The sequence below is a fragment of the Thunnus thynnus genome, chromosome 14 (genome assembly GCF_963924715.1).
Source record: "Thunnus thynnus chromosome 14, fThuThy2.1, whole genome shotgun sequence".
Classification (NCBI taxonomy): Eukaryota; Metazoa; Chordata; class Actinopteri; order Scombriformes; family Scombridae; genus Thunnus; species Thunnus thynnus.
Genome location: NC_089530.1, coordinates 9,509,655 through 9,653,833, shown reverse-complemented (window position 1 = coordinate 9,653,833; position 144,179 = coordinate 9,509,655). Strand labels below are relative to the sequence as shown.

Sequence of the window (144,179 nt, the reverse complement as noted above, 5' to 3'; positions counted from 1 at the left end):
CGTGTATGAGGGATGAATCACTTCCAGTCCCAACCCACGCTTCCTCATGCATAAATTCTAATTTTTTCCTACATTAGGGTCATTCTCCAGTAATTGTTTGTTTTACTTCTGATGATTGAATAACAATCTCACGGCGGTGCCATGCTGTGTTTACCACATGTTGCTATGGTTCACGGGCTCCTTTAATTGGATTTTGTTGTTTCCTGGGAAACTGGGTAACCCACTGTATTGCTCAGCAACCTTGCCAATTTACCCAGTGTGTGTTAAGATGCATTCTGTCGGGTTTATATTTCAGATCCGTCTAGCTGATCCTAAATATAACTAAACAAGGCACTGGAGTGCAGAAAATCAGAATTTCAGAGCGAAAATGGAGCCCGACATTTGTGAGACTGACAAGGCCACATCCGTGCAAATATAGCTGTGCAGTGGGTGAATTCGTGCAAGAGCACGGGGTGAGTGTTTGTGTGCAGGGAGACAGGAGAGTGCTGTGTCCATGTGAAATGATGGGTGAATCATGATGAAGATAACACACAAGCTGTTAGCTTTTTGCTTGCGATGGTCAGGGCAGAGAGAGAAAGCACTGTGACGAGTGGCATGTAATTACTATGGCTCACTGCCTCGACTCGGCCCCCAGGAGCTGGACTCTCTCATGTAGCCTTCCACATAAACAACTGCAACAAACACCAACAAAAACACTAAAACGTCCTTGAGTTTGTCACCCGGGCTGCGAGCGGTCCTCTATCAGAAGCTTCCAGACTCTTGGTCCACTTGATGCCTGAGTGACTAATCGCTTTAGAGGAGCGGGGAACCAGCAAAGCCCAGGGGCACAGGGCAAAACTACTGCTTCACTGCAGTCCTCACGTTTGAGGGGGGAAAACACAAGGATAGTGTGGAGCATGAGTGACAGAAAGGCTCTGAGAAATGAAGGGTTGGCAGGAAGATGGGGGAGATGAGTAGGATATGAAAGGAGGGACTGTTGGGGGTGCCAGCAGCATATCAACACCCACCTGACTGCAGGAGGTGATATCTACCCGTGTAGGCGTTCACTTCCTCCCCACTTTTTTCTCTTTTCCAATAGTGTGCAGGTGCCTGGATTTGAAATTGGTGAGCCCCTCTAAGGAAAGAACAAGAGTCTGTGCACGTTGTGAATCATGCAGGATGAACAGCATGCAAAATTGATGCCACTGCCTGTAAGACTCCTCAATTATATAAGTTTGCCTGCATGTATGAATCTATTAATGTGTCTGCAGTGCTCTGTTTACAGCTCTGTGTGCATGTGTGGATGTCTCACGGCTCTGCACAGCTGGTGTTTTGAGAGATGAAGAGGAGTCTGTCTCTCCCCCTTTATCTGATACAGGAGATGATTGGAATATTAATGGACTACGCAGAGCAGAGCAGAGCACAAGCTATGCCCAGGCAGATTTATTCAGCAATCAAGAGGATGTGATGAAGCAACGAATTAATGTGAATAAAGTCAAACAGTGTTGTCAGTGATGTTCAAATTAGTAAAACTGGGTTTGTTGTTTTTGTTTGAGCATCTTTCCGGAGCTTTTACTCTAAGTTTGTAAAAACGTTAGTGGTAAAGGACCAAATGAGAAAACCCACTTGTTCCTGTGGGTTCCACACCATTTGAAGATTGTTTTTGCCCTCAGTGGAAACACAAAAAGACTAAATAATGAACTCTTGAGGTAGGGAACAGAAATAGTTTCCCTTCAAAGGCCTTGTTTCATCACCTATTCGTTTATCATATGCCACCTCTATCATCTTGCGGCGCCTGCATGCTCACTGCTCCGTACTGTAGCAGAGCTGTTGGCCCGCCGGTATCAATCATCCAGCCTCCCACACTCCACTCGTTCCTGTGAACCCGCCCTGCATGGAAACACAGGGACAGGAGCACCGCTGTCATGACGAGCGAGATTAAATGAAGGGGGATGAAAGAGTAAAACCTTCAAAAGAATAGAAGCGGACAAGTCGGACGAATGACACTACTGACAAGAATAGCAGGCTAAAGCACGGCCACGCTGACAGGATTTCATTTGTTACCTTCAGTCAAAGAGCAAGGTGTGATACCAGTGTGATGATTGAACACACAACATATTGTTAAAATGTCGTCTGTTTCTGCTTGTTTTGGTCATTCTTTGCTTCACAGTCACCCAGCTGTTCCACACACAAGCAGTGGATATACAGTATAGCCTAGATACATGCAGTAAGTGTGTACATCATGCTCACATACTGTACATATGTGTGTGTTTATGACTGTGTGTCTGTTTGTTTATATTTGCATATCTTTTATTGTTCCTAACAAGAAAATTAATGAAGGCAATTATGTCACAAGTCCTGCACACAAAACATTCTTACTCCTGCAAGTGTGTTTACCATGGCAACCGTCTCCTGATCCTGCTGCATCATTGCCGGCAAGTGACCACTAATAACAAGAGTTGAGAAAACAAACCAGAGAACATTTTCAGGCAAATTAGATTCAGGATTTTCGAGAGGAAAAAAAATCAAACAAGTGAGCCCAGCTTGTTTTACAGAATATTCAAGGTGCAGACCTTATCAAGTTAACATTTGAAGTGTACTTGTCCAATTTCATAGCACCAATCTATGAAGCAATCAGCTCATATTACTTGACAAGTTCAGCTTCACATTTGACATCAATTAGTGAGCTCTTGTCGGGGGTATTTTTAGCAATGACAGACAGTGACCGCTTCGGAACATTAACAGCTGTGAAATGATACTGAATGGCAGCATTTAACCATAACACAGTATTAAACTGCAGACAGTTGAGCGTCACTGTGTGTGTGTGTGTGTGTGTGTGTGTGCGATGCAGGGTGAGCCAGCTTCAGGGATGCTAGCCACTGCAGTGGTCTTTTCTGGAGCCATGCCAATGTCATTTCACAGCACTAAGCCTTGTAAGATAAGATGGGGGACATCAGACCCTGACCAGCTCAAATGAATGGGATGTCACTTCTGCTTAGAAGCACTAGCCTTGTCCTTTACACCGGTGAGCGTGTGTGTGTGCATGTGTGTGTCCGTGTGTGTGTGTGTGTGTTTGTGTGTGTGTGTGTGTGTGAGTGTAGACTCTAAACAGAGAGGACATATCCAATCCTAAGGAAAGGGTTCCACTGTCCTTACCAAGCCTGGTGAGATGTAATAAGATTTCGCCCCCGTGCTGGGAGAAAGAGCCCAGACATCTGCTCAATGATAGTTGATTTTTAATCTGGCCTGGGTAATTGCCCTGAAACAATGGTCCTGTTTGAGTCCTGCAGGATTTCTGCATTGCCTCGGGCAGGCACAGGAACAGGTGGGTTTACTCCTTTGCCTTCTGAATTTGTGCACATCTAATTTGAATGAATCCACTTTCCACAAACAGGTATTTACACATAAAACAGGTACAATGTGAACCTGGCAGAGGGGGTAATTAGTCATGTCGACTGTGCCAGCCTGGCCACAGATTATCTAAAGGTTACAGTCCTCAGATGAGGTTGAAAGGTTGTTTATTTCAGACTATGGGCCGGGGGTGTTGCCACGGCAACCTTTCATGGGTCTGGCACCAGTGGGCACTTGGGCGGAGTTTGGCGTCGGCCTGGGAGGCAGCAGGCACACAGGTGCCCCAGCCCGAGCAGCTGCCTCCCCTGTCAGATAAAGAGCGGTTTGTTGTTTTCTCCCTTTTCCCCCCAACACGCACGTCAATCTCCCTCGCCCTTTTCACTTCTCTGTCTCCTCTCTCTTCTCTTTCCCTTTTTTCTCCTTGGCCTTTGATCATGGATTGGATTTGCTGGTAGAATGACAGAGGCAGGAAGTGCTCGGAGGCACAGGAGGGGCTGGTGGGGGCCCCAGGGCCGGGGCCAAGGCTGTCCACAGTGCTCTCTGTTTCCCTGGGCCTGCGTCATCCATGGCCTGGCCTGGCCCTGCAGTCACAGAGCCTGGCTTTCAGCCTTGACTCTCATCATGGTCTATCTCTCAGACTGGCCCAGTCACAACAGCCCAGGCCGACTGATCACAGAGGGGGAGGGACGGCTGCAGATTGAAGTCCTGCCTGGATAAAGCCCAGGGCACAATGGCATCATGTATTTATCCACAAATCAAAAGGTGACCTCCTCTGTGCCCTCTGGCTGGATCATGACCTCTGACCCCTTCCATTCATGTCCAGTAGGATCACAGGATTTCACTTCTCTTCACTTCTCCAACCTCATATTAAATACTCTTCAGCAGCTGGCACCTCAGAAACAACAGTAAGGAGCTCTATATTCAAGTCTAACAGGGATTAGACTTGACTCAAACTACCAGTGGTTGCATTTAAAATATTTGCCAAATATTTCAAAGAACTGTCTATAGCTTGGAGCAGAATATACTGTAATTAGCTCAAGTGGAGCTCAACATCCACCTTGACAGTCCTTTTAAAAGTTGTTTATGGGATAAACTGTAAACAGAAATCTGAAAATGGGCAGCTAATGATGATATGATATCATCATTACCAACTGAAAACAACTGAAATGAGCCAAACTAAACTACAAAATAGAGAAATATTAGCACCTACTGTAAACCAGAGGTGTTGTTAGGATCTTGAAAAATTGGGGGCTTAGCTCAGCCCAGAAATCTTAAGATTTTCACCCAATAATTGCATCATTTTCAAGTTATTTTAGAGTAAGGGTTCCGGTCAGCTGCGTAGGCTGGCTTTCACAACTTGAAATCAAAATAAACAGAATGAGTACAATCTGAGCTCTCATTCAACTTCATTATTATTTTTATTTTCAGCAGCAGGAGTAAAACCCTGAGAAAAAATAAGAACCTTGACGTTGATGAAGCAGTCATATGCTAGATTGTATGTTGCCAATGCTTTGTTCAGTTTTGGAAATTGACCAGACTGATCTCATAGCTTCTGCTTCTATTTTGTGACAAGGGGTCCTTTTGAACTGTGACAAATTAAACTGTGACAAACTGTGTTAACTTTGTGTCTTATCTGTCAATCTGATACTCTCCTCTTCTTTACCTCTCCAGCAGCTTTTGGTGTCTCATCTGTCTGTTGCACTCCTCATCTCCTCTGCTCTGTTCTCTTCTCTTCTCTCCTGCCCTGGTCATAAAAAGGATGCAATCAGCATATACCAACCAAAATTTAATGGTCATCCCAATTTTTTTCTATGCTTAGCCCATGTTCCACATTAATATCACAATGAGTGCAGGCTAGCTAGACCAGTGGTTCTCAAACTGTGTTCCGTCGCACACTGGTGTGTCTTGGTAGCTGGCCAGGTGTTTATGATAATTTACATGCTATAGTCATTTGTAAAGTTATGCCTTGGAACTGCTCTTTTTCTTTTTGAATAAGCTTCTTATGTCCATAGCCTTCAAGTCTTGCCTTAGTGAATTAGCTAGCTAGCTACCACCAGATGCCAACAATGACAAGCCCTGTAACCAGCACTCTCTCTCTCCTTCTCTCTCTTGCTCATTCACACAAAATACATGTGTGCCAAGTAGGCCTAGTGTGAAGTAGATCTGCTGATTCAATGACACACAGAGGACCCAAAATATACTTGCGTTTTTGATCAACGATATCATATTATTTTCGAGGGCTTTAATGCATGATCGGAATGACAAATTAATAGATTTTGGGCTATTTCTTTATTATTCTTATTTTCGTAAAAAAAAAAAAAAAATTGAGATCCAGAGCTATTCACAAAACATTCGGGGACTGTAGCCTTGGATGCCCAGGCCTAACGACACCACTGCTGTAAATTGTGACTGTACACTCACAAATGTGTTCTGGGTCACGTTGAAGGACCGCCTACTTCACTGACATCCTCTGCGTAAGCGGAAGAACATACTAATTTGAAAAAAACGGGTTTGAAAAACGGGTTAGTCTAGCCTGGTCAGGTCAGGTTAACCCATTGTTGCTAACTTTGGGGCTTCACTTTAATGGACTGACCTTTAAGGTGGATCAGCTATTCTCATTTTAGTGACAATCTAAGCCGCTCCTAACCGAGAAATGTCTGACTGCTGAGCCTCTCCTGAGTTTTGCTCTCCTCTGCACGGCATTTGGTCTTTGCAAATGGAAATGATAGACATGTTTATTTGCATATAGAACGGGGAACACACTCATCACAAGTGGTTACTCGAGATGCATGTGGAGATACATTCTAATGCCAGGTGTGAACTGATGTACTAAGAGCAGTCAACTTGTGATCGGATCACTGTAAACGCATGTTGATACCAGGTGTGAACAGCGTCTATGTTCAGAACTAGCGATCATACGTCACACAAAAAATCTGTGACATAATTCAAAGCACAAGTGTGAAAAAATATGGAAAAAATTAAAGTTAGGGTAATTTATATCAGGTTTACACATTATTCTTCTCTTACACATTTTTATTGATGTAACTGCCACAATTTAAAAGACATTCTTGTCTCTCTGGTTTTAAAATTATTCCCTGAAGTAACACATTCACAGATATTTAAATAATCAGAATAGTGCTGTACTTTTTACACAACATGTACTGTATTTCCAAGTATTTCACTGCTGCTTAAATCAGCACATGTGTGTATGAAAGTGTAACACTGTGCTGCTTGTTCAGCTTGTGTACATTACAGTATACATGTGCACAGGGGAGCAGACAGCGGGGAGGCTGACCTAAACAAACTTTCTGCCTCGACAACGTGGGAGGAGCAGCACCTGAGACGCCTGCGATCTCCTGCGACGCCCTGCCCTCCTTCCACTGTTTACTGGCCCGCTTATCCTGTTTATTTGATTCAATTACAAAACACACTCTGTGACTGATCTGTTTAACGTGGCTCACTGCCAGGGAAAATAGTCATGTTCCCAGCGATTCCAAGAAACCTGGCAAAGTGGTCATGGAGTCCATGATGATGACATGTCAGCGCAAGGCTAACACAGCACAGCCCTTATAGTCACAACTCAGCAGAAACCATAGCCTTGACAGTTTGCACAAGCTGTACGCACATGTGCTTTCACTGACTCAAGTCAATAAGAGATAATTGGCCAAATGTAAGTGGTGGATTAAGATGAAACGTGAATAAATGAGCGACCTGCAGGACAGTAATATTTGACCATACAGCCTCACTTTGTCTAATTCTAAATTCATTTGAGCCTCACAGATTCTGGCAGCAGGAGCGTCTCTGTTTCTCTTCCCTTCCTCTGAGAGAGGGTAAAGTTCAGTTGATCTCCCCTCAAATCGCTCCAAATATCTTTGGAGCCTCTTCAAAATAAGCATGAAGCATTACCGCTCCAACATTGTAAAAATCCAAGACAGCTGTTTTGTGCTTCTAAGGCTTATCTTCCTCATGTAAAGACGTCTCCGGGCTCCCAGCGAACACAATAGCCAGCTGCGGCCAAGTTGGGATAAAAAAAGCAGCAATTTGAGCTCACGCAATTACTTTTCTGTCCCCTGAAAAACTCTCCAACAGAGTGTGAAGAGAACACTTTAGTTTATATGGACACAACACTATAACTGTGCAGTAATTTCTTTGGCAGCAGCCTGAGCTGGCATGTTTTTAAGGCCTTGTTCAGACTGCCAGCCCAAATCAGTTTTTTGGCATATCCAGATTGTATCCAGATTGATTTTAGAAAGTCTGGACAGAAAAAAACCACATGAAATGCGATTTTTGCAAATCGGATCCAAACCACATTTGGAGGTGGTTTGAAATGCTGTTCCAGTCGGGTTTCTACAGATGCGCTTCACTCCGGACGCTCTGTCTGCTCAAATCGGATTTCAAAGTGTTGTTTTCGTCACTCACAACACAAGCCCCCAGGAACAGTGCCAGGCTTTGAAGCAAATTTGACATAGTGGCCAAATCATGGACTTACAACTTCCAGGTCTGACAGGGGCCCAAAAAGCATTTTTCCTGCACACAATCATGGGATAAGGAGCGGCTGTAAAACCGACGATACATTTTTTTGAACAACACAACCCCTGTGAAATGACTTGTTTCACTATCAGAATTTGATTGATTCGGTTCAATCACATTTTGAAAGTCCAGAAGAGCCCCACAACTGAATTGTTTTATATCCATTCAAGTTAGCTGGAGGGCTAATCTGGAAGTTAGTGGTCTCAACCAGTGGAAGTCTTTAGTGAGCATGCTCTATAGGTGCATGGGGCCCATAGAGCATGGTATGTTTTCTTCTGGGTAATTCCTCCACAGTGGGAAGTGGCTTTTTTGGCTTCATGCACAACTGAGTAACTTTCATAGGAATGAATGGGGCCCCGTCTCTGACGCTGTATCCAGTTCTCTTTATACATCCATGGGGATGATGGATCTCTGAAATACAGCGGCTGGACAAACTGCCTTTACCAGGCTGACTGACAGCAGAAATTTACTGAACCAAAATAGTTTGCATGTCAGCTCCATGGAAAGAAATCGATAATTTGTATTTATTGACTCATTGGTACGGTTACTAAGTTCAAAATACATATTCAGCAGGATATTTGTGTGATTTAAACAGCTGCCTGCTCAGATTACGCTTCACTAAACGTAATAGAAATAGACTCAGAGTGTAAGAAAACGCAGAAGGTCTCCGTGAGACTGTCTGGGATTTAGTGTGGATTGATACATTTAATAAAATGGAAGTGTATCTGTTCTGTGAGAAAACACTTCCTATGTGAATTGGCCACGACCTGTCTCTCCCGCCATTCAACAGGTGCTGGGGATGTGAGACTGTCATGTCCCCACATAGACAGCTACTCTGATGACTTCCCCCTGTCCTGTGCATGAGCATGAACACCCCCTGCTGATTGGCTGGAATAGTGTTTGTGTGGCTCGGTCCAAACCACTTTGTTTGTTTCCAATTTACAGAGCCAGGGTTGTGAATGGACACTCAGTGCACACACAGAACGGACAGCTAGCAGACCATGAGGAGATATTCACTGAATTTATCAAAAAAGTGTAGTGAACAATCTTTCTCCAGAATTACTGACTCTACCTTTAAGAGCCATCTAGCTGCTGAGGGATTACAAGCTGTTCAAAGCCTCTGAAGGTATGTGGGTTTGGACGGCTGATGTTTTTCCACAGCAGTAAATGGTATTGCAGTTAATTCTGTATTTTGGCACCGATCCGCAGCTGGAAAACAACTTCTCGGTGCCAGAAGCTGTTTATTATTGCAGAGAGCTTTTACCCAAAATGGCCATTCAGCTACTGTGGTGTCCATGTTGTTCTGACCTTGTTGCATGGTAACCAAGCAAGAACGTGGCAGACCAGGGGATAAACATGAGCATGAGCACGAGCAGTGGATAAACACGGCAGGTCATGTATGCATTTGAGAAAGTGTGAATCTTTACAGATATATAATAAGAGAAGGATATGAATTCCAGTTTTAGTGCCAGCAAGACACTGACACAGCATTTTTCCAATGAAGTCATACATGTATGAATATCCCAAGCTGCACATTAACTAGACCACAATTATTATCTTTAACCGTGGTGCAGCACTTCCACTGTGTATAGTATTTGGAGCAGGCTATATTTTTAGCTGAATCCTCTGTGCAAGGGTTTTTTTTGTTTTTTATTTTTTTTTGTTTTTTTTGCTAAACCATGCTAGAAAAGAACTAACATGCCTCCTGATATAGAAAGAAATCATCATCAAAGCCGAGAAACAATGCGGTGAAAAACAGCAGGAATGCACACAATAGTGGAGCACAGTCCCAGGAATGGGTTAACATTGGACTCAGAGCTTTCATTTCCTCTTCTGTTCCATCTGAACAAACAAGGCGGGTGACCTGACAGAGCACAGAGGGGCGGGGTGGGGTGGGGCGGGGAGGGGGAAGAGGGATGGTGGTGGTGGGGGGTGTTGCCGTGACTGGAATATAACCAAAGAGAGAGGGGGGAGGAAGGGGAGGTGAGGAGGAGGAGGAGGGGAGGGAAAGGACAAGCACACCACGTGATGGTGAAAAGCCTGCAGGCTGCTGTGCTGGGAAAGGCAGACAGAGACATCCCCCCATATTGACGCTGCCGTTTCACCACAACAACAGTTCTGGGAAATGGCCGCCGTCTGTACTGTAGCTACTATTTACATGGGACTGATTCAGCCCCGCTTATCGCTTTCATCATCAGCTGTGGTGGCTGGTCTGACCCCTCGTGCTTCACCTCTCCCATTGATTCCCTCCTCTCTTCCCTTTTCTTCATGCTCTCTTTCGAGGCTCACAAAGCTTTATCTTGCATGAATGAAAGCACGGGTGCAGAAATACAGAGCAAATAATAAATAGAAGGAAGAAGGTGAGATAAATATGGAGTGAGTAACAGGGTAGAAAACCGAAGTGGTGCTGCAGGGATGGTGGAGGGGGGTGGGGGGTGTAGTCTGGACCAGAAGCACTGGAGACATGAGTCATGGCAAGCAATCTCCCAGGGGGCTCGTTGGTGCAGTCTATAAATGGAAATAGCAGAAAAACAGCGGCTTCCCTCGCCCACCCAGGACTAGGTTATGCCTTATTAGAATCTGATGGCTTATGACAGCGGCTGCTTTGTTTAGCCCCAGCCTGAACTTCACTATCTTTTTTTTTTTTCTTGACCTGGCAAACGCGATGGAAAAGTGAATGTAAATGAATATAAGCTGCTTAGTGTCAGAAAAATCGTTCTGGGATGTGAGAGTGTGTCACTAAAAACAGGTCATTAAATGTTTTTAACTAGAAAGTCTTCAAGGAAGAAGCTGTCTTATTTTCCTTTTTTCACAGTATATGCAACCTATATCTGTTAAAATAAGTCGATGAGTGACATGAACTAGTTAACTTGGCTCCTTGGTTTCCCCTTGGCTACCCTGCTGTGGAGCTGGCCTAGATCAAACATTGCCAGATATCTGGGACAACCTCCGTAAAAAAAAAAAAATGTCTGGTAAAAGTGACCATGGGGAAAGCACTTTCTCTGAAAAAATATACAGTATTTGTTTTTAAATTTGCAAGAACACATATGAATATTAAAGCTGAGGGTACAGATGGCTGCACAAATGTTGCATATGTGTTTCTGTGAAAGACTCAAAAGAGAAACACACTATCCTGTAACACAGAGGAGCCGGTGATTATATTCAGAGTACCTCTGAAAGGGCGAATTTGGACAATGTCAGTCCTCCACATTCACGTAGCATGCCTTTGTCTCTCCTGCTGAAAAGGTGACTGGCTACACTACATGTCTGCATGATTTCATCAGCGGCGGTGTGTCACGTCAACCCGGCGCTCCATGGCTACTAGGGGTGAGCCAGTGGCACCACGCCACCTGCTCAGTCTCCCTCCCTCTTCCACCTCTGAGTGCAATCAGCCCACCTGCTTTCATGGTAAGCAGACACACCCTGCCCACCGTTCCTCCCCCCTAGCCTGCAGCTAAAGTGGAGCTAGTCTGCACAGGAGCACAGACGCAGACAGAGCTCCAGCATGCCTGGCCACCATACCAGAGGAGGGAGGGATCTACGTTGCTGTGGGCCTTTTGTTTAGCTGCCACCACTAAAAACTCCCTGCCAGGTTGTGTTTGCTCTTCTTTTTTTCACCTGTCGTCACACTGCTCTCTTTCATCTGTAGGGTTCATCCTAGAGATCATCCCTCGAGGCAGTGAAGACATTATCTCAGTGGAGTAAAAACGAGAGGTAAAGTGACAGAGGTAGTTTTAAGTGCCTTGCTGAAAACACCACCAAGGCCCTTTGGCTGTTTTTTTTCTGTGAGGCACAGTAAAGTTTTCAGGTTGGATTAAGATGAACAGAAGGGGGGTGCAGTTGAGGGGCCGTGGCTCCCAGCTCAAGGCAACCCCTGTGTTTGTTGTTGGGGTTGTTGTTTTAGTCATAATACTGTGTGTTTATCTGGAGCTGATGCTGACGTTCCCTTGGTGATTGATTTCAACTCTACTGTTTCATCAGTGGCTGGTGTAATATTTTGGTCAGAAAATGAATAAATGGCTGGGACTCTTTGCCAATTCCTTGTGTGTTTGTGAGTGTGTATTCATTCATCCTGGTTTTTTCAATGAAAACTTTTAAAATTGAATCCATCAACCATCATCCATCACACATACATGGATTTGTAACTGTACCAATATTAGGCCTATTTAAACCTTAAATAACAGTAGAAATTAGTTCATTCAACACCACTGCAAAAATTCACCTTAACAAGTCATTTAGTCAGTTTTTCAGTCCTATTTCTTCTTAAAAGTCAATATTGAGCAAGTGGCAATGGAGTAACACTGCACTAAACACAAAAAACAAAACAACAACAATTCAGATTTAAACATTTATTCACACGGCAAAACCTCTACCATGGTCTTAAAAAAGGCTTTGTATTGCACACACAAAATTACCTACATGTTGCTGCCTACTCTGTCCTGTCAGATTGCAGACACTTAAAACAAAGTGGCATGTAGTTTGTTTAGTATATGATGCAACTGACAGCAAGTCAGTAATGATACAGCAAGACAGCAGTAATAATGTGTTTTTTTAGTTTCGGTTTATAAGCTTTATTTGTTTTTCCTCCAGCTAGATGAGAGTAATGCTGGTTCAGCACGGCGTAAACAGCCCACAGGGGCTCATTCTTAAACATAGTCCTCCTCCATAAACTGATCTCACCGCAGGGCTTTGGCTCTCCATCCCAGCAGTCCTCTGGCCCACATGACAACGGGAGGCCTGTTTTTCCCCCGCAACATAGCAACACCGCCCAGAGCTAACTCTGACCCTTGACAGTCAAAACATATTATTGGCCCAGGTGACAGTAGCTTTACACTAAGCAATATAAATACTCCAGGGGGAAGGATGCTGTAAGTGTTCAGACCAGCTGGTGAACTCACAGATTTGAATACGGGAGGGGAGATACTACATATTTGATTTGTTAAAAAAAATTTGAACAAGAAATTGTAAACAAAAGAGAATGTGAGCTCAGGGCCATGAGAGCTGCAGAACCAAATGTTTGAGTCTCATATTTCAAAGCCAAGGAGATGGTGCAGGCCTCAGCTGGGCCACATCTACTGTAAGTCTGTTTCATCTTGACATTTTTGCAAGGTTAAAGACTCAGCAAAACAAATCTGCAGCCCCCTTACACCCGGGCTTTATCCAGCCAATCTATAGCCGCAGGAAGATGGAGTTGTTCTTTTTCATTATCGCTGCAGGGGTTTGAGTCATTGTGGAAGACTTCTGGCCCACTGTGGCGCCACTGCGCCAGCATAAGTCACACAGAGATAGAAAAGAAAGCAGGATAGGTACTGTAATTCACCACCATGTCCTTACACCTCCTTCAACAGGGTCTGTTGTTTGTCCTCAAAGACAATGTGCCTGTGTTTATATGCCCTCATACATATCAATTACTTTACAACTTGGGCAGTGTCATCCTCAAGGTGCTTGAAAATTAGGTTTCAATGTCAGCTGAGAGGCACATTCCAGACCAAAATAACGGAGCTTTCACCTCCAGGCTATTCAGCCTCTCCGTCAGCACGCAGTGACTGAAACTGAAACCCTCCCATCTAAATAACAGTGAAATCCAGGCTTACACAAGCAACGTGTTCCTCTTGCATCAGCAAATGAACTTTTTCCACATAACAGTTCAGCTGTCAGCAACTATGGTGAGTGTTTATGAGGAAAAAGAGGAGGGGAAGCGAAACCTCTTGGTGCCTCTTTGTTGCTATAGAGCACATGGAGGATTGGATTCCTGAAAACTCGGACAGCAAAAATGGCGTCACCCTCACTCTGAGTCAGAGACACAGAGTGTGCCCTGGATGAACTTCCTGTTTCAGTCTGCCACAGATATAGGGTTTCTCCAGCCCAGCCACACACAGGAAGTGAGTCACACTTTATTCACCAGTCATCTGCAGGCTGCAGACTCTTCCAGCCCCAGAGTGACAGGCCGTGGAGGGAGCCAAATTAGCTTCTGAAACTTTAATCTCCTACAACTCAATTATTTAATATCTGAGCCACCCACTTCAAAGGAATACCTCAGCTCCCTCCTCCCTGGCTGCCTTGATGGAGACTTTCAATCCCGTCTCCTGAAGGACTCACCCATTTTATATCTCTACCCTGCGGTTTGAATGACGCTCTGCTGAAATCTTACAGTGCTCCCTGAAATCCGAGATATACTGCACTAATAAACCGCAGTGCATTAAGAGCTGTGGTAGCTGGAGGTGAAATCAGAGTATGAAACTTCATTTTTGTCACCACGTATTCACCCATCGTAATTTTGGATTCCCTGTCCAATTGCAAAACAAAATCATTTGCAGCTGCAGAGTGTAATCTCTTCAGACTCAAACAGGCAAGAGGAGGAAGCAATTATTGTGATTTGGAATGGAGCATGAACACAAAAAACCTAATGGAAATATGCAAAACAAGTTTATGTAATAAATAAGAGATGAATTTTAATGAAGGAAACAGAAGGAAATATATTCTGACAGACGACTGTATTTGTTATGTTTTCTGTAAAATAATAAATGTCCTCTGAAGATATAAATGGTGTTGGTGTACTGCATGATTTGAGATGAGGTCATCCAAATGAATAGGCAGCAAAGGTAAAGAACAGAAATAACCTTGAGATGGGGGTCATAAATTATTTTGGAATTGGCCTTGATTTTTGTCTCACCCAGCCACATAACACATTTCCAGACCTGCATAGCTATTGGCTCTGTAAAAAGTGGATCAGAGAAGTGGAAAGTTAATCCCCAAGACCCTCCCAGCCAGAGACGAGAGGGGGGGGGGGGGGGGGGGGGCTGGCAACTGCAAAGAGGCGCGGGGGTGCTCTCTGTCTCTGTGGATTCACACACACACATCCTGCTGCAGTGACACACTCACAGCCACAAAAATACTGAAAGAAAAATACAGTACAGATGACACTCAGACTCGTGGAGATGTATTCAAAACACCTATGGACACACCCACCAAACTCAATTTGACATTTGAGTCTCATGTAGTATTTTGTATTTTTGTGAAATTATAGAATATAAATGTAGAAGCCACACATAGATGGCGGAGTACAGTCTAGACCTGCTCTATGTGAAAAGTGCCCTGAGATGACTTTTGTTGTGATTTGGCGCTATATAAATAAAATTGAATTGAAATTGAATTCATAAAACCTTGTAAACCTCAGACCCCGGGAGTACTAGATACCACATTGTGGAGGCTAATGAGGATCCAATTGAATAAATAATTGAATGCTTTTAAGCAACATTAACCAAATACATTTAGCTTATTTCTTAATGTTATGTGTCTTCAATGAAGAAAAAAGAAGGGATATCCTAATGTTATCTAGCATCAATGTTAGCCAAGCTACTTTCTTGAAATATAAAATCTTTTATAAAAACTGAGATAAGGCAAGCTCGTGGAACTGTTTCTACATTGTTATACTGCTTGTGGACCCAAGTAGTTCATTAAAATCATATTAACATTACAGAGAGTTGAACATTTTTAATAAACAGTTAAATATAAGTTCAACTATTTGGCCAGCTAGCAGTTAGCCTTAACTGACATTTAACTAAATGACACATTAGAGCGTAATTTATGCTACATTGTCATGAATCCCACTAAATCTTAATTATTTTCATGTGGTTTTTGTTTGTGTACTATGTCATTAATTCTCCTGTCATTTCAGATCCTGCCACTCCCTTTTGCCATGCAATCACCTCATATCTTTCACCTGGTTTTCACTGCCCATCTCCTTACCTGCAGCTCATTCCTTCATTAGTCCCTCAGCATAAATACCAGTCCACTTCCCTTTTGTTCTGCCTGCCCCTTGTCAGATTTGTTTGCCTGAGTGACTAATCTCCCGTTTTGGCCTTGCCTGTTGCAACTTTGTCTATCTCCTTGTCATACTTTTGGGTTCAAACTCGCCAGTACCCGTGAACTTTACAGTACAATCTGGCCAAAATAAACCCAACCAACTCTGGTTCACTCCGGTAGGGGCTGTTGGCACAGGCCAGTCCCATACAGTGTCATGACCAGCAACTTACCTCCATGGCAGGGGGACTGTAGAGATATGGGGAGCAACCAGGAACACATCTTGAGGCTCTTCATTTCGGACCATGGACCAGTTACTGCTCTGGCTCCCACTGCTCTCTGGCTTGATCTTCTCCAGCATCAGATGCACGCTTTCCTCCATCAGAATATTATTCTGGTGCTCCTGGTTCCTGCCGGCAATTCCTCATGCAGTGTTCACTCCCCTTTGAGCTCCAGCCTTCAGCCTTTCCTACAGAGAGATCCCGGGTGGCGTATATTGTCTCACTGCTCATGAGCTGAGCCAAACACTGGGGAACTGCCAAGTGAGAGAAGCTATCTTCCATTTGCTCATCGGTCAAGTTGTTCTCAGCTCTAGAGGGTCTTCAATCACATTACTCCTGGGAAGCAGGCAGCTCGAGGTTTGTTCAACCTGATGCAGGGAGGAAGGTCCGTGTCTAACTACTTCATCGAGTTTCATTTCATGGAGGCAGAGAGCAACTGGAATGCTCATTCACTCTTTGACACCTTCTACAATGGACTCTCTGACATTGTCCGAGATGTCCTATTGGACCTTGATGCGATCGTCACTCTCACCATCCGCACTGCCATCTTTGGGAACATAGGAGAGAGAGAGAATCCTGTCAGCTGTTCCGCAGGCTCCACTTCACCAGTCATCCCATCCTCCAGAGTTCTCTCCTGAATTGGTCTCTGGCACCCTCAGCGACTTCTCAGAGCCCATGCAGCTCAGCCAGATCCATCTCTCCAAAGTGGAATGACAGTGCTGTCTGCAAGAGAACAAGTGCCTGTACTGTGCAACCAAATTAAAACACTCACCCTTCACCTTATCCATGCACCACAACAGCCTCATCTTGGGGTACCCCTGGCTTAGGAAACATAACCCACACATAGATTGGGCTTCGGTACTATTCTGCAGTGGAGTGCTCACTGTCATGCTGTCTGTCTCTGACCTGCCCTGTCATCTGCTTCCTTTCTGCCTGTTTCTGGGTATTTCTGGAGTTCCCAATGAGTACCTGGACCTCAAGGAGGTATTGAGCAAGGCCAAGGCTACCTCATTTCCACTGCATCACCTGTATGGCTGTGCCATCAACCTTCTCCCAAACACTGCCCCCCATAAAGGTTGGCTCTTCTCCTGTCTGCTCCTGAAACCAAGACTACGGAGAAGTATATCAATGATTCCCTGGCAACAAGGATCATTCGCCCTTCCTCGTCCCCTGCTGGAGCTGGGTTTTTCTTCGTGGGGAAGAAGGACAAATCCCTACACCTTTGCAATGACTACAGAGGACTCAATGACATCATCTTCAAAAACAGGTACCCTCTCCTACTGATCTCATCTGCTTTTGAACTGCTACAAGGAGTTACTATATTCTCCAAACTCAATCTGTGGAATGCTCATCATCTGGTGAGGAACAGGGAGGGGGACGAATGGAAGACATTATGAGTATACCTTTTGGTCTTACCAATTCCCCCGCAGTTTTCCAAGGGTTGGTCTGTGATGTCCTCTGGGACTTGCTCTATGTTTGTGTTTTTGTGTACTTGGATGACCTACTCATTTTTTCAAGGTCCAAACAGGAATATGTGTTGCATGTACATCGAGTCATCCAGAGGCTGGAGAACCAGCTCTTTGTAAAGGCTTCAGAAGTGTCTTTCCTGTGATTTGTCATCAACACTGGCAACATCCAGATGGATCTGGCCAAGACTAGGGTGGTCAGAGACTGGTCTTCTCCCCCCACTCACAAGGAGCTTCACTGCTTTCTGGGCTTCGCTAACTACTATTGAAGATTCATCCATTCAGTGGCTCCCAGAATGTTCCATTCTGGTGGTTCTCCACCTCCATGGCTGAGAGGGCTTTTGGTGAGTTAAAGTCACATTTCACCTCTGCACCCATTCTCATCTTCCCAGATCACTCTTGCCAGTTCATTGTGGAGGTGGACACTTTGGACTGGAGTAGGGGCAGTCCTGTCTCAGGAGTCTGCTGAAGATCAGATGGTTTACCCGTGTGCCTTCTTCTCCCGGAAGCTGTCCTCAGCTTCCCCGCCCATCTCCTCACCTGCAGCTCATTCCCTCATTAGTCCCTCAGCATAAATACCAGTCCACTTCCCTTTGTTCTCTGCCAGATTGACTTTCCAACATCCTTCATTCCTGTCTTTTCCTGACCTGCCTGTTTTGACCCTGCTTGCATGCTTTCTGGACCTTGGATTCCCTGCCTGCCCCTTGTTGGATTTGTTTGCCTGAGTCAGTGTTTCCCACAGGTTGAGAATTTACTTGTGATGGTGGGTGGCATGGCATGTAACAGTGCAGTGTGTGACGGTTGGGTTCAGTAGCCTAATAAACTAGTCAAACAAAGGTTTATGAATAACCTTTTATTGCTATCTGAAATTATCTAATTTTGTTTCCCAACAGCCTATTGTCTGACACTTTCATTGTTATAAGAGTTTGCATCCTACCTGTGGTGCTCTTTGGCTCTCTTCATCTTCTTGGCACTTAGGGCTAGGAATCAATTTGATTCTGATTCAGAATCAATTCTCGATTCAAAATTAATTCACAATTGAATGAATAGAAAAGGGGTCTTGCTTCAATATACTAGGTGCAAAAACATTCACTTGTGTACTTAGTCCACTGAAATACAATATGAAATATAACTGGCAATTAATAATAAATAAATAAAAATAAATTGTCCACAGCCTTTTTTATTTTAAAAAGTTAACTGTATTAATGAATTAATCAATTAATTTGAAAGCATCTTACAGTCTCCTGCCTATATGAGAATAATAAAATGAGGGGGAGGTGGAGTCAGGCGCGGACTTTACTGTTAAGCAAGGTAGGCAACTGCTTGAGGCCCCCAGCTAAAAGCTATAGTTCGGGGCCCCAGCTATGGATTTATTATGATGTTTGGATATGAAAAATATGTTGCTATTTTAACTCATTGTACCACAAAATAATTTACAGAGGACTTACTTCTACTTCGAAACATTGTACTACTACATTTACCTGACAGATACATGTTACTGGTTATGTTGCAGATTCAGATTTTACTCATGAAATATAACAAATAAAATATGATGCATTATTATTCATTAACTATCCAGCATTATATAAGAATTAGAAGCTCCACCTTGAACACAATTTAAGTACATGTAAGTACATTGTGATGATAATGTCTCTGTTCCACTCTTCACTTTTAAGTAAAAATTTGAATACTTACTTTTACTGTGCGGTATTAATAGTTTTACTTCAGCGAAAAGTTTTGAGCACTTCTTCTACCACTGACAATACCAAAAATCCCAGTTAGAGAGAGAGTGAAAATAAAACAAGACAGAGTTTGCCTGGGGCCCTCAAAACACTAAATTTGCCTGTGGGTGGAGTGCTCTACTGTGTTATTAAAGTTATGTCTCCAGCAGTGGAGAGCAGCCTCTCTGCTGCACCGTTAGCTCCAGGGAAAGCCATCATTGTCCAAGGCGCTGAGTTATTTTCTTCTTCTCAGAGTTGGTTTAAGTTGTTTGATGCTGCGGTGTGTGTTGGTCAGCTGGTCTTGTTTGTTACTGCTGGAGTTCACTGCTCCGCTAATGATAGTCTCTGAGTGACGGCGTAGAAAGTTCACAGTATATTTCAAATTCGTCCTGCAAAGTTAATCATTTAGTCATTAAATCAAAATATATTTGCTACCTTGCCTTTTTTGAAGATGAACTCTAGCATGTGCACGCTGTAGAATGCCCAGGTGCTGCACTGCCCTCGCAGTTGAGTTTCGTCTTTTTTTTCGTCTTTTTCTGTTAACATCACTTTATTAACAAATCAATTTTTGACATTTGTGATTCAATTCAGAACTGTAGGAGATAAGAATCAAGATGCTTATGTAGGCTGAAGGTCTGCTGGTCTGTGTGCATCATTAAATGACAATTGCACGTTTGGGATTTTATCTACCAGGGCGGGTCTTAATCTACCTGGGCCAAAGTAGAGCCTATGTATGGGAAACACTGTGAGTGACTGATCTGCTGGTTTTGACCTTGCCTGTTGACTAAGTGAACTAAACTCTTTTTGCAACTTTGTCTATTTTTGGGTTCAAACCTGCCAGTACCAGTGAACTTTAAACACAACTTATTTTGAAATGCTCACGCTAAAAAAACAGGCATGGTTAAAGTGCAAAACAAATGTCTAAATAAAAAATGAATGCTGAGTCAACCTCGGCTAGTCAAAGTTGGGTCACAGTAGACCGCCTAGGCACAGTGCTGTTACATCCTTTCTATTAACCCCTTAAAAATGAACGGTTATTTTTTATACGAATCTAATATTAAACCTTTTTGTGGCAAAAGTTGTTTTTTTTCTTCAGGTGATAGAACACCCAGCTTTCTTACTGAACCTGTTTATGAGGGGATTTTTAAAACTATAGTCTAGCCTTGGTACATAATAACCATCTTTCAAAATGGTAAACAGGAACAACCATGGCTGCCAGCATCACATCATATCTGGCACCATCCGCCTGGAACAGATGGCTTTCCAGGCAGACTATATTAAATGTACCTAATGAGCCAGAGCACGCATGATCTCATGCTAGCCTACTTCCATTCTTAATCTCTCTACATCATGCACGTGTGTAAGTGAAAAGTCCCGCCAGTATGTGTGCACTAATTCGGCGGGTGCATGCATACAAATGCAGATGTGTCTGTACGGGCGGAGGATGCAGGATATTCTGCGCTCTCTTAAAAGCCTTTTCTAAGTGGAATGACTCTATCAAGGGAACAATGGGTATTCTGAGCCCAGCAATGTGACAAAGGTTCACACTGACACGCTTTCCTAAATTAGGCTGTTCATGCACAGGAGGGAAGTGAGTCCTGCTCCTATTCTTCTCCTCTACTCGAGGGTCATTGTGTAGACAGGAAAGGCTACAGAGACATATGACTTGACATGCTCTCTAAAGTAGGTTAAGGGCACTCTACTTGCAAATGTAAAAAAAAAAAAAAAAAAAAAAAAAAAAAAGAGGAACACTATTTAAACGGTGCATCAAAGAAAAATGATGCTGTGGCATGTTTAAGTCAAACGATTCTTTTATTGTTATGAGTGACACTAAATCCTGAAGGGTCCGGATAAATTAGGGTTTATTGTCACAGAGGGATATATTGTCATGGTCAAGCGTTAACAATTACGTTGACAGTTTAGACATTTAGTTGATGGTTTTATTCAGTGATAAGCTAATAATACCCAGATCGCCAACAATGGAGGCGACCTAAAGTGTGCATCTCTCTGAGGAACAAGTCATCTATCTATGACAGCTGGTGAAAGAAACACTCCTTCCTCTGCTCCACCTTTTCACCTCCAAACATGGAGGGACCTTCATCTTGTGAAAACCGAGACCTTAACTGATGTCATTATGAGATAACCTGCATTACGTCAAACCCTGTTTTTCTACAATGCATGTTTTCCCTTCACATAAACACAGGCTACTCATGAAGACATTGCAACACCGCGGCACAGAGCTGCAGATTTGAACAGAGAGGCCTTTGAAGGAGCAGAGTTGGGGCCTCCTCAATTCCACCACCTTCCCTCCCCGGCCTGAACTCCCACCGCACAAGTCTGCTTCCAGGAAACCAGCTGTTGGACTGAGGAGAAGGGAGGAGGTGATATTCTATATCAGGGCTGTGAATCACAGTTCCATGCTCTGTATTTTTCCTATGGTGGTTTGGCTGCCTGGCTGGCTGGCTGGCTGAGCGGCTGGCAGGGCGCATGAGGAGGAATGTGTTATGGAGCGGGCCCCAGCCCTGAGGGACTGACTGGGAGACTGGGACAGGGGGTTGCTGGGTTATTACATGGCCCCGGGGGTGCTTATTTAAACCAAAGTCCTGTCTGGACTATTGCACTCAAACACTGTTATTGTACTGCAGCTGCAAGAGACACAAAAGCAGAGAGTTGGAAATAGGGAGGAGGAAGAAGAGAGGGAGACAGAAGGAGAAAGAGAGAGTTATCGTGGGAGGGGGAGAAGTGGGAAGAGGGAAGGGAGAGAGGAGGTCTGGACAATGTCATCCCTCCTTCCCAGGAAACGGCACAAACAATAAGTAAAAAAGGGAGCAAAAGAGGGAGCAGAGCAGGGACAAACCATAATTAGGAACTGGATGATGAAGGTGCAATGCGAGTGTATAGAGTTAAAACTGGAACTGGAACAAACCCACATTGTAAAAGTATCTGCAGGCTGTAGGTGCAGGATGTTGGAGGTAAAAACAAACACTGCAAGTGTGCATATTTAGGCATGACACACGTTTCAAATAGCATCTGGCCAGGAAAGATTTATCATTCAGATGCCCAACAAAGAACAACATCTAGGCAATCATTTTAATGGAAGGAGATGGATTAGTTTTAGGGATGGAAAGTTGCGCGTCATGCAAGACTGGGAGCTGCTAGCATCAGCGGGGATCAGAGCTGAGTATTCGTGCAAAGTGAGAGGAAAACTCGAAGAGCCTGGCCCACGCTGTGAAATGGCGGAAATCCTGGTCTGATTGTGCAGCCGTGTTTGCTTGTGCTCAGACAGCTCCTAGGAAAGGAATGTGTGGCCTACATTCCCTCTCAAGCCCCCGCCTCTGCTTCTCCAGCACCAACACTCACTGTCAGCACAGCAAAGTTTAAGAGGCTGCATACCAAAAACAACAAAGGACGGAAACACTCGAAGCACACGGTTCTGACTTACTGGCATTTTCGGGGGGGGGTTGACAAGGACACAGTTTACAAAACAAAAACAAAAAAGCAACCAGTTGCTCTGCAGGTTTGAAAGCGCTGCTATGCAGTCATTTAAGTCTGGCAGAGGAGGCAGGAATGGGTTAAGTCTACTGCAGAGAGAGAGAAGAGGGAGAGGAGTGGAGGTATGGGGAGACAGAAGGGGTAGGGGTGGGGGCAGGCAGGGAGAGCGTGTGTGTGTGTGTGGGGGGGGGGGGTCAGCGCTGCATTCAGATGAAATTAAATGGAGGCTAAAGTGCTGACTCATTGCGTTCAGGCCCCTTATTACCTGCTCCGTCACCCAGGCTTTATGGGGTGGGCTGCCAGAAGAAGACTAGGGGGATGCAGTGGCAGGCAGGCAGGCAGCCCTCATTTACAGGAACCCTTCTGGAGGCAATAACACCGCAGTCAGCCAGCCAGCCCCGCGGCTCACCTGCACTCTGTACTCCCCAAAATCACACACACACACACACATATCCCCCACCCCTCTCATTTTTGGCTAAACAGGAGGAAGCCTGCTTTTGCTACTAATGAGACATCAAGGGGAGCTGGGGAATCTGGGCTTGCTTTGTACAGGCTGGTCTGGTAGGCCAGTCTGTCATGCTTTGTGTGTGTGTGTGTGTGTGTGTGTGTGTGTGTGTGTGTGTGTGTGTGTATGTGTGTGTGAGTAAAAAGCCTTTGTTTGCTTTTCTGTACTTCCTTGTGATGGAGTAGTGCTGTGGTTAACACCACAAGCAACGTGATAAATAATATGCTGAAAGTGCATTCATCTTATACACAGAGAAATGTTGTGTTTGTATAAAAAAAGTTGTCTACGGCTGAACTTGCGTGCATCATTGCCTTCAGCATCTGATCACATTCTCACACCATCGGATGTGTAAGTGATCGCAGCAACATCATTTGCATTGCAGCTCATGCTCACCTAGAGAGGTGATAGAGTTGTGAGAGGTGGTGTGAAAGAGAGGTGAAGTGGTGATATGAGGCACATTATAGGCAACAGGCAACGATTAATATTTTCCTAAATACAAGATGTTTCTATGGTGTAAAAGAAAACATGATTTCAACACTGTAGAAAACCTCCAGTGTTACATTTCCAGGTAGAATTTGATATTTATAGGTCATGTTTGAAAGTCTACATGTGTTCGTTTGCAGTCACAATGGATCACTGATGTTGATACTAGATAAACAGACATAATATGAGTGGTTTATATAATGTGCATGATGTATAGCTGTGGCCAGCCTTGAGCACTCACTGGCTGTGGAAAGCACTTATTGCTGCTGATCAGACGAAATGGACTCCAGCACTGTGTCAGGCTCCAGTTTGTCTCAAATGGTCTGGGCAATCAGAGCATACAGCCAATAAATGGATGCATTCTCTCTGTCCTGGCTCTGCTTCTCCATCTCCCTCATTACTCTCATTACTCTGCAGCTTGTGGGTTATCTAATGCTCTCCCCATGGCTTACGGTTTGGCTGGGGATTAGACTCATTTTTCCAAGGGCATTTTATAAACAACCCTGTGTGCTTCCCGTTCCCGTGGGCTGAGCTGATGTAGCAGCAGAATTTACGACCTCTGAGGCCTTGTGGCCTCACTCCCATTGCAATACATTATTCAAATTCATTCTCTCTCTCACACAGAGCGGAGGGCAATTATTTGAATATCCGCAGGAGTGCAGCTGGAGTGCCGCGGCTCATCTTCAACAGCAAAGACGGTGAAATTGCCTCACTCCGGCGGATCAAGGTTGTAGGCAATGAAGCACTATAATTTATGACACAGTTTGATATTTCAGTGAAGTCATTGATTCCCTCGTGTCAGACCTTGGCAAGGACGGCTGCAGAATTCACAGAATGTAATTCCAATTCTGCCTCGATGAAGTTTTTTTTTTTTTTTTTTTTTTTTTTTTTACACAGCACTAATTGGACACTTGGCTGGCTGCACATGCTGTAAAATGAATTTTCCCCTGAATCAACAGAAACAGCCCTTAGAAATACAACATTGTGCCCATGCCCTGCAAATTATTTTCAAGGCTTCCGTATGGAGTGTAGCGAACGAGAAGTTTGTGCCCAAAACAAAATTTGTGTACTGCCTGAGGAAAAAAACACAGACTGATATCCTGCTTGCAGTAAGTTATTGAAGCTGTCCCACTTTCAGCAGTGAACAGATGCAGCGTCCTCATTTCTTGTACAGTGAATCTCTTCTCTGTCACACACCTACATCATGATGTAAGTGTTGTTCACACCACAACAACACATGCGTTTTTACCATTCACAGATTCCATTACAGCGCCTCACAGAGACTATAAATCACATTGGATTACACACCTCTTCCTGCATGAGGACTTACCGATACTGTACACTGTGATTATAAACAAAGAGGGAGGTGGTGTAAGTAGGAAGCCTTTTCCTTTCACAATTTGGCCTCACCCTCCCAAACCTCGCTCCTGTCATACCAGGTTTATTTCCTTTTTTAAAATCCCTTTACCACTACATTTTCCTTTACATTTTCATTTTCATTTACAACATTGTCATTATTTTTTGCTTTTCAGTGGGTTTTTTTTCTTTTTTTTTCAGTTATCTCTGTGTGCGCACAGTGAAAAAACTCTACTAAAACACAAAGCTTAAAGTTGCATTAATTGTCTCGGTTGTTTTGGCTGCTTGTGTTCAGTGGAACAAGCTGTAAACTCAACATTAACATATTATAAGCTTATAGTTTACATAGCAGTTCATATAGCAAACAGCTGCATACAATGAGCAACACTAGCATTCAGGAGTTGTTTCTGGAAACCTCACAAATGGTCAAATATTCACTCTTCATTTAGGTCTGTTTTCATCACTACCAAACCCTAAGTGAAGTATCTGGCACTTTAGCAGCTATGTTCACCACATAGTTGTTTTCTCTGTTTGCTGGTAGCTTACAGAAGGTTTATCAGAGCTTTTTGGTTGAAAACAGCTTCCTGCTGCATCAGGAAGCAACACAGATGAGAGTGGTGAGACCGAACCAAAACCGTAATGTTGCGAGCTGTAAAACCAAAACAATAAGAGATGGTGCAACACTCTGTAGAGCTGAGTAGAACTGAAGAGTCAGGAGATAATTATCTGTGGGTTTGTCACTGCTAGCAACCCCTTTCACGTTACATTGTTATTATTGTTGTTGATGTAAAGATATTGATTAGTGCAGCTTTAAAAACTTTGTGACATATAGGTGACAGACGAGAGGAAGAAAGAAATGTAACATCAAAAAATATTTGGTAACATTTCTTTTATTTCACTGGCACATGGACATGGAGTCATGTGTAAGAAATCTTATGAAAACAGCTTTGTCACTCAGTCCTGATAGTGTCTAATTGCTTCTTTATCCTTCCCTTTTGCTACCACAGATGTATCAGTACACATTAGGTTCAGAGGTCAAGTTTAGCACAGGAAGTGATACACTGTCCCGCCGTTGAGTCTTTTTTCATTAAGTGCTGACATTCCTTTTGTGTGTGAACTGGTGTGTGTGTCCTTGTATATGTTGGAAGCGGGGATAAGTTTCCAGTAGCACATCTGCCTCAGAAAATCTCATGTGGCTGTATCCATTTCCATTCATTGATACCATGAAAGCAATCGCAGAGATAACAAAACCTCATTCAAACCCTAAAAGCAGGACAAGGACAGGTAAGAGCCTGTTCATCGTCTTTCCCACAAGTGCAGTTTTTATATCCCTTTGGGTGTGCCTTTGGTGTTCACTGATGAAAACCTCTGTGATGCAACTGCGTCTTTATTCATGACAGTACACGGTGGGAGGGTTTAGCTGCAAACGCCCGCGGCTTCGTAAATAAATCATCTAAACTCACTGAAGAGAAAACCTCCAACAATAAAAGATTTTTCTTTCCCGACGGGTGAGTCACCCTTTCAAAGGAAAAAGGGGCCTATATTCTCTGCCACCGAGCATTCAGGCATCAATTTTGCTAGTATGAAAAGCCAGCTGACAATAGAGCTAATTGATGAGGATTATCTAGCAGAAAAGAGGAAGTAGTGTGACGTGACTCATCGCCTCCATCTGTGCAAGTGTACTGTATTTTCACAACCATGCCTTCGAGAGCAGAAACACTTCCTGTTTGGCACACCGCCCCAACAAACATCATGCTACCCTGACTGACTCTGCCTCTGTCTGCATGATACTTTCACTTGCACCTGCGCTTTGAACTCGCCCTCAGTGTCTGACTAGTTGTTACTGAGGGAAGGCACGATATATTGAGGGGAATGTGAGTCATACCAAGCATCAAAACACTTCCCTCAAAATGATAAGACCTGAAGTCACACATACACACACACACTTGCATGTATATATTCTGTGAAATTCCCAGTGAGTCGACTGGCTAATGACATTTCTCCATTACCAGCTAATCCAGACACAAAGGCATGAAAGTGGGCTCTCAGGAACCTTTTTTAATTATTAGAAAGTGTCTCGGCCTCACTATTAAAACTTCACAAGTTTACAATCATCTCAGAGCGCAGAGAAGCCAGACATCCTAAATATCAGTGACATATCAGTCGAGAGGGCAGAGTGGAGTGCTGCTACCAGACAGCGTTAATGAAAGTGGGATTGTGCAGTCAAGATATGCAGTAAAGTTTAAAACTCAGTCACATCATTGTCTAAATAAGTTAATGCTCCGGTTCTTACATGCTCACATTTGTTTTCTCTCTTTTTCTTTCTTTTCCTTTCATTCTCTCTCGGGGTTGTACATTCGATCTCCATCATGACGCATTACCAAACTAGCAATGTCTGTGTCACTAGACTTGAGTGAGCAATCACTAAATATGCCCCGGCTCGAGGTGAGACATGTAGTGACACAGCTGGCTCTCCTCACAAGGGGAAATTACAGTGTTCAGTGGGTGATTTTCTGATTCAGTCAAAGCGAAAATACCCTTTAACTTCAAAGTTACCTTACAGGAAGCTCACAATGAAACACTGGGGGAGGACTTCATGTGTCTAAATGCTTATATAGATGTAAATAGAAACACACACATGTCTTGATGAATAAGGGAAAGTGATTAAATAAAGAAGCATAAAGGTCTGCTACCACCCACCACCCACCCCCTCCCACCCACACACACACACATACACACACACACACAAACACACATGCAAACACACCCACACACAAACACACACGCAAACACACACACACACACACCTCCCCTCCCTCCAGCTGGTTCCCTTCTGACTCATGGGGGATTACTTGTCTGATCACTTTGATCTGCTTGCCGGTGCCAAAGCTATTTTCTCTACCCAGCGAGCTGCATGCAGGCTGCATTAGCCCACAGGCAGGAGACACAAATCCAGGTTAGAGTTTCATCTGCCCACTGACACCCAGTCTGCACCTACTGAACCCACGCTGCACAGTTTACAGCTAACAGGAGGCGGAGTCGATTCAGAGCCAATTTCAGTTAGGATTGCCAAGAACGGTATCTGGTTATTCGAGGATGTTGCACAACAGTGATGAATAACAGTCACTTCTAACCACAAACTGTTTGCTCCTGATGCAACAGGATCTCTCACACATGATATGTGCTCTGATATGGGAGGAAGGTCAAATAACTGCACTCAGATGCTGACACAGAAGAGTTGCAGTGGAAACTATGGGTTGTGTAGCCACCGCCAAATGATTGTAGAGTGAGCAGCCTGAATGCAAAGGAGAGGAGGGAAACTATTCTGACACATTCACACTTATCTGTTTGAAGAAGGAGATAAAAGAGTGCAGCAGATGGTGGTGCACGAACCTCTCTTGATACATTTCTCTTACCCTCACAGCCAAGACACAAACATTTGATGACACTTTTTTTTTTTTTTATGACACATGAATCAACATGAAGTATGTGAATCATGCAAGCCCTGATGTGACTGAGAGCCGTCTCCACCTCATCTGGTGCACGGTGTTCCTGTCAATGCCTGCCTTGGTGCCAGGTAAACCACTCCAGCTGGGAAAGAGAGGCGAGCTGTGTGGTGGTGTACGTGACTCAGTTTCTGCAAGAAATAATTGTCCTTCACTTTCTCTTTCTCCATAATTTCCCCACCAACACCACCCACCCACCCTCCCGCCTATCCATCCATCCTCCCTCTCGGAGACTTGGAGGAGCCAGCGTTATCAGCGGGTGTCATTTCATGAGAGCCATCATCAAAGGCAGCTGCCTGGTTCCCATGGAAACAGCCCACTTCAGGGGAGGTAGATCGGAGGAGGCATGTGTTAGAATGCTGTGGGTTACTATGGAGACTGGAGCGACAGCTTACATAAGTATTCACTGTGTGCGTCTGTTGCACCAAGGCACATTCCACCATATAATTAATGCTCAGAGTGTTTGCTTGCTGCTGTCGAAAATTACAACAATGTCATTTCAAGTGGCAGGCAGCGACGCTCGTCGGCCGCGCCGCCGCAGTCAAGGTCAGGCTAATTTCCCCGCCAATTAAGCCCAGCTTGTGTGTGGAACAGCTGTCAACTGCCATCTCCAAGGTGACACATCAAATTATTCTTTTTTTACCATCCAATAGCCACTCATGAACACGTTAATATTCCCAGATGTGGTTTATGTTCATGTTAAAGACAAACAACCCTACTGAATAAGATGTGTTCCTTGAAATGCGATGGGAGAACATGAGCCATGAAAGGTGCTCGGACAGGAGAGGAAATGGGATGCAAAGGTGGAAGTCAATGTGTTTTATTGGCCCTGAGCTAGTTCTGCCAATAACTAATGGATCCCCTCTGAAGAGAAACACTGCAGTCAAATTGCCTTGAGTGCCTGGACTCCAAATGGAAGTAGACAAATGATGTCCATCTTATCTGAACTGTGCATAATGCATTTTCTGTATCTCTGATTTATGCACTCATCACATCATATATTCCGCCATCTCCACCCAGCTGCAGCCTTTTAAGTCCTGATTGCAATTAGATTCTGTATATATGTGCCTCACTTTCATCTCTGGTGTATATAACCAATGTTCTGCTGCAGCTGTCGTGACAGATCAACAAATCAGGAGGCTTATTTGAACAGCGAGGGATCACAACATACTGTATATAAAAATAGCTCTTTGTGTTTGTAGTATGAGAAATGAAAGTTACCCTTAATTGGTCTTGTGGTATGTTTATATTTATTCATTTTATATTTGAAATGTAAAGATGTAGGCTGTTTCAGTTTCAGTTTTCTATTACTGCAGTGGCATTTTTAAAAAATAAAGAAAAAATTAATGATTCTGTTGTAACTAAATTCTTAGCAATGGTATTGACACGGAATCTCACCTTTTACCCGCTTCCTGTGACTCACATAATCATCGTCGCATAAGCAGACACATCACCAAACAAAACCATGCATTTGCAAATGGAAACAGCACCCATGTGACACGTGGTATGCAAAATTGGCATAACAGAGGCAGGATTTTCATACCTTTCACCCCACTCATGCTTATAATCTGGCCTTTAAGAAGCTGTGTGTACAATGCTTCTCCAAAAACTAGGGTACAGCCTGGTTGTAACCGAAACCATGTGCTACACACAACTCACCATGTGGTGCCTTCTCAACAGCTTTTGAGACTGTTGGAAGGGGGGGTTGATGGGGTAGAAGCACATTGGTTAGGAAACCGCAACATGACAAATGTTGTACTAATAACACTGTCACACCAGCCAGTGCCAGGCGGGGAAGACTCACTTAGTGTGGGTCTAGTCGTTTGACACATAAACTACTATATAAGGACTTCCCCTTTGTCTACTCCAGTACTTTAACTGGAAACCATGATAAGTAGCCTGGGTTACTATTAGCTCAAAGTTAATAATAAAACAATACAATAGAGTAACAATAAAAATGAACTGATCACATTCATATTGTTATGAAGTTGGTTGTCAGCTGCTGGAGCCTGTTTGTGTTTCGTATTATGACTTCCAGCTGGCCTTTTTTCATCATAACCACATCAGGATGTTTAGTGGATTCAGTTCAAACCAGAGATATTTTGGACGCATGTCCACTACCTCCGCCCCAAATAATAATCTAGTTCTACACAAGATAATAAAAGAAAATTGGTGTTGTTTTTGTGGCATCAGTATGACACAGTAGAGCATGTAGCCACCTCAGAGAGTAGTTTGAACCAGGACGACTTGAATAACTATCGCATGCGACTATAATACCAGGGACAGATGGCAGGAGGGGAATGCCGTCTGACTACGGACAGGGACATGCTCTACTAAGTGAGAAGAATGTGTTGTGACACTCCTCCAGGGCACCTTGTGAACAGCGTGACAGTGGCATGAAAGCGTCAACATGCCAGTTTTCACAGTGCACTCCTCTCTGTGTAGGCCTGCCAAGACTACACACACTTCAGTTCAACTTCAGGAAAGACTTGTACTGATGCTGCTGGGAGGTGTTGCTGCAACATTTTACCATGAGGAAGTGGATTTTTTTTTTTTTTTGTGCCTGGTCTTGAAGAAAGATACTTCTGGTACACCAGTGGGATGGTAGATAAGCTCATTAGTTGCCTGAGGTTGTTGTTGTCATTGGAGGCTGTAAATGGCTTTTATAATTCAATCAACTCCACCTTGGCTGTGCAGTGAGTCAACTCTCTGCTCTCCACCAAACTGTGTCAGAGCTGTTGCACCAGATCATATTCTGATGTTACACAAAGACCGCAGCAGCAATGTGACTAGCATACAATGGTATTTCTATGCTGTGCAACAACAAAACAAAGATGATTGTGTTGGGTTGGCCCAAAACCACCCCAATAGCATAATTCCATGAAGTGTGCTCAGTCACTGGTAGCTTCCCAAGCCAAACCCTCAAGAGTTCATGGATGATTGTTTTGGCACAGAGACATCATTTTGGCAGACAATGACAAAGCTGCTCACCTGTAATCAAACTAGAAAGGCCAACACCCTTTTCTCAAGCATCAGATTATCAGTTTCTGTCTTTCCTTCTCCGTATGTCTGTCTGTTTGTTATATAAGTATACGGATAGTGCAAACCATTTCCAGCTTTACCCAATAATTAGTCCTGCGCTGCCTATTTTAAGAAGGGAAACAAAATGACCATCAATGTCCTTCACAAAATAATGAGACTAGTAATTTCCTTGTCTTTCCTTCCAGGGGAGTGGCTCATGAAATAGGCTGCATTCACTCCAAATGAATTATTACCATTCATTCTGATGCCCTGCAGGCGGTTTACACATCATAGAGGCCCGTATTTCTTGGCAGCAAACATATTAGAGTTTGAACCCCTGTCATGCCTACTCTGCAACCTTACTGATACCCTGTAACCACCTCCAGTCATAATCAGAATGTGAGACCGGTGCAGGGAGGGTGAATAATTAATGCTGTGTCTTTTGGGTTTGCTTATTTCACTAAGCAAAAAAGAAGTTTCTTGCCTTCATCGCCTGCGGCCAAATACTTAGCTTTCCTGGCACTGCGTTCAGCTTCTAAAGGGATGATGCATTGCTCAGAGAGCTTTTTTTGCCAAACCATCATATAAGATTCGACACAGGAAAAACAAACTTGTGCAGAAATGAAACTCCGGATGAACTCCTATAGCATTGAAAACTGAAGGGAGACATCAAAGCATTTTTTACAACAAGCAAAAACACAGATATCTTTAAGGCAAAAACATGTCATTAGCATGTGTGATGACATTTTCCTGTCAGAAGAACACACAGTTTTAGTAGGTGGAGGTGGCTGTGAAGCTGAAGGGAGTTTGGCAGAGCTTTTCGTGCCATGACACGTGTTTATCCGGGCCACTAGACAGGCAGCAGATAGCAGTGCTGGGCTGAGAAGAGCGGGGGTGCCCGGTGGTTTCCATGCTGCCAGGAAACTCTGGAGTGTTCTGTGGTCCATCCCTATCACAATGTCCTGCAGTCTATCTCCTCCCACTGTGGAAAAAAAACATTATTCACACACACCATCTTACAGTGGCAAGATAAGAAGGAACGTTATCCATGACCTCAGCCTCCCTGATGATGGAAATGTTACAACTGACCATTCACTAAGCCTCCTTAGTAACTGTTGCTATGCATTTAATGCTTCCTGTTCCTGCATGGCGCATATGGAGTTTACAGCAACATCAGCGGCAGATTTACCATCATGATGAATGCACTTCCATCTCCTCAGAGCAGCTTTTTTCAAGTCAGATGCTAAAGTTAGCCTCTTATCTACAAACAGCACCACACCTGACTGCCTTTAGCTAGACCTATCTTCCTCTCTACATGATCTACAGCAACTGCTGCCCGTCACAGATAGACTCAGCTCATACTAAATCCAGCCGGGCTGTCCACATTAACGCAAACACACCAGGAAGTTCAGCAGCATTATATGTAGTGGCAAGGCAATCGATGGTGAATCTCAGTTTTCATAATGAAAAATGTTCAGGGAAGTGCTTATTGCAGAGCAATAATACTGAGGATGCGTTATTTATTTTCTCCATTGATCCTGTAGATTTATGCACCTACACTATGATTTGTTGACTGTTGCTGAGAACAAATAAAATGTGTCTGGAATAGTGAGATGTTTACACAGAGCCTCTTTAGTTCTCAGCGGGTTTGATATTAGCTCTTAAAATGAACCATAAATTCACACACATCATCATACTGCTGCTGTCCATCACACAGGATGATCCATGTGGTTATCTGTGTTTGCCTTACAGTCTCCAGTCAACATAAAAACATGGCCTCAGCACCAATTTGTCAGCTTGCCTGGATGGGTCTTAAAATGGTGTCATTATCACAGCAGGCGCAAATCCCCTCCCAGATTGCCTGAGGTTGCACTGCTTACCTAAGGCCACCCAGCGACTTCCAAAGCCATAAACTTATTACAAACATTCAACAGGTTCAGACTGCTGCATCCGCACATCAGTCAGCGGGCTTAGGGACGAGCTGTTGCTTGGGCTGATCAGGAATCTGTAGTAGTGTTTTTCTTTGAAGGTCAACAGGTTACATGGCCCAGTCACACAGAGATATGAGCTTATGCACAGTCATATGACCTGGTGGGGATGCTTTCAACCTACACGTTGAATAACCACAATTATGTCTGCAGTGTTTCCTGTGAGTTTAGAAAAGTCAACATCTAACTTGGGGGGGATGCTGTTGTGTAGTGAAGCCTGGTGGTGATTTCCTGTCACTGAGATAAGAATATAGCACTCAGCTGTATCCTCCAGAGCGTCAGTATTCCAGTAGCAAAAGAAAATTTATGGCGGTCCGAGCTCTCGTACTCAGGACTCTGGAAAAATACAACTGAATGACTGGAAATGAAACAAACTGGGCTTCATTCTGTAATTCCTCGCATTACATGACCAGCCACGGTGGAGTCAGCTCGGCGTCACATGACTGGTCATCTGTTGGAGATGACGCTCTGTGCAAGTTGTTCAAAACAGAAACTGAGTCATCAGACAAGGCATCCACGCCTCACAAAACTCCCTAACTGACAAAACTTACTTTGAGTTTGAAAAGAAAAAAAAGTTAGAAATGAAGAAGTTTATTGTGTTAATGCTGAGCCACTTTTTTTAAGATTATAGCCACTATCAATACAGTCATATAATTGTCCACAATGAAGTAAATAATAAACAAACCTAATTCACGGCTGAAAAATCTATTGAAATCAATGAATAAAAGAGGCTGCAACTGAGTTATGAAGGGTTATAGTGGGGGAAATAAAATTGATTCAAAATATTTATTTACCTGCCAACTTCAATTATAACTTTTTTCTAACAAAAAAAATCATTTATTTTCAACAAAGAAGTTCACTTCTCTGAACTGCTGTTTTTGCATATTTTTTTAATGATTTTGTAAAATTCCTCTGCACGGTACACACCTCATTATGTGTGTTTTTTGACTCATCCTTACCAAAGCATGCCTGCATTTCTGGAGGGCACGGTACGGTTCAAGACAAGGGTAGGATGGGTAGCTTTGGTCTGTGTGTGGGTGGTTGGTTTGTGTCTGAATGAAACAGCATGGGAGAAAAAGGGGGAATGAATAACGTGTCAGGCTTTTTAGTTGAGAGACTTCTTGTGTTGATGAATAATTGAGCTGTAGTCAGGCGGAGAGCTGTTTCATGAGCCCCTCTGTCTCTAAGTTAAAATTAGACCCTTCTCTCTATGCAGACAGTCTCTTTGAACTGCTACTGTCTCAGAGCATCACTTAGCTCTCTCTGCAGCCCACTTGTGCCTTTCAGTGCAATATGCCTCAGTAGATATGAGGGGGGACATAAACACGCTTGGCGGACAAGCGGAGAATCTGCGTTATACAAGTCTGGGTACAGCGCTATCAACGTGATGAAGGAAATTTTGGATTCTGTTGCTTTTTTTATAGGTAAAATGTAAAATAAAAAAATATGAAAGCATGTACGTTTTTCTTGTGTTGATTGGGGACGCTAATTTCGTATTCAAAGCTCCTCTCTGCCGCAGTTATAATGAAGTTCTGTCCCTCCTCTGTCTACCTGTCATGCCAAGATCCCCCAGGCTTTCCTGTCTTCGCCTGGCCTCTGAGTACCAGCAGCCCATCTCAATCTGTCACTCCTGTCAGGCCCACAACGCCACCAAAGAACCCAGAAAGTAGGACACGGAGAACTCATTGCACACATACACACACACATACACACACACACACATACCGAGAGAGATGCTTCATGAATTGTGGCAAAAAATACACATTTTGCGACAGAGGCCTCAGAGTCCGTCAATGTAATATCTGCTGTTATCTATGGGCAGCCGGCTCTAAATGGGGCATTCAGTGACTCTTCAAAGCCCCTGTTTCTTCAGGGCAACTCGGGCTGCATTGTTACTGTTTTAATTAGAACTGCTTCTTGCCTGCTCCCTGAGATCCACCCAGCCTCAACATCAAAGAGCCGCTCTGAATAATGATGTACCCTACCATGCCTCAGGTACAGCCTGAATCTCAGAGCCCCCTCCACCCCCCCACCCCCCACCCCCCTCCTCCTTACCTCCCTCCAACCCTCCATCCACACCTCTTTGTACCTCTCAGCTTCCCAATTTACTGCTATTTCTCTGCACGCTGACATAACACTATTTTGTCGTGTTCAGGGCACTAAGTTGACGGTAAGCTTTCTGTTTGTGTGCCTGGTTGTTACACCAGTCTCAGAGGACACTTTATTTTCATTTGTCCTGTAGTTTATGGTCAACATCAGTTTTACTATAAAAACGAACTAAAACTGGTTAAAAATGGAGTTTCTGCTGGACAGAACCTTGTATTTATTTATCCAGAGAAATGAAAAAACAATATTTCAGATACACAGTTGTAGGCTCCCTATGTTTAGAGCACATAAAATCTATTAATACATTTTAATGACAGAAAAAGCCCATAATATTGCAGAAGGCCCTTTATATCACAAATATATAGATGCAGAAGTATTCCCCAAAGGATTCAAGTATCAAGGTAAAAAATAAAAAAGCATTAATAAATGACTAAATCATGATAATAATGAAAGAGGTTGCTAGAGGTCATAATTCATTGCTCTTTTTCAGAATTAAAGCAAAATATCACATGGAAGTTTCTTTCATAACATGGTCTTCATCAGTGATGCAGTTTGCGATGTTGTCATGGAGATGGGATCTGTTCACAAGCTAAGTTCAAGCTGTTCAAAGTCGTGATGAAGTTGTAACAGATACAGAACAACACAGTTATAGGAACTGTACATATAATCAAGCATTCAAACTGCTTACGGGGATAATATCAGGTCTGTTATTATGATAACTTTTATTTCTTGCTTCTTTTTATGATTTATTAGCAAATAGACATGGATAAATTTATCAATCATGTTTACCTTCATGACAGGAGAACAAAGATACATAATGGAAGCTGACAGGCTCCATGAAAAGTTTCAGTCACAATGAAAACTGACAAGAGTTAACCATTAGACGTTTTGTACAGCATACTGGATTGATGACGTTGACTCACCCTGCATAATCCGACCACAGTCTCTTTGTGACTTCCGCTTGCCATTCCTCAGTGCTGACTCACAGCTGCATTCCTCATGCGCTTCTTCTGTAAACACACACACACACACACACACACAAGTATGAGGCAATACCAAAGACATCTCATGAAATATAAAGGTTATGCAATCTCTTGAATCATGGTGTACTCAGCTGATTATGCGCTACACATGGCACCCATTACAGCATATCACATTTTAATAAGTTCAAAACATATGATTCTAGGAAACAATGCACACTTATGTAATTCTTATCTTCCCTTGCAATGAATTGTGTATTGTATTCAAAGCAGGTTATAGATCGTCCTCCAGTCAGACGGCAGCTCATTGTGCAAGCTCATTTAAAAATCTGATTTACATAAAACTGGAAGGGTTACTTTAAATGGCACAGCCTGCTTGAATAGATGTGACTTTTCAAAGTCATGAAATCCTTCGGCTGACGTGGCTTGACTTGGCCAGACACACACTGAAGTAACGATATATTTTAGGACATGTCAGATTCAGCTGCCACTGTCATCCATAGAGGTCTAGGTCTTAGCCCGCCATTCCTCATGAGCAGCATTTGACCCTGTCAGGTAAAACATTTTACAATACGCTGTTACAATACTTCTTACTTCCTTCCTTTTTACTATGATACTCACACTTCAGTTGCAAAAGTGCCAGGCAGGTCATATAAAGGATTAGGTTACTACCTCACATGACAGACATATTCAGTGTATGTCACACTCAATGTTGGACGCACTAGCTAGTGAGTTATCTTACTAATGTGCTGAATTCATGCAGCTGTAGCTGCAGTCAAGAATGACTTGACTTCATCCAAATAGTTTAGCATTATTGGAAAATACACTTATTCACTTTCTGAGAGTTAGATGAGAAGACTAATGCCACTTTTGTGTGCTAAATATTGTAAAGTTTTTTTTAAATTTTAAACAGAGCCAGGCTAGCTTTTCCCTGCTGTTTCCAATCTTTATCCTAAGCTAACTATCTCCTGGCTGTAGCTTCATGTTTAACAGACAGATTAGTATGAAAGTAGTAATGATATTCTCATCTAAGTCTCAGCAAGAAAACAAAAAGGCACATTTCCCAAAATGTCTGACTATTCTTTAAGAAAATACATGTCAGTTTTATACTGTAAATGGGATGTTACAACCATTCCTCACGCAGCTTTCACCACATGTTTGATGTAAATTAAACATGACGACCATGGTAATAAGGTCGACTAAAAAAACAACATCTTTTACTGCATGAATCACATTACCAAGCACTGCAAAAAGGGGTGAAAAAACATAATTTTTCCAGCATTCATATTCCACCTCTTCCTTTGTTACATCAGGCTTAGCAGAGTAATCCCACTTTGATCACACTGCATTTGAATTTTTAATCTCAGGTAAAGGCGGTGTGCAACCTCGCTTATTAGGATGATAATGGCAGAGCCATATAGCCAAATCTGGCCCCCGCCATCGCAATTAGGCGGTAAAGTGAGTCTTTTGTTTGTTGTTTCGATTAAAGACCTGTCAACTTGTTACAAGTCCAAGATAAATTGCACCAGTTGAGGTGATCCAGAGCATTGCTTGGTCATGTATTGATGGGGGCTCTTTTGGCCCATTTAGCCTGAGAGGCCTTCAGGGAGTAGAACATTCAGAGCAGCCCAAGGCCAAACTCTGACACATCTATCAGGAGGATTACATCACTTACAGCATCAAAGGTCGCCTGCTTTAGGAGTTCAGTTTCCTGCGTGAAAGTACTGGTGTAGTCTTCAGGCATGCTGCATTTTTAAGAGTTAACTGTAAAATGTCAGAGTGCTTTCCTGCAGTATAATCAGTTTTATGTCTCTCAATTTATCTTCTGCCTCAGATAATGATGGCACTCAGACAATATAGCACAGATCATAGAGTTTTGTGCACCTCCAGCAAGCACAGAGCTTATGTAGCACAGCTTCCCACTGGGGGAAAAAAAAGACCAGATTCAGAGAACAGTGAACTCACTGATCTAATTTTGTGATATTGGATGAATACACGCATGTTTGTGTTCGTCTGAGTGGGAGGATGTGCGGGTGTGACGATGAAACAAAATCAAGCCTCTAATTGGTGTGCAACTCCTGATGAAGCTATTTGAGAATCATCAGCCCAGAGGTCACAGAGAGGATGAACCATGACGATGACATCACAGCCAAGAACGCAACAACAAATGGCGTCTTGTTTTAGCCAAAACAAAGGATGTTTGTTTGCGGCCCTTTTTTCTTTTTCAAGATTCGTCCTGTGAGTTGAAAATGTGACGACACAGTACACTGACCTTTGTTTCTCTGGTAACAGAGTCTCTCTGTGTTGGTCTGCAGAGGATTGGAGGGGGGTTGAGGCTGAGAGTGGCCCTTTAGTGTTGAGTGCTGATCACATGAGCGGCTAAAATAACAAAGCACTCTGATTCAGGGTTTTGTCTACATACAATCACGTGATTCAGATATCCATAGAATTAAACCAATGTTGACTCATAATATAATAAGCAACATAGTAACCAGGGACTGAAAGCTTTGCCATGTGATTGGAAGAGAAAATGAAGCTATATTTCAAAGGTTCAAACGTTCAATTTATTCATCAATAGGAGCATGAAAATTCACTCCCAGCGAGATGTGTTGAAATCACTTGCATAATGCGCTTAATGCACACACAAACACACAGTTCCCATTTTATCATCTCAGGGAGACTCTTTCAACAGTTTATTCATTCATTTTATCAATCTTTTCAACCATTACTTTTAGCTATCTGTTACAACTGTTTAAATCCATTACTTTAAGCTGTTTTAACTGTAAATCCATTACTTCAAGCTAACTATTTCCACTGTTTATCCATTACTTCAAGCTAATTATTTCACCTTTTTAAGTTATTTCAAATGTTTATCCTTGACTTTAAGCTAACTATTTAAAATATTTATCCATTACTTTTAGCTAACTGTTTCAACTTCTCAGCTCACTTGCTAACTAGTTTTTAACACACCTCACGTGATGTTCAGGTGTTATAGCTGACTCAGTATATTCTGTTAATCAAATCATAAGTTCTATTCTATTAAAACAGGATTAGTTGAGAGAGTAATGTTACTCCTGGTTGGGAATTACTGCTCTAAAATATTTCTATATTAGTCATTAACAGCATTTCATTGAATTAAAACATCCTATACAGGCCTGCTGTGAAGATAATGTCAAGTGACTTTTCAGAATTTAGTTAGAGGCTGAAATCTGCACGATGACTTTCACTTTCAACCTGGCGTAACAGCCTCTTTAATGTCCCAGATGTCGAGGATAACAACATCAATGAGTCAGCACAGTTATCCATCTTTCTAAGGTTATAGTCTAACTCCTCTGAGGATAACATGACAATAAAGCTGTTGCCTTCAGAAGTCTTCTGTCTTCTTCCTCTTCACTGAGGTGTACACTGTTATGAGGGGAACAAGATGCAAATTGCAATGTTAGACCAAGCATGAAAATGTGAGCAAAAATGATTTATGAAGCAATCTGCGAGTATCCCTCTTAATTAATATAGTGTCATATTGTACATGGATGAGGTTTCTCTGATGAAGAACAGAATGAGAAGACACTGGGAATCCTGGACAACTTTCAGTAAGTGGCAACCAAATAAATCACATAGTTTTCAAGGTGTGAGATGTGGGGGGACGTGTAATCAAGTAAATGGCATGGCATCTTTCTCTCACGCGCCAGTGTAATATTATCACCACATGTGATTTGAATGGAAATGGGAGCGTTATGTCTGTGCAAAGATCTATGATAACATTTACAGCCGGCAGAGAGTGTTAATGGTAGCATGATGTTTGACATTAACATTTCAGGCATGCAGCAGCTGCCGTTATGTAGAGCGGTCTCCAACAGATGGAGAGTAACTTAGATTAGACTTAATTAAATAGAGTAAGTTGAAATTCATTTATCACCAACAATACAAGTCAATAATAGCCTACCAAAAAATGTACGTGCTCCTAAAATATTTGTATATCATCAGTCATCAAGACATGTAAGGAGAGAATGAAAGCCTTACAGAGTTTCCCAAAGATGATTTTTAATAACAGGAACAAGTTGAGGAGCCAGTAGAAGAAAGACGTAAGAAGGATTCACTTTGGCTGTCAATAACCCACAACAGGTCAGGGAAACTGCACACTGGATTTTAGTTTAAAATGAAAACTAATGAGAGAGAAGTTGCCCAGTTACAGTCTGTAACATACCTGAAGAAACACATACTGTATAATTCCATGAATAATTATACTAGGAATGCTGATACTACTGATTAATGACACTAACTCCCAGAGTTTGGGGCACAATGAAAAGGTCTTTACCTTTTTTATGAAATGGGCAATTAAGTTTCATCTTATCTATTAATATTGCCAGTAGTACTATTGGTAATTATTGTAAATTGTGCAATTGATTCCTTTACATAAAAGTGTTATTTTTATATCTCTGATTGAAGATGCAACTGCACTTTTGTTGTCAGAGACAATGACAAGAAAGCTCCTCTGAATCCTGAATCTGATAATCATAATGATAATCATATTAATTCAAATATTATTATAAAATTACAGTAATATTAATACAATGCTTGTAAACTATTGGAGAGTTGCATAGGCCTCTACTACTGCTCCTCATACCATTGACATAATATAGATAAATTGTATTATGCCTTATAAATAGAATATATTGACTAAATAACTAAACTGAATAAAATGACTAATATACATTTACCAAAAATATCTTGATAATATCATCAAAGTTTCACAGATAAAGTGCAGCTGACAAAATATCTCACCTCAAGGTCCATTTAGTAGCTGTTCTGGAGCTTTTGATCATGTCACATACTCTTAGTAAGTAGGTGGAGTTTTCCCAGTTGTCATGAAGATGTAGATGTTCAAATTTCCATTTTTTCTGAGCACTTAACTGACTTCTCCCTCATGTTGGCTTAAAAAGTTGAGTCTCAAAGTTGAAACTCCTATATAAAGGTCATGTGTAATGATCAAAAGCTACAAACAGCTACTAAATTGATCTAATTTGCTGTTTATAAGGTCAAAAATGAACTTTGAAACTCATGATCAAGTCTAGTTTGGACTGAACTATGTGTAAAACTTAAGATCATGGCAGGCCATCAACAACCCTCCCTTCAAGTACAAAAGCCATGAAGAAGACAGCCAGAAATACCGCCAATCATCTGAGACAGAGAGCACATCCAGTCTGTGTGCTCATGTCTGTGCCCATCGCTCAGCCTGGTACTGTCAGCAATTCCACACCCCCTCAGGATTCCCACAGCGCCATGTGGCAATGAGGGTCACATTGCATTCTGGGAGAATCTCTCAGTTAAGATCCCTGCTGGCCGCAGCCCCACCCCCCACCCCCCAACAATCTTGCCTGGTCTCCTCCAAAAATTCTTTGGCCCCCAGGGCACCACACAACCCAAAATAAGAGGACACATCAGCACTTTCATCTGCATCCCCAAGCAAGCTCAGACACTGCTGCAGCAGCTGTTAGACCACTCACAGGCACAGATAGAGTTCTGAAAAGTACTAAGGCGCTATAGTTGGCACACCCCCTTTCCCCTCCAGTGATACGAGCACAGACGGAGCCAGACTTGGATAAGAGTGCCAGGCTAGGTGTGGCTGACAGGGTTGTCCTTTAGCTGTCCTTCAGCTACTCAGAAATACTCAGCCGAATGGAAAAGACACTGTAATATGTACATATGACAACAATCTTCCTTCACTGTGTTGTATTATCAAATCATCAGATTGTTAGCTAATCAATACAAGTTGCATTTAAGACTTTATGTTCAAACATATTTACATTACAAGATACATAGTTAAATTAATCTTGTATTCATCCATTCATCTATAAATCATAGCTTATCAATAAACAACACAATACAGACAGAACTGAGAACAAGCAGAGAGATAAATGAGTTGCAATTTCTTGTTGGGGTCATTTTAGACAGCTTATGTTACAAAGTATAAGCTTTAAACAAAGGCCAATACATGCTGTTCCAGAGGGACAAATTGTGTCACAGCACAAAGGAAACACAGATTTCTTTCTTTTTTAACTTTATCACGATTAAATGGAAAAAGTATTATACTGTCAGCAAAGAGACAGAGAAGGCAGCTTTGATCAAGGTCACAGCTTGAGACTGATTAGTTTGCTGTGGCACTTTGTGGCTCAACAGACTCAAACACATGACTTATGTTGCAAGTTGTGACTTTGCAACAGAGCCACTGCACTGCCTGATGTATCTGAGGTCATTCTTTCACAACGCCTGATGGAGGAGTATAGACCTGCCGGTAATAACTCACAGCCAAGCTGTTTGCTGCAGGGTACAATCACCAACCTGATAACATGTGCAGTGAGGACGCGAAGATTCACACCCTGCAAACACCATCAAGGACATCATAGTTTGATCATGAAAAAAGACACATTTAGTTTTTTTCTCTCCCTCTGTTTGGATTTTATCTTTAAATTAATATACATATGCGTGCCAACTTGCATTTCATATTTACTGATAAAAGCTATATTTTATTGGTTCATTGGTTTATTGGAGTGTCTCCAACATTAGCTGCAAGGTGGCTGGAAATGCAGTATCACTACAGCTCCTGTAAGTGTGGATTTGTCCAGTTATTTTTAAAACACTGGAAAGTGCACGTGTATCAATGAAGAAGGGGTACACAGGAGGCAAAAAGCCTCTGCAGAGACCCAAATTCAATCCTGAGTTGTGATACTTACTGCCTGATCACTACTTCAATAAATATATGTATAATATATGAATATATCATGTGTGCTTTGGTGGGAAGGCGGTGAGGGATCATGTCCTTGTAGTTGCACTACCAGCGACTCCTACTGATTGGTAGAGGCACCTGTGGAGGCGGTCTGGATCTGTGGATTAGTCTGAACCTCTGTATGCATTAAACCCTCCTGATGACGCTCTGATAGAGGAGCAGTACAATTTTATTGAGCATTTCAAACTGTGAAGAAAAGGGGGGGGAAGTGTAACAAGAAGGTTTTCTATGGACTATGTTGCTGTGTGTGCTCTCCCTGTTTCCCTGGCAACGGACATATTGACATGCTGCAGTGCAGCTGCTGGAAGTTGGCAGGGAGCCAGGAAGCACCCTGCCTGCACACAATCTCACATTCTGTCTTTTGCCAGCATCGCTCTAGCTTCACGCAATTCCCGTTTCACTTTTTTGTTCTCCATCTTGGTAGGTTTCTGAGACCAGCTGAACGTCAATCTGAAGACTAATGACTTGGGTGGATTGTGTGGTGTGTGTGTGTGTGTTTGTTGGGGGGGTGTAGAAAGAGAAAGCGATGGAAAGACAGCAAGGCAGGGAGGGAGAGTGAGTAAGAGCCACAGAAAAACATGGAGGAGGGAGGGGCGAAGTCTGTGCCATGCAGTGCTTGCATGTTAAGATGAATAGAGGGAAAGGCGAGCCTCGTGTTATGTTACAAGAACATAGTAGTGGCTGGGGGGTTGGGCTCTACATCAACAGATGGATAAACCCGGGAGAAGAATGCGTGCCAAGCGCCAAATGTATCAGCGGCTTGCTGGGGCATGAAAATGTCAGGTGTCAGCGGCGAGCCACGCGGTCGCTGCTATTTATACAATCCACCATGTGCTGGATGTACACATAAGGCCTTGTGAAAGAGGATGGCAGGGGTTAAGGGTAAGAGTATTGCTAGACAGAAGAGGAGGAGAGCAGGATAGATGAGTGGGTGACTCACCCCTTTATCAGCCTTGGATACAGACAGCCTGAGAGGAGCCTCCCTGGCCCTATGTGTTCAGACAGGTTGGGCAGGGAAATGTCAACACCAGGGAGGGTTGTGCATGGCTAACAGCCTCATGGACGGAGAAGAGCTAGCATTATCTCATCTAAGACCCGAGGCAAGTGTTGACTGGTCATGTTAGAAACATAGCAACGCATACCAGCTACGTGCCTTTTCAAGTGCCGGCTTTGTTTTGCTGCCGCTGTCTTAGCACGAGGACATAAATGACACATGCAGCTCGGAGAGGAAATTTGCAAAAGCTCCATGCTGACTGAAAGCAATTTAGTGGGTTCTTACTCTCCAATTAGTGACTGGCTGGTGAACAAGTAACCCCATCAAAACACATCAGTTGGCATTTTGTTACACGGCCTTTTCCAAAGCCCTCAGGGTCTGTGTCAACTGCGTCCTTGTCCAGACAAAGCCTTCTAAACCCTGGATTTCATTTCCACATTGTGCCCCGGTGTCCCCTTCATTGTTGATTTTTCCACTATGTGCAAGGCCAGGGCATTTGTACCAGTCTGTTAGGCCCACGTCAAAAGAAAAAGTATCCGCTGTTGACGGCTAGGCCATTCTTGTTATTCATGTCATGCCTGGTGGTTTAGTAGGGCAGGGTGCAGAATTTTCCAGAAGCAGCTGTGTGCTAGTGAAGCTGACAGTGTGCCAGCCCAAAAGGGTTTCTATCTCTCTCCTTTCTCTCTCCAAAACCTCCCCGCCCCTCCCTTCGCCTCCATCGGCATGCTTGGCTTAGTGCCCGGACTTACTCAAACTCACACTCAACCAGAAATATCCGCTCTCCCCCCTCCCTCCCCTGAACATATCTCTCTGGCTCAACAGAGAAGCTTCCATCACTCCGGATGACATTGGATCATTTTTCTCCCCCTGCACATTCCAGCCAAAGAGGAGGACAAGGGAGGGGAGCGGCTGCTGTTTCTGCTCTGTGATTATATCATTACAGAGCAGCAGACATGTATACAGTGTATCAAGCACAACCTGTCATTAGCATACTTTATTTGATGATGGCTAAATACAAGTGTGCTTTTGTTGGATCCAACCAACTGGATCGCCTTTGTGCCAGTGCCGCAGATTCAATTTGGGAATGCTTTCTCTGAGCGTTCCAAATTTGCGATCAACCTTGAGCTATAAAAACCCTTCTCTTATTTACTGTACCATTATCCCCAGACACCTGTTGTGAAATGCTCTACCCGAGTTATCAGATACTCGGGGCAAGGCTCTGCTCGCGGTCTAAATAAACCTGTCCTAGCGACACAGTTGTGTAATACACTCGAAGTCACCGGCTCCAATAATAGAACACACCTGTCAAACACAGGCCCTGCTTGTTCTCTCTGTTGGCCTGACCTCCTCTCGCTCCTTAACTTCATCTCAAATGTTCCATGGCTGAGAGACAACGTAAACTCTTTTCAGAAAATTATTTCCAACAAACACAGACACAAAGAGAGGCAGGAAGGGTGAGGGTGAAGTAAAAGCAAGAGAATAGAAAATTTTGACTGGCAAGGGAGAGCGAACAAAGGCAATAAAAGCTTTATTCTGCCTCTGCAGAGATTGTGCAGTGGCTGCCACTATAAAACCTTGATTGACAACAACATTAGCACTCAGAGGAGAAATAGCTCCCACTCACAGTTATGTAACATACAAAGAAACTACAGCAAGGTTGTGGATGGGTATTAGTGTGCATGTGCTGCTGCTGTGTGTGTGGGCATGTACACACGACGCATTCCCAGATAAAAACAAAAGTGACAGAATATCTAAGAGTGTTTTTCTTATCTTCTGACAACTGTATGCCGTCAAGGAGATGAAAGGCGATGTACAACACACTGAGAATCTCTCAGGGATCCTGTATTTATGCAGCACATAAAAAGTTGTCTACATTTTTTGTGGCGCTTTGTTGTTTGGCAATGCGATGGTGAAAGTTTAATTGTGCGGTTGTGGTTGAGGCAGCTGATCTCATTGCATGCAGACACTGAGTGCTGTGTCCCAGCTTGAACTGGAAATAATTGTCCATGGCTGAGGCCCTACGGAGGAGCAAGCGAAGAACAGACAGGGACAGGAGGAAATGAGCTGCTATGAGCATCCCGTAATACATCACCACAGATCTGCTGACACACCCCAGAAACTGAGCCATTCATCAGCCCACCAGCCCGTCCCCTCATCAGGCTGTTCACAAATGCAGACCAGCAAAGTAAAGTTTGCACTCAGATGGTCAGCTAAAGCATTTTACTACATCAAATCAATGTAGCTGTTATGTTCCCTTTTCATCTTAACATGAATTTCTGTACCAAACCATTATTTGATCTGCTTAACCTCAATAGCGTGACTTCAGGCACATTTTCCCTCACATGGGCTTTGTGTCGTTCAGCTTACAAGGCTGTGCACAGATGGCCCTCAAGAGCCATCACATCCATTCGAATCTCAGCTCTCAGCTGACTAAACAGGCACCTCGGTGGTGCAGAAGGACAGAAAGTCACCTGCTACGCCCCACCCTTGCCTTCACACGCGTTACACACACCACAACCACCACAAAGCAGCCGCAAGCCTATTCACTATTCGGCCCTACAGACAAAGACAGCACATTTTTGAGCAACACACCAGCAGACAGTCAATCACTGTGATTGAATCAGTGTTTTTGAAAAGGTCTGGCTGACTGTCTTTCAGAATACACGCTGCATTTTGATGAACTGTAGTTCACTTGTGATTTGCCAAAGCACTGAAAGTCTATAGCAGAGCAGCTGGCTGAGGATCCTTTTAGAGGAAAGCTGTGCTAGCTGCTCACATGTTTACTTTTAGCGTGGCTCACATTGACAGCTAAATCTAACTTTAGCTTGGCATGTCAGAGGTGGCAACAAGTATCTTACTACTGTGACTGGCATGCCCCTCCCAGAGGCCCAAAATATACGCCTGGAAGGTAGTGTGCAGCCAGAGATAAAGGGAAGTCATGACTTTTATTTAACACAATGGGATAACTATAGCTGTTAGAATCTGTAGGGGTATTTTTACATTACAATTTTCACAAATGGAGTAAATTTAGATCTCCTTGTGGGCTATATTCTACAGCCATATTGTTATGTACCGAATATTCTCGATTGCAGTAGATAACACTCCCCTCTCTCGCCTTCTATTTTTCATTTGGCATAGTAGCAACATGCCATCTTATCAGCTGATCCTGAGCCAGAAGCCAGGAGTAGTTGCTCAGCAGAAAAAGGATGGATTGTGCTAGGCTCGGCTATAATATGAGAAAAAGCCCAAATGCTCTTGGATCAGTCCCATGCTTTGTCCTCATCTCTCACATTGCCTCTTTCCCTTGTTCATTTTTCATTCTCTCTCCTTTCATCTTTTGTCCTGCGCCCCCTCTCCTTCCTCTGCATTCTGCTCACTCTCTTCCTCCACCTCTTTCTCTCTCTCTCTCCCTCTCTCTCTCTCTCTCTGCTCCACTTACAAGATTTGGCAGCACTCCAAGATCTGAGAAAAACATTGGAGGCATAGCCTCGTTTTGATGTCTGGAAAGAGAGGGAGGCTAAGAGTGAGAAAGAGCGAGAGAGTCCTCATTTCCATTTCACAGACTTGATTCACAGCAACACCACAGCAGAAAGGAGGAATACAGGAATATCGAGAGTGTGAGCGTAACCGCCAGTCAGAGAGAAAAGGAAGGATGGAAAGATAAGGCAGACAGATCTAAGAACGTAAGAGAAAAAAAAAAAACAAATTTAGCTTCACAAAGTATTATGACTGTCTATGTCTAAGAAATGCAGAGAGGCAAACATGAAAGACAAAGTGAGTGAAAAAGGAAAAAAAATCTGTCACCAGAATATCTTTAAAACAAAGTGAAACTATGCATTTGGTTTGTGTGACCTCTCAGAGACACTGTTTTAGTTTCTGGCTGATATTCTCCATGAAAATTTGAAAAACAGCAACACAAAAAGGATCTAAACTCACTGAACTCGCCTTGCAGTAATTGGGTCTCATACCAGTCTGAGAGAAAACAAATTTGGCTCTCAGCATTGTAATCATCTTAACTTTGTAGGCCTTCATGGTAAACAGGCCGGACCAAGCAGATGTAAACCCCCCTCTGTAGACCAAGCCAAGAATCAGAAGGGAAATTTTACACATCCTGCGGATTCAGCCGTGCTCCTCCTAATTGCTGGTTGCTTCTCCAGCCTCTCCCCCAGTGCTGAGAAGAGAAACCGTCATTACTAGTCTCACAGGAGCCCGAGCCAAACTCCAAAGGGAAACTTTGATTGATGAAAAAAAAAAAAAGAGGCAGATACGACTGTGTCCTCAATACAACATTTGCTGTGTGACCTTGTTTTCCCTGACAGGACTAAAATTAACCGAGCGGATCAGTTATACTGGGAGCACAGAAATGTGGACCAGATTCTCCTTTTGGCGCGTCCCTGTCTCCGCTCGCTTTCAGGGGATTACAGCAGCACGAGCATGCCTTTTGATTTATTGTGCTAAACATAGATTCGTTAGTGAAACAGCTGTCTACATCTAGTGCTTCACTGTCTCCCACACAGGCCTTCCCTCCCTCCACCCACCCACTGGACCAGATTCAACATTTTAATGCAAAATAAAAATGTCTAGGGATTACAATTTATAATGTTCTTCAATGTAGATGTCAGCATTAGTGTTACGGTTAGCTGATGTTCCTGACTGACTGAATGTCTACAAATGTGATTATCATTTATAGACAGTGTTTTGTTTAATTTAGGGCTATTTCCTAAAATATTAAGGACACAAGGGAAACATCAAACGCTTGCTTATCTGAGCAGGAAAGAAAAAATTGACTGCATTCTGCAAAGACAACAAATATGAACTCTGACCAACCCAGTTATGGCTTTACTATCAACATCTTTGTGTAACACCGCATGCCGACCTACAGTTTAGTTAACCATTAAAAGGAGAGGCAGGAAGGTAACAGACTCTCTGCTTCACCTATCTATTATTGCCTTTCACTTAGCTTGATTAACAGGACCCTGTCAAATAAATCAATCACACAGTCAATGAGGGATTTTATGACCATTGATCAGGCTATATGTTGTAGCAGTTTGATTAAGAATGCGATTGTCTGGGTTGGAGAGATATTTCACAGCTAGAACATCAAATACTTGGATCTAATCCTGTAAACTACATGACTGTGAGCTACACTGTACTCTAGCTTTAGACAAAAGCTACTATCATAAAGCAGCGGAAGGAGGGAAGAGGAGTCTAAATCAATCTTTGCCCACCAGGATTTCACCTGGCTCAGCCTCAGATGACACATCTTACTAGGTTTTCCATAAAGTAGTTTCAGAGTGAGAGCACATCAAAGTCAAACAATGTTTGTCTCATAAGCAGGAGCTTAAACATTAAAAATCCCTTAAGAGTCTTATAAGTAAGCACAATGAAAACCGATGACTCATTAACCACAAATGGCTTCTGCATGATTATACTGGAAACAGAAGAGATGCTTCACTTCACTACTAAGCAGTAATATAAACAACAAAAATAATATATCATCATAATCATCAAAATTCAAGCTTAACTTATTGCCATCAACTCCATGTGACCTTGTCTTCACATGCTGCTTGTTTACTGAAATCTCTCCACAATGTTCCAGCATATAAATCGACAGGCTGCACCGGAGCATCTGCTGTGCACCGATTTCCTTGGTAACTATGCAACACCAGAGCATTGTGTTATGACAGAGCCACTTCCAGGGACACATTATCACTGTATTAGATACGGGGCAAGCTATTTTAGTGAGCACTGAACAAACGCGTATTGGCTCAGCTGTGATAAATCTTTACGGTGAGAGAGAGAGAGAAAGAGAGAGAGAGAGAGAGAGAGAGAGAGAGAGAGAGAGAGAAATGTTCCTTTGTGTCTCATTGCATCATATTTCATGCCAGGTTACGAAAACCTGGCTTTCATCTCCGATATTCTCGGATGTGGCAATTTCAATTTGGCTCCCAGTACGCTGTCATGAAGAACAAGTAGGTCAAAGTGCCGACTGATAAAAAGAAATCTCTAAGAGCAGTATGTAAGATGAATTATAGAGTGGGTGTGTTGTTGATGAACACAGTCAAATCCATTTTGCTAGTAAAGTGTTACCCTTTATCAAACCGGGCTGTGTTACTGGTTTTAAAGTCCAACTGATAAGTGACTGATAACTTTCCAAAGCACGCAAAAGCACTATACACAAACAGCTCTTCGAAATGCAAACTCAGTAAAAAAAAAAACATGTTTCAAAGGCTACCGAGCTTCAAGTCATATTGTGAAAGCTTTGATTTGCTCTTAAGAGTTTTATTTTCTCTATGATTCCCTTTTAGTCTTCTCAGATAGGGGACAATAATGATCCATGCCCTTCTGAGTTGGCTAAACAGTGGGGTGCAAAGGCTATGTTTTCATTCAACATCATGAATCAATCAGTTTATCAGGACACCATGCAGCTTATTAGAAAGTGGATAAGACTTGGAGTAGCCTACCAAAATACCACCTTCGTTTAACTTCTGTCAGTAAAGTGAGCAGATTCATAGGCACAAAAAGAGAGCCAAGCTGTCTATGGGCCTTTAATTACAGAAAAACAAACTGCTTTTAGATGCGTGCTGTTGCTGAATTGTAGGGGCTGCACTGACAGCTCGATAAAACACGAGCAGGAAGCAGATTGTGTCTCAAATAATTACGAAACTGCCTGCTACGCCAAGCCCCCCTCTCCACCAGAAATGATCTTCCATGCCAGTGTCCGTTTGGTGCAGCGTCAGCTACATGGGAGTGAGAGTGAGCTCTTTGTCTGAAGGCACAAAAAAAAAAAAAAAAAAAAAAAAACAGTCTCAAGATTGCTTCCCTCTCTCTCGCAGCCACAGTAACTGCAGTTTGTCACTTGACGACCCCATAAGCCGCTCATGGCCTGTGGAGATGAGTCTGGCTGCCTTCTTGCCATTACAGAGACAGAATTGCTGTTTTTATGGCTGTGCTGTCATGAATCTGCAACAATTAAATTTGCATCTGAAGAGGCGCAGGCTGAAGTTGGTTTGTAAGGCAGTAGCAGCATTATTGTTTACTCTGAAAGAGCACACGTTGCATACTGAGGCAGAAATCTGTTCTGAGCATGTGACTCAGTGGAAGAATGTAGCAGTATCAGGGATAGTGAATATTAGTGTGACATAATGTACCACACAAAATGCAAAAAAAAAAAAAAAAAAAGAAAGTGAAAAGTCTTCAAAAAGGGGTGTTGCTGCACTGCTAATGTACCTAATTCATGCTTGAAGAAAGTTTGTAATGTTGATTTTATTCATAATTTGATTTGTCAAGTTCTTGGAGAATCAAACATAGGATTCTCTGAAAATAAAAGATTGATCTAAAATTTAAAAAAAAAAAAACTTAACACCTATATGATGTCAGACACAGTTCGCATACAAACTAGAAAATATGTGGTGCCAGCATAAAAACTAAAAATATTAATATTCAGAGTGGTTAATTTCAGCAAAAGTCCTAATTTGTGGTTACACAACGTGGTTACGCTATAGTATCATGTTGACAATCGTGCACTTTCTCACATTACTGACTCAACAGATTCCAGCTGACTGAACATGACTTGGCACCTATTTCTGTACGCTGCAATCACCTACAGGGATGCACAAAACTGTAGCACATTTGGGACAATGTGTCTGTTTTTCCACCGACCATGCTTTTGCATCATGAAAAGGCATGTGTGCAAAAAAAGGTGCCGCCGCCGTGCAGCTCGAAACAGTAGCCTACTTAATGTTGTGCAGCGTAAATCAAGTCTCCTGAGCCGTCACAACAAGCCTGCGTATCAGAGCAGAGAGCCCTGTCTCATGATCTGTCCACAGCCCTGTTTAACTTAATCACTCAAATGAAGCAAGCTCAGACAATAAGTTCATACAAGATCAGAAATTGTATTTGGCAATTTTTAAACAAGTGCATACAAGTACAGCTAAAAGCATTTCAGTTTTGCCAAGTGCTCGTAGAGTAGCATTAGTCACATTCTACGTTAAACAGGAACTGCCACCAGACCTAGAAGTACATCAAGAATTTTGTTAAACATCAACAAAGAGGAACGTAGTCCATTATAATGAGTACATACCTTTATCTTCAAAAATATAGAAACACAATGTATTCAAAAATCAAAAATTATACAACCATGTTTACGAAGTATACTCTTCCCTTGGGTCCAATATGTACAAGTCCGTTAGTTTGTTTGAATGGTATGTATGTGATATTTATATATTTATACTCATATTTTTGCTTCCCCTCCCCAAAGAAGTTTTCAAATAAAATCAAGGGTCCCTCTCCTTTTTTACTTTGACATCTCCTGCAAGGATGGTGGCGATTTCTCCTTGCATGAAAGCCCATGGTACGTTCGAGCCAACCAGGGGACATTTCTCTCCACTTGGACAGTACACTTCACCCGTAGCACCTTGCTGCTTTATGCTTTCCCTCGAGCACGGGAAGCAGAACTTGTGAGAGGGCACAGACGGGCACTGAACAAAGTGTGTGTCCTCCAAACGCTCGTGGCACAGCGTGCAGCACAGGGGTATGCTGCCGGGTACCGAGGAGTCCGGAATGCTTTGGGGGTGCACTTGGTCCATGCCTGGCACGTGGGGGGTGCCTGCACCAGATGCATCTCTCTGCGCCAGCCTCCTCTGATTCATGGAGGACGGCGACAGGGGACTGCTGCTGTTCCTCCGGGTGGTAGAGTGGACTTGGTTTGCGTCCTTGGGAGAGCTGTTCCCACCTGCATTGTCTGCTGCCATGATGAGTGCCGCCATGGGGGACTGGCCATTCTGGGCCGCTTCAGGTGGGGTGGTGCGGGAGTGGGGGGATATTGTGGAAGGGGGAGAGGCGAAGCTTGGCGGGGGAACTGGTGGCATTTTCAGTCCGTCAGTAGGTGGTGGTAACCACTGCTGTCCTTCTCCATTGATCTTGGCAGCTGTCCCCTCTCCTTCTGGTTCAGGAGATGCTTTTCTCTTCATGCTCCGGGGGTGTTTTCCTCTGTCTGGAGGTGGGAAAGGGTTAAACAAAATAGTTGAGTTGCACAGCTCAGACAAGGATCAACAATTACACTGGAAGGGAGGCATGCATTTTTGCTGTTCCAGGCTGCACCACAGGCAACAAAACAATAATAACAAACACAACAAATGTGTCACATTTTCATTTAAACATGAGGAATTTTGCAGCCATGACTCTATAATTATCACTTGTTCATTATTAACCCATTCATCAGCTGAGATGGGTTAATATTGATAACATAATCATGACCACTGCACGAAATAAACATTATACGCTTGACATTAAAACACCTCTGGATGCTTACCTGACTTGGAAGCCGTGGCGCTGGCCTCATAGCCCATAACCCTTTGTTGCATGGCCGCATGGTCCTTCTTGAACCTGTTGTCGAAAGGGTGCAGAGCCATCAGGTCCCTCACCGTTTTGCCCTTGCTCATCCATTCCGGGTCTGCCCTGTTTTTGTGGCTCTCAGAGATCTCCGGCGTGAGACTGTCCGGTCTGTGCTTCTCCTTCACCTCTCTGTCGTGCTCGGTGCTTGAGACCGAGGCGGGTCTCTTTCCCAGATCGGCGGGACTACCGCCCGCCAGTGCGGAGGGAAGCCCCATCTGGCCCGGTCTCCCGTTGACGGCGTGCACCGGGGGCATGCTCCCGTTAACCAAAGGCACTAGATTCGGGGGGACCGTGCTATTCCTGCGCGGGTTGGGGCTCTGGCGGTTCAGCTCTGGCGGCTCGTCGGGCTTAGGAAATCCATTGGGGACGGGGATGCCGTTCGCCTGCCTGCCAGACTGATATTCTGGACCCAGCCTGGGCGGGCGGTCGGAGGAGAGCGGGTAGCGGTCCAGCGGCTGCGGCGGCCGGGAGCCGGGGTCTCCCGCCGCAGCGTGGTTGATCGCCTGGATCTCTTTCCCGGAGAGCTGCGACTTCCCCGGCCCGGGAGACCTGCCCTCCTGAAACCCGTGAGCCCTCTTGAGCTGCCGGGCCGTCTCGATGACAAACTCAATGCGGTCTGCTCCTTCATAGTTGACACATCCCCTGCAGACGGGCTCGGTAAAATCCCAGATCATAGCCCAGGGCATGCGGGGCAAGTCGCATAAATAACACGACTGCCTCCTGGAAGAAGCAGCGACCGCCGCGGACGACATAGCGCTCGTCGTCGACCCCCCAAGAAAAGAAACCCAAAAAATGTGTCTTCTTGTCCCGTTTGTCGTCCGAGCTCCCTTTAAAAACGAAGAAAGAGCAAGTTCCGTTCGTCGAGAGAAAAAAAAGTGTAAACTCGTCCTCTCCCGACTTTCGCAGCAACAACGGTGAAGTTTCACAGGGAGAAGTTCATGTCGGTGTGTACTTTACTACGGCGCTCCTCTATCTATCTCCACTGACTCTACTACAGGCTCAATGTGGAGCAGTGACGTCACCACGGAGCTCTAAACGCCTGCTTCCACTTCAGTTTCTATTGACTTGATTTCTTCGACAGACCCCCCCACCTCCCCCCACCTCCAGCTTACTGCAGCCTCTGTCACTCACTGCTTTTTTTTATTTTTAATTTAATCACTTGAACCTCTGCCAAAACTGCACCCAGTTCAGCCTCTCTCCACCGCCGCCTCTGACTCAAGGGAATAACCCGCAGCTCTTATTATTATGATTATTATTATTATTCTGACCACCAAACCTGCAAATAAATATGACCCCGGGTCCGGCGATACCAGCCTGTCTGCGATGAGACTTTTTTTTTTAAATGCTGCTGCTGTAGGTTAGCAGTAGACCGCCAGGGGATAATAATAAAAAAGGCGACTCTCCAGCTCCTCCAGTTGACTGCTGCTTTGTCCTAAATTCAGAGCATTATCCGGTTCAGGCTGAAAAACGCTCGCTGCAGCTTGTTTTTCTCAATGCACAGCGCCTCGACGCCATGAGCTGAGCTACTACTACTGCTGTGCAATGAATGAGGTGGGTCGACCCTAAGAAAAAAAAAAAAAACAACAACCAGGCTACTGTAATGCAATTGCAATTTTTTAGAAAGATGTGTTTTGCAGCTAATAGAAATTCTTGGTTATAGCAGCAGAAATTAATTTATAGGGACTATATAAGGATTATTACAGAGGTTTTACTGCCCTCATTTCCCCCTACTGCTCATTTTTGTGTTATGATTTCAACATGTGCTGACCTGGGTTTTAGCAGTGGTTAGACAGTATTTTCCCTGCCTGTGTTAATGTAAAAAGACAGCTAGAAAAAGGCGCCTCCATTAGCCAGTAACCAGGAAGCCCTGTCATGAGGTGGGGATTTCCAGCCAGTGCGTTGTAAACTTGAATGGATCGGGGGTTACAGCATGAATATAGCTCTGCCCACATTTTTTATTCTAGTGTACTGAACAGTCAGTCATCCAAATCTGCCACCACTAAATGAAATTACACTGGGATGAATCAGCCATTCAGACATTTCTTTTTTAGTAAGTTAACCATCAAACAACTGAAAAGATAAAAGAAGTATGAGAGCTATAACAAGATTAATGACTACACTATTATGTTGTGTATGTTTTACATGATAGGGGGGAGGGGGGGAGAGAAAAAAAAACCCTGTTACTAGAGACATGTCATATACCAAAACCCCAGCCAAAATCCCCTGAAGTAAAAGTGTAGGTTTGAGCTGGAGGAGTGTCTCAGTACTTCAGATTCCTCCCTCTCATCTGGGCTCATTCCAACTCATTGCAGCTTTTAGCCTCGGGCTTTGGGTGAGGCAATGCGTCTGAAACCTGCAGACACAAAGCAGGATATGTTTGTGCAAGTCCATGTGACGTTGGAAAGAGGAAGCAAGATGTTTAGTCACGTACCCTCATCCGCCTCACCCATCTAAGGGACATCAGGCCACTTGGCTCCCTGCCCTGCGGCCGCGATCACGCACTGTGGCATGAGGCTTTCTTCAAAGCGTATCCGCTAAACAAAATAAGGCAGTTGTGTTGCTGATTTCTTGCTGCCGAGCACATATAATTGTGGTGCTGTTGCCATGTGATTTTACATGATAGTTTTTGTAAAGCTGCCAACATATGAATGAACACACCTATCAGTGTTACATGATAATATTCCCTTTAGCTCAAGCAATAAAAACATTCACAGACGTCACAAGCTTTTAGTGCCTTACTCTGACTGTAAACTACTGTATTAACACATTGTTTTCCATCCCCGCTTTCTCTCAATCTCTGCCCTTGCTGGGTGAACAACACTAGGAAGTGTTGTTAGGCTTTATGACACAGTTAGGAAATGACTGTTGCGAGGAGCAAAATAAACAAATTCTTTCCTTAAGATTGGTGGGAAACAGTTGCCTAATGCTTTGATCCTTCGCTTTCCAATCAGTAAATGTTTGTGCAAGCAAATAGCTACACACTATTATGCAAGACGGAGGCATGCTGTGATTCAATTAAATCCTAAATGACCTGATTCTATAATAGGAATGATCCATTGATTTAAAAAAAAAAAAACTGCAGTGGCTGCAAAGCAAAAGTAGAATTGCACTGAACAGAGGCAACAAAGGTCTGAGAGGAAGCCAGACATGCACAGATGGCTCTGATTGGCGATATGAACCATGTATACAGTAAAATCACCACAGTGTGACCCGGCTGACTGCTGTCTAATTTCAGTTTAGCTAAACCAGATGGAGTAGCTGTATATTGCTGTTCTGAACTTCTTTTTTTTTTTTTTTTAAAGCGGTATGTAAATTGAGACATGCAGTAGCTAAATAAAGAGTGAGAGGTAGGTGACGGCCAGGGGAATACCCAGCATGTGACACCATCACAGGCCTGATGAGATGACGTTATTTTTGTTCTATCGCTTTCTGAGCCTGTTGAATTTTATATTGACCATCTTTTATTCATGGGAACGAATCATTACAAATTCTCTCTGAAGTTTTATGCCTAAGCAGAGCACAACACTGGATGTTTTCTGAGTCTTTCTCCCCACCAACACTTGTTATATAACCCTTTCAGCTGCTGAGGTGAGCACCAAACTGTAACATGTTGCACAGACTTAAAAGGAGGTTATAACAGGACAGTGTGACGACATATTACTGAAGTTAAGCAGCTGTTGCAGTGACCTACCTCGTGGATTAATAGCTACACAGAGTGGCAGAGGCTGGAAATGTCAGGAGAGTAAATGTAAGGACCAATGTGAAAGCTTTTCAGAGTTGCTGTATATGTAACAGGGAGAAGTAACCATGGAGATTATCACGGTACCCCGACTACCATATATATCCCGTTTACGGTGCTATTTTTAGCCACAGATTTGTACAGCAAGGATTAGAGCGCAGATAATTTTTGGGGGGAGCGTTGAAAGATAATGTCAAAACATCCATCTGTCATAGTAGCTGCATCCTGTTTTTTTTTTTTTTAAATGAAATTCTAAAAGGAATATGTTTTCAATTTTCTGAATGGATTCTGTTAATTCTACGGTTACATACAGGGAAATCAACTGCGGCACATGCACAAAAACACAAATAAAAACATAAGCTTGGCGTTTTAAGGAGCCTACTTGGATATCAGTAGAAAATGGAGGAATTCAAATAAAATGGAGGGTCCACGGCGAAAGGGAAAAATGTGCCGGGCGACTGGAATCTGGGGGCTGGAGGCTGCAGAGGTGATGTCATTGGGCCAGAGCAAGAGGCGAGTGAAAAACAAGTCTCTCTCTTTATTCTGATCCTCTTTGCAGTCCCAGCAGGGGGGGGTTGGGGGGGGGGAGGAGGGGGGCTGGCAGTCGGCCAAGGCAAGGGCTGCTGGGAAATGGCAAAGGATGCCAAGCAGGCCCCACCGCCAACATTAGAAGCTCACATCTTTGTTCTCAGAAACCTGGTGTGCTGCCAAAGGCCTCATTTCGGCTCCATGGCATGATTACACTGGATGTAGGCCAACTACTGAGAGCTTGCTCGCTCTCTCTCCCTCCCTCCCCTCTCCAGCTCTCCCTTTATGCTCCCTCCCTAGGCTCTCTCTCTCTCTCTCTCTCTCTCTTTTTCCACTGCCTTCAAAAGCTTTCTGCCAAACATGCAGCAGTTGCCATGGCTGCAGAGAATGGAACATAAAAAAGTGAGTAATGAGTCAGGCTTGGACCCAGATGTGCCACATGTGTATCCATTTAGAAAAAAAACAAGACGGTAACATATCCCCTTAATCTGCCCGGCTTGTCAGGAGACAGGCGATTTAGTAAACAGCAGAGGGCTTCAGAGGGGAAAGTGGAGGGAAAAAAATTCCCCACAGAAAAATGTAAACGAACAGCATTGTTTTCACATCCATTTTTGTACAGAAGTTACTTTCTGTGGCTTACAGTGCAGATGCAATTTTGGCAGCCAGGAACAGAAAGACCTGAACTTTGCTTCTGTAATGCTGTGCTTAAGTAAGCTTGCATGCTTTGTGAGCCGTCTACATCACTTCCTGTCCAGTGGAAACCCCCATATATTTTCAGTTACAGCCAGACGTTTATGTAAACAACCTGTCCCCTGGCCTCTTGTAGCAAAATCAGACATCAGCGCATACTTTGAAGTCACTGAGCCAGTTTTCAGAATGCATCTTTAGCAATTCTGCGGTCGATGTTAGGCGGCCCAAGTCATAACCTGCTATTAGAATGAGTAACATTACCTGCACACATTAATAGTTTCCTATTTATTGCCCTTAAAAGGCAGTTTCAAGTCTGACTCATAGTTGTGATGTTTAGCATATTGGAGTGATGTGTGTAATCATTCCAGCTTTGTGACAGCAGTGGAGACTCAGACAAAATGTCCAAAATGTCATTTTGCAGCATTCTCCCACACATACACACACATTCATAATTCCCAGAAGGACAATATCATGCAAAGCCACTCCTCATACTTTTTTTGTAAGGCTGGTTTGTTCTTACACCGTGAGTCAGTCCTCGTGCAAACTTCTGCTGGATTTGACACATCCAGCTTCATCATAAAGATTTTTGTTTGAATACGTATGTACAGTAAAAGTTGTAATGTGTGTAAATGTGTTAGAGGGACGTTTATATTTGGACACACAGCATTTTTTCCAGCATCAAATATTATATTTCTTTCTTTTTTCTAGTGGAACCAAAAAGAATGAGGAGTATTTCATGTGTTATGTAACCCTGTGCTCTGAGCCAAAATAAAACTTTCCCAAAGTAGGCTTATTTATTACAAGAGCTCCTGTCTATTTTTGAGCTGCCTTCCTATAAAATGGACTCTGACATCCCCGGTGAAGCAGTTAACTCTGCACTCTGGCTCAGTCTCCAGGTGCGGAGGATATCATTTATTCACAGCATTTTTATTTTCCCACTCTGCCGTCCTTTTCTGTCATTAGGTAGAGCACCCAAGTGATTTGTATTCACTCACTTTGCATATATTCATTTGTGTGAACGGTTGCATAAAACCCTGGTAAATAATACATAAAAATATGCGTGAACATGCATATTTATAACGCCTTTATTTAGAAGATATTTCAGGGTTGCTGTTGGAGAAAGATCAAAGTTACTCCTTTTCTAGTAACATTTGCCTTGAAAGCAAAAGGAATATAGAGAGAAATGTCTGCGATGTATAGAATACAAAATAACACAACCGTGAAAAGAGGAAAAACCGACAACAGCAAATGCTGACTTAATTTGGAAAAATTCTCCTAACTGTGGGGGAAATTTTTCATAGATAACATGTGGCTTATTCAAATCATGAAAGTAGGGAAGATCATGGATAAATGCAGCTGTAATGCATCGTTTACAGATGTGGTGGCTACATTTGGAAAGTGAATATTTTTTCAGTTTTTCCACAATTAAGCTCTAAACACATTAACTTGGAAACAGCCCTTTTTTGGTAGTGGTCATAAATCAGTTGAGGTTCCCGTTACAGATTCCACAGATGCTTCACTGCCCTTGCTTTGATTGTCTGGTTTATGGAGGATGTTTCATCGTACACTGCGAGCGTCCGTGCCAGAGATGTCCTTCCTCCCCTTCTCCATAAAAGTGCAAGTTGTCACGATGGTGTGGCATTCATTATCCGCCTGTGGTTTTGCGGACCTGGCCCCTGAGCAGCTGGGGAGCATTGGTTGTCACATTCAGCCTCCCATCGTGGTGAAAGATGGGAGGGCAGGAGATGTGTGCCGTTCCCTGTCTGTGTGATAAAGCCCCCTCAACCACAGCGTCTGGGCATCTGGGCACACGCTCCCCCCACCTCCCTCATTCACTTCAAAGCCCTGTCTCAGAAATCAGCTCGCTGTGAAGAGCTGAAATAGAAAATAGAGCTGGGATGACAAGCACAACCGTGTGTATGCGAATTCAAGGACAGTCAGCATAAGTTACAAGACAATCACAGTTTATTGCAACTTGGTCCCTAGTTTCATCATTTTTGGCCATCAGTTCTATTGGTTGTGATAAAACTGGACTCACCAAAGTAATTTCTGACATCTGGAAACACAGCAACATTATCTAAACGACTTTAGAGGTAAAAACAAACTGTGATTTATTGACATTTTGGGGAATAATTTCACCAATTGCCTTCATTTTCTCTTCCAAATTAGTTTGGCTAACCTAAGGGTTTGTGCAGAACCTGCCTGCATGTCTGGCTGCTTGTGTTTTTAGCCCCTTTTGACTTCTCTTTAATAAGCAGTTGGTGAGTAAAATGTTGTTATGTCTAATAGGAATAATGGCTAAAACTAGCCTGGTTTCCGACCTCTAAATTGCAGCCCACTTCCCAGATATGTTCAGTAATTCGAACAGGTCCAGTATGGTGTCCATTAACGTCTGTCTCCTCCAGTTAGAGAAACAACTGACCAATCAGAGCTTAGATTACTTAGTCGGTGGGATTCAAAATGGGGATTTCATCTTCCTGCATAGCTAACTAGATACCAAGCTACATTAATTAAACTAAGTGTATTTCCCTTTACATTGCCATATTTTGCTATACTTCTTTGTTTAATCCTACCGCTAGCATAATTTATGTGTCAACTGAAAATGACAACAGCAGTCAGATGGTTGTTACTGGTTGGTTAGGGCCAAACAAAACAAGACGCCCACCTGAACAGATTTTGGTTAACATTAATACAATGTCGGGCTTAATGAAACAAGTGAAACTAAATGGCAATTCAGTCTCATTACTAGGGAAGGACAAAACCACAAATTGTAAAAAACAAATGTACATGTCCTTTAAGACCTGAAAGCTATTTTTCCTTTCAGTGAAATGAAATGAAAGTGATCGCAGCCCTTATGTAGGAACTTACGGTCACATTACCTCACACTGTGAACTTCATCTTTGACAAACTAGTTTTGCAACAAAGGCAACGACAGATGTTGTCATACACTACATACAGTCATTATTCCTAACAGGCACATAGTGGATAGTTTAGTCATAGTCACTGCAGCAAGCTCAGCTAAAGTGGTACAGTAATACTGTGGGAAGCACATGGAGTGAATAGGAGAGCCTTGACGCAACAGTAAAGTCCCAAAGGGATACAAAAGGCCAGAGCGTAGGGAGCGCTGTGGGAAAGTTCAATGCCCTTGAAGGAGCCTGATAAGCCCAAGGTGATATGAACCTGCGTGTTTGTATTGTGCAAATTTGTAACGACTACAAGCATGCTGCTGATAGAGAGCCGTCTTACGCCATGTGTTTGCAGAAAACCTGCCTGTCCAAAGGGCACGTTGGACTGGGTGTGGTGAATGTTATCTGTGTGATTTCAGTTTGTGGTGGTCATGTAACACTGGGTGTATTGGGGTTGTTTTACACAGTGGACATACAGGTTTGGGTAGAGGCTGTTTTCAAACTGTTTTAACATATGAAAGATTGTAATTACTCCCCCCCCCATCCTTCTGTTAAGTGATGGGATCCACATTGTTCAGCAGGCTCACAGATGTGTAACTTGACCTTGTTCAATGCAAATCATTTGAAAGCTCTCTTTCCCTCAACAAAGAGGGATAAAGTTCACCTACACAGCATTGCCACACAATGGGAGGGAGGAGTCAGACAGCCTTGAAGAGGAAATGGTTTCACACTGACTGACAAGTCTGGCTACACCCAGGGTTGCCCTGAAGGACAACACACCGCCTTCTCCCAACTCTACACTTTTATTTTCACATGTACATTTCTACTTTGCTCATCAAGACATATCTTTGCAAAGAACTCATTTCTGTCTTCCTTCCTGGGGCTGTGTAATGTGCTCTGCTCTCTCCGTTTCTCTCCTCACATGATAAAATCACTCTGATAAAAAAATGCTGTTGCCTAACAACAAGGCGAGCAAAGTTCACCTCCCATGTAACAGCAAAAAAAAAAAAAAAAAAAATCCAGCTCTTGCATGATCCTTTCCGAGTTAACCATTTACAGTTGGGGGCGAAGAGGAGGGAGGTTTATTCTGGGTAAACAGGACGCTGTGTTTGCTGTTTGAACTAGTTAACCCAGCCATTCATGACCCAATCTCTCTGCTCATTAACACACAGCATGCAGAAACATGAAACTCATCAGGCTACAAGTCATCCTACACCAAGACAAAGCTCCTTCCTCCTGCCAGAAAACAATGCATGCGGGCAGTCAGAGAGCAGTACTCCCATTATGAAACAGCTCTGTCACAAGACAAACGCCTCACAGGAATGCTGTTGTGACACATGCGCACTGTTGACACAAGGGTTAAACATTGAACTGCTCACACACACTTTAGCTGCCAAAAGGGCGGGAGCTTTAACCGCTGCAGCACTGGTTGGTCGTCAGTTTTGTATTTATCTTTCCACTTTGCTTGGCTGTGTCCTCGCCGCCTCCCAACAGTTGTCAGGTTTATCAAAGGACAGTCCACTGCTGCCAGGTGCAGCACAGTGTAATGATTCACACAGCAGACAGACACAATACTCCACAACAGATTGCCTCGCATGTTTGGAGCTCGGCAGAGGTCACTGGGTGCGTGTGTGTGTGTTGGATGTCATGTGGTGCTGATCTCTGGCTCGGTGCTGGTGCAGAGGGTTCAGCAGGAGTTCAGCACAGATTCATTATTCATACATCTCTCTGTACCAAATGATGGCACAGGGGAGCTTTTTTTTCTCAGAAAAGGTTCAATTGCTTGCATGTTCTCCCGCTACTTTCACTTTACTTTCTTTTTTAAATGTGGAGTAACAGAGGCCTTGTTCACACCTGGCATTAACGTTCGTCTCGGGTGATCCGATCACAAGTGGACAGCTCTAAGTATGACAGTTCACACCTGGCATTAGAATGCATCTCCACATGCATCTCGAGTGACCGCTTGTGATCAGATGTCACTTTCCCGCCCTATATGCAAATAAACATGTACATCATTTCTGTTTGCAAAGACCAAATGTGTTGTAGTTTGTAACCGGTGGGAGGCAGCAATACACGTCCTGTGCCAAGTCTGCTGAAAATTAGTCTCGCATAGCCAGACCTATCTCCACAGCACTGTGCCAGCACTGGAGAAAGGTCTGGCTGCACCTACTATCAATTCTACTATAAGGGAAAAAACGCTCTTGTTTGTTTGTATTTTTTTTAACCAATCACAATCGTCTTGAGGGGCGCTAAGCCCAGGATGCAGCGACGGTACCCTTGCTAAAATAGTGTCAGGGAAGGGGGAACTTGTTTGAGACCTGGCATTAAAATGGCTAAATCCCTGCAAAAGAAAACGCCACATAAAACAGTAAAAGATGTATGTGGACTATGTGATACGACTTTTCGTGATAAAAAATACAAACAAAACTTGACATTTTCAGCGTGTAGGTTGCTAGCTAGGAGGTTGTTTTTGTTGTCTCATGTAGCGACAGGATTTTGAAAACGGTAACACATAGATAGTGGAAGGGGAGGAGAATGCCGGCTGAAATAGTCGGCCAATGGCTTATGACCACATCTGCTGAGTCAGATTAGCTGGAAATTAAAAGACAACCTTGGTGTGTGGGAAAAATCAAAATTCTTCGGCCCAAAAGGGAAATCAGGCAGCATGTTTCGTGTGTACTCCATTCATAAGAATCCATTTAGCCTTTTACTATGGCTTCTTGTTGTTTCATACTTTAATATGACGCCATTGGAGCGCAAATGAGTACGTACTTCCGCCAAAGCAGAGGACAACAGTTGAGTAGGCGGTCCTTTAATGTGGCCCAGGACACATTCGTGTACACACTGCTAAAAGAATATGGCCATATGCGGCTCAGACCACCTCCAAATATGTTCTGAGTCATCGGATCTCAATGCGTCCTCAATGCATCATTCATACCTGTGCTTAGAGCTGTCAACTTGTGATCGGATCACCCAAGACGCATTTCAAGGTGTGAACAGGGCCAGAATTTGAGAGGAGGTTTATTTATTTATGTGCATACAGGGGCTGGATTTTAAAAAAGCGTTCAGTATTTGTTTCTTGGATTAAGACATTGCCATGTGCACAGGAAACGTATCGGTGTAATTCCTTACAGAAGGGTGTCTTCGGTTTAATGTGTGTTGGCAACACTTTGAAAAATCCGTGCTTAACAATTCGAGGAAAGCCGAGCCACCTGGAAATCTCATGACTTCCTGAATCTAATTCCAGGCCGAGTTATCAGACTGCCTGATTAGCAGCTTTCATTGAGGGGTGTAAACACTGAATGTCAGGCATGTTTGCCAGAGCCACTGTTGAATCAGGAGTTAGTGCTCATGTAATGCCTGCAGTGGACTCAAATGCCCCTGCAAAGCCCTGCTTATATTTTTTCCCTGTCTAACAGATTTATAGTACATTGTGAACTCCCAAGAGAAAGCTGGCACTGGCTGGACTCATGAACAGGCCTCTACACGCTCTACATAGTCTATTCTTGTTGTTTTCAAATGCAGTCTGCACTTTTCTCCAACCATATAATAACAGACTTTAGCTAAGGCTTGCAGTTTTGATAACCTGCAATTGTAATCTAAAATGCTCACAGAGCAAACAGGGCGACAGCAGAAACAGAGCAAAGGTATGACACCACCAAGGGAGAATCCAGAACAAAATCCCCTCTCATGTCACAGCGTGCTGTGTTGGCGGACCGTGACCTCATCCAAAGTTTACACTCAGCCGCCTCATGCTGCTTTGTTATCTTCAAAACTTGCAAACCAGCACATTCCAGCCCTCAGCGGCAACAAAAAATGTCAGCGTGCAGATCCTGCTGCGCTGTGAGAAACACAGATAAGCAAATAAATGAATGCCTCACCTAGTGAGCCACACATTTCAGAAAGTCAAAAAAAAAAAAAAAAATACACAGGCAGATACACACACACACACTTTCAAAAGCAGAAGGGGACAAGATGTATATAGGTCAGTTGTGAACTCTGGAGCTTTGCGTGTCTGTTTACTCAGCAGCCCGCACTGAGCTTAGCTCGCTTTCAGTCTTTTTTTAAACAGACCACAGGGTAGTAAATAGCTACGAGGAGGATCACAGCCTTCACAGCTGATTGGCTTGATGCTTGCCTGACATAAACAGGAAGCCGGCCGTGCAAGTCAGAGAGGGGAGTAAACAAAGACGGAAGGACAAGAGACAAGCAGAGTGCGGTGGCAAGACAAAGGGAGAATGTGTAAAGCCTGAGGGATTTGAGTTTGAGAGGGAGAAAAAAAAAAAAGGTCTTCTGTTTGTAACGTGCCATGTGACTCATGGAGGAATTCAGCCTGTGATTCAGTTCTCTGTATTGTCAGCAGGCAGTGTGCAGTGATAATGGTGATGATGTGTAAAGTATGGTCTGTTTTCATTGGTAGCAGTAGGCCAGGAGACCACAAAATTATGACACTCATAAACTGTAATCACATCATCACAATACTGATAATACAGTATTCACTCTATCCTTGCAGTGGTTTTATATCGTCCCATGTTTACCTATCATTTGATGAAACATAAACTAGACTTTTTAAAAAAAAAGTATCTTTATCTTTGTATCCAATTTGTTTAACCGTAATAATGTGAATGAGATCTTAGGAGCAACCTGAAATATCAGCCTGCAGCTGTGTAATTAGAAGCTCCTGCATTCATTTTCACCTTTCAGTTGCAGCAGTGTCGTCTTACAGAGGAGTGTTGCAGCTCTAATTGTAGACCTTTGTTTCAGGGGCGTGAGACTTCGGTTAAAGTGATTTAAATTAATTCCTGTTTATCAGGTTGCACAATTTATTACGTAGGCGAGGCACAGTGACTAAAATGATTTCACTTCCCTGTAATTCACCATTTTGGTAAATATTGTACAAGTTCCTTTTTTGACACCTGCATATGCATATATATATATATATATATGTTTTTTTTTTTGGCTGGACAGGAAGGGACCAGCCCTATAAACGCAACTGTCTTTCACTGAATAATGAAGTTACACAATTGGTCGGCCTTCCGCAGCCTTAAAAGCCCTCTAGTGTGTCATACACGGTCCGGCCATATACTAGGTTTTGACCTAGTCTTGTTTTAATCATGTCAAGGAGATACACATGTTTAAGATGATCACACAGCCAAGATAATGATAGATTTTATCTTCTTTGATGACTAACCAGTTGTGAAGCCTCTCTGCTGTAGCTCAGCGTGCAAGGCACTGGACTGTTGCATGCTTCTCAGAGGGCTGTGACAGGGCAAAAGCACAGAGTGGAAATAATGAGTGACATATCAGCCCTGTTACCCAAAGAGCTTTTAGAAAAACACCCCTCCTCCCTTCCTCCCCTGTCAACCTACTGTCCCCGCGCCTGGCTTTGAAGGTCAGATGAGAAACAAGAGAAAGCACAGCGACCCCTCCACCACCACTGCCACCTCCGACTGACTGGTTCAAACAGGCCCTGGGAAGAAGGGGGAGTGCGGGGTGTGGCCCCACTGAGCATGCCCAGTGAGGAGGAATGCTGTGTGATGGCAACACAGTGGGCTCTCCCATCTGCTGATGCAGTGTGCACTTCTCGCCCCGGGCCCTTTTCCATCCAGTCTAGTGAGCAGCCAGATCAATTTACTGTGGAATGAACACAAAGTCAGTAGCTGACGCACACACACACACACACACACGAACACACACACATATTCACACATTCTTTATGTACAACAACAGTAGCGACGCATAGCCCCGCACTGCAGCAGGCAGACAAGCATGCATAGGAATTTACTCATGCATGCAAAAAAATAGTAAGGCAGGGGATGAATCAAAGGGCTGATATATTATTCAGGGAAACTCCCTCTCTGCTCCAGCTGAAGGTTACAACGCCTCATCTTCTATCCTCGTTGCATGCAAGGCTCAAAAACAGGAGAGCCGATATTCTGGCTACTTTCCCCGTTCCAAATTCCTGTAGCGTGGTGCTGACTCATCTGATCCACACAGGCTGAGGTGCCTTAATTTATCATCAGGCTGGATGGTGATGGCTGTTGATGGCATTTTTAGGATGAACGGTGCTGACTGACATTTTCATTGTCAAGCAGCGTGCTATTTCATCACCCCTGTTTCGCTAAAATGCCAGAACAAGAAGCATCATTTGTGGGGAATGCTATCATCTGTCTCCAGTTTAAAGGAGGGGGTAGGTTGGGGGGGGGGGTTATGGCCTCTCTCTCTCTCTCTTTCACACACACACACACACACACACACGCAAAGTGAGACCACATGTGTGTGCTTTCCCTCTTGAGGAGTAATAATGGGAATAATTGAGGAGCCCTGCCTTGTGTAGTTGAGCAGGCGCTGACTAGGCACCTAGGGTGGCACTCTTCACTACTGTGACAAAATGGTGTAGCATGAAAAGTGACATTTAAGGCATATTGACGCTGAGGCGTATTGTCAGGCTACTTAATCACCTGTGCGTGACAAAGCAGGCGAGCAGCCAGACGGACGTGGCGAACACGCTCACACCGCCGGTTTTAGTAGAACTTCCAAAATGCAAGTTGATGTGTTCGAGTGAGGGCTCAGAAAATTTAAATTTTCCCGGCTGAATGCAAATCAAGGTGTGACTCGGGTCTATCTGCTCACTCTTACATTATATGAATAATTGAAACATATTGTGGGGGGGGGTGGAGTGTCTAATGTGTTCTTTTATTTGCAGAGTCACGCCTGTGCTTTCTGATATGATAATGAGTCTCCCCTTGAGTAATTGAGCTGTGCTTTAGAAAATCAGCCCAGGCCTAATGGCGCATTGTCTAGAGGATGATCAAAAAGCAGCCGAGATGAGGATGAGATGTTCTCCGATGATCCACAGATGACACTGATAATGAGGCACTTCAAGGAGTTTTCAGGCGTGACGGACACTGCGGCCATTTCAGTCACGATCCTTTCCCGAAGAAAGGCAATCGAATTCCATTTCCAGATTCGTTTCTCAACCCTCAATCAGATGAGGATTTTTATATGTCCTTTGCAGCTACGTCCTTCATCTCTCTCCCCCCTCTTTGACTCTCAACCCCCAAACCATTACAGCCCACTCCAGACTGAGCACTGCAGCCGCTTTGCCACCCCACCCCTACTCATCTCTGCTACTTGCTTGAGGGTTTCTAAATCGGGAACATCTGACATACTCGCCACCTACTCATGTGTCTCTCTGCAACTCACTGTGACCTCGATCCACCCTCTTACATTTGAATATCGTACACGCTAATCTTCCTATAATACTTTATGGCGGTCCCATGTTCAAATACAACCCGTGACCACATGTACGCACAAATAATACCAACAAAAGACAGACAGCTGCAGTTCAAAGCTTAGCAACAGCTGTGTTCCATTGTCTGACATGGAGCTGACTGACATTCGAAGCCGGCGATGCCTGCCTTTAAACGCTTCTATTCTTTCTCTCGCCTTCCCTCTTATTGCTCCCTCCATCCGTCCCTCTTTGTCCTCCGCTGCCAAACACTTCTCATTCCTGTAATGTTTTGGGTATCGCTGAGGTCTGCCTAGATACCGCAGTGTCTCGAATTCTCACTCGGTAATGGGGGAAGCGCAGAATATGCTCCTTATTTGCCTCCCACAGAAGGCAGACATTCAATCCAACCCCTTCACTGTCAAAAAGGTGGTGGAGATATACTTGGCAAGCTGTGTTTTGCCTTCTCCACCCCCCCCCCCTCCACCCCCCAACCTCCACCCCTCCTTTCCTAGTGTGTGTATGTATGTATCTTTCAAGCCCTTCATTTCCCAGAAAGGAGTCCAGGATTTATGAGTGCATGAGCCGCCGCGGGCGACATCTCCAGAGAAGGATGAGTGTTTCCTGCAAACAGTTGGGAGGGGAGGGAGGCGCTGCTGTGTGTGTGTGGGTGGACAGCTCCCATAGAAACACTATCCAGCAACACTTGAAGAGCGTCATCAAGGGGAGGTGTGTTGTGTGTGTGTGTGTGTGTGTGTGTGTGTGTATGGAGGGGGCGTCTTTCTGAGAAAAAGCCCATGAGGCCTGCAGACCTGTGATTGACAGTTACCTCTGCTGATTACTGCCCCTCAGGGACAGACCCCTGACGACAGCTGCTGCTTCAAACTCACCCTGAACTGTTGCTAACTTCAGGTTCACTAAATATGTCCAAACCTGAGTTTTCATCTCAAGCACGGCATCCAAATCTTTCTCTTTCTCTTTTTTTTTTTCGAGGAACACTCCTGACTCCAGGAGGACTGCGCATTGCCTAACAATCCTGCTGAACTGACATGTACTAGCAAAGTAACTGAGCCCTTCATCATCACTCTCACTTTATCCTCCGCCATCGGGTGCGGACGTGAGAAGCAACAGTGACTTCATGGTGAGTTGTGTAAGAGCGTGGGGCGAGGCTTGAAAACCAAGCCATCTGAGACAAACGAAAGTGCTGATGCACTGAAAAGAGAGCCAGTGTTTCTGGAGGCATGCAGATATGAAAAAAAAAAAAGAACCTTGCAGAAATCAGATGTCAGATGTCAGAGAGGACAAGATCCGGACTCATCGTGGCTGTGGACAGTGCATGGTAAAGGGTCAGATATAGGGGCAGAGGGGGGGAGGTTTAGAGGGGGGATCTATTCCAGTAGAGAGAGAAAGGTCACAGTGTAAGCTGATAAAGGCAGGAGGCAGAGCTTGGGGCTGCTTCCAGGCCAGCTAGTCAGCTGACGCCTGCAGCTGTGTTTGGAACATCAATATGAGCCTTGTTCAGCCTCCCCCCCCCCTTCCCCTCCTCCCCTCCTTCTTCCCTCTCAAACTCTCTTTCTCCCTCCCTCTCCTGCTCACTCGGCATCCCCTCTCACCGCCCCTCCTCTCCTCTTCACGCTGTTTCCTTTTTCTTTTCTTTTTTTTTTTCCAGCTCTGATTTATGAAAGTAGGGCATGTGCCCATAACTGCTGCATCAAGGCACATGGCTGAGCCTCCAGAGGCACTAAGGCTCTGTTTACATCAGCCCAGACAACTGCACCGCATTGCACAATCGCCACAGGCAAGCTCTGTTATATAAAGCACAGGCCCACATTCGCTCTATTGTTTTTGTTTTTCTGGTTTGCCCTGTCTCCACCTGTAATTCCTGAACCGCACAAATCTGGATGGACATGATGTCTTCTATCTTTGACATGCCACTTAACGCAACCTTTAGCCGAGGACTGAATGTGTCAGTCATGCACCAAGTGTCGAATTTCTCATTTCCCAGGCTGGTGTGGTGGAAAATTTATCAAGCATATTTGGATCAAGCGGCTGGGGGGAACGGTTCCAGGAGCTTCAATAGCTGTTTTGTTTTGTGGAGTTTGTTGTTTTCAGCTATTTCACTCACTCTCGCGCTGGATTTTGGGGGGCTTTGTGTCAGGGGTTTATTGTTGAGAAGTACTGGAGCATGAGAATATTATAACAAAGACAGGCTGCAAATGCTGTGATTTCAGCAGGCGAGTGTGAGTCTAAGAGCATGCGTGTATGTTTGGGGATGACAATTAGTCCCAAATGAAGCACCAAGGCACTTCATGATCAGTTTCCATGACAACAAATCAGACTGCTCAGCCGGTGGAAGACAGAAAAATGTGTTCTTAATGAGCATGAACAAAAGCGTTAGAGCCAGAAGCCCGAGACAATACTGATATGACATAATCATGTTGTGAGCATGAGGAAGAAGTCCGAGGCAGATTTAAGGTTGGGTTGAGATGATTCATGTGAGTGTCTGTGTAAATGAAGAGGTCAGAGGATTGTAAAAACATACCGTCATCTTTTGTTATTAATCATCTGACACACAGATGGGCTTTTGTGGGTGTAACCTGTCTTTGAAAGAACACTAATGGAAAGTGAAAAACACGACCAGCTGCTGTTATCACAAACCATTAACTCATATAACTTAATGGATTACAGGCCACATTTCCACGCTGTACGACCATGAAACCGAGCTGACGAGTGTGTTCAGTGTAACCTTCCCCGTCCGTATGCTAAACCAGTGCTGACTCAACAAAACTGGCCGTTCTCTGCAGCTCCACGCCTGAGCCTCCTGGGCTACAAGGACGCACAATCATTTACAGCTGAGGGCTTTGAAGCTCGACTATTTCCGATATTTCTCTGCCTGCTTGTGAGTCATTACAGGCACTGTGCCCTCTCTGTAGTCATGTTAGAGACAGGGTCAGTGCAGCCAGGCCTCTGCACACACACACACACACACTCATTACTCCAATTTTCTCCTCATGAAAGGAATTATCAGAGATGCAATGTGAAGCAATTTGTCTGGAGCCCTGCTGCTGTTTAGACTAAAGATGCTTTAAGATTGAGATTAAGATTTCTTTATTGCCGTTTGACCCATCTTATACAGTAGGAACAGTGGGCAGCCACAGCTGGGACCAACTCCAGTTCTTTTTGCCAGTGCCTTAGTCAGGGGCACTGACAGGAGTATTAACCCTAAAATACATGTTTCTGATGGTGGGAGAACATGTAAATTCTGCACAGAAAGGACCTGGGATGGCAGGGGTTAGAACCCAGGACCTTCTTGCTAGTATAGTATAGTTCTAACCACTGAGCCACTGTGATGCACCCAAGCATTAATATTCTCTTGCAGGAAAGCACAGAGAGAGATGAAAGACATCTTCTTTTTCCAGAACCCTAACCTAAATAAACACATTTTCTACCCTCAGAGATATTTTCCCCCTCATGCTTGCAGTCTTTGTTGCTTGCCGTCTTTGTAGAAGTCCTCATATCCTCGGCGCTCCCTCCCTCTCTCCACCCACCCACCCCCCTCCCGACGCCCACGCTCCTCTCCTCCACTCTCATAACTCAGCTGTTACTTGGCAACATGGTCCCAGCTGGACCAGCATCAGCCGCGTTGCCACGGCAACAGAACGCACACATGCAGACACGGTAAACATGTTGGTTTTAAGGAGCCAGCGCTACATGCACATTAAACCCACATGTGTGTTCAGCTCTTACTCAGTGCTACAACATCCATCAAAGAGGAACGCCCAGAGATAATAGAAGAGGGAATGATTGCCAACATAATCTCAGGCACCTGCGGCATCTTTACATCTGTGTTCATGTTAAAAATAGAAAAAAAATAGATTTGAAAAGCTGAACAATTGTGCAACATGATGTGATGGATTGCTGATTTTGCACAGTAAATCCTCACTGGAGAACATCCATCTGGCTGAATTACTCGACGTCTTAATATTTTCTGTTTTCACATCCTTTATGAATCACATCCTGCATCGCCATAAATTCAGCCGAGCTCCCTTCACAGCCTCGAATGTATGATTCTGGGAAACCAGCCTCTTCTCCATGCTCTGGGTAACACTGCATCTGTCGTCATAGCAACCTGATCCATCATCTGCAGGGGGATCAATTGATTCATTATTGAGTGAGGCGCAGCCCCCTTCTCTGCTTCCAGTTCACGTCTACTTACTCTGCCTTCAAGCATCCATTATTGACGTCTAAGCCTGCCCACTCACTGGGCTGAAGAATAGAGAACTGTCAAGCATTCCTCATAGAAACATCATTCAGATTCTACATTTTCTCAACAGCGTGTTTGTTGACCTGTGTGAAAGGCACAGGACCGCAGCGTGCGGCATGGAGAAAATGTACAAGATGTTCTCTTCATTGTGCCGTTCATCTACTGAGAAATCATATTTTTTTTAAGGAGAGTAAATACAGATAAGTAACAAAGGTCATTCCCACATGTGGTGGGAATTGTAAAAGAGGTGGAGGAATGAGTATTGGAGGGCGTGAGGGTCTTTGTTGTACAGACAAGATGAATTAGCATCAGCTGAAGCTTAAAAAAAGGGAAGAATAAATGTAACGCGACACACATAGCCTGTTCAAAACACTTATTTCAGGGCATTTATAGCTGCAGGGGAAGACACGCTTTGATGATATCCCTCTTTATTCTAGTCCTCCATCGTGTGGCTACACACCTAAGTAGAGCCCAGAGGCGCTGGGATGGGTGTGGAGCTCCAGTTTCTAGTAAGGAAAGCTGAGGGAAGGAAAAAAGGAAGACAAATGTATATTATTGGAAAATGTGTGCTAAATGGATGATGTCAGCTACGGCACTTTGACATTTTAGTGTCATCTCTCAGGGAATTACATCATTAGCCCTCTTTCCTGGCCTTACTCAATGCTGGGAAACCTCCTAATGGATGTCAACAAGCCGTCCCTCTGGAAGAATGGAGCAGGGAGGAGGGTGGTGGTGCTCTCACTGCGCTTTTCACTGAGCTATATGAGACAGAGAGGCCTCACGCTGAGCATCATCTGGACTAAAAGCCCACAGTGCATTTCTCGCTACAAGATTAACTCAATCTGTGTTGAGTCAAAGTGCAATCATCAGCGAGCACCACTTTCTACCAGTCCCTCGCTGATGACCCTAAATGACCCGATGTGTAAAGACCTCCTCGCAACAGAGTTGTTTGTTAATTATTTCATGCATTTATAATTACAGGAGCACATTGAGCTGGCGGCAGGTGAGTCTCCGCAATGATCGTGCTTCTTTCAATTTGAAAAGATGTCAGTGTTGTTGCCACTGCAGCCGCCTGGAGATCAGATGCTGGCTCCAATAATTGATTCATTAATCATCTACAAGTTCATTAAATTAAAATCAAGTCCAGGAATGCAAGCTTTCTGGGTGAAACTAAAGAACGTATCTGACTCCCCTTCACTGTAAAATAATTTATAGAGAAACACCTCAAACTACGGATATTTTTTTTTATAAAAAAAAACCTTTTATATGCAAATGAAAGTAGTACTGTGGTTTGAAAGCAAACATAACAAGTCACTCATATTTTAAGCAATACTATCAAACATCACAGTATCTGCAAATAGACTGCAAATAAACATGGAAGAAGATCAAGGCTTTGGTGTAAAATAGGTCAGATGGAGCATATTCATGTTGCTCCATCACAGCTCTGTTGAGTCTCTAAGCAAGACGGAGATACGTTACTGTGAGCTCACATGACACCGCTGAAATAAATCAACAGTGAGGACAAAAATCCGACAAAATGGGTGAGATTAAATCAGTCCAGTCAATTCCATGAAAGAAACAAAACAGATGATAGAATAACAACTGATTTCTTCAGCTATTGCACTCATCATATAATGGTAATGTATTCATGGTGGATCAGCTTGGTCTTGCAGGGGGATTTGGTGCTGAGTGAAAAGCAGGGCTTGAAGGATAGGAAAGAGTGGCGTGGCTCTGCAGCTTAGGTTCACCGAACAATTGCAAGGCTGACCGGTATTTCAAACGGATTGGGGGCAGGAGAAAATCATATTTCCAGAGGAACACAAAGAGTCAGAAGAGAGAGAGAGAGAGAAAAAAAAGAGCTTCGGTTGTAGCCTGAGAGTCAGATGTTGCGTCTGACGTGGCTCTATTCTCCACATCATCCTCTTGAGGACTTTCATTTGAGAGTCAAAGCCCGACTTGTTGTTATTATCTCAGTGACTGTGAGCCTGTAATCTCCCTCCTCAGTTCATTGAGAAAAGCAGATTTGATGTGACAAATCCAGGGCCCCAGATGACAAATAAGTCAAGAATTTGCGGTGATCAGTACCACTCACTTCATGGTGCAGCTTCCTCCTTGACTAGTATCGGGGGAATTCTAATTTCACTCTACTTTCTGCACTTTGCACGTGCTGAGACATGAATTTACATCAAAGCGTGACCCAGAAAGACCCATGAGTGGTCAGACTCATGACCAGATTGATTTTTCTCTTCCTCTATGATAGCTTTAATGCAGAACATTACAAACTATGCCTTTAATGTATGAAGACTATCACTTTTCATTCATCCTACAAATACAACCAGTGCTTTCTGGCCCTCGTGTCCATATGAAGTTACTGTACTGTCAACACCAAGCATACTCACATCCATATGCAGACTCAAGATGGTTACATAAACAACAGAAATGTAAAATAATTCTGCATGCACAACCTGTCATAAAAATAGTGTGCATGAATGAATAACATTAAACGAGTGGGGCAGAAAAGCTACCCCCCTTATGTGCTCGACTTAGATTCAAATTTAGCTTTTGCGTAGGGAATTGATGAGACACAGAGCTCAAAGCCAAAGTCTTCAAAGACCGTGGTTACACAAGATGCAAGGCGTCAAACCCACTTTGTAGTTCCCGGGTGAACGAGTGGGTTGTAGCTGCCGAGCTACACAGGGTGATACGGCAACAGAGTCCTACGAGCCAAAGAAAAGACGATGAAATACAGAAGTTACACCAAGGTTACATCGTGTGCAAAGGAGAGCAGAAGATCCTATTTTTTTTTTTTTAGATTTTTGTAGGTGTGGGAGTTGGGGTTGCTCTCTCATGTTTCAAGGTTAAGGTCCCCTTTATCGTTCCCATAAAACATATCAGGTGTGGAAGAAAGGAAAAGAGCTGGGACGCCGAGGGAGACTGAGAAGAGAACGACACAGAGAGAAATAAAGGGGTGATGGTATAACAGTGCAAGCGAGCGGTTTCATCACACTCAAACAGAGGTACGCTGAGGAAGGGGGGCGAAATAAAGCCTCAAAAAGAACATTTCATCCCATGACAGTGTGCAGACTAGTTATAGATGGCTGCTGTCCTGTTCTCCAACTAGACGACTGGTTTCCAGTTTCCAAGCTTTGTTTCTGCTGGGAAATAATTTGCAGCCCCACCAACTCCTGGCCTGTTGCAAGAAAGCATTGCATATTACCGCATTATTATTAATATTGCATTATTAATGGAAGTCAGCAGCAGCAAACTATTTGTCTTGGTGAAACAGAGAGAACAGAACGGAAGTGGAGGATTGCTACATTCTTGCGGAGGCCCCACATTCCCCAGAGCGCCACAGCGGGGTTGTTGTAGCTCGTACAGTTCCTCCTCTGCATCCCTGCGCCCCCCTCCCCTTATCCTCTTCTCCCCAGCTTCCTGTGCAGCAGCATGGCCGCTCAAACCTTCCCTTCCCTTCCATGCTCTGAGCATGGTCAAGCTCCAGCTCCCTCAACCCAGCCGCTCCAAATACATTATTTACACTCTCCTCCCCTCCCTTCAGCTCAGCTCAAAAGAATCAGGGCAGAGAGAAATAACACCACTGTATAACCTCCGACCCCCCCCCCCCCACACACACACACACACACACACACACCGCACTGACACACACGCATCGCACACACAAGCTGAACCCTCCCCCTCCTCCTTCATCACAACCACCATCACCCCACCTGCTCGCTCTTCTCTCACTCTGTGGGATGAAAATACAGTGCAGGGCTGGGCTGCGACAATGGGAAACTCTGTGAGGCCCCGGCCCTCCCATTAATCCCCTCTGACATGCCTCCCGAGGGCAGGGATTTGCTACAAGTCAATGCAGGAGACCTACAGTATGCAAAACAAGCCTGTCTGACTCTCTCTCATGATTTTCAAAGCCACTGCGCTGCACTGCCTGTGAGACAGGAAGGCAGATCAGAGAGAGAGAGAGAGAGAGAAAGAGAGAGAGAGAGAGAGAGAAAAAAAATAACTGTGCACACACACACACAGTCTGCTTAGTTAACCCTTTCCTCACCCTCCTGCTGAGTGTACGTGTCACTTCCCTGTTTTTGTTTCACATTGCACAGATAATGCTGATGACAGATGACAGGAGGGGAACTGATGCTGAGCGGTTTATACTGTATTTTATTTTTCCTTCCCTCGTTCGGCTCTGCTGTTATGTTCTTTGTCTCCCTTCATGACAAATTCAGCACAGCCTCCAAGACGGGCTTGTTACCAGACCAAAATACAAAAAAAAAAAAAAAAGAAGAAGAAAAAAAAAAAACACCAAACAGGAATTCACAGGTCATGTGATGCACTTACTTCTCTCAGGCGGAGTAGTAGCTATTGAATTTCAACCTTATCAGGGATCTAGTGATGAGGAGATAGGTGGAGGCTGGAGGGAGGGTGGGGGGACAGGATGACATTAGAGAGTGGTGGTGGGTGGTTGGGTGCTAGGGGGGGAGGGGGGACGGGTGTCCACACCCTACAGCTCACACTCACAGGGAATGTAAACAAAAGAGCTGAATAGATGGGCTAGGATACACATGGAGGAGGAAGGGCAGCAGAATAAGTTCAATTACCACAGTGAGAGCAGCAGAGAAATGGAAAAACAGATGACAGTAAGGCATTGCCCCACAGAGGAAGAGAAATCCGCCAGGATTTGTAGCCTGCTTTAGATTCACGTGATTGGCTCCACTGCTGCCTTCAACTTCCCCCCTCTCTCTCTTTCTTTTTTTTCCACCCATCCTCAGACCCTTTGAGATGGAAAAATGGGTCATCTGTGTGGAAGTTAATACTCTGAGCACGTACAGTGCTGCTTTATTTTTAGGACGTGCCTTGGAAATTTTTTCTTCTTCTTTCCCCTCACTGGTGAATGACACAGAGAGGCGCTGGGTAATTAATATACTGTGCTGCTGCTGTGCACACAAGTGGCGGTGCAGAAGAGAGCGGCAGTCTGTGTTATAGCTGCTGGCACAGCCTGGACATGTCTCATATTTCTCCCCTAGCCTGCCCTCTCCATGACAACGTATAGTAAGGCTGCACACTCTGGCACCACAGCCATGACATCAGCAACAGGGCACAGACAGTGTGACTCTGAGCATCAGGCAGTGGGATAACATGTTCCAAAACACAAGACGCAGGAGGGCTGGAGGCCTCTGTGGACGCCTCCACCTAACAGTCAGTGATCAGCAAGCTACAGGCAGCAAATATCTCCCTGAGAGGTTACTGCTCAGAGGGAACACACAGAGGATCTCAAAATGTAGACCGGTGCAGCAGAGAGTCTGCTGCTTTGCAGAGCTACGTGAAGCTGCCATAGCAACCGCATACAACAGAGTTATTTCTGGCTGCCTTAAACTCCCAAACACAGCTGCTTCTACATAACCAGACATCTCCACCGGTCAGGTATCCAATCTGTGTATGTATGGCATTTGGTACACAGAGCAGTAATCAAGCTTTGACATTCAAACTCACAAACTGTAATAACACAGCAAAGGTAATTACTGCTGTGGGTAATTTGTTGACAGGATTTCCAGTAATGAGTTGCAGAACTCAACTGATTATAATATTCCCAAAACAACGTTTGACATATGATTGGAATCCATGCAAGCAAATCACAAAGGCAGTCAGACAGCTTTGGTCCGGGAGCTAGCTGCTTATCCTTGGATTTTAATGTTGCCTTCAATAACAGATTATTTCCCGCACCTGTAATGAAGGAACAGGGTGCATCTGTCATTGTGAGCACATTAGGGAAAAAAAAGGATTACAAACTGTTAAAAAATCACCCCTCCCAAGCACATGGTCTCTGTGCTGCAGGCACAGCCATTGTTATTGCTGTCAACTGAGACTGTTGTGCTCTCAGCTCTCTCCATTCAGTTGTCCTTCAGTGGAGCACCAGAGAAGTGTGCAAGCAGCCTGGAGCAACAGTGCCCCCTACTGCACCAGAAGAGGACATTTCTTCATTTTCCTTTTTGTTCCACTGACTGGTTCATCAGATATGAAAAGCTGACTCATAACCCATTCATACAGACTCAACTAGAGCAGCAAAGCAATTAAAATAATGATGTTAAATTAAAAGAGTTACACAATCACCTTACTGCTCATTTTATTATTATTTTACTCTGGATTAATAGGCACACAGAGGAGGGCTAATCTTAGATAAAAACAAAAAGAGCACATTTGCTGTGTCATCCTGAAATCAAACAGTGTTTGTCGTTATGTAAAAGCCTGTTTCACACTGGTCTATTTTATGATGGCATGCTTTCAGGCAGCATTGGTCTGGTATCCTTCAGTGACCCCTCAGCGCTCTCCAGCCTGCAGGGGACAGAGTACGTGGCCAGCAGCTGAGTGTTTATTTACAGGAGATGCAGGCCAGTAGTGCACCATGTGGAGGAATCTGAACCTGTTCCTGCCACAGCTCCAGCTTGACCTCCAACACAGTCTGTTATTTTTCTCTTCTGCCTCCCCAAAGGACATATTAACAACGAGTCACTTCTTCTTCTTGCACACACACGGCCAGACTCTGCAGGACCCTGACAGCCCTCTCCTGTCCACCAAATGGCAAAATAGCAGGAGTGCTGAAGAAAAGACTGCAGAGCGAGTGCATGAGTTCATGGAAAATGGAACACTGTCTACCATTTAGTCTTCACTCGACATTTCTGGGCTGCCGTTCAATTTTCATTTTTCATTCCTAATGTAGAAAAACTATTTTCCTCTGCTCTCATTTCCTGGCAACCTCAAGGCCTAGGCTGCTCTAGCCAGAGCCCCTTAGAAAAACAGCTGCAGACAGGGATAAAAATAATTACAGCTCTATTTGTCTTCCAAGAGACACACTTTAAAGCAGACCTACTCCCTTCCCCACGAGCTGCTCCACTTTCGCTCCCCTACACACACAATAAAGCCATTCACAATAAAGACACTGCGGCTCAATGTGCTCACACAAGCTCATATGTTTCACCACATTGGGTGGAAACAGAAATACTGTACTCTCAAGACAGCAATTGAACCTTGTTCTGGCCTGGCCTGTATTTTATTAACTGGTGTGAAGGATTCACTAACACATTGAAGGTCAATATTCAAGGTTTTTGCAGTTAAATTTAACATGTAGATTTATTGGTGCTTGTGATTAAGCCTCATGAAAATGACTTGCATTATCCTCCATGTTCAACATTTTTCAGGTAATAATCATTTTCTGTGGCATTATTTTTTTGTCTTTTTAATGCTGAGCAATATTTTCTTGATTTTAGTAAAATTCCTCCAGCTTTACAATGAGAAACTGCCCAGCCTCTATATTTCAAAACCTTAAATGATTCAGATTTTCCTGTGCATTGCTACTGCCATCTACAGGCAAATGGAAACTCAGGAGACTCAAGGTGTGACTTCAAATGTTTTACTGTTGAGATTTTACACACAAAAATATGTCCAGATATACAAGACTGGAATATAAAAATAACATTTAAACAATTTCAGAAAACAATGACAATATCCCACAAACAAGTGTCTCAGTGTAGACACCCTCACATTTCACATGTATATCAACTGTGCAGCAATAAGTAAATCATCTACTGTATACTGCTTTTATTTTTTTATTAAGTACACTTATCAGCAAAGCCCCCAAAACATAACAAATGATGACATTTTAGGGAAATAAATAGAAAAAGAACAGCTAGAAAACATGAACTCTGGTGTTAACAAGATTAGAAATATGGAATGAGTTTGACATTTCCCAAAAACATAACATGAAAAGGAAGTTCTTTAGCCTCGGGGGCTTGTTGTCATCTGATGTCCAAAGATTTGAGCTCACACAGTCCATCACTCACAACTGCAGTCATACATACCAAACAGTGCACAAATATCAGTGTCTGAAATCTCTTTACGGAAGAGTAACAGCAGATTTTCATCTCACACTCATTCATTCAACGTCATCTTCTGTTAGAGACTGAGCACTGATGATTCGCTGTAAAAAATAAAAAAAGGGAATAAATCTCTTGTAAGTGATACTACAAACTGTACAGAATTAATTATAGGGTAGCTCAATTTTAAATCGCTGAAGCTGTTCAACATTTCAAACACAGAAAAGTACAATAGCAACCATTTAGCATTCACAATGTCTGCATTTCTGTCTTAGAGGTGAAATAGCCAAGAGCAACTGACGCATGACTCTCAGCTTTGGATGATTCTAAGATTGATCTTGCACCCTTTCTTGTCCCAGAGACCACAAATGTCAACTGGGGGGTTTATTAAAGATGCTCAGAAATAAAAACCACACAATGATGTGCTGATGACAGATGCTGAAATCCTCACCTGGCTGATGCTGGGCAGTTTGGTGAGTAACATCTGGAAGACTGGAGGCGGCAACGTCTGCTGGAGTACTTGAAGCAGCTGTTGAGGTTGGCCGCACACTGCAATCGCATTGGTCAAGTGGTCCACGCCCTTCTCAAATTCACCTGTTAGGATTAGGAAAAAAGTTAGTGCAAGTTAGACCAAAAATAATATCTAGAATTGGAAACCACACAGTAGATTAGTTGTAGAGACTACAGTATGTAGTACTTGCCAGCAGCAAACTTAAAGAAATGACAATGTAGTTTCATTTAACAGTCTCTCCAGGAAATAGTGATTTTGCTAAATTACAGCAACTTTTTCGCATGAAATTGCCAAATCAACAGACCACTTGTGTTTTGGACCAATTGTTGCATTTCGTGTCATGGTAACTTGTGTCATCGCAGCAGACAAATTTTTTGAAATTAGGCCAAATTTCACCTGCCAACCAAAGTGACAGCCATAGACCAAGCAAAACAATTCCCAAATGTTCCTAAATGAGGTTTGCATTCAGTTAGTCAGAAGAATACAAGCTGATGTTGTTCATATAGCAAAGATGGACATAAATCTACCTCAAACATAAAATGGGCACTTTGGAAATGAGACTATATTTTTATGTTAAAGGTTTTATTTTAATGGCAATAATGACTGGTTTTAGTGGGTGCTAATGTTGAGGTGGAAGTGTATTTGATAAAGTACAGTATTTTTATATAAATGTGAGCCCATGGTTCTCATGTTCAGTAAATAAATTTTAAAAAATAAACACTTGAATATAGTTGTTTCTGAGATATGCAGTATGCTTTTTATCAAAGAAGTTTTTAAATGTGACTCTTCATTGGTAGCAGTCTGAAGAATAATCACATTATTTTCCTTTGCTTGCAATTTTTCCCAATTTCCGCAATCGTACCGCAATAAGCACATAAAACAAACGAAATTTTTGAGGAAGTCGCTGCAAAACCAAGTATTTTGGCTGCAATAGTCACAAAACAAGTGCGAAATCCTGTGGGGATTTAAGTGCTTAAGTACACAATGTACAGTACAGTTTGTATTACTGTATGATTGACAATTATTATTAGTGGCTAAAGCCTCAGCTTCTCCTGTATTGTGTTAAGTTTCTACCACAACACAGGAGAACTTGTATCCTGTGGGTGATTTAATAGACGTGTAAACTCACCTTGTGACAGCAGCTCCTCGCCCAGCTGGATTTCCTCCAAAAAGAATTTCTGAACTGCTTCCGCGTCCTTCAAGTCAGGGAGCTTCAAAGTCGACATAGAAAGGGTTTAGAAACGCATACTTTGGTCCCCGATAGAAGACAAATAATCTGTAATTCAAATGTCCCATGTGTCCTACCCTTGTCAGTCCAGACTTCTCATTAGAAACGTTTTTCTTTCTCCTACCTGTGAGACAAAGCTGACTTTAAACAGCTGTAATGTAAAGTTAACTAATTACGCAGCAGACACACGTGTGGCAGCTAACAGTTAGCCGTTAGCTACAACATGCTTTCTCTCCGCGAGTTATTTATGCTGCGCAACAGCGCAGTTAATAAAAACATAAGTTGGAGTAAATATTAATACTATCCACGCTTAGAGTAAGATAAATGAAAAGCTATAATATATTTCTATTAAGATGCTACATGGAGGCTAAGCTAACATGCTCCCGGTGCTCAGTTGTGTCAGCTACCTCTGCTCCCTGCAGTTCAAACACTTACGTTCACGTAGCTTTTTCTTGAAGTCAGGGTCACTCCGTCGTTTTCTGTCAAAATAAATACAATATGCGATAAAAAGGGCCCCACACACCCCTGCGACTATCGCGCTCGTCTTACCGCTCATCATGACTACAGCTACTCATGGGTAAATGCTAGGTTGGATAAACCGGAGGGACGAACTATCGCGACGTAAGGGTTAAAGTCAATGTTGTGGTTACACTCTCGCGTGAGTTTCATCTCTCCGGCTCATCCAATCTAGCGCCAACCCTACTCATGAGCTTTTTAACTAACGTTACAGTTAGGATGTTTTTCTTTTGTTTTTATTGACAAAAACAACTTACATGTTATGTACATGTAAGTTGTTTGTCAAAAGGGTAAAAAAAAAGATCTATATATAAAAAATGAACACAGTACAAGTTGTTAGTTTTAATTGTTTTTTGTTTTAGAGTGTTGAATTGAATAAATGTAGTGTTTAAAGTCTTTGCTAAAGGCAATAAAGTATGGTGTCTTACCTGTAAATTTACATTTATGGATATGGAATTTGGCCATTATTATAATAAGATTCATCATGTAAACATGAGTGTTACTCTACTCATGAGCTGAAGTTGGCACGCTGCTGAAGAAGTGCGTCATTACCATAGGCTGTATATGGTCTTTACGCACACAGGCGTACCGTCGACGTTACAAACTAAAGCATTTTTTTATTTTACTTTATTTTATTGAGAAATATTAGTCGATGAATGCGTTATAAGAAAAGTTTAAAAAGTTACAAACTGCTTTTATTTATTTACTTATTTCTTTAAAAAGCACTTATTTATTGTCCTCAGTTTTCTTATTTCTGTTTTTTTTTTTTTTTTTTAAACATATGGTTCTATTTTTTTAATCCTTGTTTGTTGTTGTATCTCCTTCATGGATTTGTTTCTTTTGTGCAATGGTTTTCCTCAATTTGTGTATTATTTGTGTCTGTTTTCTATTTCAATATTCGGTTAATAAAGCTGGAGAAGAAAAAAAACACAAAAAAATGTTACAAGCTGCTGAAATAGGTAAATTATAGTAAAATTTTTCTTCTTTTGACAAGAGAAAATGACCAAATATATGTGAATATGCCCCCCACTCTCCTCTGAGAAAATGTCAAAGAAATTCAACATGAGCTAAAAGCTAAATACTGTAAGTTAAAGTAAGCTTAACTGCTGGTGATTCAATATACTGTAACCTATAAAAACAATGAAAATGAAGTAAAAGTTTAGAGTATAATAAACTAGTAATAATCAAGTTAAATAGAAATAACTGTACTTGAGTTAATGTACTTGTTACTTAACGTTACTTTCCACCACTAACAGCAGCAGACACACTGGGTACTTCACAAACTATGGCATTTATTTCAAACAGAGGCTTCTGCTTTGCTTACATTTTTACAATAAATTACACAATGACCATCATCAGATGAGCCTAATAAATACTATTGAGCATTTTTCAATAAGCTCCATTACTTTCTGTTAATCTATAATCCAGACCATTTTCCATATACAGGTTCACACAGCTTTAGCCTCAGGCCATGTACAGGTTGGAAAACAGTTCAGCCGCATCCAAAACCACCATTCTTCTCTTAAAAGCACAAGCTATAGAAAACAAAACAGAATACAAACTAAAGCAAAACATGAAATTAAAAAAGGAAAAGGAAACAAATTAACTAGTGAAACTTATGAAAGAGGCAGAACAGAACATAAATGAACCCAAGTAACTCCGTCCCTACAAGAGAACAAGAATGAGGACAAAGGCGGGAGAACAAACATGCTGTAACCCTCAATATTTACACTCAAACTACAGTTAAAACCGTAAAACTGTCTGTACAGAAAAGTACATGTTATTAACAGTGCAAGATATTAAATAGCTTGACTCAAAACACTTCTCAATATACAAATGTATAACAAAAGCATACAATTACATACAAGTGCCAAACAAAACGTAACTTCAGGTTATCATACAGTAGGGGGTCTATACAAAGGAAACACTGGAGATGTCTTCAGAAATGTATACACATACGTCACTTTATGATATAAATGCACATTTACAATATCTTTACCTCTATTCTGGCCATAGTACATGAGACAGAACCAAACATTATTTGGTAAGGATGAGTATGAGAGGAAGACTGTTTAAAACAGATGATGAGACAGCTGGCATGTCATTATTGATCATACATAAAATTAGAAGGATGCCAAAAAGGTAAGCTTTGCTTTATTCAATGAAAGCAAAGTATGCTTAATTAAATAACTTCATGTTGTTTGAAACACTGCAAATGTGGGATTCAGCTTCATTCATGAGTTCTGCAGTACAGAGTACATGCTGTAAATACCTCCTATGGCTGCTTTCAAGTGAACTTGATCCAGTTTTAGATGTGCATCGTCAAATCTTCAGAAGACGATAGGACTGGGGGGGGGGATTCATGAGCAATGAGGGGGGAGTAGGGGGACTGAGGGGATTCAATGAGCAATGGAGAACAAAAAAAGCTGATGGGCTTTTAAAAGGCTGATGAACTGAAGTAATGTGACCACTGCATTCACCATCATTGCACGTTTTATACTGCCAAACGTAACAGTTATATCCAAGCTGGATGAGTATTCAGTAGTAGATTACAGGTGATCCAGTATAGGAGTTCTGCTTTATCGTTTACAATTCTTAAATATTACCATTTGCTGATAAAAACCATCATTATCCATCATACACAGCCCTTCACTGCCTGCTCACTCGTACAGCATTCTTCAGTCTTTTGTAAGGGACACATTATTCCAGGCGACCCTCTGATTTGAGAAAAGGATCAGAAAAAAAAATTGCTGTCCTTTCTCAAAGTGCCCCATGGAAAAGAACAAAAAGGCACTACAGTATCATTCCATATCCATCCACTGTGTCTGCCAGTGGACCTATGATGGTCTGAAACCCTATCCATCTCCACCTAAGATGGGTGACAATTAAAGGAAAAACCAACATAAAGGGTCTTAGTAAGGTCTAGGGCCACAACATGCTGCCAGAACAGCTTCAATGCACCTTGGCATTGATTCTACAAGTCTCTGAACACTACTGAAGGGATGAACATCGTTCTTCCAAAAGATATTCCCTCATCTGGTGTTTTGATGATGGTGGTGGAGAGCGCTGTCTAACATGTTTTCATACTCATCAGACCATTCAGTGACCCCTCGTGCCCTATGGATGGGGGAATTGTCATCCTAGTAGAGACCACTCCCATCAGGATAGAAATGTTTCATCATAGGATAAAAGTGATGACTCAGAACAACTTTGTATTGATTTGCAGTGACCCCTCCCTCTAGGGGGACAAACCATGCCAGCAAGATGCCGCCCACAGCACAAAAGAAAGCAACCGGATCCCCTCACTGTAGGGGTCAAGCATTCAAGCCTGTACTGTTCTCTTGGCCTACGCTACACATGCACTCATCCACTTGTTGAGAATATGGTGAGGGATGACTCATCCGACCATATCTCTTTTTCCACATCTCTGTAGACCAGTGCCTACGGTTTTGCACTACTGAACTCTCCAATGTGCAATAATCTTTGTAATGAGAGGTTTATGCACTGCAACCCTACTATAACATCTCTCTATGTGTAATTGTCGACGGACTGTTCTTGCTGACACAGTCTGATCACGTCCTGCATTGACATTCTCAGTCACCTGAGGAAGAGTTGCTCTTCTGTTTTTCCTTACATATTGCGCTAATGCACAAGCATCACAGTCATCAAATGTGTGCTGTCAACCACAATTTCCAACCCTATTTACTGATGTCTTTCCCATTGATCTAAATGCTGATGTAAGTTTAGTCACTGTTCCTATTCAAACACCAGCCAGCTGAGCAGTCTTTGTGACTAAAGCTCCTGCCATCCGAGCCCCAGCAATGAACTCTCTTTCAAAGTCACTTAGATCTTTTCTTCTTGCCATCTTGATACAAATTCAGAATCAACTGGGCCTGCTCAGCATTTTCATACATGTCACAGAACATGATTGGATGTTAAGTGCTCAATTGTACCATGCAGTGCCCTTGTGTGGAAGCATCTGCATCCGTTATGTTTCTCCACTCATTTTTTAAGGTTTTTCCTTTAATTTGTCACCCGTCTTGTACATGACTCAATGCAAACATGTACAGGGAGCATTGTCAACCACTTGAGGTTTAGCCACACGAAGGCCTTTTCAATGAGGGTGGACAAAGAACGTGGCAGAGTTATACATTTAGTACGCCCTTAATGCCAATGTGGCAGTGTTCCTCTGAATTCCCCATAATAAAATGGCAAGCACAGGCTGTACCATGTTGAGCTACGAGGACAGAGCACAGAGGGGTCTTGGCTGGAAATCATCCCTTACCGATACAATTTTATCAAATGGAAACAATTATTGCTTGCAAAAACAATTCTTATAAATGTTCAATTAAGGAGAGCGCATAAGACAATTTTGTATTTTTTTTTTTTTTTTTTGACAAATTTCATCCCCGTACACAATCTTCATAAAAGTGCACTTAAGTGCCATTAGCTTGCCAAGGAAACAGTTGTCAATAGAAAATAGTGCTTGTTTCTTGTTGTTGTTTTTTGTCTCTGGTCTGGTTTTTGTGCCCCAGTAGTTACAGTATGTAGGTTGACTTGTCCGTCCTGTTGGAAGGGAATGGGGGCGTTGACCCCAGGGTGCTGGTTAAGTGCTAAGTGCGGTGGCTCCTCGCTGGTACGTCCTGTCACCTGCACTCCACTGATACCCCAGAGTTCTGTGAAGAGGAGGATGAGGATGACACAGGCGGGTCAGCCAGTGTCAGCATGACTGCCGCTGTCAATGAGCTTGAGGACGGTGAGGAGGAGGACGAGGAGGAGGAGGAAGCAGCCACCGTGCCTGCGGAACAGAAGCAGCATTTGGTTAAAGTTAGTTTTAAAGCATATAGAGGTAGAGACAACTCAGTGCTGCTGAGATCACAGTTTGACTCACTTTCCCGTTCTTTCTTCTTCATGCGTTTCCGTCGTCTGTCAATAGAGGCCACCTCAGACTTGAGGGAGAGGTAGTGGTTCCTGATGTCCTGCAGCTTCTCCTGAAGAAACGAGATCCTCTCCAGACTGCTCATCTTCTCTAGGTCAGCTATGGGAACATTACAAGAAGGTTTGAACCTTAGGTCACAAGGGTATAGACACAGACACATACTGTTGACATAAACACACATAAACTTAAGATGTAACAAAAATAATTTGGCAACAAATAGAATGAAAAAAAGTTGAAAAATTAAAGGATAAGTTCACCCAAATCCAAAAAAGGAGAAAAAATATTTAAAAGGAAAAGAAAAAGTCACATTGTTTTATTTTCTGTGTACAACAACATATTGGTTGTCCATGTGACGCTTACACATCTGGAAGCTCCACTTATAGACACGTGGTGATCTTCCATGGTTTTCTCGGTGTTGGGTGTGGTCAGCGTCACCCTGCTTGTGGTACTTATGGCTCGAAGGGGGAGATCGTCCGCGACACTTGGGCGAGCTGGCAGCTTTCACGTCGGATGCGTTGTTCTTAGAGGCAGATGATTTGGCAGTGCCCTCAACAACAGACTGGTCCTCACTGTCACTGCTGTTGGCTGGAGGAGAGAAGCAGACAGCGATTTAAAAAAAAGAAGTGGACAATGATCGGCAAAATCTCACATCCTCTTTCCCCTGTATTCTATAACATGAACATAGGAAACTAGTAAATATGAAATAGTAATCCTACAGGCCAGCAGAACATTAGCAATTCCAACTTCAGCTCTCCTCACCTGTTTTCCTATTCTTTTTGGGAGGCACACCAAGGCTCTTGCGGTTTGGCTTGTGTTTCTTTGAGGCTCCACCTGTCTGTGATTCTTTCTGCCGCTTCTGACTCACAGACGCTGGAAAGAAAATGTGAGGAGATGGTGAGGGAATAAGCAGACTGTGAAATGAGTTGTCAGCTTATATTTCTTTAGTATTCAATCCTGAAGAAAAACAATGAATTCTGTCAATGAAAAATACACTCATTAAAGAATATTTGCTGTTTGTACCTTTGGACTTCTGCTCACTCTCCTGTTGGCTGCTGCTGCTCAGCTCTAGGCTGCAGTTGCTGCTGCTGTTGCAGGAGAGAGTGGCGTCAAACACCTTTGAGGGGGAACCTGCCCCTTCATCCTGAGGAAGGTCTTGCAGTTCCCCACCCAGACTCTCCACCTCCACCGTGCTGCTGTCCGTCTCACTGCGCCCACCTGCCACTTCCTCCTGTATGGGTCCAGGTGGAAGGGCGGCAGAAGCAGGCTCTGAAGGTAAGGCGGGGGGTATGGACGGTGGAGAGGAGGAAGGCTGAGGCTGCCCAGAGTCTTCCGCTGTACTGCCTCCACCTGAGGGGGACTCTGGTGTAGTGGGTGGTGTGTTGAGTACAGAGTTACTACCACTGCTGGGGAACTCCTGTAGTTTGTCGTTTTCCATCTGCTCCTCTGAGGCTTCGTCCTCAGGTCCAGCATCCTGTTCGACACTTGGCTCCTCCAGGCATGAGGGCACAGGTGGAGGAGGAGAATTGGCAGCTTCTGTGTCTGAGTCAGAGAATAACTCTTTCAGAGTCTTCTTGGGCCACTGCGCCTGGATGCTGGACCACACATCCTTCTGGCCTTTAGAGCGGACAGCAGGCCTTTCCTCTGCATTCCCGGTTGTCTTGGCCCTCTTCTCGGGTATCTCCCAGAACGCAGCTTGTCTACCGCTTTTGTTCTTCTCCTTCATCCCGTTGTACTTCTTAGAAGGGGAACCTTTGGTTTTCGGGCGGCTTCGTTCACTCTCCTCGGGTTGAGGTTCAGCAAGTGCTGCCCCCTCATCGTCTGAACTGCTGCTAGATGAGGCCCCCCTCTCCTCCGCAGGACCAGCGCCCCTCTCCTCCAGCTTCCTGGGAGAGCCTCCAGGTAGCCAGTCTGCACTCCTCGTGTTCCTGGTCTTAGCTTTGGATTGGCCTTTCGGTGTCCTCTCTGCTGCACCGTCAGATTTCCTCTTCCTGGTACTCGCCTCTCCCTCTAACTCTGGCTGGCTTCTGCGTTTGCCCACGTCAGCGCTCTCTGCGCTGACTAAATCCTGGTTCTTCCCTGAGACTGGAGAAGGTTTGGATGCTTCAGGAGGGGTCCCGCTCTCCCAGCGCTCTGATGGTTGTGGAGGCTCTGGCGGGCCCTTCCTATCTCTACAACCAGGGCGGTCCTCTTCATTATGCTCTCCCTCGTCCTCATGCTCACTTTCGTCTGTGGATATCTCAGAGGCTGAGGCAAACAAGAGAGAAGTGTTAGTTTCAGCAGGAAGACAACGGAGGCATAAACAATCAGCCAGGTCAGAGTGAAACAGTCCTTATCTGCTGTAAGTGTTAATGAGGACTACAGGCTTATGAGTGTTGCTACCTTGCAGGCCATTGAGGATAGAAGTAATTTCTATAGACTTGACTGGAGACTGCTGCTGAGTCCCTTTGTCCTCACCCTCGTCCATCTTGGAAAAGACATCCTGACTCAGGCCACATTTGGAGCGTGGGACACGGTTAGTGTTGGGCGAAGGGCCGAGGACTTCTCTGTCATTGAGCCTCTCCAACCTGTCTCGCTCCCTCTCAGCTTTGTTCTGTCAGAATTGAACACAGTCAGTGATTCCACTTCATCATATCAAACCAGGTTTAAGCTGAAAAGTTGCAACTCTCCACAAATTCGTACCTTTATTTTTTTGCGGTGCTTTATTTTTGGTACATTCTTATTGGCGGGGCGAACAATCTTGTCTGCTTTGATCCATTCATCATATCTAAAATCAAGTACAAAGACAAGAGACAATTTCATCATTCAGATCTTAGAGGGGAGCTCAAAATAAATATTCTCTCACACCACCCATCACACAGACACCTCTACTGTCTGACCCCAACATGTTGCTGTGACACAATAAGCCTCAACAGCAAAGGAAGAAATCCCATGGTGTTATGTGGAAAAGACAAACCTTTACGATGAAAGAAAGAAACAATATTAACACCGACCACCACACAAATCATATTCAACAGAGTTCCAACAGTACCAAGGGTGCTACTTGGGTCATATGAGGAAAATGAAAAGTTTCACGACATCACACACGACAAGACACAATGCAGAGAAACATCCCGCTGTCTTTTATAGAGTGCTAGAGGACCACACAACAACATTGAGACAATGAAATGCTGATTTCACTAGTTAACCTCTGTGTCATGGTACCCTAACACTCTACGTAACACTGCATTAACCCTGACCCGCTGGGGAGGGGGGAGAGGGTTGAGAGGTAGAGGTGAGTGTAGCAGCACTTTAGTTGGCCTTTCAGAGATCAGGGTAGCTCACATGAATATATCGTATTAGATTGTTAAACCAAAACCACTGCTTGGCAAATTCTAGAGTAAAATTGATTGAAAAATTCAGCCTGTCTGTGGATTTTTGTTGAGAGACAGACAGCTGGGGGACAGACAGACAGGGGATTCAGTCAAAACTGAGTAAGGGAAGCTGAGGAATGATCCACATCAACCCAATACCCAATTCTGTTTCTGCCACTAGATGGCCCAGTGTTCTCCATAATCAGAGTACTGACCATGGGACTGGAGCAGATGAAGCAGAATTGTGAGGAAGGGATGTATCTGTTACTGCTGCGGGGATACCCATGTAGTGGTGATCCCCTGAGCTGAATTGAAGGTTAAAAGATGTCTTTTTTTTTTTCTTTTTTTTTTCTTTTTAGGGTGAATATAGACGTTAGGTGATTCTCCCCAGGTCCTGTCTTACCTGACGTTCCAGCCACAGTAGTGCACCAGGTAGAGCACCTCTCCCCCCTCCACGTCTGCCTCTTTCACAGTGGCCTCGTACGTCTTCAGATTGCGGCCTCGCCCATACCTCACCTGCACCTTCATCCCCGGGGGGTAACACTCAAACTCCTCCCCTTCCTCCCCCTCCTGACTGCTGTCATCCCTGCAAGAAAAACAGTTCAGCACTTCCTGGCCCTAGGCTGCCCCATTGAACACCACAGAGCCCCACCCCACACCCGCCCACCTCACTGCCTGCTGCTAAGAAGCCAGTTTTTCTAATATATTTCTCCACACCCTTACCTGCTCTGTCTCATTACAAAAATAAGCCCGTAACTACAAAGACAGATTTCCCATCTCAAATTTTATCCAGTAGGATGATCTCATAAACTTCCCATTTTTGTCCTCCCCTAACTCTAGTCCAGTGTAACCTACAGCAAACTGCAGTATAAACAACTGAATCATTTACAGTAAGCCTTTCACAGAACAGTACATGGAGTGTTTTCAGCAAATAAAACATCATTCTTTCATGGCAAAATCAATCATCTTGCATGGGAAATAAGACTACTGTTAGGCTATCTAGCCCTACATCCACACACGACACACTTGGGGTTCTCATTCACACACACAGAGTAAGAAACAAAACAGCCACAAGGAGGAGCTAGTGGGAAACAGTCAGGAGATGTCGAAGCTGGAGGGTACACGGGCGGTGCAGGAGTGCCAGTAAGTGGTTTAGGCGCAGGGGCCGCAGGGGCCACAGGGGCAGGTTAGCACGGCAAAGCACGACTTGGCAGGCAGCGCAGCAACTTAAAGCGAAACTACAGCGTTGAGAGGAAGCCACACGACTGCAATATCCAATTTGGTCCGCTGCCACAAAGAAGGGCTACAACACAGTGTTCCTTACAATCCCTCTCATACAGACGGCTAAGAGCCTGCTTTCTGCTGCTGAAAGCTAATTTTCAACAAGCCACAATAAAGAAGATGCACTTGTTTGTGCAGCGGTCCAAGTGCGACCACTGCGGAAACTGTTACCACTCCAAGACTGGGGACACAGTAGACCTCAAATGCCAACTGATTTTAAAAACACACTCCATAGAACTTTTCCACCCCTCGGTGATAATTAAGGTCAAAAAACACAACACATAAGCATAGATACAGTCAAACACTGAGATAGAAAATGTATCGAATAATTGATTAATCAATTGACTGAATTAACTTGCAACTATTGTGATAATCGATAATTTTTCAAGAAAAAACACCAAACTTGATGGTTTCTGGCTCTTAAATGTGGATTTTTGGTCTTACACTGTAGTAAATTGAATATTTTAGTATTTTGATGACATCACCTTGGGCTCCAGGATATTGTGATGTGCATATTTCACTATTTTCTTATGTTAACAGATCAAATTATTAAACAATTAATCGAGAAAATAATCAGCAGATTAATCAATGATTGATTAATGAAACTGGTTATTGGTTGCAGCTTTACACAAAGTATCCAAATGCATCGCTTGTATCAAGACATCTAATTTCCCCAAAACCTGCCCAATACAACTTTAATCAATGTGCATTATTATGCACCGAAAATAAAGTCTGCAGTGGGCTGTACACTTTTCAGTACAGTTGAGTACACCTCATCAGAAAAAGAACGAGGTATAACAGCATTAACAATCACTACAGAGCAGGAGTTTCTCTCCATCATGCCGTCATTAATATAAATTCAAGCATCATTTTCCCACTTTAGCTTACTGTAAACTAGCTCTCATTGGCTACAAGCAGTCTGTGCTGCTGGAATGAAAATGTGATCCCACACACGACATGTCCCATGTAGATCACAGGCTGTCAACATCAAACAGATTTGATATCATCAGGAAAGCTTAGATCAGATCAGCCTGTGGTTCGTCCGCATTGTGAATCTATAAACTCTCATACCACCACCTAATCTGTGAGGACCGCTGATCCTGACAAGGATAAAGGATCAAGAACTTTCCGATTGTCAAAAAGTCCACATATGATAATCAGTGCAATCCTCACGGGTTATAAAAACTACAAAGAGCGCTACGAAGAGCAAAAGCATATATTCATAGCATCTTACAAGTTAGAGAATTTTGCAGTCTCTTCAACCAGTCAGTTAGAGGTTAATTGTTATATCTGGCAGTGGTTTCTAGTCAGTCCCCAGTGATCCTTCACATTCATCAAACAGCCTCAATACAAGTGTCAAACTTAAGAGTGAACAAACACAGGCTGGGTCTCAACTAGACAGAGAGCACTGATTTAGACGCTCTGGACAGGAAACGATATGAGAAAAGGCTTCTTGATAAGACCAAACCACCCAACTACCAAGAGGAAACATCTGTCAATACTGGAAGTTACTTGCCTCTGAAGCACTACCTTGCGTCTAGTGATCTAATGCATCAGTGACAACACTCACACACATGGAACATTTAATAAAGCTGAACACCAAAAGCCAAAAAATAAAATGAGAGAAGACAGAATCAGAGAGGAAAGGAGAGAGGACAAATAGCTTTTGGTAGATATTAGGGGCAGGGCAGAAATAAAGAAGAGCACAGCCATGTTTGTGTGCACTGAGTGAGTGAGAGGCTGGCCACGGTCACACAATCCCAGCCAGAGTGATAGAGACAGAGAGAGAGAGAGAGAGAGTGATAGACAGAGAGAGAGAGAAAGAGAGAGAAAGAGCATCAGCATGACATGCCAGGTGAAAGGTAGCAGTCAGGCTTTGGTGCTCTAAGATGTCTCTGCCAGCTGATGCCGACTAAGCCACGAGAAATAATAATAGCACAGAGGGCAGTGGGTAAGAGCTTAGTTAGAAGAGAGAGGAGAGCTTTCCTCTCTCTGTTCTCTGGTTAGCAGGTAGAGGTGGATTGTGGGTATACTGGGTATTAGTGTCATTAAGGTCAGAAGGGTCACTGCTCCTCATCTGCTTACGGTCTCTTAGTTTTTTACTGCCACCAAGGAAAGTGAATGCCTCAGGACTTTTTTTCAGCATCATGGTGCTAATGTGTCTGGAGAAACTTTTAAATATTGGAGGTCAGATTGAATAGTGACACTGTTTCTCCATGCAGGAGCCCCGCATGGAGCTTGTGTTTGTGCCATGAGGAGATTTTTACCACCCTGGTGGAGGCACCGTCCCTTCAGACCACCTACCCAGAGTTGTCCTTGCTCTCCTGCTCCTCGTCACGCTCCTGCTTCATGTTCTCGCCTCCGAGGCGAGACGTTGAAGAGCCCTCATCCGTGTCTCCTTTGTGGGGGCCATCTTCTTCTTCTTCGTCGTCGTCATCGTCCTCGTCGTTTGCGCTGTCCTTTCCCTCGGCTTTTGATGATTCAGGCTCCACTTTGTTTCGCGTCGAATCGGGTTTCTCCTCCTGAGGGAGAGGGATGCTTTTAATATAAAGACACACATGTATGGTCTGGAGAGTAAAGATGCTGTTTGGATAAATATTTTAATGAAACAGTATCTTTTGGAGAAAGCACCTTGCAGACGACGGGCGGTGCACTGCTAGGTTCTCCATCCGTCTGGGCTTTCTGCTCTTCTGAGCTGGACGATGCGGGAGCTGTGCCTCCTGCTTCGCCCTCAGACTTCACCTCCCCTTTGGGACCCTGCTTCAAAGGGAGGTCCATCCTGAAGGTGATGGCGGTGGAGGTGCAGTATTCCTCAAATCCATACAAGTACCTGCATGATAGTACAATTCTTGTCAACATTTTACTGCTCCTCTCCAAGATGTTCCTTCACACCTGCACTGCTAAAAGTTTATCTTGCAAAGAGAAGCTGGAGGAGTTTGCAAAACAAAAAAAAAAGAGGCTGTATATGTAGTACAAAAGACACTCAGATGGACATGAAAAACAATTAAACTCATGAGAAACTGCATTTCAGGGTTGGTGAAAAACTACAGAGCTGATATGAGTTGAAACAAAAGATGCATCTGCCCAACAGTGTTAAACGCTTTGAGTAATTGTGAAGGCAGCGTCTGTACGTACTTGCGGTAAGCACATTTGACATTGTAGCCAGCAGCTGAATTGAGCACAGGGATCCCCAGATCCTGATAGACTTGCTTCCAAATGGAGCCGCTTTCAATCTGCTCCAACGTGGAAACAGAGGGAGACAGATCCAGAGTCAGTCAACATTCAACTGTGACCAAAAATCAAACTACGATGAAAGGAATCACTGTCAAAGTGGCACTCACGTTGTCAAAGCCTCCCAGCTTGTGCACCAGCCTGTAGAGCTTGAACAGGTTGAGGTTCCTGTAGCCCAGAACAGGCCGCTTGTTGATGGGAGTTCCTGAAGAGGAGAAACAAGGAGCGGGTTGAGATGGTGGACACGAGGACGCCGTTAAAGTTAGAAATCTGCTTATCAACTGTAAACCTTTTGTAAAGCTACCTAAAATTAGATTTCAGCAGTGGTATTCAGATCATTAACTTAAAAGTAGCAGTACTGCAAAATAAATATACTCCATTTAAAATGTCCCTTAAATAAAAGTTCATAAATATTATGAGCAAAATATACTTTAAGTCAAAAAATTTAAGCACCCATAAATTCCTCCTGTGGGTTGTTGATACTGATGCATTAAATTGTAAGTAGCAGTTTACTGTTGTAGTTAATGGAGGTGGAGCTAATTTGAACTAGATGACATACTGCTGGGTTGTTAAATTTGTAACAGTCCATCATATATTATAAGCTTGTCATATGTTTTGTGAGCTGTCCCTTCTGAAGTGTAGCGGAGTGGAAATAAATAGCATTACATAGAAATGCTCAAGTAAAATACAAGTACCTTGTATTCAGCTTGTACTGAAGTACAGTGCCTGAGTAAATGTATTTTATTTCATTCCACCACTGGTTTTAAAAACATTTAATGACCGAAGTGAGTCAAATAGCAGCCGCAAACCATATATTTCAAGTTGTGAAAAGATAATAAAAGTTATGGATCTACACATGATGATGATCTACACACTCAATGTATGTTTAGGGACAGCATTAAAGTCTGTAGAACTAAGTGATGTATGAGTACGGAGGTGGAAAGTGTGAGAATGAGACTGGACCTGGAAAAGAAAAGAAATAACAGGATTGTTTTGAAAAGAACCTTCTGGACAGCATTTAACTCAATGCAGACTCACCTCTGTCCTCCATGAACTTGTACAGCTGCTGTAGAAAGTTTTCCCTCTCCTCTGGGAATGGCTCCACTTCCTCCTGCAAACAGGAAACAAGACAGTTTGAGGATCATTTTCCTCAGAGGTTGGGGAGATAAGAGCGTGTACTCGCTTCTTCCACTACCTCCTCCTCTTCACGGCTCGCGTCTTCTTCCTGGTCCTCCTCTTCGTCGTCATCGTCCTCCTCGCTACTAGAACTTTCCTCTTTCACTTCTGTCTTCCAGGTGCCGGGCACGACCAGCTGCTGCTGGAACTCCAAGGCTGCATCCAGCGCTGTCACACACACACACACACACACACGCAAACAAAGTCATTACATATCAACTACATCCAATTAGGGCTGCCTATCATCTCCTGCTGTGGTAAACTAATCTGTGCGTCTTAGGCATTGTGCATTTTATGTAAAACAGTGAAATCATTTTGCAGAGATAAAAAGATTTCCATGCTACATAAACAGAGATAAGACATGAACAAATGTTTCAATCAGATTCCTCTTTACAGCTTGCAAATAAATTATAAGCCAATGTGAAACTCCAGGTGAAAACAAGAAAACAAATCAAATATTCAAAATTTAAGACTTCCATTTTATTTAGCCTGGATTTAAACCTCATAACATCTGTCACACTGGGTGCTTGGAGGGTTACGAGGATGCTGGGTGTGCACGTACGTGTGTCTGTGTGTGTGAGCCTGATAGTGGAACAATCAAACATTTAATAATGAATGAAACCAGAGCATCCTCCGGGCAAAACGCTTAAACTGACCATCAGTGCTGGTTCACAAACACTACTCTACTGGAAAAAAAAATGTTATTGCCATCTCTACTCTGAAAATAATAGACCCACATATAAAAATAGGACAGCATAAAAAGACATTCTCACATAAACATGAAGAAAAGCAGCCGTAGAAAAAAGCTTGAAAATCTTTCAGGAGTATTTGCAGTGACACAGAGCAGCAGAAGCCACAATGTCACAGGTGGGTTTAAGTTGCATCTAACCACAACCAGATGCTTGTTTTACAGTTTTGCAATGCAGAAAATATCACAGTTTTGAGTCAACCACCTGTGAATAAGACTCAGATAATACAAAGCTGTTTCCTAACTGTAATTATGAAAGAGTAAGAGCTCTGCAGCAGAAAACAGGGCCACTATATATAAAAAGCCTGGTGAGGACTTCAAATAAAAATAGACTGAACAGTGACAGGAGCTCTCCACCGCTGCATTCCCCAGAACAAAAACAAAACTTCTCTTTCTTCAGTCTGCCTCGCTGCAACCTACGCTGTGAGAGTTTTCTGCCATGTGTGTTTAAACACAGACCAACCTACAGATGTCGGAGTCTAGGTGCGCTCCATGCATCAGTCGTGTAAGATTTACATCTTGAAGCTTTACTTTAAACTCACCTGGTTTGAGCCCTGCATCGGCTTTTGGAGGACAATCGCTGTTCATCTCACGGACGTCCTTCCGCAACACGATGTAACTGCAAAACAAAGCAACTCTGATTAATATTTGCCCTGAAATGAGTGAACAGTAGTGAGTGTTATTACACCAAGGTTCAGCTCTAGGATGTGGCTATAAGGAGCCAACCAAAATCTAAGTAGATTTTTGTTTTCCAGAATATCATTTTACACTTAAAAATAGTTTAGCACAACAAAGTCTGACTATCAAAATGAAACGTGAACTCAAGTGACGAGCGGATTAGTAAACGGATATGATATGAGGGCTATGAGGGCCATACAAGGCCATACTGAAGTCTTCAGTTCATTAAAACAGTGACAGAGAGAGTTTGAAACCCTACAGCCCAGCACCAACAACAGCCTTAAAACCTGAGCAGACATGACTGCATTCACACACTACTTTCTTGCAACATCTCCACAGCAGCTGGGCAAAGTGGTGGGTGATTTGGCAAATAGATGGATCAGTGGAGCTTGTAAGCTGAAAGCAGTCAGAAGCTTTGCTACTGTGCCAGAGAAACGATTTGCTTTGGTATCTGGAGGCAGCTGCGCTGATCCAATGACTAGATTTGTCATGGAGTGACTTTAAAAAAAACAACATATATTTTAGCTAAAAAGGATCATAGAAAACAGACACCAGGGTTAACTGACATTACCTATAGATCTTTGACTTTGTATTGGGTATGTTACTAGAGTGGCACTGGTTCACCAACATGCCTGTCTACTGTATATACAAATGATGAGCAAATATTACTTACTTCTCACTGAGACTAGCTAAAAAGATTTTTTAAAATAGTCCACATATGAAGTACTGCTGCTAGACCCTCACGCTGAATAGACATAATATTCTTTTCTAGACTTCATATGTCAATAAGACTGAAATTAAGGAAATTATTCAATCATTTCTTGAACTAAATAATCTTAATGTTACATGAACAGTTTACTATAATAACAATTTGCACTTTTATCCAAGTTTCCTATCATAAAATATACTGTATATATGGCTTTTAAGTCATTTAACCAGCTACGTCCCATTGAGATTGAAATCTCAAAGGACCCCTGACTATATAAAAAATGTATAGCTACATAATTTCAAACAAGACTGGGTGCTGTCCTGAGGCACAACGGTGCTTTGAGCTAAATGCTAATGGTATACTACAACATGCTGATGTAAAGCAGGTTTAACGTTTATCATGTTCACCATCTTAATTTGAGTCTTTAGAGTATCAGCATGCTTACATTTGCTAGTTAGCAGCAAATAAGTAGTATAGCTGAAGCTGATGGGAATGTCATTAGTCTGAACCAAATTTTATGACAATCAATCTAATTGTTTCACTAAAAAATTTCAAATGTCAGACTCATGGTGGCGCTAGAGGAAAACTCAGGAAATCACCAAAGTCATTAAGATTCATCCTCTGGAGACCATGAATGTCTGTACAAAATTTCATTTCAATCTATCTGATAGATATTTCAGTCTGAACCAAAGTGGTGGACTAATCGCCAACCCACGCTGCTAGCATGTTTAAAAACATGATACTAAAGAACATAAATATATTTAGAATATAGTAAAAACATCACGTTATGTGTATAATATGTATAGAGTATATGTATGTGTGTAACTGGACAGGACCATCCCATTTTTTTTTTTAAATCAAGTCTAAGTCTGGTCTAAGTTAAAACCTACTTACAATAATTAAAACATGCTTTTCATAGTTCAGACAAGTTTGCAAGCCAGCTAAGTGAGAAAAAATAGAAACGACTTGTTTCCATTGTTACTATGGTAACCAGATCTGACAAAATAAGAATAACCACTTCCTGAAAACTCCCGTCTGCCCTCTGGATGTGACCTTGCTTTCCCTAAAAATGTTTTCCAAAGCCATTGTTTCTGTGGGCACATTGAACAGTTATCACAAACAATACCAAAATCTCCAAAGGAAAGCGAACACACACTGACCCCCACCGCTGTGCGGGAGAGGTCAGCAGGCTTATGGATGTGACCCCTCTTCAAAAAACAAATCACACAGGGGACAGCGAGTTACAATAACTCGGTAATAATAGACAAGAAGGGGCTGACATAAATGATAAAAGTGCAATAACAAACAAAGACAAGTAAAGTGTGTGTGTGGTAGAAGAATAAAAAGAACACTTTTAAACAGTGTATGTATGAAAAGCACCAGGGGAACGGGTGTGTTAGATGGTAGTTAGATCCACCATATTAACTGTAGCATTACTGGAAAGCAGGTGTCGACAGTTTAAACTGGTCCATATGTGTAAAAATACCTCCAGATCTCAGCAAAGATTTAGTTTGGTGGCTGCTGTTCTGTCTTGGGAAATGTATAAACTTTCCTCTGCAGAGTAAATAAACCAGTGAGGGCTTCTTGCAAAATGTGTATTACTGTAGATCAAACTGTAACATAACACAAAGAGACATGCCTGATAACTCAGACTGATCCATCACATTACCCATAAGTAACAATACTGATAAACCCTTTTCATCTTTGTTATTCCTTCCACGTTAAAAGGATTGGAAGGAAACAAACCTGAAAATCTCATTAAGAATGAGACAGATTGTCTTGCATCTACCTCTGGATACACTGTGCTGATTTCAATGAGTGAAATCAAATTGCTACAGAACAGAAACTGCTACAGCGTGTGCAGTGTAATTTGCAACGAAAGCCATCATAGGGTTGCTAAAAGAGGAAATACTTCTCAAGTAAGAGACTTCTCTGATTTATCATCCCTTATCTTATCCCTCTCATCAGCTCCCTAGCTACCCTTCACCCGACTATTAGCCAAAATACAAGCGATAAGACAACCTTTTCACACTTCCCTGCTGCAAATGTGTCTTCAGCTGTGTATGCAGCAGATTAAGGGTCATGCTGATGAGTTACGCAGGATATCTAGTGTGGAATGCAGACTCAAGGCCCTGAGATTAGGAGACCCGGCTGGTCTGTCATAACCCCAACCCAATGAAATTCAAACAGACAGCAAGGTAGTCTTCGGAGCAGCGAGCAAACACCAGATTCATTTATGTTATGTATGAGTGTGGGCTATGTTTCTACCCACACAGAGACTGCAGTAACAAACCATGAGCCCAGTGCACACTCCTGACAGGACCTATTCCTCTCTGGTCCACAGACAAAATAATCTGGCTGTGTGGTTCCACACCGAGGGCAGGCTAACCTTACCTCACCTGTTACAGCCTCAGGACAAACAAAGTAAACCAATAAACTATCTTTACTCTTATTGTGAGACTGCAGAATTTAAGGTTATGTTTTTCCAAAGCTGCTGACAATGTATCAGGGACATTTTAATTCATTAAAAAAAAGAAAAGAAAAAGAAAACAGACACAATCTATGAATAGAGAGGCAGATATGACATCTAACACGGCTCCCTCAAACACTGTGAAACACTCTGGTAATGAGGAGATTTGTCATGAATTTATATAACAACTTTAAAATATGTTTTTAAAGTAATCAACTAAAATATTTGTAAAGTTATACTTATATTGTGCAGTCCTATAGCATGTCTTACAATATACTGCATTTCCTTGGTGGGTATTCAAAGCAGTGCATGTCTTTCCTTTAGCAAGAGTTCACGACACACGTATCCCATTAAAAAACACTTATTCAAGGATTCATAAAGAGGATGGTTACACTGGTACTAAATGATTAGTTGATTAGTTGACTGACAGAAAATGAATATTGGACAACTTTTGTTTTTGTAGCAAACAATCTCTAATCATAAAGTATTTTATGAGGCCTAACTTTGTGCTTTGTTAACATCTGTTTGACCTTTTATTCATTACATAATTAGCTGTCAAATAATCTACAGATTAATCATTAAATAAAGCCCTATTTGTGATTTCAGCACACTAGTGATGACTCACAATTTTCCATCCTTGAAAGAGCGGACGAAGATGCTTTCCTTCTTCATGGTCACGTCTTCATGGCAGTCCGGGGAGATGACCTTGGTGCACAGAAACAAGACACAGTCAAGAGGTCAGATGAGGTAGTGTGTGTGTGTGTGTGTGTGTGTGTGTGTGTGTGTGTGTGTGTGTGTGAGACAATAAAGTAAAGGAGGAGGAGGGGGAGGAGGGAGGGAGGGTCAGAGTATGACTCAATGACTTAAGACGTTTCTACAAAAGGCCACGCTGATGGATTACAAAATATGCCGTCTACGAAACAAAGATAAACAAGCGGGCAAGATGAAGAGCGATGTGTAAAGGTGGCGCGCCCACTCTCAGCATGTGCTGCTGCTGTTTACTGGAGTCCAGGAGCTCAACAGTGGGAGTTGTTCCAGAGCCACGGTCTAACCCACAGGAGGGAGCACTGCCGTTATGAGATCCTATTTCCGCCAGGCCTCTGCCTGCATGCTCCTACTCTCTCTGTATGCAGCGCATACAGCGCACACGCTTGCATGTATGCTTTTGCTTAAAAACTATGACTCACTTTTATTTTGTATTACTATTTCACTCTCTGACGCATATGCTGCAGTGCAGAGACTATTTCCTTCTACTTTTGTTACCCAGTCCATTTAAGATCACATGGTTTATCAGTGTTCTCTGTGTATCATCTGTTGCATGAGACATCTACCAGTGTACTACTCCACCCCTCTGCCATACGGTCACAGTGTAAACAATGACAGGCCACTGTGTAATGTACTTCTCTGGGCTGTCACAAGGAGGCAGCATGGAGCTCAGTCAACAACAGGCCAAGAACAACAAACCCAGTAGGCGGGGCTCTGCTGACTACACAGTTAAAGGGACAGCTTTCCCCACCCTCTCCCATTCTCCCAGTTCTACTTGTAACACTTAGATACACAAACAACGCCTGTCACCATTACATTGTGTACTAATGGTGGCTCTGAGGTAAGAAAGGGTGGAGAGAGATTGGAAAATACTGAAAACATCAAATCAGTGTTTTTGCTGCATTGTTTCAAACATCAGGGAAAACGAGTCATATTTTTACTTTCTGAATTACTTTAAACTACAGATGTTACTAGTTAGATGTTTTGCTACTGCAAAAAGTTTGTCATATTGTCAGATATCAGCTACTTGTCTGCAGAAACATGTATACTTCCAACATCTCATGGTGTGTGTATTCTGAAGCAATAATATAATCCTGCTGAGTGCTGTGGTTACATAAGCAGGCGTTTAGATGAGATGGCACAATGCTGTGAGTGTACTGGAAGACCAGCAGCTCTGGTCCCGGTTTTCTTCAGTGATGGAACAGAGCGCAGTGAAGGAAGAGATGCTATGAGCTCACCAGCGCAGGATACCACGTGGTCTTCTTTTTGTCCCCGGTGGCGACCCCCTCCACACAGACCACTTTGCCGAACAGATCCTCATTCTGCCGCTGATCGCTCTCCTCTTCCTCGCTGGAGGATGATGACAACTCTTCCTCTTGGCTGTGGGTGAAAAGGACAGTTTACTCACTGGGCTGTGTTTTAGAGAGGTCTAGTGTGCATGTAGCGTTATATATACATGTTATTTCAGATTCATAACATACCATTCAATTTATAGACAATTTAGTGCAGGAAAGTACGACCTCAAGAAAGTTTTCTAACTAATTAGAGCTGAAATGATTTGCTGATTTTGATAATAGATAAATCACTAGTATAGTAAGTAAAATGGTGAACATTCCCTAGTTTAAGCTTCTTAGTTGTGAGGATTTGCTGCTTTTCTTTGTCTTATGTGACACTAAATTGAACATTTTCAGGTTTTGGTCTGCTGGTCAGACAAAAAAAAAAACACATTTTATGAAATTTTAAAGACCAAAAGATAAAATAATTGTCATATTATAATTAATATAAATAAACTATTACAAATAACTGTTAGCTGTAACCCCACTAAAAACATTCTCTACTTCAGAAAAATGTATGACATCAGATGACTCAACTCATAGTTGCTGGATTCACACAGAGCTACGCCTGCCTAATCTAAAAAAAGACAAATGTTCTGGTTGTTCATAGAGCTGCAATCATATTGACGTTTTATATTAAATCAATGCTATATATAAACAGGTTAGGAAAACACAATTGTGTGTGCAGGTCTCTCTGAATACAGGCAGGCAGAGGATTTCAAAATGTCTCCAACTAACAATCCACAGCACAAAAAAAAGTCTTATCATTATGTAGCGCAGTGAAACATGAGGCCCGCTCTACTGATGAGCTCACTCATTAGGATTTGTGTATTGACGAGCCGGCTCATCTCTGCTGTCTGACAGTCATCCTGACGCTCAGGCAGAGCCCTGACTGCGGCCAGCAGACAGCCAGCTATGTCTCTAAATGTGATCATGCAAGCATCACCAGCAGGCAAACAGATCCTCCGTCCTCTTTTTATGCCTCACTTGGCCTGCTCTGAGCACAACTCTATGTACATATACACACTCTGTCTGGCACGACTCGGGAGCAGTAAATCAGCCAGGCTGCTACTACAATTACTTCAACAACAAAAACAACAACTAAGCAGTGAATCAAAGTCATAAACAAAGCACTGTAGCTACTTGGTGATGGAGAGATTACAATTCATGCTCCATAATAACTAGTTGTCTTTATTTGCACAGTAATTTCAGGGAATAGTTTGACATTTTGGGAAATAAACTTTTTTTACTTTTGTTGTTGAGAGTTAGATGAGAGGATTGATACCACAGTTATGTCTGTATGGTAAATATGAAGCTACTGGCAAAAGTTAGCTTAGCTTAGCACAAAGACAGGAAACAAGGGGAAATAGCTAGCTTGGCTGTTTCCAAAAGTAACAAAACACACTTACCAGCACCTGTAACGCCCCCTAATTGATGTTATGTTATATCACATTTGTTTCATACCCACAAAACCCAAAGCAACATGTTGCGGTTTTGCAGGGAGTTTTCTGATTGACTGTTCCTTAGCCTGAAGCAGTGACTTCCTGGAGTCTCCGCTGGTTGCCTGGCAACCTCATGGTTAAACTAACAAGATATAATGTGTTGATTAGTCAGCTTTAGAGGGAGTTCAGACTGAAAACAGCCCTGCATAAAAACAAAGAAAGAGGCTGCAATGGAGGGGGTGTGCTGAAAATCTGTTCCAGGAAGTCCAGTCTGAGTAACAGATCCTTGAGTAATCAGATGCCAAAAAAATACTCTGACACAGCAACTCTGGGAAGATATCACAACGGCAATTATGTCAGGCAATAGTTGAACCAGGTTCAACTCTTTGTCGGACGACCCAGCGTTGGAGTCCTCTGTGTTGGCGCTGCACTGACGCTGCGTTTTTTCATGGAGGGCTAAGGTTGGTCTGGTCTCAACGCAGCCTTTCAGCAAGAAAGCAAATACATATGTTTCCAAAACTGTTCCTTTAACAGAAGATGGAAAAAAGACTATCTCTTCAAACAAAAAATTGTAGCTGTTTTATTTTTTCCAGTAATCTCAATCTATGCAGTATTGTTAATGCTTCTAAGAGTTAAGACATTAAGGAAGGCAACAGGTCCAAGGTGCTAATGTGCAGCGGGGACTCTTCCAAGTCAATATTGTATCAATGTTTATAGTAATATTGACTTTTCTCTTGAGTGCCATTAGCAACGGTGTCAGAATAAGATTATAAAGCAGAGTGTCCTCTTTATAAACAGAGAGCAGTCACAATTATATCCAGCGCCAAACACCCTCAGCATTTCCTATTCCCAGATGAAAACTCTGCAGTCTCTCAGGAGTAGGCACATCATAGCATAAAACACCCACTGGAACATTTGAGTCAAAGGGGGGAGGAATAAAAAAAAAAAAAAAAAGGATAACATTCAGCATGGCCGCACCATGCTCACACTGCATGCACACACTGGAGCTCGGCGTGATTGAGGAGCTGGAGGAGGCGGGTTAGGCTCTCCTCTTCCAGGCCTCGGGGACTGTTTATGAGGGGATGGTGATGAGAGTAAATCTTTCATTTCGGCTGCTGTCAGCGTACTTAGAATAGGAGAGCCTGTTACTGATGACCGTGGGTTGGCACAGAAAATCCCTCGCCAATCCACATCACAGACCTCTGTTATATTGAGTTTGATATGAGCCCCGCAGGATGTACAGAGACGGAGGACAATACTCACATTGGGTTCGATCGTCGGCCGCGGTTGCCCTTCTTGCCGATGACAGGAGTGCCAAAGTGCTCAGGGTTGGTGAGAGGGAGTCTGTCGAGTGTCTGCAGAGGAGACAAACAACAGCAAAGGACCTCAGTGCCACCTTGTCAGACACTAAATTGGAAGACTTGAGATTTATCCTGGATCCCTTGAAGAAATTCTCTTTATAGGATTTCATCAGTTACAAAAGGAGGGATTTACTGAGCTCCACAATGCTTACATTTGGCATATTCTCTGTAATATTGGTCTCCTGCAATATTTGACAGCTGAACTTCTAAATGCCAATGTGGGACCATTCATAAACAGCCTTTTATTTAGAGCTGTGTTTCCAGTGCCAGAAAGCAAGTAAGTAAAGAAGAGGGACTATAAATAAAAATAAAATGAACGCTTTTTCTTTTTTTTTTGTGAGAAAGCTAAGAGATAAGGCTGGTGTAAAAGCGTAGGACAGCACGGTACTTGCCTCGCTCTCCGCAAAGTGACGCGCTCCTTTCAGGCAGAGAGAGGAACGCCTTAAGGTCTTCTCATCACCGTCGTCAAACACTGCAGAGATGAGAGAATCTATTAGGCTGCTGTATGTAGGCCAGGAGTCCACTAACACACACAAACACACACACACACACACACACACACACACACGAGCACTAATAAACTCCTGTCTCGGTTTCAAAACGTCTGCTTGTTTATGATATGTTAAAAACAAATTATGCTCGTCTTTTAATGCTAAGACAGCTCCTCCGGCAGGCAGTGACAGAGTCTGTTTCAGCTCACAGCTTCATTAGAGCTTCAAGGATCCTCTGCTAGACAGAAAGACAACTCTCTGATTCCACTGAGGATGGATTGATTTTATTTATGGATTGACTAATGAGAATTTAAGGGATAACATGTTTAAGTGAGAACATCTACAGTGCTGGTCTGAAAGATAAGCTCCAAAGACGTTAAATTATACAACTGATCTTTGAAAGTCTGACAATAATAATAATAATAATAATAATAATAATAATAATAATAATAATACATATGACATTAATAAACATCATTTTACGGAATTTTTATTTCGCTAACAGCGCCACATCACCTCGCTCCCATTATTCGTTGCTCAGATGTACTTAGCAACAACAATAAGGAGAAAACACTTGAGGCACCTTCAGCAGTGACTTACACATTTGTTTTCCCACTGATGAATGAAAAGAATGAATTTGTGCCAAGAAGAGTGTTTGGAGACAGGGGAAAACCCCCATGGGCACGAGCAAGCAACGAGCAGCTGCTGAGACTACAGATCTGTATACTCTGGATTATCCAGCACTGCAACTGTGTACACTTGATAGACCCGCAGATACAAACTGCCCTGAGAGAAGAGAAAGTACTACATACCTGTCAACGTATGTTATGTTGACTCACTAGGTATAGTGTGTCTCAATCAGCCTCTACAGCTACCGAAAACTTTTTTTTTTTTTTTTGGAAAAAATAAATAAAGTACTTAACAAGGTGGTTACAGTATCATGTTTTTTTGTCTTTTTTCTTCAGGTTTCATGAGTTTCGTGTGTTATTTCTTGACACATTAGTTGCTCCATGGTTCTTGCAACAACTTAAAGTACAATGCTTCAGCAAAGGAAAACACAAACCACCTTGTGGAATTTTCATTGTACACAAACATGTTTTTTACAAGCTAGCTGCTGGGAGAGTACAAGTCTTCGAGAGAGAAAGGGAAAGCAGACGGTTTGATATTGACTCACCAACAGTATATATACTAGCATCGGTCAGCTTATTGATTGTGGCCTCCTGGTAAACTCCATCCTGATTCTTCACCTCTACAACAGCACCCACCTGTAGGACAGACACCCTGATGTTATTTGGCATCTTAATATGCTAACTGTTATTACTTTCTAATGGTAAATCTAATGATGTGTTCTGAAGTAATGAGACGACCATATTGCTGCTACAAGAATCATAATTGAGTGAAATGAAATTGCAAAGCCAGCGCTCCGCTGACTGATGCTCTTGTGCTTTCTCTAACACTATTGTAGGGGAGGGTGGGTGGGGGGATTGATCGTGTTTCGGTATAAAATGAAGTAAAACTATATTAATGTGATGTCATTCAAAGTTCAGACAATTACTTATAGTTGATGGGTAATTAATGGCAATATGTGTGTTAGGACAATACAACATCAGGCTTCTTCATCACTCCTGCCTTACCTTTAGAGGTCCTTTGATGTTTTCATCATGAACCTCCGCCGTGGACAGATCTGGTTTAAAGGTCACCTGGGGAAGGGGGAGGAGACTCAGTAAAAAAGAATAAACAAACAATTCTCTAAAGGTCTGACAGGGACACATCAATCTTCCACTTCACAGAGGCAGCAGGTCCCTACTAACGCTGCTGGACTTTATAACTGAGTGGCACTAATTACAGCGATAGACTCTTCATGCCATGCTCAACACCGAGACAGGTTTGTTGTTTTAAATCACTACGGTTTGACGTATAAAAATAGTAGTACAGAGTTGTTGGTGTCTATAGACAAGCAGCATGTGTGTGTGTGTGAGCATTTCATACTATGGCTGAGTGACTGAACCCCAACTGGCAACTGTCTGGTCACAGCCGCATCTGCTGGCGCCAACTGTGGCAGATTTCAGTTACGAATGTCAAGGCTAGGCTAACTGACCATCCCCCCCTCACTGCATCCCCAGCCTCCCCTAAGTGAGCCACAGTAGATCATAATCTGATCACGCTGTGGTAATCTTGCATCTGCATGGTGACCTGGCAATACTGTGACGGAAAACACCAAAAGGCAGGCACAGAGACACACACACAGACACACACACACACAGCCATTTACTGGCACATATTCTCCAAGCAGCACGTGTGAAAAGTGTTGGAGCAGCCAGAAGCACAGAATCTGTTTAGTATTGAAAATGCCCCTCCCTGCATTGCATATCAAAGTGCTTCTTTTTCTGTTTCCTAGGGGAAATTAAAGTAATTTTTGAGAGCATGTGCTAGTAAAATAGTAACATAATTATGCTGGAGACCTGGCTTCACTTTTATTGACTATGATCGAGTCTAGAATCAACCGGCATAAAAGGAGCTGAGAGACATGTTAAGCACCCCGACTCAGAAAACAAGCCTGCAGGTAACAAATTCAGACAACGCTCTCTCAAGTCGCTTTCAAATATAACAACAGCAGAAACAGCAATTAAAGTCTCGCTGTGAAGGCAGGATCAAGACAATGAATGAAAGTAACACATACTGTAAGGCGCTGTTGAATCGTCAGGTCATAAAATAAGGAGGGAGGAAGAGAGAGAAATAAAAAGCTTCCTGAGGCAGCATTTCATCAGTTATGGAGATAATAACATTCCTGCCGCGTGGAATAAAGGAATTCCTTTCTTCACATGGAAGAGCAGGAGGCTCCGCTCTCTGTAGACACAGGCAGGGTGACTCTCGCTGTCCAAAGCTTCAGCTAGAAGATGTCAATAACGCCTGACGCTTCTGACAGCCTGCTTCCTACCTGAGAGCTTCAGTTGCTGAGTGATTTCAGGTGAGGTCTGTTATTGTAGGACTACTACGACTTAACACTGGAATAAGATATCAAATCATTCTGATATTAGAATAAAACTTCAGTCCAGCAGGTTTATGTGAGGTTAATAGCTTTATCAGTTAATCCATTATATTACAATTATATTACATTCGTTATTCAAATCAGCCTGACAATGTTGCTTAACTGCAGGATGTTTTACTAAAACTAAATTCAAAATGGTTAGTGAGCATTTTGCCCATCTGAAAATGCAAGACTGCTATATTTCTGCTTTGTTTAAATGTAATAAGATAGTAACTTCTTCAAGAATTTCATTTTATGGATGTAAAATTTGGCTAAAACAATGAGCAGATTAATGACATATTGTTCAATGCTGGATAAATGAGGAGTGTTGAATATTAATAACAAATCCTGTAAAATTTCTGAATTCTTACCAAAATATATTATAAGGTCCAACTGAAAATCAGCCCAAAACGTTGTCACATGTACACACTGAATAAACACGTTCTAGCGTTTCCACCATAATGAAACAAAGAGCATTTGCCTTCTATATTAGGAATATACATGATAAGCAATGTGACAAGCATATAATGCCAGTTGACATTGCATTAATTAAACCACTATGCTCACTTTGGGAGACATGAACAATATATTTCTCTATGAAATCTTCATATGAATACAGAAGCACTTCACAGTTAGATAGCCGTTTACAGGCAAAATGTTGTTGTTAAACCGATTTAAAAAAAATAATGATTTGTTTCTGTATGTGATATTGACATTATTCCATTAAAAAAAACATTTGTGAGGAGAATAGTTGTGCTTATATAGAAAGAACCAATGAAAGTAAGAGAGTTTGATAAGGGTATAAGGGCACATAACTAAAAATTAAAACCGCTTACTTTTTACAGTAAGTTTGGGATAATATTCCACATGCTATCTGGATCTGGATCACATGCTAATCTTTTGATCCAGTTCATTTTGATAACATGGTTGAATGAGGAAAAGTACAAAACATTAAGACCTCCCTCTGTTAGAGACATCGACATAACCTCCTTTAGCCTTGTGTGGCTTATTTTTTCCAAATAAAGTTAAAAAGCCTTTCGAAAACAAGAGGTTTTGTGTTTGGTGACATCAAGAGAGGCTCTTGTTTTTGTATGATGGGCTGCTCAAGCGGATTTCACCCACGCTCCCGATGGCCAGTCCGACTCTGACCTGGGATGACGTTTCGAGCTGAGATGACCGGCAAGCGTCTGGCCAGCAAACGTCGGAGCACATTTCCAAATAGGTGTTATTTGGAAAATCTGACAACATATTGGCAATCTAATCTGGTTACTTTTAAATATTTTATAAAGCAAAATTTACAACAGCCTTTGGCCTGGCTCACAATCTCCACCATTGCCACCATTTGGTGCAAAATGCATTCTGGGATACTTGACTGTCCCTAGCTTCAACCGACCAATGGTGTAACGTCATCACTTAGTGAGTCAGTGAGTGACTCAATGACGGACAGACGTTTGGGTGTGTAGAGCTGGTCCTGCTGTTGCCGTCCAGCCAAACAAAGAGGAACAACGCAATGCTTCAAACTACTGAGTAGAGGTGCAACAAATATTTTGGTGCCATATTTTGAGAAACAAAATGTGAAGATGCACATTGTGCAGGTGAAAATAAATTGATATATATACTGAATCATATCAGTTATGGCTTTAAGGGGTGCAAAGCATTGTGATTTTTGTCTTTTTAAAAAGTCTGAGCTTCAGTGCTGTCTGTTAGGATCCAGTACAACATTAAGTGAACTTTGATATTGCTTTAGTTGTGCAAATTCGTCCGTCAGGTGTCAGGTGCAGTCTGGGCCTTTTGGTCATAAACAATTGGATGTGATCCCCTGCTAACATGACAGATGTTTGCTGTGACAACAAGCACCAACTGTATGTGTGACAACTCAGATAAAACCAATAAAAAAGCTCTGGTTGTTTCAGACTCTCCTCTGTTCCTGTCTCTTTACATCATTTTTACAACAGGTGAAAATTAGGCACTTCACACACTGGCAGTTTTACAGTGATGGAGATCAATGAACACTGTTCTTTTACAAATTTAAAAAACCTGGGAATACACCTCAGTCTCTGTCTCGTTCATGCAGCCTCTACATACATTACATTACAGTATAATGCAGCTAGAGGGCAAAATTTACTGTATTTGCTTTGAAGAAAACATGAGTGTGTTTCCCTCTAGTGTGAGGAGCATCGAGAGGTGAGTACACTTAGAGAATTCTTGGATATATAGAGCTGAAATGGTCAGTTGATTTATCACTTGGTCAACTGACAGAAAATCTCCAACTATTTTGATAATGAATCCATTATTTTAGTAATTTTTCAACCAAAATGTCAAATATTTGCTGTGTCCATCTTCTCAAATGTGAGGATTTGTTGCTTTCCTGTCTTATATGATAGTAAAGTGAATTTCTTGGGGCTTTGGCCACAACTAACCATTCATTTCATCATCGATTGATCTGCCAATTATTTTCTCAATTCATTGATTAATTGTTTGTTCTATAAAAATTAAGAAATAGTGAAAAATAAGTTATTTGACTTTGTCAAATATCTTGTTTTATCCAACCCACAGATATTCTGATTAATATCATATATGACAAACAAGAACATTAAATCATCATATCTGAGAAGTTTTTCCTAAATAATGGATAAAATGACTAATTGATGATCAACGTCATTTGATAACTAATTATCTGTTGATCAACTAATCGATGAATCAACTAATTGTTGGAGCTCTACAGCATTTTGGAGTGTTGGTCAAACAAAACAGGTGTTATTTTTGGCTCTAAGAAAATGTGATGGGCATATGTCAGCATTTTCTGTCATTTTATAAAAAAGATGGTCGATCAATTCATCAAGAAAATAATTGGCAGATTAATTGGTAAATGAATTAGTTGCAGCCCTAGAGAGAGTTAGTCCTGTCAAGCTCAGAAATTATCTTAATTTATTCAGAACATTCTCACTTGGGCTTTTTATAATTCTTCAATTCAGTTTTATATCAGTGGGGACCAACTTATAAAACGATGATTTAAGAGATTCTTTCATTTTGTATTCTGTACTGAAATATATTAGAAAAACTACTAAAAGATATATTGTGAAGACTAATATTATTATACTGTACTCATATGCCATTACATCCTTAATAACTATGATTTAAGCAGCACATTGATTCTGTCGTGCAGCACACATTGTTGACACCGTGCTTGTTACTGTGTCGTAGGGTTGGTCCTGACTGATCATATGTGTGCTGAACATTTCAATAGTGAGTGATACTGATGTGGTGCTAATTGGCTTTTTAACAGGTCTTCAAGTACAGATCATCATCATAAATAAGAATGTCACACAGATCTTTTCATCTGCTTTTAGAATTACTCAAAAGACAGCAGCGCCATATGCTGTAACCATCAACTTTGTTAAACAAGCAGACAGAGATTAATGAAGCAAAGAGCTAAAGAGGATTTGATTACAGTGGAATATGCACATCCACAACAACCACTGAATAATTGCCATGTTTCAACATTTGTGTAACAGAGCTCACATTCACTTACAGCTACCCAAAAACAAACCCCACACTCAGCCAATTAGTATGGTAATTCATTTATGAGCTGAGACTGTCCTATTAGCTTCATTTTACCCCACAATATTTTAACTATGAGGATCACATGGTTTATTTTGTCACGTTGTTTGAGACAAAAAGGCACGTCATTTGATGATTTCTGCTGGCGTGCCAGAACGGCAGATCATCGCTGCTCTTTTGTCTCTTCAGGGGGAACTACAGTGCATTGACACAGTGAAAAGCCAGCATCCAATCTTTGTTCCTCCTACACACTCTAGCAGAACGAGAGACAAGCGATCCGTCTCTATTGTATTATCCAGATGCTCCAGCCCCACTGGGAAATGAGATACTGTACTACGTGCATCATGCAATGCCTTCATCAGCAAGGCATAAAACCGATGGGGGAACAGCAGTCGCGCCGGGCGAGAGGGACGCCTGAGGACGTGATGGGTACCTGGTGGGTTAGGCCAGACCCTGCATCTGTCACAGCTGGGTCCCAGATCAGTTTTTTTCTGATGTATGAGCACCACTAACAAACTGAACCACCTGGTAGAGCTCCACCGTGCAAGCAACACAGCTGGATTCTTGGCAACATCAGACGCCAAGAAAGTAATTTTAAGACACAAACGTTCTCAGAATAAATTCAATCATCCAAATAAACCAATGTCCAATCTACACTCTCTGGATGTACAGTAAGGCTGAGCTGTGTGACCCTGAGTGTACCTGCTTCACACAGCAACAGAGCCCCAGAGCCCTACTGCACTTTAAAAAAAAAAAAAAATTTTAATTTTGGATCATGAGCACTTTGAAATGTGACTTACCTTGGCCTTGACTAGCCTCTTGGCAGTCTTAATCTTGGCCTCACAGAACGCCCCTCGGTACTTGGCACTCACATCCGTCCCTACTGTCAAGTAGGGGGGCTCCTCCAGAGTCTGAGGGGGGGAAAAAAAAAACAAAACAGGAAACCAGTGAATACAAAGCCTTTTATATATATATAGCTTACTGACAGGTGTATTCTCAAAGCTCGGGGAGGAGGACACACATACAAGCTTCTCATACTGTAGGCCAGCTACGCAAAACCCACCCAGCTCAGTGATTCATCCATGGAAAACACATACCATCTGCTCTGGGTATTGGAAAACAAGCCTCTGAGGGAGCAAACAAAAAGGCCACTTCACTACTGCTTTGATGAGTACAAAGAAGAAGCTATCTGTAACACATAGCACCATCTTGTGTCATCATTGGATGTCTATCAAACCTTTTTTTTTTTTTTTTCCTCTGCACAAGTGCAGATTTGCGGAGGGGTCGGGCACACAGAGAAAACAGACATTCTGTGTGTGGGTGAGGGCAGATGATGTTTGCGGGTCATGTAGTGTAGAGATGAATTTACTGAGAAAGTGTCTAACCTAACACTGGTATATTTAGACATCTCTGTAGAATGAGGGGCAGGCACAAAGTGGGCCACACGTCCTGCTGACAGGACACATCAAGAACGATTTCAATATATCTCGTGTGCACTCGGCCGATGTCTCTGACAGCAGGTTTGAACTCAAGTGTTCCTCAATGTTAATGTGGAACAAGAAAACACCAGATCCTCCTCTAATGTGCAAAACTACAAATATACTATAACTGCACAAGAAAACATCTTCTTATTTTCTGAATGAATGAATGAATGAAGTGTATTCATGCCCAGTGGAAAGTTTTTCAACAATTTAGCATTAAGTTTTCCCAACAGAGAGATGGCTGTGTTCATTTAGTGCACTGCATAAATAGTTCTCCAAAGAACTTATGCATATTACATTTCATACTACAAGCTACTCAGATCTCTCTTCTTTTTATAACACTTAATCAGACAAAACTCAAATATATAAATGTTAGGGATCACTTTGAAGTTCCTACCAGCCATTCATTGTTCCCCTGTGAAGGGCAAAGAGTGGTTGCCTTTGCAATGGTAAACTACACCAGTAGTGAGCAGTGTTTAAACCAGTGAGGAGGAACTAATCACTAGAACCAGCTGCTGTAGTTTTTCTTCTGAAAATATGTGGACTCTCAGCCCTCCGTGGCACATATTTATGCCATGACAGAACCACTTTTCAGATGGTAAAAGTCCAAATCTAAGAGATTAAGACCTTTGACATGTTTTAACTGTTTGCAGGTTCACTTTTTTTTTGTCCAAGCCAATATGCAAGAATGGGTAAAAAGAACATATGAGCGAACCCTGGAGCAGCATGCTAAAATAAATATAAGCCATCAGTTTTATAAAGGAGTTCCACATCGACGGAGTGCATCGGCAGAGGTGAGCGGAGCAGCTTTAGGGTAAAAAACATCCGCTTTTCCTCAGCAACATTTTGCAACACTTCTGAAGCATTGATTGAACATAGCTTTTTTGAACTTGTGTATTTTATTCAAGCTGAGGATAGAGACTGTCCATGTTCTTCCCAAACCTTCCACCTACAACAGTTACACAGCAACGCTCCTCTCTCTATGAATATTATACATTACATTAAAAAGGACATTATGCAAAACACTAAAGAAATGATATGATGGGAGGCTGTATTTCATATTCCAGAGTTATTACTTGTCAAGCATATTGCACCTTAACTGTATTGCTTTTAATGGTTTTAATGTAGACCTGCAATAAAGGAAAATATAAATGTTGGGTCAGGATTTGGACTTGGCAGATATTCAATATTAAATGATGTGGAAAGGGATCAGGGGCACGGGACATCCCTAATTTGTGTCATCGCTGACCTGCCAGTAATGTTCTCAAATTCACCACACGTGCATGAGCATAATGTTGCCTTTCCTAAATAGATAAATAGGACTCACAGGTGAAATTACAGCAACATGTCAGCATAATCCACTGTCAGGTTCAAATGAAGTTTAAATGTTTCATATCCCTCTTTTTTGTTATCTGCTGCTTCTCTAATTTGACGGTAGTTATTCAATTTTGGGCCCAATTTTTTCAATTTTTGGACACAGTCTTATCTGATAATACTTGCAAGAGGCAATGAGGCATTAACAGAGGTGGAGATCAGACTTGTGATCCGACTTGCAGTCTGTCCTAAGCGCTATTAATCATACAGGTGATACAGTAACTGTCAGCCAAATAAAAAAAGCAGAACAGCCAGAATTTGGCTGGCATGTAAATAAGGTGCTCCGATTGATATCAAAGGGTAGAAGCAGATAAAGCACTGTGTACTAAAAATACAAATGGTGGCTTGCCAACTGTAATAACCCAGTCCAGCTTTGTGAAAAAGAATTGTTAGGCTCTGTTGACTTAGAAGTAGTGTTACACATAGTTTTTCATCTTGTACTGTCAAAAGACATTCACAAAACTCAGATTACAGACAGGGTGCCCTTAACACTGTATTTAAAAATAGTAAAGACGTATCTAAGATGCAGAAGAGTAATAAAATGGTGCTGTACTATCAAGACAAATAGTTTTCAGATGCAACTCATCAATGTATCACTGTGGCCTTAATGATGCTAAATCATAAAATAACTCAAACCGGCTGCAAGAAGCAAAAAAAAAACCCTGACATGTTTGTTCAGAGATTGACAAATTGCACCTCCTGTGTTAAGAAGGCCACGAGCCAGTCACAGTCAAACCAGGACAGGGTGCCTCTTCTACAGTGTCTCCGGGATTCTGACAGATGGGATTCAGGGGCAGAGTCCAGTGCACTTCAGCCTCCCCACCTCTCAGATAAACACCTCATTAGTCTTTAGTGCAGTCTGGCCTCAGCACCAGCTGCCCTAGCCAAGACCAGGCTTACATGACGCTGCAGCCGTTTCCACTGGCTAACCAACTCTCTTGTCAGTCATGGGTGCAACACAAACCTGGACTGCTATGGTGTAAAGTACTGCTCCAGTTCCTCTTTCATACATACTGACACTCGTCTCCTTTCGCTTCCCCTGCTGACCCTGTTACTTTCCTCTTCTTAAAGGAAGAGTCATGCTATTGAGTCAGTGCCATGCCGTTGGTCCGATGGTCCATAATTCCGAAACCCCAATTGTTAGAAAAACTTCCTATTGGACTGCAAGCCCATTATTATGATGACCTCTTATCCCGAAAACAAAAGCCCACTGCTATGAAGGCCCATTGCTCTGAAAATACACAGTCTCCCTGGAGTTTTTGTCTTTAATATCTTAGTGAATTTTGACGTGCAAATGCAAAGATAATGTTTACAAAATCCTTGCTAACCCTGACCCATTTCAGAGCAATGGGCATTTGTCTTCAGGATAACGAGCCGTTGGACTAATGGGCTTCCGGTCCAAAAGGGACATTTTAAAAACTATTGGGGTTTTGGAATAACAGGCCTTCAGACCAATGGGCAGTCCCTACTGAGTCAGAGAGAGCAGCCTGGGTTATATTGACTGTGGCTGCCAAACCTCCCCATCTTAACAGGGCAAGGGTGATAACACATTACAGAGGCCAGAGTCACATTTGTCATGCTCACATGCCAATACAAATAGAGGATGGTTTGTTGTTTCCACTGATAATGCCCCGCCTCCCCACATTCAGCTAAACACTATGAAAGAAAATTCCATTCCTTGGATTAGATTGCCATTTAGCCTACAGCTGTCTGGAGAAAAACACAGACTATTTTTTATTTTTTATTTTCATTGCTCCTGCCAGTGCTGAATAAAAGACAGCACTCTGCTCAGAAGTTCAACCAATCGAGATGAGTAAGCTCAAAGAGGTGGAATTCCTGCGCCTTTGGGAGGTGTAACATCCTCTCGCCAATTCAAAATAAGCTAAAACCCCTGACGAGAGCTGCTCTCACCTAAGATACTGTCATGAAAAGAGTAGAGCAGTATTTAACATGAGCCTCAAGCGCCACTTCAGCTTCAGCATGCAAAGTCAAAGTCATGGTAATAGCGGTAGTACAATCAAGACCGGCTCTTTGGCTATTCACCTAGCGCCACTGATGTGGAAAATACTCTCCAGGCACACGTGCTTGATTAAACACATACAAATGTGACTTGGCATGGGGTGACAAAACACACCTGCGGCTGGCGCGGAGAGAAACAGGCCTAAACTGTTCGTAAACTATAGCTTGACTTTGCTTAAATGCATCACATCCGAAAGGAAACAATGAACAAACAGGTACAAGGATGTTCTACTCAAATATTATAAGTCAGACATGCACAGATATCACATTAAATAATAACTTTAATCTATTCTCTTTCGGACAGGGGCCATCAGAGGTGATGGTGCAACAGTGTTGTTGGCCATAAATACCTCTGTCCTGGCTGGTGTCATTGAATGACATGGACACTTTAAACAAAGAACTAGCATCTCACTGATTACTGGTGATCCAACGCCTACTCAGTATTTAAGCCTTTCTAGTCAGGGAACAAAACAGGCAATGCCACAACGTTAAGTCAGAGCTTTGAAATCATTCCAGATTCACCAAAACAAAATATACTGAAGTGACACTGGCAACAGCAGAATGAGATCAGTTTCTGCTCAATAAAGACTCTCAGGTCATGAAAAATTTAACAGCCAGCTCCACAGAGCGCTAGTTGAAAATATATAAGCTTCTGCTCATAGTGCATTTCTTGGACAGCCTGGGTGACTCTAGCATTTTCATTCTACAACTCAGTAAAAAAAAAGAGGCTTTCTGGCAGCTACCACACGGTTAAAGCTTCAGAAAATACTGATGGCACAGTGATGGTGGGCTACATGTAAAGTGTAGATTGCATGGTCTGACGTGGTATGATCAGTGCTCAGGGAGGGGCTGCTGGCCCGGGGTTCTGGGAACTGTACTGTCACCTGTTACCATGCAGATACCCATTGCTAATGTATAAAAGCTTAGTCACACTAGTTTCCGCAAATAGTCCTTCTGCCTCTCATTCACTACCATCGAAGTCGATGTGACTGCCACATTCGAGAATATGTTTTCAGTTTGAGCTCCAACAGATTCACCTTGCTGAACTCTTACCTATGAGTTCATATGATTAGTCAACAGTCACAATGTTTGATCCTTGTGTTTGAAGTTGTGTCTGACAATGAGTCATCTATTTTAGCTCCATTTTGTCCACTATCATAGACTATTAACAGCCAATGATATCGCATTATTTCAGATTATGCATTGGACCCATGACAACCCTCTTTGATGTGGAGCGCAGGACCATTTGGCTGAACTGAACCCAAGTCTTGTTTAGCCATTATTTCTGCAACAAGCCTTTAGGAAATGTCATGGTGATGTCAACTACTGCGCTCATATTTTAACAGATAAATAACTCATAAGTAACATTACTCAGAGATGATGCAGAGATGATGTAGAAACAGATAAGATTAGCAGCCGACACACAATTACAGGCAAACCTTGCTACTATCTACACCTTGCTGTTTACTTTGACCAATTATTACCCATCATTACTCAACCACCGAAAAAAGCCTTCTCTGTATGAGTGCATCGTCTGAATGTTTCCTTTGAAACTCCTCTTCATCATTGTTAGGACACTTCAAGATCAAATTACATTTTAGTGTTTAATTTCAAATGTTTTCCACATCAGATCAGAGTTTCAGTTAATTTATTTTCATATAGTGCATACTTCATTTTAAAGTTAAAGAAAGAGTTTATAGGTCACTACTGTTGCACTACTGTTGTGTCCTCCTAAAGCTGAAATGACACACATGTTGGAGGTCGGAGACATCACTACTTCATGTTAGTATGTTTCAAGATGATGTGAGGACACAAACTGGTTTTTACTCAGTTGTCGGGGCAGGTTAGGGTGGTGGAAACAGGATGACATAACAGTTAAACGTCTTAGTCAAATGAAGTCTACTACTCTAGATTTCAATGTAACAAATCACTTATTATCACAGTATCTGTGTAGGCACACAAAACTGCACCTTTTAAAACAGACTATTTAGACACTAAGCAGCATTACTGAAATATCATACAGTAAACAATAGGTTTTGACCCATTATATTGTGTTATAATGAATAGGCTTGTAGGCTGAACAAAGGAACATGCAAGAGGCATGCAGGAAAGAATTAAGCTCCCTCCCAGCCCAGCTCACACGTACAATAATCCTGCTGTGAATCACCTCTTTGTCCAAACCAGAGTCACCGCAATTCCAGTGACTAGTGCTTCAGCAGGAGTTGCCTTGGCAATGCCATGGCGGCTTTAAACTAGCAAAAAAAATAACAATCATAATACCTTTGGTTTACGCACTTATTCCCCAAAAATGTAGGGCGATCTAACAAATCTACTCCACCTGCAGTGTCACGAACAATTCAAACCAAATACAGAAATTTCATCATTTTGATAAAGTCCTGTATTTCAAATCAGGAAGACAAGTTCAACTTTTTATTCAAGTTCTTATGATGTTCACAGATGCAAAAATGACCTTTGTGCACACAAGAGCATATAGACTCAAAGGTGTGGACGACTGCATGATGCAAATACTCTTTTTGCATACTATATGCCTTTTGACAGTTGCAGCAGTCTCTATAGGCTCAGTATGGATCTCAGTACTTTTATGTTAATTGTAAGGGCTTCAACTTCCAAAAACCACGCAATACCTACAATTCAACCAAGAGGCATTGAAAAAACATGCAGGGACACCTTCAACTCAGTCAGACTACTCACAGATGCAAAAGTATGCAGCATGTTACCACTGCACTACATGCTGTACACCAGTACAGCTGCTGCAACTCATCCGGAAGAATAACCTGAATGAATATATTTCATTTCTACAGCACAGCATTTTTTCAACTCACCACCTTTAATCAAAAGCTGATCACTTATTGTTTTAACACCTTGTTGTAACTATGTAACTACTGTAACTATTGATAACTACTGTAAAGTTATCTTAACTGTGACACTACATAGTTATACATAGTCAAAATCATGGTTGTAGTATTGTAAGGTAACGTACACAGTTTTAGCATATTATTACACAAATGTAGATGACAGAAATTGCATCAATAATGAACTGATGTCCTGGACATTGAATCTTAAATAGCAAAAATATTTAGCATGTGCTCAGACTGCTGGAATTGATGCTTGAGACATTTATATTTAATCTTGTCTAGGTAAACCAGGTTATGGACAAGGTGCAATAATTGAGTGCATTTACCATATTACTTCTGCTGGGGCAAGGATTTTCTTCCCTCTAATTTAAACAATTTTACAAGATATTTGCAGATTAAGTTATTATATGGATTAGCCTAAAGTATTCCAACAATTATCCAGCACATTTGTCTTCCTTTAGAGTCTCTAATGTTTAGATTGTTCTCTCAAGCTCATAGTATATAAGCACTGTGTGCAGTTGATGAAGACAGGCTGTAGACCATAAGCCAAAGTGACATGAAATGCTAAGTGAACATAATGAAAAACTGTCCTAGTTACAAAGCAATTTACAGTCTGGGAATTAAGCAGATGTTCCTATACAGAGCAGCGTACAGTTGCTGCAGTTAAGATAAGTCAGCACTCCTCAAGCATCAATAGAGACAGACACTTCAGAGCACTATGAAAACAACAAATGCTACAGCATTAAACCAGAAATGTCACTATGAAAACATCGCTCCTGTCAGCGGTTATGTGAATAATCAAGTGTAAGCATAATAATTATCTAATACAGTGTTTCCCCTATAATTGTACAGGCCTGGCAGGCCGCCAAGCCAACAAGAACCCCCGCCAGGCCAGAAAAATCTTTTTTTTTTTAAATGCCAAAAATAACACCAAATATCCATTCACTCGGAAATCAATAATCATTTGTGTTTGGGAGCCTCTGTGCTGCGCTGGCCAAAACATGAGTCAATCTCTGTGTCATTACCTGCGAAACTCTTGACTCAGTGGCAAAGATGCTAGAAGCTAGCATGACTCTGTTTGTAAAAAAAACTGTTCTGAGTGGATCACTGGGAAATAAAATAAAATATGGGAGGACACACATACACACACACCACTGCGGCCCATCCTGCCACCCAAAAGCAGTGAACCTAGGGGGAAACACTGTAATATATAAGCCTACTGCTATCCAGCTGGAGAGAATAACTGCATAATGACCAAGGGTACTAGTGGCAACAGTTTAATAAATGTTCACATATTACACTTTATTCACATAGCCACTTGTAGAGAATTGAGCAACAAAGTTAGCCTAAGGTGTGAATTAAGTGGTATCTACTACCCCCATGTGCTCTACATAATCTGTGACTGGACACACAGTTCATTAACATACATTTCTGGTCATGACAATCAGAACTCTGTTGCCTTCCTGTGACACAAACAGTTTATTATGTAACCACAAATCATCCCACAGTTCAAGCAGCATTACTAGAGGAACAAATTCAAGCCAACAAAAAAGATTCTGAAATAGAGAAAAAAAACAAAAGCTTTGCACCAGACCAAAATATTTGCTAGTATTGACCAAACTGAATGAATATTGCAAACTACTTTCACATCCCATGATTCTTCTTGGTTGCACTTTAATGGGATACTTTGGTAAACTGTTAACATGTCTGTTGCTGGGCAGTGGTATAGCTTGAGTAACCACAATAAGCACCATTAGGGGCAAAGTGACAGACTACAAATCATTACCAGAACTGCTTTTAATTTGTCCATCACTAACTCTCAAACCACAAAAGGTACTTACATTTTGTGTGCCAAATAAAAATTGTACTAAATGTACAGACTTTTGTTACTGTATGTCATTACCAATTAATTAAATAGCAAAACTCTGCAGGTTATGACTCTACATATGGCTCACATGGAAACAAATGACAGGTTGAGACACAACAGCCTGCAGGCGTAACAACAGTTTGAACTGTGATCCATTGAGACTACAGTACAAGCCAAGATTAAATAGCTCACATCACAGCCTATTTTCCAAATAGTGACAGTTGTGACTTCTCCAAACTGAAAAGGGCTTCACAAAACTATGCCAGAGCTTTTAGATATTTTGTAAATTTCTCTTTCCTTCTGCTATTCATCTATCATTATGCACTACACCTTTAGCATGAACATAGATTGGCTAATTTCAAAACACCCTCTTTCTGAAAACACTTTTTATACAAAATCCACATACATTGCTTCACATCAAGGCACAATCTCAGAATATAATTCAATAACAATGCATAGCAAAGCATAACAGCAAACTTACAGATCCTATGTTGTGTTTGCAAAATACAGCCTGAGCCACTGGAAACTCAATATCATGCTTATCAAATAAATGTATTACTTTGGCCTATATCCAATACACTTGCCTCGCTGTGTTTGAACAAGACCAAAATTGACATTTAGTAAAAGTTCACACTTGCCCTATTCATGAGAACAAAAGGATGAAGTCTTGCATATGAAATATCTACCATGCATTTAACATTTAGAGTTTGACTTGTCTGGGTAGAGCATGTTTATTTAGGAGTTAAATGAAATTGAGCCGAGCCTGGAAATTCAGAGGTAGTAGTGATCTAATTGAGTTTCCAGTGGCATGAAACACACAGCAAGAAGAAAAAACAAATGAACATACCTTCATCTCTCTATAAGTCCTCTAGGTGACCAGTGTACCGAATCTGAGGCTGAAACAGAGGTTTGAGAAGCTGTTAGGCATTACAGACAGTGCCAACTTCAGTCTGCCAAAACAAGACACGGTTATGTTATGATGACATCACTTCTAAATACACTGCTGGATGCCGTGAAAAAATCTGGGCAGTAGCTAGACGCACACTCTACACTGCTTAAACCTACTCAACATAAAAACACATCGTTGGCACAGGACATCCCTTTTAAGGAATAACTACTTTAAGTCTGAATTGAGGTTGCGATTGATTTAGAAAAAGTTTAAAGATCCTTCGCTTTAATAATCCTTACCAATGCAATAGACAAATGGTATGGTGTGCTTGAGCTTTCGAGTCACATTCCTCCAAAATATCTGTGTTGCAAAGTAAACCGTGGCAGGCTGATCACTCATTCGCAGAGCCCTTAAAGCCGTTTATGTAATGCCCAGTGTACTGTAGTCAGTCAGCAGTCAGACTTGGCTTGTGGCTATCAAGGGCGAGCACACACAAAAGTAACTAGTCGCTGGCCAAAGAGACGACCTCCTCTCTCTGTCTGCACAAATGCACGGATAATGTCGTAGTTTCGGATAGAGTGACAGACACTGTGAGCCGCACGGTGCTCGGTTCTTTGAGTAGGGCAGCGCGGTGCGCCTGCTGTCTGCACTGCACTGACTATATACCAACACTACAGCAGAGGATGACGCCATTTCTGTAGCTTGACAGTCGGCTAAAAGCGAGAGCACTTTCAGCTCACAAACGCTGGAAATTGCGGGAGCGGTGGTCACAATTCACCTGCTATTGTCAGAGCCATTGCTCTCCCGGAGACGAATCTCTTGGTTTTTACGTTGGGGGAAAACTGCTGCGAGAGCGTTCATTTTCGTTTTCGCTTCTCTCCCTTGTCTCGGTGCTCGCTTGCTCTCTGCGGAGTCCACTCGGCAGCAAAAATAGAGCGATAACAACGCTGCTTACGGGCAGACAACACAGCCACCAAACCTTTATAGAAATGTCATATGAAAGCTGTGTTGTAATAACAGCGTTAAGTTGAACAAAGTGTGCATTAGTCGCGCAGCACAAGTCACTTTCTTTCTTTCTTCACAAAATGTTCTCTTTATCGACTGGTCTGGCATTTCGCTGACTGCTCACGGAGTAACGTTGAGTGAGGTTGCCTCTGACAAAGAAACAAGTCGACCAAATGGTTCGCAACAAGGTCAAGCCTGATGTAAACGCAGCAGCATCGCGTTAATAACTACAACATGTTATTGTTATAACAGACGCCAAGGTCGCAGCCTTCATTTGTGGCTCTTCGGTCGCGGTGAATGATCGCGGAGGATACAATGTCATCCGCCCCAGACAATTTGCCAGACCAGCCCGATGCAAGTGAGTGAGTGACTGACCAACCACCAACAATAATGCACACACAGCCCGAGCCTCGGCCGTCGTTTCCCCCTCTGTCCTAATAAAGCCGGAGACCTTTAAACCTCTACGGTAGCAATTCCTATGTTGCCAGTCACGGAAATGTGCAAAATACTGGTCACGCACATACAACATTGAGACTAAAATAAGTCATCTCTGGCACAGGGGAAAAATAGTCCCACCTCGCATCTGGGGAACATAGTAGCCACAACTGATCAAACGGGTGAGTTTCTTGAAATAAGGTAGCCCATCTGCTCCAACCTACACTGGAGAAACCCAATCCTGGTGGCACAAAAGAAAAGCCTGACGACGCATTTTACCTGTTAAACTACAGCGTTTTAGTCGCTGGTCGTCAAAAACATATCCTGCAGCGATGTCAAGCTTATAAAGGGTTGCCAACGGCTTTCGTGTAATATCACTTTGACGGCTATCAGGGAGCACCATGACAGCCGCTGCTCGACGACAACCTCTCCGAGGATTCCTCCGCTCAACAACACAACACTCCGGCGTTTCAAACTATTCAGCCCCGGAGTAGCATAACCTTTCCACTGTGCTCATCAGCTTAATTTGGCTGGCTACAGCATAACTTTGTTATCGAGCTGACCTAAGTTTTTAGCTGTCTGGTCGCCTAAATTCATTCATTCCCTATAAAATCCTCCCCTAAACACATCACAGCATTAGTTAACAAGTTAGCTAACAGTCAAGGTTGGCTTGGTAGCAGCAGGGAAGCAAGCTAGTAAAAAAAATGTTCAAAATAGCGATGGCTTTACCGAGGAAAAGCAGGCTTACCTATGCTGTCAAGTTGAGAAACACTTCTGTTTTTCGACGAAAGTGTATTAGTAATCCATAGGAACATTTATGTGAGGAATCTGACAGGTTTTTAAACGTCGTCCCCCGGTTGATGTTGGATGCGGATGGGTAAAAGTCGTTTCTGCCTTGTTGAGAAGCTCCTCCAGCTCTCTCTGTGATCCTCCCCCCACCCCCCCTTGCCTTCTGAGTGATTGACATGCACATTAACCCCGCCTCTGTCATCAGAACGCTCACCCATTGGATAATACCGTGAAGGGAAACGCCTTACTTGCGCGTGATTGGCTAGATCCGGGAGAAAAATATCCATGGTGATGTGTACGAAGTAATCCTACTGGGCGGTTATCACAATACAGAAGGGAGGAAAAAAAAGCTGAAAAAACTACAACCCCCAGGTTCGGAACACCATGTGTATGTTTGATATGCGTTACACACTGTCCCGGCAACACGAAGGTGCGTTTGTCTGACTCCCTTTACAACTTGGAAGCCTCTTCCGGACTATGTAGAGATATATATTCAACACACACGAGAGGAGAGGCACCCATGTTACATTCCCCACCTACTCTGCGCTTGCTCTGTAACGAAAGCGAGGCGTATTATAGCTGGCTCATCACAACTAGCTTGTTTAAAAAAGTGTCTGTTCAGTGTGCCGCAACCACAGCACTACCCTCGCATAGCAACCGGTGAATTAGCCAGTAACATAAGGACCTAAAATGATATAAAAGTGTGGGTGTGACGGTCGTATCGTGTGCCCTAGTCGACCAGCGTTTGAACTGGATGTTTTCTGATTTGTAAAACAAAAAGACAGAAATGATCAACGGTGGTACATCGGCGCTAGCTAACTAGCAGTCTGGCTAACAGGAATACTGGGACCCGGCCAGTCAGCAGACTGACAGAAGGCAGCCAAGGTGGGTGGAGCTAAGAAAAAGTGCAAGGGACTTGAAGAAAACTGACTACATGTCACAGAGGCATTTTATTTAAGTTTCTAGCCTAGTTGCGTATGTGTAATTTATGTAAGTTTGTGATTTAAAATCTATCGACGTTGTCGTTTGAGTTCTCACTTATTGTCATCATGATTGGAGGTCTTGCCGCAAAAACTTTGGTCTTCTCATTTCATAAACCTGTTCCCTTTTTTTGAAGAATTTATGGTGGTATTTTGGTTGAAACCCCGATTCCATAACAGTTTCAAAGACTGACCTGAGCTGAGAAATGGTGGTGTTTAAAAGGCGAAATGACAAGTGACCTAGATTTTGATCACTCTAAAAACTTGTTGCAAAATCAGGAAGAAGTCTGACTTCATTATATTTTTGTTTTCCACTTCCTATCAAATAATGTTAAGTGTTGAATTAGTTATGTAACATTACATACTCAGTATTATACAGTAAGAGTACTTACATACAGTATTATATATAGTATACTGTACTCTGTATATTAATAGGCCTGCAATAAATTCTGTAGTATTGAGTCTGCTGACACTGTCAGAGAGGTGTTGGTTAAAGTCCTGAGGTTTGTGCCTGTAATTATTGATGGTGTATGAACTGCATTATATTGAGAGGTGTAACTAACTCCTTTTCTCCTCATGTAAACAACAGTACAGCTTTTAATATAATGCGGTCCAATACAACACCACCACTAACTACAACCCTTAAAAATGACCATAAGCTCTGAACGTCATCTTTGAGACCTAGTGTCAACAAAAGCCAAAGACAAGATAAGATTCACAAAGATAGGATTTATCACATGGTGTGAAGATCTTTGTGGCTTGACCTGATGTAAATTATATGGATTTGTCATATGAAATAGATTTTAGAATAATTTTTTTAGAGTGATTGTTGCAAGTTTTTGTAAACCACCAGCTAGATGGAAAAAACAGCCCACTGCTACATCAGTTGTCACCAGTTTCTGTGATTCATCAGTGATGTGATTGTTTAACTTATCCAGTCATGTGATCAGTGTGTCTCCATGCACAAGGGGATTTCATGGCTCTGCATATGCAGCCGACACCCAGTGGATTACATCATGAAAGTAGTTTATCACGTTTGTCAAAACCTTTTTAAATTTTTTAGATAAGTTAGACATTTTTTTAATGTAACAGCTCTACAAACATTGCATTAATTTTGCATTTCTTATTGCCTTTCAGCACATTCCACTTTATCTCCATGTAATTGATAAATTAGTTTTGCCTATCATGTCTATGCTGCATGAGCATAGGTAATAAGTTTTTGCTCAGAACAAATACAGGCCAAGGCTTTTTCTCACTGCATTTCCTGTGTCTCAATTACATGCTAATTTTAAAGGCAAAGTACTCTAAGTGAGTAAAAGTATCACTCACAGATGATACCCATAAAGTTCTTGTGAATTCAGTTGCAAAGTGTGTCGCAGTTTTGCAGTTACATATCTGATGTCACTTACACCAAGCCGGTCCTCGAGTCTGACATTGTTCTTGTCATGTTAACACAATCCTCTCTGCAATTTCTTCTACTACAATTCTGTCTACTCAACACTGGTTCCCAAATCTGTCAGTTAAGAGCCCGCTTTAAGTTTAGAAAAGACAAGTAACCCAACATGAACACACCACAGAATCAGAATTATACACTTCTTCAGTACTGTTGTTTACTGTAGTGTGTGATTGTACACTTGCACTCAGCCTTGTGAGCCACAATCAACAACAGGTTAGAAGGATGGCTGACTCTTGTTGCTTGAAACAGCTGTTACACCAGTTCAGAAACTGACCTGTAATCTCTTACATTCACTTGATTACAGTCACTTCAGGGAGCAGCATGAGTTGCTTGATGGCTGACATTTTTTGGAAAGTAATTTGTAAAATACAAACTACAGATAAGCAACACATTTTAAAGATTTAAAGTATATTGCAAACTGTATTTCTTCATTAGTACTGTTATTTATTGACAGTTTTTAGATGTGTAGTTGTACAAACTTCTTACATTCTCTACAATCTAGTCTAAGTGCTTAACAGAGTAAATATTGCCACAAATATAGTAATTTTGGTATTAGACACTTAATTCAATTCAGAATTCATATCTGAGTCTGACAGATTGACACACACACATCCAGGAAAATAACTGTTTTCCATTATGTGTAGTCAAGTAAAATACTATTTGCTTTCATATTTCTATGAACCAGTCAACTGGAACATGTGAATTGCTAAAATAAATAATTAATAGGAGAAAAATAAATCCTTTTTAAAATAATTACAAAAGCATGTTAAAATATGATAACACATGTCCATCATTTGAATAAACAAATCATCACTAAGATCTTTTTGGTTTGACTTTTTTATAGATTTCTAATCTTTTATTTTAAGATTTATAAAGCTGATAACACGCAGCGTAACATCTTTATTTATTTATGTTTCTGTGTGATCTTTGCCTTCCAACAGATTTGTGTAAACTTGGAGCAATGGACGGTGACTCAGCAGCAGCCTCAGAGCGAATTCTGCTGGAGCCGTACAAGTACTTGTCGCAACTACCGGGTGAGTCTCTTTCACTGTCAGTTGCTGCGGGATGAAAGAAGAGGTGGAGACAGATAAACATACAGCTGAAAGGTCATCAAAAGCCACGTGTGCTTGCTGATGAATCCCAGAGCTACGTAGAGACCTGACCTGCTCACTTCTTGTTAGTCACACGGGGGTCATAGCATCAGCAAAATGCCTAAAATGATAAATGTGATGATGTGAAGCTCTTGTGTATGAACAACATTCGCCCTAAACTGCATGCTGCATGAGCTGAGAGGATTTCTCGCAAATTGTTTATCTTGTTGATTAACACTTAGCTTTATTGGAGACACTGCTGAATTTCATGAAAGTGTGTTTGTATGTCACTGCTGTAGCACAGTAAGCTTGAACTTAAAGAGCATTGAATTCATCCGTTGTAACTTATTCAGTTCAGCTTGTAGCCAAACTGCATTTTGTTTTACATAGTGCATTTGAAACACATGACAACTGACTAATGCGGTGCTTAAATTTCAAATCTGTGTTTTGGCAGCAGCATATGGTCTCACTATGTTATAGATGTTATTTAGCAAAGGCCTGAAGTCTGTTGGTTTCATTGCAGAATCTGTAGATGATACATTGAACACGAGCAGATTTGCCTTGTTGTTAATGTCTTTTACTAATACTTGGAGCTGTATTTCACGCATTAATGGCTCCAACTGGTAATAAACTGGAGCAGATTGAGAGAGTAGAGCCTGAGAAAGCTGTGGTGCGCATAGTTCTGTTCATGTTCGTCATCGCAATGTTGTTGAGTCCAATTTCTCTTGACTGAGCACTCACTTGCTGCCGTTTATTTCTGTCTCCGTTCCTGCAATGCGGACACAACACAATAAAAAAAAATAAAAGCTGCTCCAACAGTTCTTAAAACTATGAAAAAGTTCCCCCAGTCTCAAAACACCTATTGTCATAGTTTTGGAACACACACCTATAGACTTGCATGAAATTGTGCTCACCCCTGTCGTCATTTAGATGGTGGATGTGAGCTGGAATTCACCACCACCACAACAAAGGTCAAACGGGGCCAAAGAAAAGCACGCCTTAAACTTGGTCTTTGAACGATAGAAAACTTCCTGTGTTTCGTTTAGGTCATGACCTCATATTTGTTTGACTTCTCAGTTGCACCAGCCAGGTCACATCCCACTTCCACTGTTTCCTAAACAAGAGTGTTTTGACCTGCAGATTAAACTTGGAATTCGCTCTGCAATACAAAAGACTGAGTCAATGGAGTAATTATTTGTGGAATAATGTAAATGATTTTAATGTTCACCTTCATTTGGACATCACATCAGGGTGCAATAGGTGGGATTAAGATATTTAAAAATCTGACTAGCTCTAGCTGGTATTTAATTGGCCTCATTGGAGTCTGTTGTAAAGCTGTTTGTTGCAGAGCTCTTTCTCTAAACAATGAGGGGTTGAGCATAACGTCATGCTTACAGAGTTACACTGATTACTGACTGAAAGAAAATTACCTTTTTCTTCCAGCATTGCTTTCTCAGGATTATGTTGCTACCACCCACCGGTTGTTTTTCACTCTCTTCTCAGGAAAGCAGGTGAGGACAAAACTGGCTCAAGCATTTAACCACTGGCTCAATGTTCCAGAGGACAAACTGCAGGTGAGAAATCAGCCATTTAAAGCCTCTAAATGTTCAGAGTCGCCTGATGTTTACTGTCGCAGACGGTTCCAGGAAGGTGAAATGACGCCGTGCTCGTTCAGGATAGGCAATTTATTTTGTAACGCAAACAGAGTGTTCAGTCAGCTGAGCTGCTCCTAACTGAATGTAAATCTAAAGTTTGGGTGGAGAGCGTAGAGCATTCATGATTTATTGCAGAAGGTTGTTAATGCAGCGGAGGATGAAGTGAAGCAATGCTCTCAAAAAACAGCCCTTTCTATATTTGTTTGATCAGCAGGTTATAAAAGTACAACTTAGCTGCTGATTTCATGATACATTTTTGTTTATTCATATAGATGATGCTCATACACCTTATCAAAGAGTTTGTCTCGAGTAGGGAAAGTATATGCCTACAGTAAATGCTAAATCTGCTTTAAACGATTAAAAGCTACCAGGTGCCAGAAGAACTCTAAAACATCTTGAACAGTTTAATTGATCATCCACCTGACAGGTCCAATATTTACTCTTCTCATTTGGGTTTGGTGTTCACCAACTGCTGAGAAAAATATCTTGATCTTAAGCTCGCTAGATGTTTGACTCTCTTCATCACTTTGCTACTTGCTACAGTTTCTCTGAGGTTTGGTGCTGTGCAGGTAGCGTACGGAGGGTTTATGAGAGCTTTTATTTTGCTGAAAAAAAGCCACTTTCTGCCGCTGCTGCAAACAGGGTTATGAGTGAAGTGAAATTGAACCATAAAGTAAACCATTAAACCATTAATATATTTTGCCTCTTAAATCATGAAGCATCAACTTGCATCAAGTGCGGCCTGTATTCATAACACTTGCACCGTTCGCTCTCTACTCCTCAATTTGGAAAGGCACTGTCTGACGCGGCAGCCGTCGCAGTACATCTAGTGTTTCATTTCAAGGATTTCAGGTGTCTACTCATGACGCCAGCTAACAGTGTGCTAACAAAATGAAGTGCAATGCAACAGAAACATAAAACATTCATCAGGCTTTCAAGTTTTCATGAACAAGAAGATGGGAGAGCGACACGCTGAAAGTGAATTTTTTTACAATTTCCTTACAGATGAATAACATTTTGATCCAACATAGGAGCTGTCAAAACACACCCACTTCTGCTTTTAAATGTTACGCCACGTGGCATGTTGCTTCACAGTCTATTCACAGTCTGACTAAAAAAAAAAAAACCACAACAAACTGCAGAGTTTAAAGTAGTCGTACCTAAACAGGTGCAAAATCCATTCGTGTAGACACAAGTTTCACTGCTAAAACATGTTTTTTGTGAAATGACATGCTAAACAATGAGTCGATGCAGGTCTTTTGTTCCACTTCATCTCTCAAATCATAGTTGTTTACTGAATTCATTTTGTTTCATTCATTCATATGAGCGTCTGTTTCCTGTTTTGAAGTTTCTCGCTGTTCGTGCGCCACACCTCCCAACCCCCATCTCTACTACTACTACTCAGACGACTAGCTGTGCAAGTTCCACTTTTTGTTTTCGAGTGTTTACCCTCTCCCCTTCTCTTAATATTCTGGTACGTCATCTGAAAGGGATCAAAATCAATTCGAATAGATTCTGGCACGCATCCCACCCGTGCACAGAAGGCAGCTTTTATAAGGCATGGCCTCTATCAAATCGAGTTTGTGCTCAGAAAGTGTGGTGTTGTGCTTCTGGAGGGAGTGAAAGCAAGATTTCCGTGTGAGTTGAAATGTGTTTTAAATTATACACACCAAGCAGTTTTACTTAATTTACTACAAGTGAGCTGTTTTCAATCTCAGCGCTGAAAAATGTATTTAATTCCAAAACTCTAAAGCAGTGTGTGTTTTTTTTTCCATAAACACATTGGGTTTGTCTTTAAGTTTGGATGGAGAAAGGAGGAAAAAAAACAAACTGATTGTAAACACTGTATAGGAAATATTATCAGTTTCAATAGCTGTTGTTTCTAATCTAGAGGTTTCACCTCGTATGAGACACTGAAAACTGGTGACGCAGATGGCGAGGTAGTGAGTAGAAGCCAGATTTTATGATGATCCTTCTCACACATTTCATTACATTACATGTCTACTTTATCATTCATTCACATTCAGGCCAGGTATGATATACTGCACTTGTTGTAAGACATTATTCAAGCCTACCCAAATTTTAACCATTTAAATCCGTGACTTATTATTGAACTATTGAGCACCAGACGCTGCTTCATCACTGCATTCACAAACCCTGGTCTTCCCCCAAAGCCATTGTGTATTGTATCGTGTTTCCCTTCCTCCTCAACCACATTAGCGAGCTGATAAAATTGTCATCAACTGCTAGAAATCCACAATTGAATCAAATGTCTTTATAGAATTGGAGAAATGTTCAGTAGTATATATTTTTTTAACAAACTCTTTTAATAGTGTGCATATTTCATCAAGTATAATTTTAGTTCACTTTCAGTTTTTTGTGCAGAATCTCTTCAGTGAACACAAGGCAATCCTGCCAAGGCCACTAACACACTGGAGACGCCCTTCTGCAGCAACCTCACCCGACACCCATTTACTAACTAAACACACTCAAAGTTCGACTGTGAAAATGAAAACTCGTATGTTGCATTGAATACAGTGTTTATTTTCTTCTAAATGTTGAGTGTTTGTGATCTCATCAACAACTAAAGTTCTTTACAATGTAGGATGTAGTCCATAGTCAGGAGGTTGTGATGTGTAGCAAGCTAGTGAAGCTCTGTCAATGGAACAGCATTCCTACACATGCACAGTGGTCTCGCCTTACATGGAACTTCTCTCTGGGGACTGAAAATCTTTTCACTGTTATTACTCTTTGGAGCCGTTTCTAAATAAACTACAGTAGCCGTTGCCTTTGGGGAAAAGGAACACGTCACCCAATGCAGCTGCGCGACCTATCGACGTGTTTTTAATCGTTTTTTGGACAAAAATGGAGCTCTACAGCACAGAGGAATAAGATATATCAGGTCTTGGATACACACACGGTACTTGTAAGTAGGATGAATTCATTGTTGGTTTGGCTCTGCACATGAGATTTGTTGACTTATCCTTTAAGGCATCCACATTCATGTCTGACCACTGTGTTTAATAACAAGAATGGTCATATTGGTTACACTGACTGTATTAACAGCTGCTGCAGCTGTCAGGCTCTCAAACTTTCTTTTGTTTGTAACACTGCTGCTGTTCTCCATGTATGTACAATTAGTATATTAATATTTCATAATTAATATTTTATAATAACGGTTGCTCATTGTCTTATCATACAGTATAATCTAGGCACTGATTAAACTGAAATATTTGGCAGCATTCAGTTTGTGTATTTAAGACATACTGTACACACATTAATATTTAGAGACAGACTACTGCATTTTCAGCTTTTTAGTGTCCTGATCACCTCTGCGAGCACAGGATTAGGATGATTCAAATCACAGGCAGCTTCTCAGGCAAACATATGCCTCCACTCATCCATAACAGTGTTGTAACATTTTCTTGGATGCCGCCTGACTAGACTGCACCAGACATATTGAAGTTCATATACAGATAGCAGGCAGATTGACATTTCTGCCTCCCTTCTGTTAGATTAATTTTAAATTAGCCATCTCAGATCTATTGGTTTTATTGAGCAGGACCCTCGCTGCTGTCCCCTCAGGGAGATCAGGCCATTGACCTTATGTATTATACTGATAGCATTAGCATTGTAGTGCCTGAATACTGGTCCTGTGTCCAGTGATGAAGTTATGGAGTCCAATCTGTGTTTTCTGAATCTAAATGCCTTTCACAATGCAGAATGCTAAGTGCTGAGCCTGTCAGATCTCATTAGGTTTGCTGTTCAACAGGTCTCCCTTTGTTCTGAATGTTTAATAAACCCTCCCCGAATAGAGGAATCCTGGTTCTGCAGAAGTTGGCTCAGAGGTTGCAGTGTGTGTGTGTGTGTGTCCTCTTGTGGTCATTTCATCTTACCAGTGCACAGTAAAAGTCCCTCCCCTGTTGTGATGACTGGTTTCAGGCCTCAATAAAAAATAGGTGCATTTGTGTGATAGAGTAATATACTTGTCCGTCTCTCCTGAGGAATTATTAAACGTTACAGATCGATCCTGTCAGGGCAGCCCTCCTCCCCCTACTACAGCACCAGTAGATATATTTAATCACAGCCTTCACACTGCTACTACTACAGTGTGTTATAAGTAATATATAAAAACATAATAAATCAAGTGACTCAACAGTCAAAGTGGCATTTTTGATCATTTTCACATTACATGGCACGGCTACATTTCTTTACCGAAGTGCTGGCATGTTCAGTTCAGGAGCACATGTGTCTCTTGAGGCTAATTTAACAAATCAGTTTTTGACTGTACATGTGTTGGTGGTTCATGTGGCCTACATTCATATGCAGATTACAACCAAATCTACCTTTGTTCTCCTGCATGACCCCATATAATTCTACCTTAGACAGAATATCTGTGTTATGGCACAGCACATAGATGTTTACATCTACCTCACATACAAAAGCCCTATCTCCCCCCCAGAGCTCCCTCTGCTCCCCCTTCTCTGTGTGCAGCAGCTCTGTAAACTCCTGCTGAACCCATCATGCAGACTGAGAGCCCTCCTCTCGTCATCATTAGCACACTGCTGCCACACTGAAGTCGCCGCCATGGAAACAACGATGCCTTCAGCAGTGACAGTGGTACACTGTCTCATTCATTTGGTAATGCATTTTTTATGTGCTTCTCTGCTGTGTAGTACAGCACAGATTGTGGAGGTTTGGGAAATTCCCCCTGCACGCATCAGTTGCCTTACGACCTTTAGCTGACTGGCTTCCTCCTGTTCTCTCTGACAACGTAGAAAGGTTGGCTCTTCTTTAGTGTCTTCTGTCTTTTCACTTTGAAAACGTGTCATTTATGAGAATGTCTGCTGCCTCAGGCTTAGAGCGCCTTGTAGGTTTTAATGTGACTAATGCAGAGTGACACTATAATGTAGCAGCCTCCATGAGAAAATAACTAGGAACTGGATGGCAGGTTAGCATATCAAGTAGAATTTGTAGCAATGACTGCTGGACAGTCTAATAACAAAATGATCCCTTTTAAACAAGCCAAGTGTAGCTTGTAATGTGTTGTAAGTTTAACATCACATGGAGCAAACAGGAAGTGGTGACATTAGCAGATTGTATTGCAGTAAAGCCTGGATTAAGGTAGACATTACATTTGTTATACACTTGTAATGCAGGGTTTTTTTTTCAAGGAAATCATTTAGCTGCGGTGGTTAACAACCCAGATCTCATCTCATGATCAATTAAGTTAGTAGATGAGTCTGAACATTAGCCATTCTCATTAAATACGTGGCCTTTGCTTTGGAAATACAGCTTTTTTTCCCCCATGAATGTTAATGTCATTGCATAAAAGCCTGTTACATTTTATTGGGTAGCGGAGGTGATCTTTGTTCGAGGTCTATAAAACACTGAGGGGAAACACTGTATTTAAAATATAGTGATTACACTGAAAAATCTACCACGCAGTATTATATTTATGGTAAGCCGTTCTAGATGAATGAGAAAGCATTTTGGAAAGACACAATCCGGTAGGCGTGGTGTGTGATTATGTGGTACGGCAATGGTAAATCCTTGTTTGGCCAGACTTCAGCAGCCCCGTAGTCTGACTCAGGTTAGCATCTTGTGTCATCCCCCTATTGAGACAGGTTTATGCCTGCACATAACTGACTTGTCTGTTTGTTCTTGTGGACTCGTTTTCTTTTTTCTTTTTTTTTTTTTTGTGAAGGCGTCACTGCATTCTTAATGGATCACTGATTGTAGCTTTGGCAAACAGAGTGAGTCTCTCTGTCAGTAACCTCTGGTGATAATCAATGAAGTCTTGCAGAGCAGTGAAGGCACCCGGCACTTAAACAGCAGCATTATACAGCGACAGTCTGACTAATTGAATTCCTTAGAGACACTCAAAGTCCAAAACTTGAAAATTGTTGCTGCTTGTGACAGCTGCTGTTGTTATCTGAGGCGATTATTGATGTGAATTTAAAATCTTGTCTCGATCGCACCCTTGTTCTTTTATCCTAACAGGGATTTGTAATTCATCAAAACAGCAGCCTGTTTGCAATGAATCTTTGAATCCTAGAGTGTTTAGATACATTATTCAGTTTTCTCGTTCATGTGTGCATCCATTGTAGCTTTACCCACAGCCCCCCCCCCCCCCTCTTGTAAGTGGCTCACTGAGGTTGCAGGGTGAGCGAGTGTCGGGACCCTGCCGAGGGAAAGGTTGTGTTTGGCGGATAAACTGCTCAACTGGCCCAGCCTTGGCCATCTGCCTGACCCACTGAGCCTCTCTTTGTGCTTCCCGGCCCCATACAAACAGCTTTCATTACCAGGCCACACCACTTGTCTTTTAAATCAGCAGAGCACTCCAGCGGGCTGCACGGCCAGCTCAGGACACCTGATGGAAACACTGGCTGTTTTATGTCCAACATGGACCTAGGACAAAGCCACAGAGTATAAATTATTTTGCATAGCACCAGCTTCTTTGTTCAGGAGGAAAAGTATCTCTGTAGCACATGTCCTGCCTTGTGCTGGCGAAAAAGTCTCAGTATGAATTTGTACATGCTGTAGCTCTTAACTCGTTACAGCTGTGAATGTGTGTTAAGGTGGATGGAGTCTCCAATACATTCATCATTATGGCTAAGTACCCAGCTCTCCTCGTTCTCTCTTAGGAGGAGGTGAGACTGCACTCGGCCCTGCAATGTGTCACCTCTAATTGCTGTGACTTCATTTCCTCTAAACTCATGTAGCTGTGTCTCCCCACATGCTCTCAGTTGGAATTGGATTTGAGTTTCAGAGCTGACCAGATGAAATTGACAGCAGTCTTGTCAAAATCTTGATTGCACACAGCTCTAGTCTGGAGCGTGTGAGCGTCAGCAACAACTATTTTGTCTACTGATGAAGACTCTCACAAGTGGAGCAGTGCAGATGACAGTGTAGACATGGCACCCTCTGCTGTATTCATGTTGTAGTGCATAATTTACACAGAGCTACTGAGAACTTTTTACAAGTTCATTAGCAGGGAAAGAGAAGTTTTCTCAACTGAAGCATCATTGTAACAAATTCATGAAAGTTAGCGCAGCAGATCATAAAAACATTAATTGCCATGAGATGGAAAAGCTGAGGAATTATCACAATAATTCTCAAACTGTGCTTTGGTAATTTCTGTATAATTGTACAGAGTGATGCTGAGGTTTGTGTTGTGTTCAGGTGATCATCGAAGTGACTGACATGCTGCACAACGCCAGCTTGCTCATAGACGACATCGAGGACAGCTCCAAGCTGCGGAGAGGTTTCCCTGTGGCCCACAGCATCTACGGCATTCCCTCTGTCATCAACTCCGCCAACTATGTTTACTTCTTGGGTTTGGAGAAGGTGTTGACGCTGGAGCACCCCGAGGCCGTCCGTGTGTTTACCAGGCAGCTGCTGGAACTGCACCGCGGCCAGGGTCTGGACATCCACTGGAGGGACACTTACACCTGTCCCACAGAGCAGGAGTACCGCAACATGGTGCTGCAGAAAACCGGTGGGCTCTTCGGCCTGGCTGTAGGCCTGATGCAGCTCTTCTCAGATTGGAAACAGGAGCTGAAACCCCTCCTGGACACGCTAGGCCTCTTCTTCCAGATCCGCGACGACTACGCCAACCTGAGCTCTCGTGAATACAGCGAGAACAAGAGCTTCTGCGAGGACCTGACCGAGGGCAAGTTCTCTTTCCCCATCATTCACGCCATCTGGTCGCGTCCAGAGAGCACCCAGGTACAGAACATCTTAAGGCAGCGCACGGAGAACATGGACATCAAACGATACTGTGTGGACTACTTGGAGAAGGTGGGCTCGTTCGCCTACACCCGTCAGACTCTGCGGGACCTGGAGGTGGAGGCGTACCGACTCATCAAGGAGTTCGGGGGGAACCCTCAGCTGGAGAGCTTAATCAAACACCTCAGCAAAATGCATAACGAAGCCGAAGCAGAGTCCAGTACCGAGCCGCACTCCAGCCAAAACCACTGACCTCATCCATCTTTCACTGCTACATGACTCACGCACACTCCACCAGCACCGAAGCTGTGCTGATACACTGATGCAGACAAACACATTCCTGTAAAGCCCAGCAGGCGCATGTTACATTTCACGAATCAATTTATGAGTCGTAATTAATCAATAAACTTGAGCGCTTGAATTCTGGTGGACAGCTTTGACAGCTTGGCATTCAGCTGCCCAAAATGTTGCCTTTATCTTTTGTGTGCTAGAAGGCCTCCGTCAAATGTTGCACATCAATTTTTGTATCTAAGTGAAGCAGTGCAGTCAGTGGAGGAAATGAATTAAAACAGAAAATGACTTGATTTTAGATTTTGGTTTCCTGAAAATGAAAAATAATAAGGTGGCAACAAAGCTTAAAAGCCTTCTTTTTGATGCGCACCACAGTGCACATAAATGTATTTTTTTATATTTTGGCACCAAGTGAAAGTTGTTTATCTAGGGCCGAGTGAATGCCGGGTGTTTTTGCTGAAGTCCCTGTTAAAATAAGATGTGGATGTTTAGAGTGCATGATGTGCGATTTGGGAATCCTTATTCATTAAGCCGCCAGAGTGCCAATCATGAAGAAAAGACCTCTGTAACTGAATTGTCTACTTGTTATGTAACATGTGGGCATTATATGCAAAGTAGTGCTCAAGCTGTTTATGAATACTCTGTCGATGCTTTGGTTTATTGCAGACTGAACAGTATTTCACATCTCGGCTATTTTATTAGTATGATTCAGTTATGATATTTGTGAGTAGACACTGTGCTGCTGTCAGGAAATTATTTGCATCTATTAAATTAAAAAAAAAACAACCTTTAAAGATAACCTGTGGGCTTGTCTGACTTCTAAAACAAAATTTCTCATTTCCCAGTAGCTCCGAGGTTCGTCTGATTTTTAGCACTTTTGAACTTAATGTGTTTAATGTAATTAGAGGGAGACAACAGCCAGCACTTCTCCAGAGACAACCAGCACCATCTACTGAGCACATGGGTGTAGTTGAAAATGAAGATGTGACTTAAAAAGTTGTTTGCATGTGTGTCTTTCTGCCTTTCACAGTGGTCGCAGTCGTCTGCTTACAAACACACTCACCCTGATGTCTTTTTAAGGATCATACTCCATTAAATCTACCCTGCGCACATACTTAACACGCACCACCATCATTACAAGACATTGACCCATCATTGGCCTTACTTAACATAAACTGAGGTCCGCTTCACCAGATCCATGTGTTTATTTTCCAGAGCTTCCCGTCGTTTTTGCAACTGCATGCTGAATTGAAAACGCTGCGAGCATCAATGATGCGAGTTATTACAGAACTGCCTGCCATGTGCTTTGTTTTGAGGAACCTTGACTGAATACTCAGACTGGCTGGTTGCTATGGATGTGGTTGGCTTTCACTGTGAGTTTTGTCTGAAATACAGAACACCAGTCATCTAAATCCGGTATTATCTGCCTCTTCTGTTTATACTTTTGTGAGTTTTTCTTCAGCTGCTGAAAAGAAACAGAGGCTATCTGTCCCAAACAGCTCTGTTGACTCACTGAAGCTCTTGCTCTTGACAGCTGCGGTTCAATTAATTATGTGTCTTTGGGATCGAATTGTGGCTTCTCTGAAAATGCATCTATTCATCAAAATGTCAAATTTTTTGTAAATCTAAGGGAGCGGTTCCTCTTGCTAATTTTCCTCCCAAGCAGCCACAAGTGCGGTAAAATGTGATGCAAATGCATTTCTGATTTGATAAACAGCAGAGACGTATGAAGTGGATTTCACAGAGCTGATTTAAGTCCATCACAATAATCAAAGCCTCTCACGGTTCTCATTTCTTTCACTCCCTCTCTCTAGGTTGACTAGATTGATTTTCTCCACCCACAGTGTCTGAGTTCTGTTTGAGGGCAAAACAGAATAGCTTTTGTGTGAAGGGTGACATGGCTCACTCACTGTCTCCCTCATCCTCTGCAAGCTTTGGATTATTTACTGGGCTGCGCTTTACACATTTGTGTCGCTTGGTAGCGTTCCAATGGATATTTCATAAATATTCTTGTGGCAACAACAAAATGTTGAACACATCATTGCTGAGAATGGAAATGGATGTTACTGAGTTTGTCCTTTTGCTGATTCAGCTGACTTGAAGCCTTGATGCAAATTTAAACCACTTTTATTATCTTCAATTTAAGTAAGTTTTTTTTTTCTTTACTTTTACTTTACAAGTCAGTTTTTTTTCCACCTTGCTTGACAGGCAGATGTGCGGTTTCACATATTTGCACATCAGAGCTGCAAGAACAACAGCAGTCCTTCACTGTGGGCTGCTGAGCGGCTCCACTGGAGCAACTGGCAGGATGTTTCATCTCTCTGTCTCTGAAGGACGTCACCAACACAACCTGCTGAACACTTTCAATGCGACTCGAACTGGTCTACAAATTGAACTTTATTCAGTATATAACTATATTCCATGATGGTATGGATGGTAAGTATGGCTGGGTAATATATCAATGTTATATCGATATAGTGATATGAGACTAGATAATGTCTTAGATTTTGTTAATTGTAATATTGTGATATGGTTTAAAGGCTGCATTACTGTAAAATGATGTAATTTCTGTACTTACCAGACTGTTCTAGCTGTTCTATTATTTGTCTTTACCCACTTGGTCATTATATCCACATTACTGTTGATTATTTATCAAAAATCTCATTGTGTAATTATTTTGTGAAAGCACAAATAGTCATCCCTACAATATTGTTGTATTATCGATATTGAGGTATTTGGTCAAAAATATTGTGATGTTTGATATGTGTTTATATCACCCAGCCCTAAACGAAAGATGTTTTAAAATGTCAGATTCAATCGTTTGATCCCAACTACTTAAAAGGATAATGCTGCATTCAAGTCACATCAGAGTTACTGTAATTACGAGTTTTCAACTTATAGAGTTCACATCAACCTCTAAGTTGTAATTACGACTGTGAAGCTTTCTTTTCTGAAAGGTCTGATGTATCCGACTTGGCATTTAATAATACAGAAGTGCCTGAAAACTGACTAATGTGACATAAATTATGTAATCTTTCCATACGACCAACTCAATTATCACACAACCTTCCTGAGTTGTCAGATGACATGAAGTCCTTCAAGTCCTTAACATGGGAATGTTTCCGATCTTTCCCATCCATCCAACATAGCATGAACAGGGCAAAAAGCTTGAAATATTCCATACTTTTGTCAATGTCAACAAATTCCATTAAATGACTCTAAATGTTCTCCGCCCAAAGCTCATTTGTTTCTATTTCGAGTCACAAATGTATATTTTCATTCTTTAAAAAAAGGAGTTTACTAAAACAGTGGGACACTGAAAAATTTGGTGTTGTAGTGTATTTACAGCAGCAGGTTCATTCAAAATAAACTACGACATCCCTGTTCATCTTAATGAAGGAACATGTCACCCAATTTAAGTGTGTGGCTAACTAATGTGTTGTTGGACAAGAGTGGAGCTCTATTGCACAGACAAGTACACCAGCAGCCTTACACAGCTATACTTGTTAGAAGGATCAGTTCATTGTTAGTTTTGGTATTTTCATGAGATTTGTTGACTATAAGAAAAACAAAGAATATCAAAAGACATATCCTTTAATATCACTTGATGGACTTCATAATAAGCTTCTTTCACTTTACAATATTAATGCCGGTGTGGTTATCATATTCATGTCACTGTTCCCAGAACAACACACTGTTCTCATGCATAATTCTGCCAGCACACACTTGTTGTTGTCAAAACTTCACTGCTCCCTCACGTCCCATTGGGTATAAAGAGGAATAACAAAGTACTCACTTGTTTCCACCTGCCTTTATGGTACATGAAGCTGTCATTGTTGGGTTTAAAATGATTGTATATTGATTAGCACAGCTCTGAGGTCCATTCAGTGAACTCTGACACTGCTACCATATATGGTGCTGCATGGTGTTGCATGAATTGATCGAGTGGTTTCAAAGAATATCATCATCACACCAATGAGCTAATTCATGATGCTCTTAAGACAGAATGACTGCCAGACATGCTTCAGCAATGACTGAGCTAATTATCTCTCATAAACACTATCATAGTAAATCTTCTATCCATGTCACTGCAGCAGGGGTCAAGTGGGCTTATGACGCTCCGTGATTCACTCAGTATTTTCATCGCTTTGTCAAAGATATATGTAATTATGCATACTGTCTAACAGCCAACCTTCCACCGAATGTTTCTTCAAACGGATCCACAATTTCACACATTTCACAGCTGTGTTCTGCAAATGTTTGCAAAAAGTGACAGCCGTAACCTTGCCAGGCTGAGACACTGCTATGGAAATGAGAGAGCTGTGGGTGCAATTTCAAATTGGGAATGAAAATGTTGCCCCATTAGGGCATAGTTGTGTGTCTAATAATATCTCCTCATTCCTGTGAATCAGAATCAGTCAGAAATACTGGTTTTGGATGC

The 144,179-nt window shown here is 42.5% G+C and overlaps 4 protein-coding genes, 2 long non-coding RNA genes and 1 other non-coding gene across 9 annotated transcripts; 1 reads left to right on the top strand and 6 right to left on the bottom strand.

Annotated features, from left to right (window-relative positions):
* Nucleotides 1–12,194: 12,194 nt before the first annotated feature.
* Nucleotides 12,195–18,002, bottom strand: LOC137196807 (uncharacterized). Its single transcript, XR_010931324.1, has 2 exons — nt 15,760–18,002; nt 12,195–15,727 (listed from the first exon to the last, which is right to left on the bottom strand). It is a non-coding gene; the product is annotated as an uncharacterized lncRNA (long non-coding RNA).
* A 34,219-nt stretch (nt 18,003–52,221) lies between these two features.
* irf2bp2a (interferon regulatory factor 2 binding protein 2a) lies at nt 52,222–54,835 on the bottom strand. Its single transcript, XM_067609697.1, has 2 exons — nt 53,660–54,835; nt 52,222–53,341 (listed from the first exon to the last, which is right to left on the bottom strand). Exons 1-2 carry the CDS (start codon nt 54,492–54,494, stop codon nt 52,623–52,625), a joined length of 1,554 nt encoding a protein of 517 aa, XP_067465798.1. The 5' UTR covers nt 54,495–54,835; the 3' UTR covers nt 52,222–52,622.
* Nucleotides 54,836–59,770: 4,935 nt separating this feature from the next.
* Nucleotides 59,771–67,065, bottom strand: LOC137196805 (uncharacterized). Its single transcript, XR_010931323.1, has 3 exons — nt 66,975–67,065; nt 66,797–66,864; nt 59,771–60,574 (listed from the first exon to the last, which is right to left on the bottom strand). It is a non-coding gene; the product is annotated as an uncharacterized lncRNA (long non-coding RNA).
* A 13,438-nt stretch (nt 67,066–80,503) lies between these two features.
* tomm20a (translocase of outer mitochondrial membrane 20) lies at nt 80,504–83,346 on the bottom strand. Its single transcript, XM_067609696.1, has 5 exons — nt 83,155–83,346; nt 82,797–82,843; nt 82,621–82,702; nt 81,432–81,574; nt 80,504–81,084 (listed from the first exon to the last, which is right to left on the bottom strand). Exons 1-5 carry the CDS (start codon nt 83,276–83,278, stop codon nt 81,040–81,042), a joined length of 441 nt encoding a protein of 146 aa, XP_067465797.1. The 5' UTR covers nt 83,279–83,346; the 3' UTR covers nt 80,504–81,039.
* On the bottom strand, nt 81,245–81,379 carry LOC137197643 (small nucleolar RNA SNORA14). The gene has a single exon (XR_010931497.1). It is a non-coding gene; the product is annotated as a small nucleolar RNA SNORA14 (small nucleolar RNA).
* Nucleotides 83,347–84,507: 1,161 nt separating the features above from the next.
* Nucleotides 84,508–126,663, bottom strand: arid4b (AT-rich interaction domain 4B). 3 transcript variants are annotated; one of them, XM_067609693.1, is made up of 24 exons: nt 126,494–126,663; nt 124,264–124,312; nt 114,600–114,710; nt 108,845–108,910; nt 108,385–108,475; nt 107,112–107,191; nt 106,622–106,713; nt 103,821–103,962; nt 102,443–102,522; nt 98,503–98,579; nt 97,232–97,380; nt 97,075–97,147; nt 96,147–96,241; nt 95,941–96,038; nt 95,437–95,635; nt 95,110–95,327; nt 91,928–92,110; nt 90,854–90,938; nt 90,554–90,764; nt 89,195–90,418; nt 88,934–89,044; nt 88,535–88,759; nt 88,127–88,273; nt 84,508–88,033 (listed from the first exon to the last, which is right to left on the bottom strand). In XM_067609693.1, the coding sequence occupies exons 2-24, from the start codon at nt 124,267–124,269 to the stop codon at nt 87,882–87,884; spliced, it is 3,915 nt and encodes a 1,304-aa protein (XP_067465794.1). In that variant the 5' UTR covers nt 124,270–124,312; nt 126,494–126,663; the 3' UTR covers nt 84,508–87,881. The 3 variants fall into 3 exon arrangements, with proteins under 3 accessions (XP_067465794.1, XP_067465791.1, XP_067465793.1); XM_067609690.1 differs by having other exon boundaries at nt 90,629–90,764; XM_067609692.1 differs by lacking the exon at nt 91,928–92,110.
* A 137-nt stretch (nt 126,664–126,800) lies between these two features.
* Nucleotides 126,801–143,009, top strand: ggps1 (geranylgeranyl diphosphate synthase 1). Its single transcript, XM_067609695.1, has 4 exons — nt 126,801–127,419; nt 129,912–130,004; nt 131,565–131,635; nt 138,902–143,009. Exons 2-4 carry the CDS (start codon nt 129,932–129,934, stop codon nt 139,697–139,699), a joined length of 942 nt encoding a protein of 313 aa, XP_067465796.1. The 5' UTR covers nt 126,801–127,419; nt 129,912–129,931; the 3' UTR covers nt 139,700–143,009.
* Nucleotides 143,010–144,179: the final 1,170 nt, after the last annotated feature.

Bases quoted from the DNA above. Each gene is read 5' to 3' on its own strand.
- tomm20a (XM_067609696.1), bottom strand. From the start codon at position 83,278: ATGATGAGCGGTAAGACGAGCGCGATAGTCGCAGGGGTGTGTGGGGCC. The intron at 82,844-83,154 runs GTAAGTGTTTGA...TTTGTCTCACAG, and splicing joins CAAGAAAAAGCTACGTGAAC to GTAGGAGAAAGAAAAACGTT. The intron at 82,703-82,796 runs GTAGGACACATG...TCGACTTTGAAG, and splicing joins AGAAGTCTGGACTGACAAGG to CTCCCTGACTTGAAGGACGC.
- irf2bp2a (XM_067609697.1), bottom strand. From the start codon at position 54,494: ATGTCGTCCGCGGCGGTCGCTGCTTCTTCCAGGAGGCAGTCGTGTTAT. The intron at 53,342-53,659 runs GTAAGCATCCAG...TCCCACCTCCAG, and splicing joins CGCCACGGCTTCCAAGTCAG to ACAGAGGAAAACACCCCCGG.
- ggps1 (XM_067609695.1), top strand. From the start codon at position 129,932: ATGGACGGTGACTCAGCAGCAGCCTCAGAGCGAATTCTGCTGGAGCCG. The intron at 130,005-131,564 runs GTGAGTCTCTTT...CTCTCTTCTCAG, and splicing joins GTACTTGTCGCAACTACCGG to GAAAGCAGGTGAGGACAAAA. The intron at 131,636-138,901 runs GTGAGAAATCAG...TGTTGTGTTCAG, and splicing joins TTCCAGAGGACAAACTGCAG to GTGATCATCGAAGTGACTGA.
- arid4b (XM_067609693.1), bottom strand. The intron at 95,328-95,436 runs GTGCTTTCTCCA...CCTCTCCCTCAG, and splicing joins CACCGCCCGTCGTCTGCAAG to GAGGAGAAACCCGATTCGAC. The intron at 90,939-91,927 runs GTAAGACAGGAC...ACTTGATTTTAG, and splicing joins TACTGTGGCTGGAACGTCAG to ATATGATGAATGGATCAAAG.